Source organism: Capricornis sumatraensis, chromosome 2, assembly GCF_032405125.1.
Source record: "Capricornis sumatraensis isolate serow.1 chromosome 2, serow.2, whole genome shotgun sequence".
NCBI lineage: Eukaryota > Metazoa > Chordata > Mammalia > Artiodactyla > Bovidae > Capricornis > Capricornis sumatraensis.
Window position 1 is genome coordinate 14,801,999 of NC_091070.1, and position 142,204 is coordinate 14,944,202.

Below are 142,204 nucleotides of genomic sequence, written 5' to 3' on the forward strand. Positions count from 1 at the left end.
ACGGTGAGGGGGCAGACTGAGGGTTCTGACCCAGGCCACTCCTGTGTTGCTGAAGCCAGCTGCATTGCTGCCTTTTTGCAGGCACCCAGTAAGAATTCCCAGGTGGCTCAGTGGTGAAGAATCCACCTGCAATTCAGGACACCTGGGTCTGATCCCTGGGTCGAAAAGATGCCCTGGAGAAGGAAACGGCAACCCACTCCAGTATTCTTGCCTGCGAAAATCCAAGGACAGGGGAGCCTGGCAGGCTACAGTTAATGGGATCTCAAAAGAGCTGGACCTGACTTGGAGACTAGACAACAGTAAGGATTTGATTTCCCTGAGCCAGTCTGGAATCCTATTTTCTTTTTCTGTTTTCCCCCAACCCTGCCTTAGAGCTGAGACCGCGGTCCCGAGTCAGAGGACTTGTGGGATTGGAGCTCCCTCTGCTGGCCAGATCGAGGTACAGCCGGGAGAGTGGTACACCCCCAGGAGCGGCTGCTTTGAAACCCTGCTGTTAGGATGCTGGCAGGCGGGTCTACGGGTTGGTACACAGGCAAGCCTTTCCTGTTGGGCGTGGACACATTCAAGTACACATACCATGCCCTGTAATTCAGATGTGTCTTTGCGTACACATCTTCCATTTCTGCTGCACCTGGGGTGACATCCCCTGGGGTCTGCCGCAATGCAGTTAATGGAGTTAGCGTCAACTCCACAGGTTAAGCACTGGGTCCCCCCCACAGATTACCCCCACTGTGCTTCCAGCCACAAGCGGGGTTCTCCAGGACTAGCACGTCTCACCAGCCAGAAACAAATAGTGAGTTCCCATGCCCCTTCAGGTTTGGTAATTCATTACCCTAACCCTCAGAACTCACTGTAAGTGCTGTTCTGTTATTTTATAAAGGTTACAACTGAGGAGCAGCCAGATGAAGAGGCCTGCAGGGCAAGACCTGGGGGAAAGGGTGTGGAGTTGGGGCACGTCACCTCCCAGGACGCTCCCCAGAACCCCGGTGTCCAGCATTTTCATTGGGGTTTCATTACTTCTCACGGTGGAGGCGGGCCTGATTGAACACTGCCTAATGAGTGACTCACTCTCCAGCTCCCTGTTCTTCTACTGGCTGAACAACCGGTCAGCTCACACCTGTGGTCTATCAGGAAGCTATCCAGGTGGGGCCCACCCTGAGACCCGTCATTAGCATAACAAAGGCACTCCCCTCACTCAGGAAATTCCAAGGGCTTTTTGAAGCAAGTGCTACGAACAGGGAAAAGACCTGTCCTTTTCACATTATACCACAGCACCCCCTGCATTATACCACGCACCAGGGTTAGTTTCATTCATCCCAGGCACATCCAGCCAGTCAGCTTCAGTTCAGTCGCTCAGTCCTGTCTCTTTGCAACCCAATGAACTTCAGCACGCCAGGCCTCTCTGTCCATCACCAACTCCCAGAGTTTACTCAAAATCATGTACATTGAGTCGGTGATGCCATCTGACCATCTCATACTCTGTCGTCCCCTTCTCCTCCTGCCTTCCCAGCATCAGAATCTTTTTTTTAAGGAGTCAGTTTTTCGAATGAGGTGGCCAAAGTATTGGGGCTTCAGCTTAGCATCGGTCCTTCCACTGAATATTCAGGACTGATTTCCTTTAAGATTGATTGGTTTGATCTCCTTGCCCTCCAAGGGACTCTCTAAGACAGACTCCCTAAGATGTGGCCAAAACAGCAGAGAGGTCTCCCAGGATCACAACACTGTCCCTCCTTAAAAGGTCCCACTGAGCCCCGGAAGCCGCTCCCCAACCCCACCCCACCGCCCTCAGTTTCTCTTCTTCTCCAGAATGTCTGCTTCCCGAAGGAGCGCTGTTCCTTTCTTCTAGTTCAAGGTCACCGTTTCCCTTTAGCTCAAGGTCAGTGTTTAGGACACAGGCTTGCCTTGCCAATCATTGTTTTCTTTTGTTTAAAAACGAAACCAAACAAAACCAATCCCAAGCCAGGTCCCCACTTGGCAGGGCAGCCTGGTCCCCTGAGGACACCACAGCTTGCCAGCGCGGTCACACAGAGGCTGCAGCGGGCACCGCTGACCTGTGGGTGGCACTCAGAACCATCCCCTCCTCCCCACCACAGCTCAGGAGCTCCATCCAACTGCACAGACACAGATGCCAGAGGGAGGTCTCTGTGGCCTAAGCTTCTTCTGCTGCCAGCTCCTGAATCGAGCCCAGAGTGCGCATGTCTGGTGTAGGTCCAAGCTACAAGTCCCAACTGCCCCTCCCAGAGCCTGTAAGGTGGGACCCTCCCAGCCCAGGAAGGGACTTCAGATCTTAGGAACCAAGAAAAAGGCCAGTTGTCCACCTCATCCCCTGTGTTGCCCACAGCACGCTCCTGGTCCTGGGCCCTTCCACCTCCCCTCAGTTCTTAAGATTCTGGACATATTCCTTTGATTTCACTCAAGGGTTAAACCAAATCCTGAGACTGGAATGCTTCCCGTGGTCTTTCAAAGACCCAGTACTTGGGTGTTTCAAAGATGGCTGCTCAGTTTGGCCCCTAAGGTGCCTGCGGGACCTTTAGCTCCCTGCAGCCCTCTTTCGGAGGAGAGGAACTCTGCTGTGATGAAGGCATGCTTATATTAAGGACTTCCTGTGCCAGGCCTGGGGTTCAGCGTTTCACACGCAACTCTATGGGGGAGTGGGTACCATTATCATGCTATTAACAGATAAGGAGATGGAGACTCAGGGAGGTTGAGTGACCAGCTCAAGGTTACAGAGCTGACGTAGGTCTGAATATCAGCCTTGCTTCTTACTAGCAGAAGGCTTCGTGTGAGATGCTCAACTTCTCCATGTCTGTATTCCCTCAGCTATAAAATGGGGATGACCACAGACCTCATTGCGCAGGGTTCCTGAGAGGATGCAAACAGCTAGTGCACATGTGTCTGGAGAAAACCACAATTCAAAAGGATGCACGCATCCCAATGTCCGTTGCAGGACTATTTCTAATAACAAAGACATGGAAACGACCTAAATGTCCATCGACAGGGGAGTGGATAAAGAAGATATGATAAATATACACTGAAATATTACTCAGCCATAAAAGTGGACAAAATAATGACGTTTGCAGTAACATGGATGGACCTAGAGATTGTCATACTGAGCAAAGTAAGTCAGACAAGAAAATATCATATGATATTGCTTATATGTGAAATCTTAAAAAAACTGAACAAATGAACTCATTTAAAGAACAAAGAGTCACAGATGTAGAAAACAAACTTATGGTTACCATGGGGGAAAAAAAGGAGAAAGAAAAGTTGGGAGTTTGGGACTGATATACATACAAAACTATATAGATAGATAGATAGATAGATAACTAATAAGGACCTACAGTTTAGCACAGGAAACTCTACTCAGTACTCTGTAATGATCCATATGGGAAAAGAATCTAAAAAAGAGTAGATATATGTATATGTATAACTCTTTCACTTTGCTGTACACTTGAAACTATCTCAGCAGTATAAATTAACCAAACTCCAATACAAATTAAAACAAAGAGTTCATGCACAAAGCCAAACTGAGTTGGAGAAACTGAGAAACATAAACTTCATGAAATGGGGGCACTGAATATGAAATAGAAAAAGTGAACCAAACTGGATAAAAGTAAAAGACCCTCCATCTCTTTTTTGGTTGTTGTTCTTTCTCAAGCCTTTATCAAGCATGGTAGAAAGGCTTTTGTGTGCATGTATATATATAGTGTAAAGAGTCGGACACGACTGAGTGACTGAACTGGACTGAACTGATATATATATATAGTAGTGTATATAATATAAACATATATTTTAGAAAATATATTAATTTTTGCGAAGCTAAAAAATTTATGACATTTTGATTCTACTTGTTTGACTTAGTATGAATAGAATGCTCAATTGCTAATTTATATTCACTCAAAACTTTGATATAGTTCCATGTATTTTGGCATTTAGTATTACTGCTGAAAGTCTGGAAAGCTTATTATCTTAGTGATTAAAAAAAAATTGTATGAGCTTAAAACTTCTAATCCAGTTCTGAGATTATAAAGAAATACTATGTTGTACAAAAACAAGCCAAAACAAACAAAAAACCCAGGACATTAACCTGTGATGGGCTTCCCTGGGGGCTCAGATGGTAAAGAATCTGTCAGCAATGAGGGAGACCAGCATTCAATGCCTGGGTTGGTAAGGTCCCTTGGAGAAGGAAATGGCAGCCCACTCCAGTATTCTTGCTTGGAGAATCCCATGAACAGAGGAGCCTGGTAGGGTACAATCCATGGGGTCGCAAAGAGTTGGACACGACTGAGTGACTAACATACACACACACACACACACACACACACACACACACACACTTATTAACTAAAGCACAAATTTTGTTCAAACTTCATAAAATTTTATGCTGGTGTCCACTATTTGCTTTTTGAATCTTATTCAAAATTCCACATTGTATGTAGCTGCACTGAGCAGCTTCAGCTGCATGCAACAAATTCTGGTAAATTCTCTTTTCATTTTTACAAATATTTTCTAATTTTCCTTGTTATGGTTTCTAAGATACACCCATCATTTAAAAGTTGACATGTAATTTTCAAATACATGTTTTTTTAAATAGTATCTTTGATATTAATTTCTCATTTAGGTGTTTTTCTTCTCTGCAATCACCCTTGGTGGTTTTTCGGTCTTCTGACTTTCTTGAGGCTTTCGATGGCTAAGTCAAAGATTTCTCTTGGTAAATGTCACATCGTACTTGGAAATATGTGTGTTATTTTCAAATATCTTGTGATATTGATTTCGAACATAATTCCACAGTGATAACAGGCTGTATGATTGCAGTACCTTCAGACCATGAAGTTTTTGCACCTCGTTTCATGTCCCTGGATGAGTTCCAGTGTCTCTTAGTTTATAGTCTATGGAAACTTGAATAGAATTTGCATCCTACTGTTATGTGAAAATTGTATAAATCTTAATTAAGTTGAATTGGTTCAGGGTGCTTTTCAGGTCTGCTATATCGTACTTTTCTATATTTTCATTCTATTAATTTTTGAGAGTTTGATATTGAAATTCCAACTAAAAATATTAATTTATCTACTTAAAAAATAATTGTAATATATAGTGGAACTGCATGTAACTTTGTCCTGTATTTTCCAAGTCTCCAGTAAATATATTATCATACTTTCATAATAAAAAAAATAGCAAAGCTAAGTTATGCAGAGTACATAATGAGAAACGCTGGGCTGGAGGAAACACAAGCTGGAATCAAGATTGCCGGGAGAAATATCAATAACCTCAGATATGCAGATAACACCACCCTTATGGCAGAAAGTGAAGAAGAACTAAAGAGCCTCTTGATGAAAGTGAAAGAGGAGAATGAAAAAGTTGGCTTAAAGCTCAACATTCAGAAAACGAAGATCATGGCATCCGGTCCCATCACTTCATGGCAAATAGATGGGGGAACAGTGGAAACAGTGGCTGACTTTATGTTCTTGGGCTCCAAAATCACTGCAGATGGTGACTGCAGCCATGAAATTAAAAGATGCTTACTCCTTGGAAGGAAAGTTATGACCAATCTAGACAGCATATTAAAAAGCAGAGACATTACTTTGTCAACAAAGGTCCGTCTAGTCAAGGCTATGGTTTTTCCAGTGGTCATGTATAGATGTGAGAGTTGGACTATAAAAAAGCTGAGTGCAGAAGAACTGATGCTTTTGAACTGTGGTGTTGGAGAAGACTCTTGAGAGTCCCTTGGACTGCAAGGAGATCCAACCAATCCATCCTAAAGGAGATCAGTCCTGGGTGTTCATTGGAAGGACGGATGTTGAAGCTGAAACTCCAATGCTTTGGCCACCTGATGTGAAGAGCTGACTCACTGGAAAAGACCCTGATGCTGGGAAAGATTGAGGGCAGGAGGAGAAGGGGACGACAGAGGATAAGATGGTTGGATGGCATCACCGACTCAATGGACATGGGTTTGGGTGAACTCCAGGAGTTGGTGATGGACAGGGAGGCCTGGCGTGAGGTTCATGGGGTCACAAAGAGTCAGACACGACTGAGCGACTGAACTGAACTGAAGTTGTTCATGGAAGGTGGGCATGCCCTGGGTCCCTGCACTTCAGCTAACCCCCTTTGTTGCCTGGCCATCTCTGACCAGCCAGCCTCTCTCACTCATGCCTGGCCCCTCTCCTTCTACCTTGGTCCTCAGCTTCTGCTGGGGTCCCCCTGCTGGCAGCCTCCTGACATGGCAAGCTGCTAAAGCGAGAGTCAGCCCCTCGTCAGTGGGTGGGTTCCTGTGTAGTGCTCCCTAAAGGGAGAGGGGCTCTTCTCAGGTCTTGCCCAGCTCCAAGGTGGGCTGGCTGGGGGTGAGGGCCTGAATGTTTCTGGAGCTTGTACTGAGCACCTGACTTTCTTCCTCACAACAAGGGTGCAAGACTTCCCTGTAGCCCAAATGGTAAAGAATCTGCCCATGATGCCGGAGACCAGGGTTCAATCCCTGGGTGGGGAAGTTCCTCTGGAGAAGGGAATGGCAATCCACTCCAGTATTCTTGCCTGGAGAATCCCATGGACAGAGAAGCCTGGCAGGCCATAGTCCGTGGGGTTGCAAAGAGTCAGACGTGACTGAGCGACACACACACACACACACACACACACACACACACACACACACACACACACACACACACACAAGGGTGTGTGGTCGATGTGAGTGACTTTGCTTCAGAATGAGGACAGGTCTGTCCAAGCATCAGGCTGCTGGACGCTATGGGGCTCTGACATCATGCCAGGCTCCTGGGGGCAGAAGTTTGGGAAGTCAGAGAAAGGGCAGAGCAAGGACCACAAAGCAAGCTGATTGAACAGGCCTCAGGTGAACTTTTGAAGCTGACCTGACACCTAGTGGCCATAAGCAGGAACTACGCCACACCTGGGCAGGTTCCAGAGTTGCTGCAGGCAGGGTTTCAGCTGGGCCTCTGTGATGGGAGTGTGTGTCAAGGGGTGGGCTGGAGGGTCCCGGATGTCCATCATTCCTCCAAAACTAGACACACAGAAATAACTTTGATAAGAAAATGTGCTGCCTTTTCTCTTTTAGGCAAAAGGTGAATAAAAACATTTTGAGAAAACATTGCTGTTTTCATTGACCCCTTGAGAGTCCAAGGAGATCCAACCAGTCCAACCTAAAGGAAATCAGTCCTGAATGTTCACTGGAAGGACTGATGCTGAAGCTAAAGCTCCAGAACTTAGGCCACTTGATGCGAAGAACTGACTCATTGGAAAAGACTCTGATGCTGGGAAAGATTGAAGGTGAGAGGAGAAGGGGATGACAGAGGATGAGATGGTTGGATGGCATCACCGACTCAATGGACATGAGTTTGAGCAAACTCCGGGAGATAGTGAAGGACAGGGAAGCCTGGCAGGCTGCTGTCCATTGGGTTGCAAAGAGTTGGACATGACTGAGCGACCGAACAATGAATGAACAACAATCTACAGTCCGTAGCAAATTTTGATGTAATAGCCTCATAATCCTCAGGGTTCCACCCAGACACCAGTAATTACTGGATGCTCAGTTATGAGCATGGACGTGATGGAGAATTTCAAGGGTTATAATAGTTTTAAAAGGCAAGCTCCCTGACTTCAAGTGAATCCGATTTATTTGGGGAGTCAAATATATCTATATACCCTGATGGGTGGGATAGATGTGAGTTTCAGCTCACAAACTCCTTCTATGGCCTTCTTTTCTTTCCATCATCCTAATTTTGACTCTGAGCCCATACAACAGTCTAATGAATAGAAATTCAACTTTAGGCTAAGACTCTGAATGAAGGAAGGGAGGGGAAAGTAAGCTGTGGGGAGGGGGACAGAGATGTTCAGATCATGCTTTTACCGCACGTGCAGAAAGGGCTTACCATCACCTCCACTCCTGATGAAGAAGTAAAGGGAACCCCGAGGGCTGGTGCCTTGATTCCCAGGTGCCATTCCAGTACTTCCCTGGTGCTCCAAAGTGTGCCCTGGTCCCTGGGCACCCCCAAACTCTTCCAGCTTTCCCTCTCTTGCCCCAAACAATTGCCAAGTGCATGAGTTTTTTCATCTCACCCTCTTGTTTTTATTGAGCACCTACTATAAGCAGGCACTGTACAGGTACAAAGGACAGTTCCTGCCCTTGTTTGTCCCAGAGGCGGCTGGCAGGCTTAATCAAAACCCCTGAAGGCACCCATTCCCCCCGCCGGCTCAACATGTGCTGTTCTTGGCTACACCTGCTCTTCTTTTGCTAAGCTCCTCATGCCTCCCCAGTTTTCCAAGGAATTTTGCAAAGAAATGCAGGATGGCAGATCCCTAGAACTGACGGGGGATCTTTGGTTTCAGCTGTCCCACTTTTCAGGTGGAACCACGAGACTCCAAAGTCAGGTGGCTAGGCTGTGCCAGGCTACACTGGATGCCAGCTTGCTCTGTCTCCTGCCCGGACTCTCTCCACGTGACACCCTGGCCTGTGCGTTCAGAGGCCCCGTCCTCACTTCCTGAGCACCTGCTGCCTCTGCCGCTTCCTCCCGAGTCTCAGCCATCCCCCCTAGACACAGTTTACAAGCACAGTGGCAACTGTTTGTGTGCGCTGACCTTTCCCCCACTGCTCTCATCCTGTCGCCCAGCAACCCCACCCGCTCCCAATCTGTCTCATGGCTCTTGATGAGGCCGCCAAGGACGGGCCCCCTAAAACTGGAGGGTGCTCCCAGGGGAAGGGCAGGACACCAGCAGCCCGGAGACCCAAGCCAGACTTTATTGGCTGGCTCACAGCCCTGGCCTTGGGGTTTGTCCACCAAGGTTTCAGCCAGCTCGCCGCCTCCTCCCCTGCCACCAGCCGATGTGCCAGAAGTTCTCTGTCGCCGAGACGTCTTTCCAGACCAGACGTGTTGCTATGACCTCATCATTTTCAAGAAACTGGATTGAAAGGTAAGGGGATAACGGTGAGCACTGATGAAGCCTCGTGGCTGATTGCCGAGAGTGTTTAGACAGGCTCGAACCCCAGTAAGACCGAGTGTAAACCCATCTCTCGTCTTGGCAAAGCAATGCCCGAGGTGAGGTTCAGCATCCAGACAGGGATGAAGGTGGGTTTACATTGTCAACTTTGGCAGCAGATTTAATTTTAGAATGTGGACGTGCTCATCCTGGGTCTGAGCCACCCAACCCACGTTAGACAAACAGGTGTGCAGACACGACATACGAAAGAAAGTTGGTGACTGTTACTTGTGGCAGCAAAACATTGGGAATAACCTAACAGTCGGTAAGAGTCTCTTTCTGCACTGTGATATACCATGTGGTGGTTGAAGAGGCTGAGATAGGTCTAAAGATATTAACGTGGACAGTTGGCCAAACCATCCTGTAAGGCAGAGCAAGGCCAGAGGACTGTGACAGCGCGGTCTGTGCATGTGTTAGACACTCAGCCGTGTCTGACTCTGCGACCCCATGGACTGCAGCCCACCAGACTCCCCTGTCTGTGGGATTCTCCTGGGAAGAATACTGGAGTGGGTTGCCATGTCCTTCTCCAGGGGATCTTCCCGACCCAGGGATTGAACCCGGGTATTCTGAATTGCAGGTGGATTCTTTTCCATCTGAGCCACCAGGGAAGCCCTGGTATGCTTCTATTTATGATAAATAAGAATCTGTGTGTGTGTGTGTGTGTGTGTGTGTGTGTGAGGGTCAAATAACATAGTAAAATACTGTGAGTCTACCACATGCCAGCTAGTGTTCCATGTGCTTCATAGGCTTTAACTCATTTAATCCTTGAAAGCTCCCAGCCCTATATACAGATGGGGAGACTGAGGCACCGGGAGGTTGGGTAGACTGCCCAGTTCCACAGGAGTGGAGCTGGGCTTGGAACTAAGGTGGTCCGGGCCCAGAGTCCATATTTTTAACACTTGGAGAACACACACACACACACACACACACACACACACTTGATTGCAAGTATGTGAGAAAAATTCCCGAAGCATGCACCAGGGCTTGCTCACAAGCGCACTCTGGGGGCAGCGGGAGCTATGGGGGCAGGTGAGAGAGTGCCTTCATTTTCTCCCTATGGCACTTCTGTGGACTTAGACCTTTTACAAGTAGATATGATTTGTAACAAAAAATGATAATTTCAAGCAACAATAGAAAAGAAAGATGATTCTGTTCTTCAATCGGAACTAACAAAGCTGCGGTGTGTTGACTGCAGGGGAATTCAAGGTGCCAGCTAGAGCTTCCCACTTGGGTCCCAAGGCCCCAGCTCCGCCTCTCGATGGCCACACGGCCTGATCTCCAGCCCTCTGCCTTGGGCTCCTCCCACCAGTCCCAAGGAACAGGAGGTGGCGCTTTAGAGAGGGCGGGTTGGGGTGGGGGGCCGTCGAGGTGGGGGGCACGCCTGAGCCACCCTGCTGGGGCGATGCTTGCTGGATGATGGTGTCGCTCCTGACCAAGAGCATCACGAGCCAGCCCCTCATGTACATTGTCTCCACTCGATTGTTATGAAACTCTCTCGGGTGCTGTGGTTATCACCCCATTCAAAGACTTGGAGACTGAGCCCTACGCACAGCCTCACCCTTACTATTAGAGCCGAATTACAGCAGTGGCAGCGGCTCCTCCACGCATGACGAACACTGACAGAGGCAGGGACAGGGGTCCCGGGGGAGGGCCGTGGGCCAGGGCCGGACAGGGGCCTCCTCCGGCAGGCTCCTCAGGGCTTTCCCCAGACACGCAGCCGCAGGGCCGTGTGCAGACCAGCGCGTTCTGCAGCCTCAGCCTGGAGGTCTGGCACAGGGAAGCAGGTGCCCGGACCATGCAGACCTGGGTCCTAAGGCTGCAGCTGCCCCTTCCTGGCCGCGAGCCCTTGGCTCCATGCCTTCCTTCGCTGAAGCTCCGTTTCATCCCTCACAGTAGGGTGGGGGGCACACTAGTGCCTGTTGGGTGCTGTGAGAATCCGGGCACCCGTCTGCTGACTGGTGGAGTACTTGGTGCGTGGTAAGGGCTCATGGATGTTGGTCACTGTTATGACCATTGTCAGGGTCCTTGTTGGTCTCTTCAAGGAGATCTCACCTGCCTGGCTGCCTATGCTCCGGCAGAGTCGAATGACCCGCGGTTCCCCAGGGCACCTCTGTCCTCTCGTCTGTGTGTCTGACACCCCGTCCCCACCCGAGGGCCTCGCCCTCTGCTCCGTGTGTCCCCATCGCTCCAGCATGGCCCCTGGAGCCAGGGTACCTTAGACGGAATTGCGGGCCTTCCGGGGGCCAGAGGGGCAGCCCCAAGAGGTCTGGGCAGCGGGGCCAGGCTGACCTGAAGTCCACCATGCCTGTCTTCTCGCCCAGCTTCTTTATCAGCTCCCTGACTTGGTACCGGTTTATGGGGACCTTGTTCTGCTGAGGAGGTGGACAGAACATGCAAGGTCAGTGGAGCTCTCTGCTCCCCACCCCCGACCTCCCCATCACACACACACACACACACACACGCACACACACACCACAGTGCTTCACTCACTCCCCTTGGGCCCACAGCTGGCAACTGAGAGATCTGAGGGAGCTGAACTCACACACCCTGCAGGGTGGGAAGAAGTGCCCCCCGACACCCGGGGGTCACTGCCCAGGACCCCAAGCCTTTCTTTTCAATCTGGAGGGCCCTGCGGCGGGGCAGGGGGAAGGAGGTGGGAGTCTAGGTGGAGTGGGCGGCGGTGACTTTGCAGCATGGGAAGTTCATCCTCACCTCCCTGGTACCGAGTCTAGCCAGCCCTGTTCACTGCAGGCCCAGCTCCGGGGTTCCTATCCCGCCTCCTCTGGGCCTCCACAGAGTCCTATTCTTGCAGGGCCCATCCTTCCTAGGGGTGCTCTGGAGCCAGAGCTGTTCATGCTTGCATTTCAGGGGTTCCTCAGAACCTCCACCATATCCTACACGTGAAGGTGTGGGATTTCGGCCAAGACGATACAGCCTAAGGTAAGATACTGGGCCACTGGGACGTGGTCTCTTATCCTACTCCTTTGTAAAATCTGCCCAGGAGCCAAATGCAATGGGGAGAAAGACCTTGAAGATGAAGAACGTGCGTCTTCGGGCAGCATCTTGGGTCACCAGTGACACCCAGCCATGCAGTAGAGAATGACATCAGGGGGTGATGGAGGGAGGCTTAGCTGTCCCTCTGGGTCTCGATAGAGGAGGTGGATCAGCTGGCTTCTCACAGCCAAGGGGGAAGCTCTGTGAAATGCTTGTGCGTGTCTCTGTCACACACACGTGCACACACGCACACCCAGTGCCCGCGGCCACGAGGCAGCCACCTACCCGTATCATGGCTTTCCGGAACTCGCCCACAGGCATCATCATCTCTCCACTGGGGTTCAGGCTCCTGAAGAAGTCCAGGACGGAGATTTTGTTTTGGTCTGCGTAGCTCTGGGAGAAGCAGGAGACACCAAGAGCCTTGTAACATCTGTACAAACCCCCACCCCTGTCCCCTGCCCCACCTCCGACCCCTACCTGCCCAGACCGAGGCCCAGCAGAACCGCACGTGAAGCTCCCCGTGTGTCTGTCCCACCCACACTGAGTAGGCTGTCCTGCCGGTGCACATCCCAAGGGTGGAAGGATTGTTGCCGAGGCTGTTAAGCTCCCACAGCGTGGAGGGAATAGGGCGGTGATCACATGCATGTTCATTATTTGGTTTTGAGGTCGCCCCTGCTAAGACTAGCGGAGACGGTGCTCTGTGGATGTGAGAGGGCTGTTGTCAGCTCAGAGACCCAAAGACCAAACCAGAACCATGTAGTGGGATGGGCAGAACAGGCTCCTGGAATTCATAGGATTCTAATTATTTCATCTAAATATCCTCATATGGAGACGTACTGTGTTAGAGTATTTTAAAAATGATATGTCATTGTTTTCCATTCAAAGATAGTAGCTACTCACATTTTAAGGTCATTTTAGATAAATAGAAGAAAATGAAAAATCACCCATAGTCCAATCCCACCGCCCAGAGGTAACATCTTGACGTACATTTTTTTCATCTGCCTGCCTATCTATCTAACATCTTTCTACCGTACATACTGTTTAATAAAATGCACTGTATTAATATATTGTGAGCTCCTTTCCAGTATCATTAAATGTTCTTTTGGTTCCTTTTTAGTATCTTCTGGTTTCTCTTTCCCTCTGACTCTCAAAAGCCCGAAGGCAGATGTGCCGACAGGTATTTCTGCAGACTCCCTTGCTCACAGAGGAATTCCTCGGGGATCACTCCCGGGTCCCTGCTCTCCTCTCCCTGCATCTCCCTCTCTGCTGTGCTCCGCTGACCCCACCCCACCCCAGGATGAATCCTGGACCCCCATCTCCAATTCCACATCCCCAGAAGCTGCTCGCTAGTCCATGCTGAACCCCACTGACACCTCAATCCAACACGTCTGAAGCGAGCCTGAGTCAGCTGGATTCTGTGATCCCTGCTACTGAGGGCTGCAGCAGCTACACCCCCTCTACTTCCTTCTTACCCACCTCTATAGTGTGTTACAGAGGCTGGAAAACCAAAGACCGGCCTTCTGCAAGCCCCCTGGAGGCTGCGGGTAGGAACAAGATGGTTTCACCAAGCCCTTTGGTGAGATGCATGTGTGACCCGAGTGCTTTGGCAGCTGGGAGGGTGGCTTCCCGATTCCACAGGCAATTCCTGGTTGGGTGTCTTCTGGAATCTAAACATGGAGGCTTTTCTTCAGCCCTCTCACGTCTCTGGAGTCCCTTTCTGGTAATCGATTCCTCTTTGCTTAACCTAGTGGAGTGGATTCTGTGGTCCGCAACTAAGAGCCTTGACTGGAGGATGGGCCTGTCACTTTGGGAGGTGCTTTTGGCAAGACCCAACATAGCTCCTGCCCTGGAGGAGTTCAGTCTTATGGCGAAAGGGTGAAGCAGAGGGCTGGGGCAGTGTGTGTCAAGGGCACTGACTCTTGGCCAGGGAACCTGAGAAGGGTTGCCCGAGGAAGGGAAACTCAAGTGCGGACAGAGGGAGTGCGGAGGAGAGGGTGAGACCCAGAGGGCAGGAGGAGCAGTGTTCCAGGCAGAGGGACCCAGAGCTGACTTTAAGGGATGCAAGAAGCAATGGGAAGAGATCCAGTGGGGCTGAAATGGGGGTGTGGGGAGATGGGAGGGATGAAGTCAGAGTGGGAAGAGGGGGCAGGGGCAGCTTCTTTTCCCCACTGGACTTCCCTATTGCTGGCAACATTACCATCATTCTTTTAGTCCATTGGGCTTGAAATTTGGAGTTATCTTCACCTCTCCCCTCTTCCCACAGGTCTCTCTTCTCCCAACACACACACACACATACACACATACACACACGCACACGCACGCAGACACAACCACTCACCAAGTCCTGGAGATGCTCCGTAAGGATATCTCCACTCCCATCGTCATTTTCAGCCAAGTTACCGTTCTATATCTAGAATACTACAAGCGTGTTCTCATTGATTTTCCCATTCTCATATTCATATTTACTCCCTTCAGTTCTTTTCTCTCCCTGTTGCCAAAAATACTCTCCCTCAGTCCTGCTGGATTCATATCACACCCTCTGCTCAACAACTCTCCCTGGCTCCCTGCTCCCTGACTTCAAACCCAGCTCTGAGCCTACAGTCTGAGGACTACCATGTCCAGCCCCAGCCTCCCCTTGCAGCCTTGGTTCCCGGTCTTCCCTGTGAGACCAGAGCCAGGTGGTTCTGTTCCCACCCCTCCAGACACACTGCAAGTGACTCCCTATCTGCTCCTTTGCTGATGGGAGTCCCCCTCCCTCTGTCCCTCCCTCTGGGGCTCACCTGCACCCTTTCTGCGTGTCAGGGCCCTTGCCCCAACCCGCCTCTGCCAGGAAGCCTCCTTTCCTGTTTGCCCAGTCCTGCAGTGACCTCTAGTTTGGATTGTACTGATACTTGCTACCTTGGTCACTTGTTTATTATTTATCATCTGACCTTTTCTATTGGAAATGACTGTGTCTATCCCATCTTCCCAGCCAGACTGCTGGGCCCCTTACATTGTATGTGTGGTTGGGTCTCTCCTCTGGGATTCCTTTTCTGTATTGTTTTAAAACAAGGAGCAAGGGCACTTTGCACTAGATAACTCCATTCCCACTCTTCTTGCAAAACAAATTTCTCCTCTGTTCACCTGACATTGATTCACTCATAAAGATATAAAGATACCTGATACTGCTTTGCTTTCTAGAACTTTTCCTACAGTGAGAATTTTCATGTAAGAGCTCTCCTGTTTGGTTCTGAAACCAAGGCACAGAGGTCCAGTGGCACGTGCCACGCGGAGCTGCCTTTGCAGGGCACCTTCCCAGCTCCTGCTGCCCCAGGTGGTAACAGTCCTGCCCCCAGCAGCACGCCCCTCACCTGCATGTCCAGGGCAGAGCCGGCAGTGAAAACTCCAGGCCTGGGCAGTCACTGCTCTGTGAGGCCATTGGACCAGAGGAGCTATAACATCCCTTCCAGCTCTAACACTCTCTGAGTTTTATTGCCCCTGTTACATCTTTTTCCTCCGACTGCCAGACACAATTTAAGACTGGAGCCAGGAGCAGGTGACCTCTAGATATAAAAGACTTATGGATTTCTCATTAGTTGAAGCCACCAAATACCCATGCTGACCACAGGATGTCTTTGCATCCTTACCAGCTATTGGAAAGAGCCTCTGTGAATTGTGTGCTGGTCACATGCCAGGCATTGTTCTAAGTCCGTCATGTGGAGTATAGAATGTAACCTTCACAGCAGCCCTGCTGGGGTGGGTACTATTATTATGCCCATTTTACAGGTGAAGAGACTGAGGCACAGAGCACTATAGTGACTTGTCTCTGGTTGCAATGGAGGAGCCTAGCTGGCAGAAACCATCCTGTTCCATGCCCCTCCCACTTTAGCCAGTTTCAAGCACTTCCTTTCCTCTGGGAGTCAGGAAGCATTGCTGATGGATCTGAGATCCAGAGGGGATATCCTGCAGCTGAGAAGTCCCTTGTCAGACAGGACCGCCGCTCTGGGGGAGTAGAAGTTCTGGGAGCTGAGCCAAAGGTTAGCTCTCTCCAGGGGCCCCTGGGGGCTCTTAGAGGGAAGCAGGGCTCACCTGGATCAGTTTCACGGGGTTCATCCATGTGAAGAGGGTTTTCTTGGCCGAGAGGGCTTGCACTGACTTGTATATCACGTCCAGCTGGGGGTGGATGGCGCACACGCCATCCAGTATTTTCACGAACTGCTCGGACACCAGCACATTCTGCAGCAGGGAGAGAGGGGACCTGTCGGGCGGCGGGCGCTGCCGTCATGCCATCTCCCAGACCTGCGGGCTTCCCCCAGGCAAAGCCACGTGTTGTCTTTTCCAGCTCATTCTGCAGTGCTGCGCCTAGACCGGGACGGCTCTCCTTTGCTAGAACTGGTAGTTTGGCTTGTGAGCTTCCCATGTGATCTGAATCAGGTGTCCTAGCTGGGTGCTGGTGGCCTGTCACCTCCTGTCATCTCACTCTGCACTCAGAAGGTGAGCCTGGTGTCTGTGTGTGACAGACAGGCACGGCTGTGGGGTTACACAACTGGTCCCCAAAGGCCCTGAAAAGCCCATTTCTACCCCAGTGTTGATCTTCAGAGCTGAAGCTACTGGAGTTACTCTGGGAGTTGCTGATGGACAGGGAGGCCTGGTGTGCTGCGATTCATGGGGTCGCAAAGAGTCGAACACAACTGAGCGACTGAACTGAACTGAACTGGTCATGGGTTGAATCATATCCCCCACAAAAAAAGATGCTGAAATCCTAACCCCCAGTACCTGTGAATATGACCTTATTGAGAAATAAGATCTTTGCAGATGATCAAGTTAAAGATGAGGTCCCTGGGGTGGGCCCTAACCCAACATGACTGGTGTCCCTGTAACAAGGGAACACTGGGATACAGAGACAGACGCGCACGCAGGGAGAGTGACATCTGAGGTGAAGGCAGAGATCCAGGGTGAGGTTTCTACAAGCCAAGGAACAGCAAAGATTGCCTGCAAACTACCAGGAGCTAGAAGAGAAGCAGGGAGGAGATTCTTTCTCACAGTCCTCTGGAGGAAGCGACCTGACCAACACCTTGACCTTGAACTTCTAGCCTCCAGGACGGTGAGACAAGACATTTCTATCACTTGAGTCACTTGCTTTGTATACTTTGCCTTGGCATCCCTAGGTCATGAACACATTCTACCTACCTCCCAGAGTAAAACTAAACCAGTTGGAGCCTATAAAATGGCTTTAGGGCTTAAAACGAACACACAGTATAAACTGGTGGACAAGTATAGGATATTGCTGGCAGCAGCTCCCACCTCTGGGGTGATTCAGGACAGAGTACCCACAGAGTGGAGTCACCTCCTCAAGCTTCCCGCCTCCATTAAGGTTTTTTTTTTAACACTCAAATACTACTCTGATTAGAGTAGGCTGAGTCATGAAATGAAAACACAGATTTGGACGTGTTTTCGTACTCAGATGCTAAAAATCCTGTGATTGTGGAAGCATTCTAAGGCCCAGAGCCATCCATCGACAAAGCTGACTGCAGACAGGTCTGTTCTGGGGTCCGCCACCTTTGATTCTGGTGTTCCTCATCTCTGCCCTCAGGCCCACTCTTGGGGGTGCAGGTCCCAGGTTCCCAGGATCGGGCAAATTTATACCATGATGTTACTGACCGACTGGCTAAACCGATGGAAAGGACCCCTGGAGGGGGGCAGAACTGTACCCCAAAAGGAGTGTTTTTTTTTCATCTCCTGGAGCACATAGGCCCTGAGGGTCAGAGCTGTTGGCACCTGGAGCGGTGGCCATGGTAACTGGCAGGCTCCCTGAGTGTGAGCGAACCATCAGATGACTTACAGAAATGTCAATATCCTCCATCCTGGATTTGGGGTTCCTCTTGATGGACAGGATAAGTAACAAAGCACCATCCATACTTATGGGGTTCAGAAAAAGCTGTGGGAGGAAGGGCAAGGCAGAAGGAGGCAGAGATGAGGGCAGAAAAGGCTGATTCAGAGCACGGCTTCCACACATTCCTGTCACACTACAGTCTATGTCTTCCAGATTTCTCTGTAAGCACCCACCTCCCTGTCTGTCTGTCTGTCATCCATCCACTTGTCCATCTTACTGCCCATCCATCCATCCATCCATCCATCCAACAAACATTGACTGGGGCCCTGCAACATGCCAGTCACTGGGTTAAGCACAGACAAGCATGACAAGGATCTAAAATGAAAATATTTGGTCATTGCAGAAAAAATTTAGAAGCAGTAGAAAAAAATGTTTAAATCATCTATATTTCACTAACCAGAAAAAAAATCTTCGTGGCCATTTTGCTGAGGCAGCTTTTTAGTCTTTTAGAAGTCAGATTCTCTGAACTTTCCTTGGCTTCATTGGCCCCCAAGGCTGAGTCCTTGGAGGCTGAGTCCATCCTTCCTGTCTGAATCACACTCGGTGCCCATCCAGGCAGGCCAGCTTCTCAGCTTCCCCAGTCACTAGGCGGCCACCTGGATGGTCTGCCATCCCCAAGCTACTTCCACCGGTCAGAACCTGACTCCCTCTTGTCACTGCAACAGCTCTAGGGCGACTGCCCTCTTGGATGGCAGCTCGTCTTCACTGATTCCTAACTCCTATTCTTCTTCACCAGCACTGCCACGTCTGTGGTCCCCCCGAGTCACCCACGTATCTTGTGGGAGTTGGAGCTGCAGCAGAAAGCCAGGTAAAGCTGACTTCCCTCTGCCTCTTGCTAGCCAACAAGTCACACAGCCTCAGTCTTCTCATCTGACAAGTGGGGCTACTGGAGCCCACCTGGTAGGGCTGGGCCAGGAATAAGGAGACAAATCACTTAAACAGAACCTGGCTCAAGGTAGGAGCCCCAGAAAGGGGATCTGTTAATACAAGGCCTCATTTTTCATCAATTGCCAACTTCCCAGGAGCTTCACTGTTATAAACTGGCATCTATAAACAAATTAATTTAAAATAAAATACATATTCATTCATTTACTTAATAAATATTCATTGGGAATCCCATGGACAGAGGAGCCTGGTGGGCTACAGTCCATGGGATCACAAGAGTTGGCCACGACTTAGTGAGTAAACCACCCAGGACTTTGCTAGGTACAGGGAATATAATAATGGCCAAACCCGAATACGTCTTTGTCCTCAGGAAGCTCTCATGCTAGTGGGTGACAGATAAGTCACTCAGAATGAGGATATAAAGAGGAACTCTGGGGAGTTCTGGGAGAAGGGGTAAACGGGATCTGAGGGTTCCCTGGGGGTCCCTAGAGAACTGGGGATCCCACTGTGTTCCGAGGCAGACCAGCAGCTGAGGCCAGTTGGGGGAGCACTGTGGACTGAGCAAGTGGTGTAGGCAAGGTCCTGCAGGGAGGGAGATGAAAAAGCCCCTGCGGTCTCCCCTCGTGGTCCAGCGGTTAAGTGAAAGTGAAAGTCGCTCAGGACTCTTAGCAACCCCATGGCCCATACAGTCCATGGAATTCTCCAGGCCAGACTACTGGAGTGGGTAGCCTTTCCCTTCTCCAGGGGATCTTCCCGACCCAGGGATCTAACCCACGTCTCCCACACTGCAGGCATTTTTTTTTTTTTACCAGCTGGGCCACCAGGGAAGCGCAAGAATACTGGAGTGGGTAGTCTATCCCTTCTCCAGGGGATCTTCCCAACCCAGGGATCGAACCAGGGTCTCCTGCATTGCGGGTGGATTCTTTACCAGCTGAGCTACCAGGGAAGCCCATGGTTAAGAAGCTGCCTGCCAAGGTAGGGGGTGGGGATTTGATCCCTGGTCCGGGATGATCCCACATGTCAAGGAGCTCCTAGACCCTTGCACCGCAGCTACTGAAGCCCGCGTGCCTAGAGTCTGTGCTCTGCACCAAGAGAAGCCACCACAGTGAGAAGCCTGTGCACTACAGTGAAGACCCAGGGCAGCCAAAAAATTAAATGAAAAAAAAAAGGACCCTGAGGCATCGGCTGGAGCATAGGAGTTGGGGGGAGGGTAAACTTGAAGCACACTCAGGGAGAGAACTGAGTTTGAGTGAAGGAGGCCCTGGGGGATGTGGGGTTCAAGCTGGAGAAGAGTAGGTAGGGGTGGAGTTAGAAGCCAGATTTACACTCAAAATGCACACTCTGGCTGCAGTGCGGAGAAAAACTGGAGGAGGGGAGTCCCTGGCAGTCTAGCAGTTAGGACTTGGCGCTTTCACTCCCCGGGCCCGGGTTCAGTCCCTGGTTGGGGAACGGAGATCCCAAAAGCCACTTGGTGAAGAAAAAAAACCTGGAGGAGACCCAGATGGGAGAAAGGAAAACCAGTTAAGAGACAAACTGCTACCCTGTGCCAGGTAAGAGCGGAGGGTGTGACACTGAGTTTGCAGAACAAAGCCAGCCAAGAATGTAGATTTTTCTCTCCAGCAACATCCCAACCCACTTCCACTCCCCCCCGCCCCCCCCAAAGATACACACGTGCATGCACACACAGGGACGCACACCCGCTGACGCACACATGCATGGGTGCAGAGACACACAGATATGCACAGTTCACACACGGAGGCACTCACATGTACACACAAGCTGTCCTGTCCCCAGCCTGGGTGAAGACTACCTTCAGAACTTTGAGGCTCTCATTCAACTCCAGGGCTCTGCTGATTTTGGAGAGCCCGTCATTGGTGATGTTGTTGCTGCTGAGGTCTAGGTAGGTCAGGTAGCTGTTGAGTCTGAGGACCTCCCCTAGGGCTGCAGCCCCCTCGTTCCCAAAGCTGTTCATGGAGAGGTCGAGTTTCTTCAGCGACACGTTAGACTGCAGGGAGAAGGGAAAACAGCGCCAGCATCAAGGCTGCAGGCAACTCACCCAGCCAACGGGCCCCCATTTTTGACCCCGGCTGACTTCCAGACAGAGTGCTCAGTGGTTCCCTGGAGAGAGATGGCCAGATCTTTCCAGATCCCTCCCAGCTGGGCTCGGAGTCTCAGAGCGCATTCTCTTTGGGTGAAGGTCATTCCCTTCGCCCCGAGTTAAACTGCCCCTTTGAAGTTACCCCCAGAGGTGCGTAGGAGGCCCCAGTAGGGTGAGTTTCCCTGGGAGGGGTTTGTACTAACGAAGGTCATGCGTTCAGGAGTTGTGGGAGGCAGACTGGCTGTGAAGAGTGCCTGAGGAGATCTCAGATCACCGTCCTCAATGATGAAGAGGTTCAAGACGGCGGACGGAGGGCCTGGTCGTCCTCCCCCGGGCTCAACCCTGGCTCCGCCCCTGCAGGCTTACCCGGAGACCGTTGCACAAGGCCACCACTCCCCGGATGTAGAGGTGGTTCCAGCTCAGATCCAGCGACTGGAGCCCTACATTGATGGCTGAGGGAGGGGAGGGCGTCATCTCAGCATCCCCCACCTCCTGGAGAACCCAGGCTCCGGGTCGGCCTGAGATCCATGAAACTGGGGGGGCTCAGTCCTCATGCAAAGCAGAACACGGAGGCAATAACTTGTCAGTTATCCATTTAAACACAAAATTACCAGGTGATTCCCAACGCCACAGCAACCTAGTAAGATACTCATACATTGCAGGTGGCAAACACAGGATACACTCCGAACTGTCTGGTCACAGACATTTTCCTACTAAAATCTGTTTGCTCCATCTCACGGCACTATCACCCCTGAGACTCTTCCTAGGGAGACGTATAGTATGTGAGATGAGTGATACACTTGTAGATGCTTACCACGGCGTCACTTACAAAAGTAAGGTTTGTGACTCACAGGGGAGGGGCAAAGCCTAACACAAATATCCACCTGGTGGAAAATCACACAGTCGTTAACACAGATGGAGACAGCATGGGAAACAGGGCTTGTTTACATAGCGAGACTGTGGTGGGCAGGGCGAGTTCTATCACGTGATATTTTCATGGAGACCTATGGGAGCAGTGGGGGCCACAGAATGTCCATCCAGGAGAACTTTAGGGATACAGCCAGGTGGAAGTGGGGCGACATCAGGCTTGTCTAGAAGTTGGGTTTGCCCTGAAATTGCAATTTTTAAAAAAACTTAAAGATGCTTTTGATCACAGGCTACATAGGGCTGGGAGAGAATTCTATTTAAACACATCGCCATTGTCATTTTTATCTGGGGAGGGCGGATGTGCTGGGAACACTATTGGGAAGAGAGACTAAAGTGCTCTTGAAGGACACTGAGTGGGAGGAACCGCCTTCAGGCCCAGGAAAATGTGATTTTCCGTTTTATTTTTTTATGGACAGAGTGCTCTGTACTGATCATGCCTTCCCCTTGTGTCAACCACCAGGACAGACTTTCAGGAAAATGCACACCACCTTCTGTTGTATTGAGAACGAACTTTCCTCCTGCTTTCATTCTCTCCCTGCCTGTCTCCCTCAGTCCCTTCCTACCCTTCTTTCCTCTTTTGTGCCATGTTCCCCACTTAAGTTATACCTTGCACTCCTGCTCCTCTTAAATGACCACAAAATTAAAAGGTTAATTCTGTTCTCACCACTTCCTAGCTATGTGACCTTAGACAGAAGGCAGTCATGTCTGACTCTTTGTCACCCCACAGACTGTAGCCTGCCAGGCTCCTCTGTCCATGGGATTCTCCAGGCAAGAATACTGGAGTGGCAAGCCATGCCCTTCTCCAGGGGATCTTTCCGATCTAGGGCTCAAACCTGGTTCTCCCACATTGAGGCGGATTCTTTGGCTTACTTGTCCTTCCCTTACTTCTGTTTTCTGATCTATAACATGGGAATGTTAACCTTTACAAAGTTTTTTTTTTTTGTAAAGATTGATGTAAAGAGCCTAGCATGATGCCTGTCACATAGTAATCATCTAATATTTGGTGGCTTTAATACACAAAATTTTTTAAAAGCTGCTTGTATAGTATGGTGACAACCATATTAAAACAGAAGTTAGTTTGTCTCATTTTAAATTTGTTTTAAAATTTAATTTTCAAATGTTTGACAATTAGTTTTCAAAGGGAGACTCAAAATACCCAATAACTCATTTACACTTTGCTCTTCCGTCCCTTCCATTCCAGCTGAAGATCTTGCCTCATTTCTTCGCTGAGGCAACGGCAACCATGGGGTGAGAGAGCTTCACTCTCCTAAAGTGCTATCTCCCAGCCCCACTGACCCCCACACCCACTCTTCGGATCCCCCCTTTTCAGTGAACCATGGGTCCCTACTGCTCTCAGGCCTCCCCTCCATTTTTGTTATAGATACTATCACCTCCTGTCTTTTCAAGGACTTCGATCCTATAATTATCTCCTCCTTCTTCTCCATCACAGAGAAGGCAATGGCAGCCTGGAAAATCCCATGGACGGAGGAGCCTGGTGGGCTGCAGTCCATGAGGTCGCTAAGAGTCAGACACAACTGAGTGACTTCACTTTCACTTTTCACTTTCATGCATCGGAGAAGGAAATGGCAACCCACTCCAGTGTTCTTGCCTGGAGAATCCCGGGGACGGGGGAGCCTGGTGGGCTGCCGTCTATGGAGTCGCAGAGTCGGAGCAGCAGCAGCCTTCTCCATCATCAGTTTCTGTTTCTCTTCCTCCTGTCAGCATTTCCCACCCTTGCAAACCTTCCTGGACTCTACGTCACCCATCTCTGTTCCAGCCCCGTCTCATTGGAGCGCCTGGAGTTGCTTACGTGGCCATTTTCTCTTCTTTGCATCTCATTTTCAACTCAGCCCACTCCAGCTGGGTTTGCATACTCCCTCAGTAGTTATTTCCATGCTGGCAAGTCCTGTGGTCACTTTACTGTCTTCTTATTTGACCTCTAAACAGTACTTCACCCAGCTGACCACCTCCCCCTTCTTGAAAATACTCCCCACCATGTGGCTCCTTGGTACCTCACTTTCCCTGCTATTTGACTCATCACTCCGACTCCAGCTCCTCCTCCTCCTCTGTGACCCTTTAAAATGTTGGAGTGACCCTGGGGGCAGTAGGATGGCCCCCTACTCAACTCTGTCTGCACTCTTCGCCTGGACAACCTCATCTGGACACGTGGCCGTGGCTTTAAATACATCGCAAATATGTTTTCAGTTCTGACGTGTTCTCCACACTCTAAACTGACCCAGCAAACCACCTTCCTGACATCTCCGTGTCGGCGTCAAATGGGCATTGAAAGCCCTTCCTGGCCCAAAGCAGACACCTTGACTCCTAACTCCTGCCCCTCCGTACTGTGACTCCCTGAGGTCCCCCCCGAGTAAACACCACCTCCATCTCACGAGGAACTGAAACTAAAGAATCACGAATCTATCTTTATCTCTCCCTTTCCCTCCCTCTTCACATCAGCAAGTCCTTTTGGCTTTACTTCCGGAGCATATTCTGAATCCATCCCCTCTGGGAGCCTCCTGGCTGAGCTCACGTTGTGGTCCTGTCCTGGTCTGGAACACCACGCCTCCCTCCTCCCCTCCTGTCCTCCTCAGATGCAGGAGTCACGGAGCTGGTCTGAGCCTCCCAGCCGTCCCTCATCATTCTCACGCTCACATCCTTTGTGACACACCGTGCGTTGAATGAAACCCAGGCTCTGTGGGTGTCGTGGCTCCAACAGCCCAACGTGAGGGGCTGCCCACCACCTCGACGACCTCTCCCCCTTCCATTCTCCTCCCCTGTCCCCTGCGCTTCAGCCACACAGTCACCCCAAGTTCCTCAAACAGGCTTTCTTCCTGGAAAGCTATATAGAATGACTGTTTCTTCTTTTATATTCAGGTTTCAACAAAGAGCCACCTTCCCTGGGTGGTTTCCTCTCCCCTCCCCATCTAGATTAGCACTCTCTCCCCACTGTTAGGAGTCCTCTCTGGTTCTATTCATTTCCCCAGGAGTGAACGTCTAGTTTGTTTTTTTTTCTCCCCCTTTTATAACACTTTTGTTATAACGAACCTCCTTCGACAGCTCTCTCTTGCCGAGAGCCAGCACGGGAGATCCCACCCATGACAAGGTCATGCGGAGAGGCCTGATGGGCAAGGCGAGTCAGGTCTCAAGGGGTCCTCTGTCTGAGCATCTACCCTGAAACCAAACTCTGTCTGTTTACTGTCTGCTATACTATACTCTTCTGACATTACCACCTTTTCTCGGGAAAGAGTTAATTCAGAGCTCCAACAGTCTCCTGCATATAAAAAGAATGTCTCGGCTTAAGCCACTTGGATGGCTTTCTAACTTATCTGACCAGTCAGACCGACTTTACAGCTTGTGGATTGTTTACAGCCCCCAACCATGAGAGGCACAAAGCTTAAAACATCTTAAAGATATAGAGCCTTTGGGGGCTAAGAATTAGTTTGGTGAAGAGTTTGTTGAGTTAATGTTTGCCTCCAGGCCTCCATATCCTTTATCTTTTAGACACCTGGGAGGATATTAATCAATGTAAATGGGATGCAGAAATAGGAATATAGTAGTTTTGATGTTAGCAATACTAGACTTTTGAGTTAATTAATTTTCTCTTTGTTATAAATCACTGTACTTCACTTTCTTGTTATAAATTGTTGTATCCTTGCTATGTAAGAATGTAACTTTATTTAGTGCTTTCTGAGAGTGGCACCAGACTTTGGGAAGAAAAACACTATTACCCTTATCAGAAAAGGGCTGTAAAATGTTAATTGGCCTTCTGGCCGGAAGATGATGTAAATCACCTAAGACTTATGTATACAACTAGGTATGTAGAGAGAAAGCCTGGTCTCGATAAGAGTCAGGGCTGTTGACACTGCATAATTTTGTATTATCCATTGATCTCTATGTAAAATCAAAAGTATATAAGGCCTTTCCGGACAATAGAGGATGGGTCAGTCATCAGACTGGTTTCCCCCATGTCTTTTCCTACTCTATTTTCTGGCTGAATTCCCATCTGGAGCGGGGAGGCTCACCATGTCTACTTACTTGCCCTGGCTTCTAAGATCCGTGAGAGAGAGAGCCTAAGGCGGGGCATCCTCCGCTATTCAAATGGGCGCCGGTGGCCCAACGTAGATGGTGCAAGTCTCTTGTCCTGAGGTTTTATTAGCCTTCCCCATAAAACAAGTTATTTAGCTTCTTTTCTCCACTAAATTTTCCTACTATACTATTTCTTCCTAATCTCTCTTTATATTTCTAAATAAGTAAGTTTTCCTTGCCTATGCCGTCTCCCCTTCGAATTCCCTGGAACCACCGGGGCAGGACCCCGGCACTTTCTGTATGCATGAGACCTTCTCTGAGACACCTATAGAGGTGAACTGTGTTCTAGAATATACACATTTCCAATATATTACTGCTGCTGCTAAGTCGCTTCAGTCGTGTCCGACTCTTTGTGACCCCATAGATGGCAGCCCACCAGGCTCCCCCGTCCCTGGGATTCTCCAGCTAAGAACACTGGAGTGGGTTGCCATTTCCTTCTCCAATGCATGAAAGTGAAAAGTGAAAGTGAAGTCGCTCAGTCATGTCCGACTCATCTCGACCCCATGGACTGCAGCCCACCAGGCTCCTCCATCCATGGGATTTTCCAGTCCTACCACTGGAGGAGGGTACCATCGCCTTCTCCGTAATATATATTACTAAATGTAATTGTTCTCCAATTTGAACAATTGTTCTCCAAAGTGCCTTTGTCTAGCGGACTTGTGAGTGTCCCTATTTTTTGTTCGTTTTCACCGCCATTGATATTCTCTGATGGGAAATTGTTACAGCTCTGCTAGATGACAAAGGAGGTCTGTTTGCGGGGTTTTTTTGCGTGTTAATTACTGAAGAGTGCAGACACTTGGTTTTCTTTGGTCGCTGTCCATATGCTCTGGCCAGGTTTTCTTTTTTTTTCCTGGGAGTATTTATCATTGCCTAATTGAGCTAGAGGACCTTTCGTCAGTATTCTGAACAGTAATCTTTTATATTTTTCAAATGTTCTACATTTCTACTCCCTAACTAGTGCTTGTCTTCTATCACTGCCCCACAATTTCTTTTATCATCTGAAAGTTTTCAACTTTACTGTTGTCAAATGTATGAATCGTTTTTGTTGCACTTTCTGCCCACTGGTTTGTTACAGTGTGTGCCTATTTCTGTTTAATAATCTTTAGCCTCCTTGAAGTCATCTCTCTGTATTACTTCTCATAGAAACAAGTTACTTTTATGTTATTCTAATTACTTCCCACATTCAGATGTTTGCTCTGTTCAGAATGAATTTGGGGTATCGTTTACACTGCTTTCTATACCAAAATTTCAATAACAATAAAGAAACAGGAGATGAGCTCTGACAAGCCATCTTACCCTACTTCCCTCCCTTTTCCAGTCCCCTCCCTTCACAGCAGGACTCACCTAGCATCTGCCCCAGGTACTCGCCTGCCTTATGACAGAATTGGTTGTGACTGAGATCCAGTGATTTAATTCTGTAATTGTTCTAGAGAAAGAAACAGGGCAAGGAGAGGTGATTTGTGTCTTCTCTGTCTTTGCAAATGCCTCACTTAGAACACTGTGATGGGGGCCTGCATATGCTGAAAATTAAGTAGGCTAGTGTTCTTAGATGGAGGACAGTTCATTTCCTGTAGAACTGTTGATGACTGCTAGGAGAATTTAGCACCATCCAAACAGTCCTACCACTTGCTGAGGCTTTTGATAGGACTGGAGTCTGAACACTCAGCAGCTCCCTACAGCAAGTAAGTGGCCTCACTCCTTCCTGATGCTCAGAGCCACCCGTGTCCCTGCGGCATCGCTCATGGGGCTGGCTGCACCTGCACCCCTGGCTTCTTACCGACAAGGCTTGACAGAACAGCTCTGCAGATTCTTCCTTGAAGTTATTTCCTGCAGTGAAGGGGGGGCATTAGCAACACTCTTCAGACTAAGGCTCCCTAACCCTCCATATCTAGTCCTGCCAGCTTCTTGCTTTTGGAACAATCGGACATAGAAAATGTGGCAAGTCCAGCAAGGACCATGTAGCACGTGAAACTCTGCTCAGTGTTACATGGCAGCCTGGATGGGCGGGGGGTTTGGGCAAATGCTTAAAGCAGTGTTTGGGCACAGAGGAACACATAGGAAGAAAGACAGCTCATTACCATCTCTTTAGTGCTCCTTCCCTTCTCTCTCTGCCATGACTGGGCAGGGAGTTGCAGGAGCTGGCACACCATGCCCTGTGCATCCACTGATAGCATCAACCCCTGGCCTTGTGCCTAAACTCTGTGATGTTCTAAAAAGGCTAATTCAAGTCTAAGCAGCAGAGTTGGGACTGGAGAGATGAATGAGTCACTTACCATGCGTGCAAGATCAAAGAGGTGCCAAAAATCTTGGTAATCAGTATGAATAACAGCTTAATAGTTTAAAATACAAATCAATGAGAAAACATCTATGATGAACCAGAGTTTAAATAAAAGCAGGATGTGACCCTGTACTTCATTCCAATCTGTCCCTGTGGGATTCTGTGGTTTATTTAAAGTGTTGATATTTTCTTCACCCATGGACTTATCTTTGTATTAATTTTGGCTTTTAAAAATGTTGCTTCAAGATGTTATTTACTTGGTTACTGAGTTTTTTGTTGCCCCTTAAGTTCTGTGGCTGAGGTGAGTGCCTTCCTTGTCTTATCCTAGCCCTGGCCCTGCTAAGAAATCTGTTGATAAAACACTGGTGATTTGGGGGGAATAGATAACACAAATTCTTATCCCCAAATTTCTCCTTGAAAGTTTAATAAACCATCTCTAGCACTCAAAAAGTGCTTGGCACATAGCAGGTGCTCAGTGAATCCTGAATGAATGAATGAATGAAGCCACTGAAACACAAATACTTCCTTGGTTGTTTCTGGCACCAGTGCAATGAAATGAGATGAAAATCTAGTCAATGTATAAACTTATGTGATCTGTTACTCATATTGTTGTATTTATACTATTTGTTACCTGTCTTGCATTGGCTGTAAGAAATTGTTTGGAAGATAGATGAAAAACACAGATTCTTAGCCTTTCCCCCTAAAGAAATCTGACTTAGCAGCCTGGGATAGGGCTGGGAAGTTTGTATTTTTGCAAAGAACTTTCTGGATTAATGTTATATTAGAGGTCTTAGCCAACACAACCAAAAAACTCTCCAGGAGCCATAAATATTGGAACAAAGAGACAAAAACTTCCATTGTTTGCAGACATTATCACCTACATAAATAATCCAAGAATATTAACAAAATGTCAGAACTAGTAAGATAATTCAATAAAATGATTGACAATAGGCTCAATGTACAAAAATTAATAGTTCTCATACATACCAGGAATAAAGTAATTAGAAAAAGTGGTAGAAAAAACATTCTATTCTCATAAGAATGAAATGATACAAACATAGACATAAAGCTAATATGAAATACGCATGACTAATAATGAAATAAAACTATAATAATTTATTGAAGAACATAATAAAAACCTAATGAAACCAAGTTCCTAAATGAAGCTATTCAATATTTTGAATATGTCAGTTCTTTCCTGAATTAACCTAGAATATAAAATATAACTCCAACCAACATCCCAATAAGTTTTTTTCATAGAACTTGACAAAGGTGATTTTAAAATTCACCTGCAGGAGAAACTGTCCAGGAATAGCCAAGATTACTTAGAAAAAGGTCAAACTTTGTCCACTCAAATATTAAATGCATTATTGTTGTTTAGTCACTAAGTCATGTAGGACTCTTTTGCAGTCCCATGGACTGCAGCCTGCCAGGTTCTGTCAGTGGGATTCCCAGGTTGGAATACTGGAGTGGCTTGCCTTTTCCTTCTCCAGGGTATCTTCTCAACCCAGGGATCAGAACCTCTGTCTCCTGCATTGCAGGTGGATTCTTGCACTGCAGAGCCACTGGGGAAGCTCAAAACATATTAAAATATCTAATATAAACATATAAGTATAAAGCTAATATATTGACTATTACATACTTGATCTATTTTATAAATTTCAACTAATTATAGCATATTATAATTTTAATATTTTAAACAAATACTAAAATGGTACAATGTTGACATAGAAATAGATAAATGAAGTGGGATAGAGACTCTAGAAAGGAATCTATATTTATATGGCAACTTAATATATGATGGACATCTCTGGTGGCTTAGATGGTAAAGAATCCACCCGTAACGCAGGAGACCCAGGATCAATCCCTGGGTCGGGAAGCTCCCCTGGAGAAGGGAATGGCAGCCCACTCTAGTATTCTTGCCTGGAGAACAGGAGCCTGGTGGGTTACAGTCCATGGGGTCGCAAAGAGTCAGACATGACTGACTAACACACACTTCAATATATGTTGAAATGGCATTCAAGTTAGTCAGTAAAGGATAAGTTATTCAATTAATGAAGCTGGGCACCTGGCTATGAATTTTAGCCAGGTGAAAATAACATGTATGATTTCTACCTAATGCCTTGAACAAAAATAAATTCCAGATACATTGAAAATCTATGTGGGAAAAATTACAAACATATTTGAAGAAAATAAAAGAAAATACTTTAAAATCTGAAGTAGGAAACAGTTTTTAAGCAAGACTACAAAAATCAAAACCGTAAAAGACTGATGAACTTGACAACAGTTAATATACAAACTTTTATACCAGAAAGCGCCAGGTGTGAGTGCTAAGTCACTTCAGTGGTGTCCGAGCCTTTGCTACCCCAGCGACTGCAGCCCACCAGGCTCCTCTGCCCATGGAGTTCTCCAGGCAAGAATACTGGAGGGGGTTGCCATTTCCTTCTCCAGGGGATCTTCCGCACTCTGGGACTGAACCTGGGTCTCTTGCGTCTCCGGTATTGGCAGGCAGAGTCTTCACCACTAGTACCGCCTGGGAAGCCCTCACAGGCTCACCTGCTAGCTGAAGACTGAGGAGCGAGGAGGTGTTATTCTGGAGGAACTCGGAGAGGATTCTGGCCCCCTCCAAGCCGAGATCATTGTCGGAAACATTCTAAAAGGCAAGAGAACACTTCTGTGTGTAAAAATCCCACCAAAGGGCCCTGTTTAACAAATGATGGGGGGGGGGTGGGGGCTTACTTGAGGCCTGTCCTAAGGGCATAAGGTTAGGGTAGAGAGAGCAAGTGTCAGGTCAAAGGACTGGAAGGGTTAGGGAAATTAAAAGGAGGAGGAGGAGGAGAGGACCCCTGGTTTTTTGATGTTTCAAGGCGAGGCCCTAGGCTGGTCTCAATTCTCTGAAGCTGACCTCAAAGACTCCCCCCACCCTCCCCAGTTTTGCCCTGGTATTTTAGATAAGCACGTTGCACTTTTTTTTTTTTTTTTTTTGGAAACCCAAGATAACTATTTGGAGGGTTTAGTATGAATCAATTGAAAACCAAAATTAAGAGTAAGCAATTATTGTAATTCCCTTCACTGGTTCCTGAAGCACGAATTACTGTGCTTGGAAGAAATTGGGGTATAAATGGACACAGTCCATTCAGGCTAGCGGGAGGGACTTTACATAACTTCGCCATTATTATCTTGGTCATTCTTTCCCCTTCTTTTTTTCAAGTTTTAAAACTGTAGTAAAATAGACGTAACACAACACTTGCCATCCTAACCGTTTTGAAGGGTGCAGCTCAGTGGGCTGAAGTACACTCACGCTGGTGTCCAGCCATCAACAATCATCTATCTCTGGACGCACTGTAGTTTATGAAATTATCTCGTGACTTTATTTTCTTTAAGAAAGTTCACGTTAAGGCAACTCTAAAGAAGTTTGTCCATTTAGGGACTCGTGGGGTCGGATGGAAATATGTTCTCAGGGCTTCCTATGCCCATGGGGAACACAGAGTCCCTGGTCAGCCTCTTAGGTGTGGACCCTCCTCTGAGAAGTCACTTCTAGTGGGGAGGAGCCCCCAGATTGATAGCAGAAAGCCTGGAGGCTGGGCTTGGGGCGGGGTCTCTGGCTTGTCTCGAGTGGGCTCTGAGACCCTAAGTGTGGAGGTAGGAACAGGCAGCACAGGGCACAGCACCATCTCCTGCAGGCAGTAGTTTTCCTGCAGCATCTCCACCAGGCTCAGGATACCCTCCTTCATGATGCAGTTACCCGCCAGCTCCAGCGTGAGGACAGTTGTGTTGGACTTCAGCCACCGCAAGGGGAGGGGGAGAGAGAAAGATGGATGGTGACAGAGTCAGTTGCCTGCCTTTGCCCAGAGCCCATCACCCCTCTTGAACGTCCTGGCTCTGTCAGAGGGTACGGAGGTGCAGGCTAGCAGTTCTGGAGGAGCGGCTAGCAACAGAATAAGGCAGGGGAAACAGCCGTCCCCATGAGTTTTCTTTCCTGGTTGTTGCTTCGTCACTAAGTCATGTCCTACTCTTTGAGACCCCTCGTGGACCACGGCCCGCCAGGCTCCTCTGTCCGTGGGATTTCCCAGGCAAGAGTACTGGAGTGGGTTGCCATTTCCCTGCTCCAGGGGACCTTCTCAACCCAGGGATCGAGCCCATGTCTCCTGCATTGGCAGGTGGATTCTTCACCACCGACCCACCAGGGAAGTTTTGCTAGGACATGCTTCTTCTGGGCACCTCCCTCCCCAACAAGGGATTCCCAGGGGGCATTTAGAAGGGGGACATGACAACAGAGTCCTGCAAAGGGGAAGGCGAAAGGGCGAGGGGAACAGATTTTAACCATTTAGCCTTGAGGAGAGAGGCTTGTGACCTACTCCAGGATTAAGGAGAACGTGATACATTTCAGTTCAGTTCAGTCGCTCAGTCATGTCCGACTCTTTGTGACCCCATGGACCGTAGCATGCCAGGCCTCCCTGATACATTTAAGAACGGTATTTAAGCCTAACGCATCTCCTGTGCCATCTTGCTCAGAGGCCTCTCTTCTAGTTTAGGCTTAAGGTTTATCTGGACTCTCTGACAGGATGTTGCCTCAAGGCTCTTTGGAGGGAACTGGAACTTAAATCCTTTCCTAATTAATTTTTATGGGAGTATAATTGCTTTACAATGTTGTGTTAGTTTGTGCTGTGGAGCAAAGTGAATCAGCTATACCCCCTCTTTTTAGGAGTTCTTTCCCATGTAGGTCGCTACTGAGCATTCAGTAGAGCTCCCTGCGCCATACAGTGTGGCCTCATTAGTTATCTATTTTATACATGGTATCAATAGTGTATATACTGCAATGCCAATCTCCCAATTCTTCCCCACGCCCTTCTCCTTTGGTACTGATACGTATTAGAACCTAAATCTTAAATAAATATCTACATCCAAGCTAGTCTGCATTCCCACAGAGAACAAGGCAAGTGGAAATGACTGGCATTGCAGCAAGAGGGACTGCGGTTAGCTCTAACCAGAACTTCCGTCCTTCCCTTCCCCACCTCGTTCCCAGTGTAGAAAGGCAGACAGGACAGACTCGTCTTTGGATCTGAGCCCTTTCGAAGTGCACAGAGCCGTGAGAGAAGTAGGACGCGGTAGGAGCTCTCGTCCCAAGCGAAGGGAGAGTGTCACAGAGCGAATTACAGCCATGCAGGGAGGTCCTCCAGGGCCTCAGGAAGTGTCTCCTGGCCTCAGCTCTCTGCAGGGAGGGGGTGGTGGTGGCAAAGTTCAGCTGGACTCAAAGGCAAGTGAGATGGCTCAGGGGGCCTCCCAGTCTAGGTGTCATTTAGCAGAAACTGGGACTGAAGGGCCACTTTCAGAGTCGTCCTGGGGGCCAGCACGGTGCATGGCGCCGCGGGTGGGCCTGATCGCCCAGTCCATCCACATTTATTTCACAAGGGCGAGTATCTATTTGTCACCCTCTGTGCCAGCTGCCGAGGAAACAGGGATAAACAGAAAATCCCTCCTCTGCAGGGGATCCGCAACCCATAAGTCCAGGGACATGGAGATTGGCAGAGGAGGGATAGATCCCAAGAAGTATGAAAATGACCCCTCCTATTGGGGCGCTCTTCATCTAAGCCAGGGGAGAGCACGACATGTGAGAAGTTCAACTGTACTGGAGATATCAGTAATAATTAAAAGTTCAGTCCATGGGAATGTCACAATGATTAATTGTCAAATGGGTGATACAGAGAATCAGAGAAGAAAAACGCCCCCTAAACAGAAACTGCTGTTCCTGAGAGCCAAGTCCTGAGTGGATTTCATTATATTCCATTTTTTTTCCCCATGAAGCTCATGAGGTAATGGTGCATTCCTAACACTTCATTAATCAGTCTTTCAACGCTCCATAAATTTCAAGATGGCTTTGTTCTTTCTCTGCTCTTCCCTCCCTACCCTCCTCCTCCCCGGGGTCACGTTCAGTGACTTCTTAATGAGCATGCACTAAGTGCAAATGCTGTTATAGATTCAAAAATGAGTACTTAAAAAAAAAATCAAACTTTTTCTTTACTGTGCTGAGTGAACAAACAGCGTAAGGTTGACATACACCTGTTACATTGTCTGTTTTCCTGAGATGGAGTCAGTTTTGCATACCATCAATTATAAATATGGAACGCTATCTATTAAGTTCAAGGTCAAGTCCTTGTTCACTCATGCCAAGTTGAGCGAGAACATTATTCCTGTGGGAAAACAGGATTCACTCTGCAGTGTGATCTTGAAGAATTACACCTAATATTGGGAAAGGCAGACATGGAATGGAATGGCTCAGTAGTGAACTCATTTATCGCAAAGGTGAGCTTCGGAATGGGGGCCTGGCTGATATTTCGTCTTGTGTTTTGCACTAGCGTTCAGGCCCTAGCCCAGATCAGTTGCTTTTCCAGTGCCCACAGCCTTGTGCCTTTGCTTTCTGGATATGAAAGAGCACAGACTTTCAAGGTCCGGGTCTCTGGTAACCACCTTCTTAGGAGCTAACGGGCATCCATGCCTATTGGGGAAATAGCTGATAGTGATGCAGAGTCTGGGATTCCAGGTGGCTCAGTGGTAAACAGTCGGCCTGCCATGCAGGAAATGAAGGCTTGATCCCTGGATCGGGAAGATCTCCTGGAGAAGGAAGTGGCAACCCACCCTGTACTCTTGCTGGGAAATCCCATGGACAGAGAAGCCTGGCAGGGTGAAGTCCATGGGGTCACAAATGAGTTGGAGATGACTAAGCAACTCAACAATAACATGCAGAACCTAGGGCAAGGTGGGCAAAGAGGTGGCAACTCAGTCCCATGGTAGGGCTCTCTGACTCTTGGGCCCAGCAGCCTCTCAAGCCCCCACCTCTGCCAGGCTTCACGTGCCCCCACTGGCATGCTCACCACCAAGGCTATAGCAATAGCCTTGGTTCCCTTGGGGCCCAGCCCGTGGTGGTTGAGGTTCACGTAGGACTCCTCCATGTTCCGGATGAAGTAGGAGACAGGCACTACGCCCACCAGTTTGCAGGCCTCCAGGTACAGCTCCTTTTGTCCAGTGGTGAAAAATTTCTCGGTATCTACAAAAAAAAGATGCAAGAGGAAGAAGTGGAGTTTCTCTTCTTCCTTTGCCTTATCTTCCTGCTAACCCAGACCACATTCGATTCTGACTGGTGTCCTTTCTGCCTGAGGATCTGATCCTATGCGTGTGTGTTCCTCCAACTGGAAGGTCAGCCCGTGGTGGGAGACTCTGACTCCAGAAAACCCCATGGGGACATCTCTCTTTGGTAAGAGGGAAGGTCCCTGGCTTTAGACTCCAAACTACCTGGAAGAAATTATGTGCTTCACCCCCACCTTCCCAGGCCAACTGCGAAAGGGTGTGTAAGGGTGACCTTAAGGATGTGTGAGCCCGTCTGTGCCCACGTGGGGACACCTTTGAAAGGCCAGCCAGACAAAAAGCTGGTGGTTTGTTGACAGTTGAGGGAGTTTCCACTGCAGTTCCACTGCAGTGACCCCATGGACTGTAGCCCACCGAGGTCCTCTGTCCATGGCATTTTCCAGGCAAGAACACTGGAGTGGGTTGCCATTTCCTCTTCTGGGGGATCATCCCAACCCAGGGATCGAACCCGAATCTCTGTGTCTCCCACGTCGGCAGGTGGATTCTTTACCACTAGTGCACCTGGGAATCCTTTAGTTTCATTGCCACTGTTAAAATGTGAGCCACAAAGTTTTACGAAAGATTTAGAGAACTCCCAACTAGAAAAAGCCCAAGTAGGACGCAGTGGGTTTCTGTATGCGCAAGAATGGAAAGACCCCCAAATCCACTGGAAACAAATACACTTGGGGGCTGGGGGCTCAGTTCCTTGGACTTTAGACCAGCCTGGCTAGTGGGCAGTGGGCGGCGGGCCTCCCTGGATTCTGAATGCCCCACGACCCTCTCCTCATTGAACAAGCTCCACTGATCCAGAGCTTCCCAGGGCAAGCTGGGGTCTAAGCCAGCATCTGTTTTCCGTTCACATCCCTGGGCCTTTGGCCAACCCACCCTAAACATTTCTAAGACAGACAACGAAAGCTTTGTTGGTGGAAGGACAACGTCTTTGCAAGCAAGTTGATTTTATAGGCACAGCTACAAATTGGCCTTCTTTTCCAGGTGATTGTAGACCAGAGGGTTTTTCGAGCTTCAGTACTATGGACATTTTGAATTGGATCATTCTCTTCTGTGAGGGACTGTTATGTGCAATGTACAACATTTAGCAGGATGCTTTTCTTCATACATTTCTTTTTGGCTATGACATGCAACTTGCGGGACATTTCCCAACCAGGGATCAAACCCTGGTCAGGGAGTGTGGAGCCTTAACCACTGGACTACACCAGGGAAGTCCCTGAGCCAGATTCGTGGTCTCTACCCGTGAGATTCAAGTAGCATCTGCCCGCTCACCCCACCTCCAGTTTGCCAAGTGGCCCCTGGGGTGCAAAATGGCCTGTTGTACAGGAAAAGCAGAAGTAACGTCCCTCTTCTCTCTCTTCTGGAGCCTCTCCACCAGCTTGCTATTCCTGCCTGGGCTCCTGTCTCAGGGGCCATCATGGGAGACTTCCTGCCCCATCCTCAGTATCTCAGAGCCAGCTGCTGCGGCGGTAGAAATTGGAGGAGCTGAGCCCTGAGTTTCCGTCCAACACAGAACTGTGGGGCCCAGATTCAGTCCTTAGAGGTTCCTGTTTGCCCAAGCAGGATAGGTAACCCCCAGCTTTGTCCTTGGAACTCACTCTCCTCTGTTGCAGTCCGCTGACCACTTCTAGCTGTATTCACTACAGTTATATTTTCGAGGCTGTTTGCAACAGTGTTATCACTTGCCGGCCATGGGTGTGGGGAGGGGGAAAGAGATAGAAGCCAGATACTGGGATGCAACGTCCATTGTTTCTATCTGACACCCCTCTGACTTTGTAAAATTGGGTGTTGCGATCAGCTTCAGCAGCAACCTTGAAGTGGGAAAGAATTTAGAAAATGAACAACAGGATTCCCCGGGGGGTGGCAGGAGGAGGTCTGTGTTGAGGGTGAGGTTGTAGGTTGACTATGAGGGGGAGGTGACCGCTCAGGGGAACCACACAGCTGAATTCGGCAGAGCAGCCTCCCTTGAGTGTCTGCAGCCACTGATCACAGTGCACCCCCCCAGCTCCGGAACACAGGAGAAGGGGTTCAGCTTGGGGAGTCTGAGGCCAGCGCATCAGGCAGGGCCAGCATTGTTCTGGCTCTGCTTCCTGTGTCCTTTTTCCGCACCTCCTTCCTTGGGGGAACCGGGAGGGAGGAGAGGGTAGAGGTGATGTTTGCAATAACCCTCAGCCAGAGTCCCCTCCCCTTGCCCAGACACGCTTGGATTTGTTGAAGGAAAATGGGGTAACAAGAACGCTCCTGTGAGAAGAGGAAAGTCGTCAGCATGCCAGACGGGCCCCAAATCCTCCAGGGGCCCCTGGGATATGGCATACGGAGGGTGGATGGACCAGGTGGGGTGAACATGGGGTCAGCAGACACTGGCAGACTTCTCGGCCACTCGCACAGTCTTTCTAAACCTCAGTTTCCTCCCCTGTTAAAGGCAGGTAAATAATGCCTACCTCCTGGAACTGGTACAAAGGTGGTATAGAGGCCACTTGTGGAAACAGTCAGAAAACCAGAAGCCCCTGCCCTTTTATTGGTCCAGCTTTCGACAAGCTGATGCAATGGGCATGGGGTAGCGGTGACCGCCACACCCAGGCTGGTCTCGAGGAGGATGAGGCATAACGCTGAGCACAGCCACATTCCCTCCACAGCACGTCCCTCCAGGCAGAGGCTGGGTCGATGGCAGGGACTGATTTCTGCAGCTTCTGAGCAGGCAGGCAAGCCACCCCTCGCCCCTCAAAGGCCTACACTCACCTTCGATCTCAAGATCTGTCTCTGAGCTCTCCTGGGCTGGTTTCTCTTTCTCAACAACCACAGGGGCTTCAGCCTCACAGTAGAGTGTTTCGTTACTGCTCTGCGGTGCAGACACACTGTCGCTCTCATCTGGAAGAAAAACTCAGCTCCTTAATTCTGGAAACGAAAGCCATCAATTGGCCTTTCCCATGGAGGCCAGCACTGGCATTCCTGCCCCTCTGTTTCGCTCGTCGACGACCTGGGTCTTGGCTGCAGCCACTGACCCCAGCCTTATGTGGCTCAAGCGTGCCCTCAGCCCTGTTGGGGGGCCTTCACCCTATGAGCCCTCCCTTCGCTGACACAGAGCAGCCTCCTGTGCTAACTGCCCATCATGTTTCCAGGAGGCTTGCCCCTGTCTCAGCCCCTGGGTTGGGCCAGCCTTGGACGTTGACTACTTGCTCTCTCTTTTCCTTCTTCGTGGCTTGGGTGGGGTTCAGGGTCTGCTTTACTCATTCAGAGAAAGGACATATACGAATGCGGAGGCTTCTTCATTGGCAGGCACAGAGGGCAAGGGGCAGGGCAGGTGACTTGGGTCAAATGTAAAATAAAATGGAACAGAACAGTCTCAGGGAACCAGAGGGTTAACTTGATTCCTAAGGATTTGACCTAGCTCCTCTTCCTTCCAATCCAAATTTATGACCATGCAGAAGGAAGAGCTTGCAAATCTCCCTGGGGTTGAGGGGTTGAGACTAATTGCTATGATTAAATACAAGAGTCCTGGGATTTTCTCACACCAGTCCCCTGCACTTGCTAGATGGAACTTTCTGTCACTGGGCCTCTGATCTGGAACCAGCCCTGGGCTCCTTCCTACAAGCCACACATGAAGGTAGGGCTAGTCATGGCCGTGTCAGCAGGATGCAAAGGTCTGGGGAAGCCAGGTTGCACCACCAGGTGGCCTGTCAGAACTCAGCGCTTTTAGGTGGGCTGATCATTCATGGCAGGGGTCGCAAGTTTTGACCACCCAGGTTCTAAGAGAGTGGGTTCCAAATGAGCTCAACAGAGATCTGTGTCATTCTCAGCCCTTGTCCATAGACCCAAGCTCCAACATTTATTTCCCAGTCTGTAAGTCAAGGTCTGTGTGACAAGGGGTAGAAATATTAATAGCAGTGGTCTGACACTTAGAAGACATACAACAGCTTAGCCATCAAACATAGCCATCAAAAAGTGATGGTGTCTTAATTTCTTCATTACACAATGTTGGAATTCCATCCAACCAGTGGAATGTTGCTAACTGTTGAACTGGCTCTCCAGAAAAAAGAAAATCCTGATTTGTTGGCCAATGTAGTGATGTAAATATTCCCAACATGGCAGATTCCCAACTACCAACATGATATTAACCAGCTCACAGAAAGAAAATTAAAGTCATCCAGAGCTGGTATGAGCTAGTTCTAGCCCAGCATTGCATGCAACTCTCTCACTCCCTGTTTGGCCAGCCCTGCACTCATCACACATTACCCCAAATCTATAGGGGCCCAGGAGAAGAGGGAAGAGGGCTTCCGGGTCTGCACGGTCATTAGGCATTACACTTGAGGCAGCCAGAATGGCCTGAGTGGTGAGACATGGGACGCATTTTCACCTTTTGTCTCAGGCTCAAGAGGTTCGTCATTGTCCATGGTGCCAGGGCCCTCTCAGGGGCTGCTGCCAGCTTCTTGGCACCCTTTTTCTGCTTCCCTAAGAAGCTACTGGTCCATTCACCTCTGTCTCAAAATTTATGTACTCTGCCCTCACCCAGACAGATCTTAGGCAGGGAGCCTGCAGTTATCGTTCCATCCCAGCAAGCCCCGGGGAGAGTGGAGTTTGGTGGGATGTGCCTGGATTTGACCCCAGCTCTGTCTGGGAGTGGGAGCTGCTTCCTAGGATCATCAGGGAGAGAGGTATAGCTCTATTCCTGGGAGCCCTGTTGAAAGGATGCCCATGCACCTGCAACTTTATGACTTAGGACCCACTTTCATTTCATAATCAGCATTCCATGACCTCATGCAGTCATTGTGATCCATGCGGGTAGACCCGGCAACAGCGAGCCTCCCACCCTCTTGGTGACCCTGGCAGTTATCTTTTCTCTTATGTCCACTGGGGCCAAGCCCAGGCTTGGTTGTGAGTGTGCAGGTGTTGTGGGGAGGTGCCTATCAGTGGAGTTCTATTTCCCTCTGAGTCAGGACCAAACCTAAGCCCTTTAAAAAGTTGACCGTGAAGAGCCACCGCCATGTTCTTCTCTCAAGGTGGTTGTGCTTCAGGTACAAAATATTTCAGTGATGGGTGAGGTCAGTTTTCTTCTTCCCAGTTCTTCTTGCTTTTTTCTTTCCCCCTTGGGAGAGTATCCTCAACCTTGGGGCAGAAGATCAAAAGCAAAGCACGACAAACACATGTTCTATCACTACAATTGGTTGCAGCCAAAGCGCTGTTCAAACTGCTGGGCTGCCTAACTTGAAACCATTCAACCATCATTCCCACGCCTGGCTGTTTTCACATGCCTTGGAGTTGAAGCCCACTTGCATTTTACTGTCAAGAGAATCTGGAGGCGTGTTTGTTCCTTCTTGATAAACTATCAACACATCAACGGGCAGGTCAGTGACTGGAGGGCTTGGGGACATGAGAATCCCTCTTTGCCACTCAAGAATGATGAATATCTGGGGATGCATGTAGGGAAAACACAGTTAGAACCTTGAATCAAAAGAAATATGTAAATCTGAGACATGACTCATCCCTCCAGGCATTCATTCTGAAAATTTATGGAGCATCTGTTACATATAAGGCACTAAGATAAGCACCACAATGGGGAGGGGAATGCAGACATGATTAAGACTTGGGTCTTCCAGTGCGTGTATAATACAAAATAGAAGTCGACACGGCCACTCCTAGGTTGTGAGGGTCCTGGGCAAATACTTTTGGCAGAGCTTCTGTTCAAATAAACAATTTGAGTTATCCTAAATCAGCATGACAACATTTTTAGTGGTCCAATCTCCTGCGGTTCTGTGAAAGAAACACGGAACAGGCCAAAGGAAATGGTCACCTCCTAGGATAACTTGGTAGGCATGAGTCCTGAAGACCCTAGGCATATCTGGTCAACCCCCATACTGGTGCAGAGGATAAGAAAGTGAGGTATTTCTCTCTTAAAAGAGAAAAATGGTGACCCGAAAGTATTTAGATCCTGGTCTAAGTTCTGGGTGCTCTGCCTGAACAGTACCATGTGGTCTAAGGTACCACAGGTGAATTAGAAAATTTGGAGGAAGGCATCTCAAATAGCTACTGAACAGAGACACGGCTTACCTGGGTCTAAAGGTAGTACTGGCAATTGATAAATTGCCAGTACAGGGGGGCATCATGCCCTCACGAAGAGTGATGCTGGAATGGAGTCAGAGGTCTACAAGTGGATTCAGGGGTTTTGCCTAATACATGTACACAGATAGATGGATATAAAATATGCATGTGTTATGCAGAGATTATTATACATACATATATTTTCTAACTTTACCCACTGAAAGGGACCAGAAGCAGAGACAACTTAGCGGTGATGAGCATGCCAGTGCCCAGATCTAGGTTTCTATTTTCCTTGGAAAGGTGGGTAATTTCTGTGGTGCCAGCAAAGAAGGAAGGGATCAAAAACAAAAATAAAAAAGAGAGGCATGTAGAAAGCGCGAGGAGCCAACCTGAATGAGCTCCCAGAGCCAGAATTGGAATTTGAAGAGAAAAATAAATGACAGCATTGTGCTGTAACCCAAAGAATAAAATAAACATCTAGAAGCCCGTATTATTCACGGGCTCTGAGCAAACAGAGGGTGGGGAAAAGGCAGTGGGTGAATCAAGTTGTCATTCAAAGCAGCTATATCATTTTGAATTCCCACAGGGAATATATGAGCATCAGTTGCTTCAAATTCTCACCAATACTTGATATGGCCAGTTTTGCTTTTGAGTGTCATTCTAATAAGTGTCTAGTGGTATTTCATGGTGGTTTTAATTTGCATTTCCTTAATGACTAATGATGTTGAGCATCCTTTTGTATGTTTATTGGCCTTTCCTATATCTTCTTGCTGTTTGTTCAGATCTTTCGCCCATTTTAGATTGGACTGTCTATTTTCTCATTAAGTGCCGATGTGTTCTAGATATAAGTGCTTTGTCACAAATGGGATTTGCAAATATTTTCTCTCCCAGTCTGTGGCTTACTTTCTTACTCTTAACAGTGTCTTTCACAGAGTACAAATTTTAATTTTGATGAAGTCAAATCATATCAAAATTATCAATTTTTTCTTTTATGGATCATGCTTTCAGTGTCGTATCTAAACTCTCTACCTAGCTCAAGGTCAAGTAGATTTTTTCCTGTTTCATGTTAGAAGCTCTATAGTTTTAGCTTTTACATTTAGGCCTATGATTCATTAATTTTTTATCATGATAAAATATGCTAACATAAAATTTGCCATTTTAACCCTTTTAAGTGTATAATCCAGTGACATTAATTTTATTTACAATGTTTCATAACCATCACCACTATCCATTTCCAGAACTTTTTCTATGATCCATTTTGAGTTAATCTTTAGATAAGGTGTAGAGTATACAATATACATATAAATGCACGTGGATGTTACACGTTCCAGCACTATTTGTTGAAAAGACTGTCCTTTCTGCATTTTTTGGAGAATTTTTTTTAACCACAAAACCCTTTTTATTTGATATTGGCATATAGCCAATTAATACTGTGATTGTTTCAGATGGACAACCAAGGGACTCAGTCATGCATCTACATGTATCCACTCTCCCCCAAGCTCCCTTCCATCTAGGATTCCACATAACACTGAGCAGAGTTCCACGCGCTATACAGTAGGCCCTTGTTGGTTATCCATTTTAAATATAGCCGTGTGTACATGTCCACCCCAAACTCCCTAACTATTCCTCCCCTCTCTCCTTCCCAACCCCAGCAAGGATTTATTGTCTTTTCGCCACTGTTAAAAATCAATTGACAAACCAAAACCACATAATCAGCATCTAAGCAGAGTGTACTTTAAGCTACTAGTTTGTGAGATAAGCCGCTATGGTGCTGGGAGGTGGGCCTAAGGCGCTTAGTGGGTAGGCAGTAAACTGGCTCTACAGTCAATCCACAGAGTGGGGCAAGAGAGACAGTCTCTTGGGGGAGGGAACTGTGATTTTGATAAAAAATGAGTCAATGAAAAAGCCACCCAGAGCAAGGTATGGCCAAATACTAAGGGAATGACTATTTTCTTCTTTATTGCCAATATTCATGTTACGATCTATTCGTTAGTGGGGATCATGGCAGAGGGACCCTTTACTATCCTATAACCATTTATACCGCCCTTATAAATGCTGGTATTGCTCTGTGGTCCTCACATGTATTTCAATTTTTCACTCAGTTGGGTCCGACTCTTTGTGACCCCATGCACTATACGGTCGATGGAATTCTCCAGGCCAGAATACTGGAGTGGGTAGCCTTTCCCTTCTCCAGGGGATCTTCCCAACTCAGGGATTGAACCCAGGTCTCCCGCACTGCAGGCGGATTCTTTACCAGCTGAGCTATGAGGGAAGTCCCCTTACATGTATAAACACATTCAAATTGTCTAACAGCTATTATGAGATGCTATTTTTATTCCCATTTTATAGATGAGGAAGCAGCACAGAGAGGTGAAGTTACTGGCTCAAGGTCACACAGCTAGAGCTGGGGTATAAGTGAATTCAGTCTGGCTGCTGCCTCTCTACAGTGACCCTCTTGCCATTCCTTGAACAAGACAAGGTTGTCCCCCACTCAAGGCAGCTGCTGTTCATGGTTCAGAGGAGGGTCTGTGCTCAGGTTATGTATTTCAAGAGTGGGCAAATTAAAGTCTGAGGACCCAGTCTGGTCCATTGTTTTTTTTTTGTAATAAAGTTCTGTTGAAGCACAGCTGTGATCACTCGTTTAGGTATTTCTGTGCCTGTTTTCATGCTACAATGGTGAAGTCAAGCAGTTGCTACAGAGATCCACGGCCGGCAAAACCAAAAACATTTTCTATCTGGTCCTTTAGGAAAAAGTTTGCTGTTGTGTTTGATGACCGTTAGCATGGGATAACTACCGAAGGTCCTAATATTCCGTAGGAAAGAATGGAGAGCCAAGGGTCAAGGATAGCAGGCAGAAATCATGTGAGGAGGCAGGAGGAGGAAGCAGAAGAACAGAAGGAAACGGAGCCTTCATTATTAGGTGTAATAATATCCAATTTTATGTAAGGGCTGGTTTTCTTTAAATGGCAACTGCAAATCAAATTGGATTTCAAGTATGTGGGAGGCTCTGAAAGAAACGCACTTTCAGAATTATTTTGTAAAGCAAATAAACCTTTGCAAAATACAGAGAAGTTCCCCATTACTTGTCTGCTTCTGCAAGTTTGGGTTTTATTATGCTTGGTTTCCTTGGGAACCAGAGCTCTTCAGAAAGAAGGATTTCTCATTAATTAATTATTAATGAATGAATGTGTTGAATATCCTGGTACTGAATATCTGTCTGTCTTCTTTGGAGAAATGTCTGTTTAGGTCTTTTCCCCATTTTTTGATTGGGTTATCTGTTTTTCTGGTATTGAGTTGTGTAAGCTGCTCGTATATTTTGGAAATTAATCCTTTCTCAGTGGCTTCATCTGCTATTATTTTCTTCCATGCTGAGGGTTGTCTTTTTACCTTGTTTATGGTTTCCTTTGCTGTGCAGTCTTTTTGTTTGTTTTTACCATGTTATAACTTTTTAAAAGTATTTATTTTTAATTGAAGGGTAATCGCTGGGCGACGGGGACAGAGTGGGGAACCGCATGAAGTATACAGTATACTGAGAGATACTGATGAGTAAGCAAACCGTGACCGTATTGAACCCAGAGTAAGCGAGGATGTTTCAGAAACAAAGAAGGAGGGCTGTGGTCCAGATGTGGGCAGTCATGTGTCTGTAGGTGGGTGGGTGTTAGAGACCTGGAAATGCTTTCTTGAGGAAGGAAGGTCTAGGCTGAAACTTGAAGGTCTGTTAGGCAGTAATTAGGTGAAGGCAGAGGGAAGGGTAGGCCAGGTAGAGAAGGAGAGGTATATGTGGGTGAGAAAAAAGCATGTAAAAGTCTTGACAGCAAGTTACAGTCTCCAGCAAGGCTAGAGTGTGATCCTCCCAGCAGAGGAATTGTGGTGGGAAGGAAGAGCTGAGAGATGAGACGGGAGGTGAGTGGAGGGCAGTAATGAAGGGTCTTTAGTGCTATGCTATGCAGTTTGACTGTATTTTCAGGACAAAAACAATTTTTGTTTTTGGCTGTGCTGGGTAGCATGTGACATGTTAGTTCCCAGACCAGGAATTGAACTTGCACTCCCTGCGTTGGAAGCACAGAGTCTTAACCACTGGATCACCAGAGAGATCCTTCAAGGAGGGTTTTTTAAAAAAATTATATATTTGCCTGCATCGGGTCTTAGGCGCAGCCATGAGATGTTTGTTGCTGCACTCAGGATCTTTTACTGCAGCGCACAGACTCCCTAGTTGTAGCCTGAGCGCTCCAGAGGGTTCAGTAGTTGCAGCACGTGGACTTAGTAGCTCCATGGCAGGTGGGATCCTAGCTCCCCAACCAGAGATCGAACTCAAGTCCCCAGCCTTGGAATCGCGGAGTCTTTTTGTTTGTTTGACCATTTTAGACTTAAAAAAACTTATCTACTTTTTAATTGAAGGATCATTGCTTTACAGAATTTTGTTGTTTTCTGTCAAACATCAAGATGAATCAGCCATAGGTATACATATGTCCCCTCCCTCTTGAACCTCCCTCCCATGTCCCTCCCCATCCCACCCCTCCAGGTTGATACAGGGACCCTGTTTAAGTTCCCTGAGACATACAGCAAATTTCCATTGGCTATCTATTTTACATATGGTAATATACAGGAGATCCAACCAGTCCATCCTAAAGGAGAATAGTCCTGAGTGTTCATTGGAAGGACTGAGGCTGAAGCTGAAACTCCAATACTTTGGCCACCTGATGCGAAGAGCTGACTCATTGGAAAAGACCTTGACACTGGGAAGGATTGGGGACAGGAAGAGAAGGGGACGACAGAGGATGAGATGGCTGGATGGCATCATTGACTCGATGGACATGAGTTTGAGTGAACTCCGGGAGTTGGTGATGGACAGGGAGGCCTGGTGTGCTGTGATTCATGGGGTCGCAAAGAGTCGGACATGACTGAGCGACTTGACTTCACGTGTGGATGGGCAAGAGTTGGGGAAGGAAAGGAGAGGGATGAGCAAAAGGAGCACAGTCTCTGAGGAAGCAAGAGTTGGGGGGTAGGTGGGAGCCCAAGACGGTGGAGCGGTCAGCACTGTGCTAGGAGGGAAAGAGGAAAAGGTGGCGATTGATGCTGGCCAGTGTGTTGGTGCGGCCACCAGGAACAGAGTGTTCACTGAGTAGTTCTGTTTTTCCTCTCAAGTTGGTAGGGAGGTGATCTTCAAAGCAGAAAGCGAAACAACAGAACAGCAAGTCTGAGAAAGTGGCCATTGTGGAAACAGGAGGGAGAGTGCTAGGGAAGAACACAGGATGGCTGCGGGAAGGTCACGGGCTAAAGTGAGGCTGCGGACCAGCGACCAACAGCTCTGCTCTGTGTAGTTGGTAATTTTATTCCCTGGCACTCGGCAGCCTAGGTTTAAGAGCCAAGAAGGAGAATATGGTTTAACGTACCTAGGCAGGTGTCGTCAAAGAACAGATGGTAAGACAGTGGATAGCAGGCAGAGAGTGACTTTTAAAATGGCTCACGGGTTCGATGAAGTTAAAGAACAGATGATGCAAGGGTGAAAGAGAGAGAGGCAGAAAGCCGTGAGGTGATCCACGAAAGTGGGGGGTATGAATTTATGATTTCAGAGGTGGAGCAGTATCCGATGATGGTACATCAAGGGTGTTTGGAGTACAGTGGGAATGAGGTCACCAGGAGGTGGTGACAGTGAGCTTCTCGGATTTGGGGTGACTTATCCACATTGATGATAGGAGGACTTTGAGGCAGGGCAGACTGTGAGTCCAGGGCTAGAGTTTTTGGTGAAAGAGGAGAAGTGGGCCAGAGGTCAAGAAAAGACTGGGGTGAAGCTGGAGTAAATGCTGATGAGTGCTTGGTACATCACTGATGAATATATCGAGTGCACAAACCAGGGAAAGCGTGAATGAATGAATACATCAACTCAGACAAAATCCCATGGACGGAGAAGCCTGGTAGGCTACAGTCCATGGGGTCGCAGAGAGTCGGACACGACTGAGCGACTTCACTTCAAGGGAACCATAACTTAGTCTCCAGATATGGCTTTCCAGGTGGCTCAGTGGGAAAGAAACTGCCTGCAGTGCAGGAGACCCAGGTTCCATCCGTGGGTCGGGAAGATCCCCTGGAGAAGAGAATGGCAACCCACTTCAGTATTCTTGCCTGGAGAATTCCATGGAGAGAGGAGCCTGGTGGGCTCTAGTCCATGGGGTTGCAAAAAGTCGGACACGACTGAGCCACTAAATACACGCACACATACACATAGTCTCCAGATAAGTGCCTTGATTTAGGATCTGATTTGGAACTTCAACTTTAGGTAATTATTGGGACAAAATGGAAGGACATGCAAGGAAGGTTTATTTAAGCACATATGAAGGAGGTCAATCTGATCTGGGGGGCTCCTTAGGTAGTTATGTGCTAGTTCCTAAGAGGCTTTCCAGTCTTCAGATTACCCCAGCAGCCTCTGCTTCATCTCTGGAGAAGATGAGAGTAGGATTGCATGAAGGCACACGCCACCTATAGAGCTAAGGGGCCAGGGTGGGAAGGCCACCGTACTGACTCCTCCTTCCTCCTTCCAGCCTTGCAGTGTTATGATGTACCCAGCTGGTCCTGGATCTGGTGACTCTCCAGAGGGCTTCCCGGAACCACCAAGGCGCCAGTCCCAAATCGGAAATTGCACAGCTCAGACACTGGGTACTGAAACTGGGGGTACTGAAAGATCACTCCTTCTTTACAGTGTGGTCGGGCAGGAGATGGAGAGTGGGAAAGGGGAAGACAGGATTAAAGAGGTCTGGGTAGCACAGAGCTGGTGGAAGAACTGGCCTTCTTTTAGTGACATATATTTTATTCTGTCAACAAGGTTTATCTAGTCCCTACTATGTGCCTGGCATTGTCACAGACATCCGGAGGAAAATGAACCCACCAACCAGACTTGGTCCAGTTGCCTTTGTGGAGGGTTCCCACCTCCCTTTTTGGCTCCCTTACCAGTGGGACACCCCCTTTCTTCAAAATTACGGGGGAAAGGGCCCCTTTGGAACAGGATGAGGCAGGGGACAAAATCGTATGTGCTGAAGCAAGGAATGGACTTGATGTGTGACCTAAATCTAAGCTGGGGAAGAGAGTTAAGGAGAAAAATGAGGAAGAGTTTTCTGTCTCCAATGTAAGCTGAGAAGGGCAAGATCACAGAAGTCATGCTGGGTGAGACCTTAAAGAGACAAAGTCTAGCCCCTCATTTTACAGACGTGGTAACCGATGGAAGGAATGGTTAGGTGGCGCACCCAAGGTGGACACCCAGTCAGGTGGCAGAAGTGGGAATAAAACCGTGGACTAGTAATAACACTACGGGGCCTGCAAGGAGGGGGTTAATGTTAAATGCCGGGGCACCTGGTGCCGCCGCCGCTGCCGGCAGCCAGGCCCTGCAGGCTCCGCTAGGTTGCCTTGGGAACTGTCTCCCAATCTTGGCCCTGCGTGCCCAATAAAGTTGTTGTTGAAGCGCAGCGGGGTCAAGTGAGCAAGGCCGGGGAGGCGGGCGGAGCCGGGGAGGCGGGGCGGAGCCGGAGAGGCGGGGCGGGCCCGGGAGCGGGGCGGAGCCGGGGGCAGGGCTAGCGGAGGGAGACCGGCTCGCCGTGACGGAGAGAAGGGGCGGCGGGCGCGGGCGGCCGGCCATGATCGCGTCGTGTCTGTGTTACCTGCTGCTGCCGGCCGCGCGCCTTTTCCGCGCCCTCTCAGGTACCGGCCCCGCGTCCTGAAGGGCGGGTGCCGAGCCTCCGGGCCTGCCTTGGGGGGGCCCCCGCGGGGTCTTGGGCGGCGTGCGTTGCGCGGCCGGCCTCACGACCGGTTTATCCTGGACTCCGCGAGGCCCAGGCCTGGCCGGCGACCCTCGTGGGCGGCACCCCCCACCCACCTCCTCACGCCGGTGGCCTGGAGGCGTCGGGCCACAGTTACAGCGTGGAGGCTGCCGGGGGAGGGGCGGAGCCGCCCCTCTCCCCCACTTTCTGGCCCCGCGGGCGCGGAGAGGCTCCGGGGCCCGCTGAGTCACTTCTCGGGGGTCAGGGAGGGTTGGCCCCCTTGGGGGCCGAGGCGAGTGCCCGAATTCTCCGTGGACAGGGGCCCTTCGGCCTTTAAGGGTCTGTGGACTGAAGACCTGGACTTGCTTTGTCTTCCCCTGGGTCGACTCCACAGTCTCCTTTCCGAGCTGCCTCTCTGCGGAGTCTTTGGTTGAAAAACAGCAGAATCCAGAGACACGTTGAAACCTCATCTTTGAAGCAATTGTTCCGTGCGCGTAGACATGTCGTGGGTGGAGGCAGTGCTCAGCGGCGGCCTGGAGAAGAGTTACTGTTTAACTTTGCCGGGGTTTGCCCGCGCACCCCATTCCTGGCCTTTGACTTTTCCGAGGTTCTTGTTCTTAAGAGACCATCCGTTCCTCTCGGAGATCGCACAGCACTCCTGGACTTCTCTCTGGCGTTTTAGGGGACAGGACAGACTAAGAAGGAGTTTTAGAATAGAAGAGAGTAATTTCTATTTCTTAGAAATAGGTCCAGCTGTGTGCATTCTACGCTTTTCCTTTTTGGAATTTTACATTTTGTGTGTGTAATATCTGTTACTTCATATTTCATATAAAACACTTAAAGTATGTACATGTATGTTTGTATCTGCGCACTAGAATGCAAGCTCCAGGAAGGCAGGGCTGTCTGTTCTGCTTACTGTATCTACTGCTAACATACTACCCAGACTATAGTAGGCACTCAGTTCAGGAATCCGAGAATGTCTTGTGTATACATACTCCTTAGAAATGAGGAACTCCACAGAAGGCATTGCTTTCAGAGAACCATCGCATATTCCTCTAACCATGTTGCTGCTATTTCTTGAGCTTTGCCACTGTTCATAATGGCAGCCTTAGTGACCTATACTTAGTGACCTCTAGTCCAGAGGTTTCTTGACCAGTAGCCAGAGTTTTGGCTGCCCTCCCACCCACAGGTGTGGGCCTCCCCCCATCCATAGGTACACACCTATTAACGTAGTCCTATTTGTGTATTTGGTTTCTACAGGTTTTCTATCTTTAATAAAAATTCTGCTGAAAAACACAAACCACCACCAATCAAAACCTAAATTTGAAAACTAGTAACCTCACACATATAAATCAAAGAACTTATGCCATTTGGTATAAATAGAGGATGTTTCAAAGGGCAGTGAATTAGCGAGTCCCTGAGACTAAAACCAGCAACCCAGCACATAGGTTTAAACCAGAGTTTCCCACTCTCAGTACTGTTGATATTTGATAGTTCCTTGTGGAGCTGTCTCACTGTAGAGTGCTCACAATCTCTTTATCCTATAACCACTAGATGCCAGTAGCGTCCCCACAGTTGGGACGACCACTGTTCCTCCAGACAATGTGGAAATGTTCTTTGAGGGCAGAATCACCCCTGGTGGAAAACCACTTTGAGGTTTGAGGGACCTAAATCCACACAGGCCATAAATAAGAGTGTTTTTCAACATTTGAGCCATTTTGAAGTTTTTCTTGCCTGAAGAAAAGGAACTGATGAAATGTGTCTCCAGTGATGGAGGGACATCATCCATGTCACTTGGATGATATAAACAAGTGACTTAGTGTGTGTTGGTTGGGGGACGTTTTGTCTGCACCACAGTACTGTGCTTGGATTTGGGGGCCTCTAATTTTAGAGTTTTTCCCACCTACTTTCTTTGCCTGTTGGCTGTCATCGTGGCTGCTGTAGCAGAGAGGTGGCGGCTGTCTCTTGCTGAGTTGTTGGCACCTTCTGATTTGCAGCCTCTAGAAGGCAATGGCACCCCACTCCAGTAGTCTTGCCTGGAAAATCCCATGGATGGAGGAACTTGGTGGCTGCAGTCCATGGGGTTGTGAAGAGTCGGACACGACTGAGCCACTTCACTTTCACTTTTCACTTTCATGCATTGGAGAAGGAAATGGCAACCCACTCCAGTGTTCTTGCCTGGAGAATCCCAGGGACGGGGGAGCCTGGTGGGCTGCCGTCTATGGGGTCGCTCAGAGTCGGACACGACTGAAGCGACTTAGCAGCAGGAGCAGAGCGCTATGGAATGGGAAAGCTGATAACGATATTTGTGAAGATTTATGAGTAGAATAAATAGCTTTGAGAAGAGGACCCCAGGCCTTTGCTAAAAGGCAGATTGTCCAGATTTTGAGACACCCTTTTTGTCTACTTTCTGTTGGAATGCATTCATAGACGGGGAAATTTATAGAACTAGAAAAGCTCTTGGGGATTATCCAATTCACAGTTCCCTCGTCCTCATTTTACACTCAAGAGTAAGTCCATCTCACTAGGGGCATTGTCTAAGGTCACACAGTTTTGTTCATTTCGGTGCTGGGCCACAACCCACAGTTATGATTATGGTCAAGTGCTGGTTCCAGTGTCATGTGGCTCTTAGAACCAGAGAGTTGAAGTTAATAGGATTCTTAGCCTCCAGACAAAAGGAGCGTGGTTATATGTGATCATCTCTGTTCTCGATTATATGGGATAGCCATTCTTTCATTCACGCACAGAGTATTTATCAGATCCCTACCATGTAAATTAGTTAATACTTGTAAAGTCCTTAGAACAGTGCCTGACACATAGTAAGCACTTGGCTCTGGTGATGATTATGTTCCAGACCCTAAAACGGGCAGGTTCAGTGATGATACAACGATGAGCACGGTGGATATGATTCTTGCTTGTATGGGACTTACTGGCTTTCTCGTGGCTCAGTGGTAAAGAATCTGCCTGCAGTGCAGGAGACCCAGGTTCAGTCCCTGGGTCAGGAAGATCCCCTGGAGGAGGGCATGGCAACCTACTCCAGTATTCTTGCCTGGAGAATCCCATGGACAGAGGAGCCTGGCGGGCTACAGTCCATAGGGTCGCAAAGAGTCGGACACGACTGAAGCGACTGAGCATGCACGCACACGAGACTTATATCAGAAGTTGAGAGAGGAGTGTGAGTTGAATGATGCCATCATCTTATAACATGGTATTTTGGCTTTCTTTTTAGATGCTTTCTTCACATGTCGAAAAAATGTCCTCCTGGCGAAGAGCTCGTCCTCCCAGGTAGAAGGCGACTTTGCCATGGCCCCTCGGGGCCCCGACCAGGAGGAGTGTGAGGGCCTGCTGCAGCAGTGGCGGGAAGAAGGGTCGAGCCAGGTGCTGTCAACTGTGAGTGATGGTCCCCTTGTAGATAAGGGACTCGCTGAGAGCAGCCTGGCCCTCCTGATGGATAATCCTGGAGAACAGGATGCTGCTCCTGAGGACAAGTGGTCCAGCAGGCAGCTGAGTGACCTGCGGGCAGCGGAGAACCTGGAGGAGCCTTTCCCCGAGGTGCTAGGAGAGGAGGAGCTGCTGCCGGAGGTCGAGGGCCCAATGTGGGCAGCAGTGCCCGTGCAGACCGGCCCCCAGTACACAGACTGTGCCGTCCTCCCCATGGGTGCGCTGGCCACAGAGCAGTGGGATGAGGACCCCGCGATGGTGGCCTGGAGCATCGCACCGGAGCCTGTGCCCCAGGAAGAGGCTGCCGTCTGGCCCTTTGAGGGTCTGGGGCAGCTTCAGCCTCCCCCAGTGGAAATCCCGTATCACGGTGAGTCTTGACAGCTGGTTGAGTGAGCCGGGGCAGCGGTCGTCTCGGAGGTGGGCAAAGCCGTTGCTAAAGAGAAGGCCCTTTTGTGTAGAGCTCTGCCGCCACATTCTGGTTTTCTGAGACTTGCAGCGGCAAATCCAGAGGGGCCTTAGAGGTCATTTCATCCAGCCCTGTGGCCTTTTGAGATGAAGTCATCAAGGCTCGGAGAGGTGGCAGGACCTGCCGAAAGTCACATAGCTAGGTAGTGGTAGAACTGAAAGCAGACCCTAGCTCTCATTCTCTGTTACTGATTGTCTGGAGGAACCTGGGGTAAGGGTGGAGAGCTCTCAGGGACTTCGCTTTCTCTGCCCCAAACAGGATAACTCCATTTTTATCTGTGTTACATATCGGGCTTCCGTTAAAATCTGGAGAATGAGGCTGTGCCTCGCATAGGTTTGCAGTCCACTCTACAGCTAGCTCCCTGCTCTAGGTGATACAGGGGACACATTACAGTTTCTGGTTCTGTAGGCCCTTCCAGGTGTAGAGGTCAGAAAACAGCCAAGGCTGAGATTACTCTAGAAATGTCTTTAATCTCAGATGACTGTTAAGCGCATTCATCTGAGTGATTCCCCGGAGACCAATGGCTTTATCAAAAGTGAGGAGTTGCTGGCCATGTTTAGTGAATTTTAGTGTACTAAGTACCAGGTACTATGCCAGGTACTAGGGATGCAGTGGTGAACAGGCCAAGATTGTCTCTGGCTTTGTGGCGCTTACTCTCTGGTCTGAGGCTGTCCTTAGAGTGTTGTTCAGATCACCACGGAAAGGGACGGATGACAGGGAAAATGAGAAAGGGAACTTTGTCACAGTATTGCTGGGCCAGAGCAGAGACGGTAGGCCCTGTGGACAGCATGGACTCAACCAGGGACCTCTTCTTCCCAACCCCTTTGCAGAAATCTTGTGGCGAGAATGGGAGGATTTCTCCACTCAGCCAGATGTTCAGGGCCTGGAGGCAGGGGATGGCCCTCAGTTCCAGTTCACTCTGATGTCCTATAATATCCTGGCCCAGGACCTGATGCAGCAGAGCTCCGAGCTCTATTTGCATTGCCACCCAGACATCCTCAACTGGAACTATCGCTTTGCGAATCTCATGCAGGAATTCCAGCACTGGGACCCGGATGTAAGTGAAGGCGGGCGGGGAGGGTGGGATGGATGGGGGTGTGCCATTTTGCATTTGCTCTGGACCCTGGCTGTTTCCCTGTGCCCTTAGAAAAATGAGTTCACCCACAGTTGTTCATGTGATTGGAGTCCGGCTTAGGATGGGAGCTTGCTGCCTGGTGTAAATGAGTTTTGGGCAGATACTAAGATGCCTCTCCATAGGTACACCCTCGCTAGCACCTTTAGGCAGGGAAGAAGACTTGAGGGATTCAAGGAGCAGGAAAATCCAGCTTCACTCGGGGCCTGTTCTTTGCTGGAGTGGCAGTCTGGGAAGAGTCAGCCCCCAGAAGTGTCAGTGTGGCCCAGCCTGAGACCCACAGCAGCTTCTCACGTGGCTTCAGCGTCCACTCCTGGGGTGGGAGTCACACTGTGGTGCCCTCCGTTACCCTGGAGTGACTGGTCTCTGTGTCGTTTCCCCAGATCTTGTGTCTCCAGGAAGTCCAGGAAGATCATTACTGGGAGCAGCTGGAGCCCTCTCTGAGAATGATGGGTAATGCCGCTCCTTGGCACGTGTGCCAGTCTTTTTTCCTCCCACCCTGTCTGCCCTCTATTGAACACACCATCTCTTCTTTCATCTCAGTGAACCCTCTCACCTGTGAGCTAGCTCCCTCATGTGGAGTAAGAAGAAAAACAAGAGTCCTGAAGTTTTAAAGTGGTTCTGACATACATTGCCATTTATTTACATCTATTTACCAACTCTCTGAGGCTGAAATTATTACACCCGTTTTATAGGGAGGAGACTGAGGTTCAGAAAAATTGAGTGACTAGCTCAAAGGTCACAAAGCTATAAATAAAAAAGCTCATAGCTTGTGGAACCTGGACTCCAACTTGTCTTACCCCGGAGTCCATGCTTTTCCTATCACACCCTTCTGTCCCTCCTTCCCCTTCTAGCTGCACAGCCATCTGGTTACCGCTGTAAGGGAACCTCTGCAGAACCCAGGGATGTGTCAGGGTGCAGACTCCCCCGTGTTGAGCAGCGGGAGTGGTGCACTGGGCACACACACCTGGGCTGCTGGCATTGGTTGGAGGGATGCAGGGTTCAAGGACACTGACCCTTCTCCTTGGCGGGGTGTTCCTTGCAGGCTTTACCTGTTTCTACAAGAGGAGGACCGGGTGTAAGACAGATGGCTGTGCTGTCTGCTACAAGCCCACGAGATTCCGTCTGCTTTGCGCCAGCCCCGTGGAGTACTTTCGGCCTGGCTTGGAGCTCCTCAATCGGGACAATGTGGGCTTAGTGTTGCTGCTGCAGCCACTGGTCCCAGAAGGCCTGGGGCAAGTCTCGGTGGCCCCCTTATGTGTGGCAAATACCCACGTCCTGTACAACCCACGGCGGGGCGACGTCAAGCTGGCCCAGATGGCCATTCTCCTGGCCGAAGTGGACAAGGTGGCCAGGCTGTCAGACGGCAGCCACTGCCCCATCGTCCTGTGCGGGGACCTGAACTCCGTCCCCGACTCACCTCTCTACAACTTCATCAGGGACGGAGAGCTCCAGTACCACGGGATGCCAGCCTGGAAGGTGAGATGGGAGCGGCCACTGTGGGCTTGGCTTACAGGGGGATTGGGGTGCGGCATGCAGGGCTGCTTCTGTGGCAGGGACCCAGGGGACTCCTGTGCTGCCTCCCTCCTGCTTTCTCGTGTCCTGTTGATAGCTCTGGTACCCATACCTGGAAGTTCGGAGCTCGTGAGTGCCTTTGGTATACTGGAATCCTTTCGGGTTTATCATTAATTTATGTTTAGTTTACAAGTACATAAGTAAATGCACAGATGTACACAAGTACCTCTCTATAAGGATTCAAGCATTATTACGTGACTCAAAGGGGAGACGTGGGAAATGGAGGTGATAAAGCGGGCTTAAGACCAAAGCCCGCTTTATTACCTGCATTTCCCACGTCTCCCCTTAGAGTCTCGTAATAACTGTTCAGAGTTTGGTGCTGTTCTTCCAGGTCATTTTCTGTGCATTTGCAGTGCTACCTAAACTGCTGTGGTGATGTAACTGTCATAGTCTCTATTAATCACTCACTCTGCCAGATGCTATTTTAAGCACTTTACCTACGTTAACTCATTAGTTTCCACAAGTTCTATCATTGCTTCTATTTTATAAGTGAGAAACTTAAGGCATAGAGAAAGTTAGGTCATTTACTCTCTATAGTTTGTGCAGGTCCTTAGTGGTGGAGCCAGGATTTGTAATCAGGTGGTCTGGCCCCAGGGCTCTTGCCCTCCAGTACTGTGCTGAGACTGCTTCTAATGGCTGATATCTACTCTATTGTATGTGTTTATAAACATGACATATTACTGTATATTTCATTTTCTAGCTTTTTTTTTTTTACTTAACAATGTACATATGTATCTATCTCATTCCTATTGACTGCTGAATCTTTGTAACAAAGCTGTGTTACAGTTTTATTGTGCTTCATGTAGCCCTGCTGAGGAGCATTCAGCTTGTGCTGATTCCTTTATATGTCACTTAATCTCCTTGTTTCTCTCTTTCGCTCCTGCTGATCCAGTTTGTTCCTTAACTTTTGGCAAGGCGCAGTGGAGAAAGGACGTAAGATGACTGAACTGTTGTCGAGCCCTTTGGGCTTTTATTTTAATGAGGTTACTTAAGTGCCAGCGATGTCCTGGTTGCCACATGCAAAGAGGAAGGCATTATCCTGCCAGGAGGCTGCTGCTGTTACCAAGGGGCTCAGGGAATGAGAAGTAGACTTGGGAACGGCCTCCCACATGACAGCTGCCATTAAGCAGAGTGATTCAGAGCACTCATTTGGAAGCCAGACAGTCTTGCGTTCAGATCCCTGCTCTGCCACCTTGGGCAAGTTACTTCCCTTCCGTGAGCCCCACTGGCCTCATCATACCCTGGAGAATATGATGAGACCTACTTCTGAGGGTCTTCTTTGGTGGATTCATTAAAATAATGCACACAAAGTGTTTTCCAGTTCCTGCTTCAAAGGGAGCAGTCAATAATTGGTAGTGGTTATTGTTGTCAAGATTCTTAGTTGTCTGTGGTATTATTATCCCATTCAATAGGAGAGGATATGGAACCCAAGAGGTGTTAACTGACTTGCCCAAAGTGACGCAGCTAGTAAATGGCCATTCAATTGAAGGTGTTTCCTTCTGATGGCATACTGAAAGTGTTTATCCTTTGCGGGCAGAGAGATTATCTCCCCAGCACATGGCTAGTGTCTTGCACCTACTTGGCATTCAAATATTTGTTGTTTGTAAATGAAATAAAGGGGATTTTGCTACATGCGTTGGAGATGTGCAGATGACTGATGGTGCCAAATGTTTCCCCTACTACGTTCCGTCCGCTCCCAGGCTGCTCATGGGCTTTGATTGAGGATGGTGGCGTAGATACGGTAAAGTGCTTTGGTGCATTTCCCATTTGGTTTGACCCTGTGATTTCCCAGTAATGGGCTTTAGATGCTAGACTTCGATCCAGAAGATCCAAAGATCCAAACAAGCCTTTTCCCCTGGCAAATTAAAGCCCTTGAAAGCGGATTCTCCCTGGCAGAGTAGTGTAGATTTTTCCAAGGTGAAATTTAGGGGACCCTGTGTTCACATGGTTCTTTTCTCTTTGTTTCACAGACCTTATTCTCTTTCCCCTTATCCCTGTCTCATGGACATTTCAGTGTTTCTAAGAAAAAAAAAATAGTTTTAATTAGTTCCTTATGTTTAACTTTCCCCTGAGACTGACGTGTTTTGTACATAGTGTGACTGTGTGTGTATGTCTGTCCGTATGTCCCCAAACACGGGCTTCTCTCTTTCTCCGTCTCGGAGTCCTCATTGCCGTCTGCTCTTTGCTCATAGGTATCTGGACAGGAAGACTTCTCCCATCAGCTTTATCAGAGGAAGCTGCAGGCCCCACTGTGGCCCAGCTCCCTGGGTATCACTGACTGCTGTCAGTATGTCACCTTCTGTCATCCCACGAGCTCAGGTGAGCACGTGCCGTTGTCCTGGTTGGTTGTCCCTCCCTGCCCATCTTGGGAGAAAGCTAGCACCTCGTTGACAAGAGAAAGCGTAATTCCCTCAGTTCTCTGAGCTCATTCCTTTATACTTTTCATCGTCCTCCTCGTGGTCCCCCAGTGAAACGGACAACTGACCATCATAGCCTTTGGAAAATCTCCTCGTCTTCAGGGCCAGACTCCCTCTGTGTCCCTACACTGGAAGCTTCTTGGGATTGAGGAAGTCCCAGCACGTGGCTCCTCTTCCTTCCTTTCACTGTATGGCTTTCCCTGGTTTACAGAGAGACGCAAGTATAGCCGAGACTTCCTGCTGCGTTTCCGCTTCTGTAGCATTGCCTGCCGGCGACCTGTGGGACTGGTTCTTCTGGAAGGAGTGACAGACACTAAGCCAGGTAACGGGAGCTCAGCTTGTTCCCTGACTTGTCCAACTAAGTCAGCTTGGTCTTCTTTCCTCTTCACTTCTAATGTTTGTCAGTTATGTGGGTTTTTAGTCTTTTATAGGTATAATTCTTAGATATCAGCTTCTGGTAAAAATATACTTGAGGGGAAGGTCAGTGAGGTTCACTGGCCATGTGCCATGTATTGAGAACATGGACTAGGAATCAAGAGACTTGGGTTCTAACCAGCTTTGAGACCTTGAGTATGCCAGAAGCTTTGTAAGCTAAAGTTGCTAATACATACCTAGCATGTGTATGGAGAAGGCAATGGCACCCCACTCCAGTACTCCTGCCTGGAAAATCCCATGGATGGAGGAGCCTGGAAGGCTGCAGTCCATGGGGTCGCTGGGGGTCGGACACGACTGAGCAACTTCACTTTCACTTTTCACTTTCATGGATTGGAGAAGGAAATGGCAACCCACTCCAGTGTTCTTGCCTGGAGAATCCCAGGGATGGGGGAGCCTGGTGGGCTGCGGTCCATGGGGTCGCACAGAGTTGGACACGACTGAAGTGACTTAGCAGCAGCAGCAGCACGTGTACGGCATATATAAGAGAGAAAACAGACGTGAAAATCATAAGGTGACAGTCCTGGTTGTAGTAAAAAGTTACTCCTACTGAGAACTTTCAGATGGTGCATAGCAGAGTATATACTTGACATTCTCCACTTCTTGTCTGTGAAACTACTACTCCAAAGCAACAAGGAGAATGAAAAAAAAACCAAACTCCATCTTTGAGAACGCTAGGAGACCTGAAGATATCTGAAATCGGGAAGCACAGCACAGGTGGAATGGCTGCAAGAAGCACTGGCGATCCAGCTGGAGGAGGTGCAGAGAGACTCATCTGTGGGGCCGTGTATGAATCTCAGGAAGGACCGGCAGGGTGCGTTTCCTCATGGTGAGGTGCGAACCTTGAGGCACAAAATCAGAATCCCTTGTTTCATCAATAGGAATAGGATGGCACAGGTTGTGAAATGAAATTGCCTGAACCCTTTTAGTCCAGAGAGGCGCTGGAGGAAAGACTGATCAAGGAATCAAGCCATCTTTGCATGAAGCAGTCTGTTTAAGTGGCAGGGTGGAGATGAAATGCTTACGGAGCTACACATTTTTTTTGGCTGGGAGATGTAAAGGTTAAAAGGACTCACACAACCCTGTGTCGTAAGGAAAATGCCCATTACTTGGAATGCAGGTCCAGAGGATGAAATTTAAGCTGCTGAGCTCAGGAAAGAAGTGGAATAAAAAGTGAAAAAAAATCACTTAAAATGAAGCCAAAATTAGATGCAGCACAAGAGAGAGGAGGCATTGCTGAAAACAAGAGGCAGAGGCCAGGAAAGATAGAAAGTGCCAGAGAGACTATGACAGGAGTGGAAGTTACGGAGATTGAATATATACGTGATTGGCGTTTACAAAGAAGAAAGCCAATATCATGGCACAAAAGGAATATTTAAAGGTAGGATATAAGGAAGATTTTCCCAAGATGAAGAGATCTGAATTTTTGGATTGAGAAGGATATACGACGTCTCAGGGAAAACTGAGGAGAATCAACAGTAAGACCTCCACATGAAGTTAACAGAAGTCAAAGATGAAAGAATCTTTTGGACAAAAAGAGTGGGATACCTTTTTTTTTTTTTTTTTTAAATCGGGCTACCTTTAAAGATAAAAATAATTAGGTAGGCTTCAGATTTCTTAAAATTAACATTCAACACTGGGAGAGTAAAGTTTCCAGGGAAGAAGATATGTCTCAAGAATTTTATACTCAATCCAAACTCTTTCTTGAAGAAAATGCTAGAAGAATAACTTAAGATGACCAAGCAGTGACTGAAAAAACTGTAGTATTAACAAAAGGACTGGTGGTAAGCAATGAATTAATCGTTTTCTTGAAGGAATTTAACTTGCATTGGCATTTTACACAAAGAAGGGAGCATTTCAATGGCTTGGGTTTTTTTCTTATTTGCCAAGCTAATATATTATTACAGCGGTGGTGATAGCGATAATAACTGTGCGCAGAGCGACTGGCGTGCGCCAGGAACTGGGGTAAGTGCTTGTGTCAGTTGGACTCAGGCAGGGAAGCTGTGGATGAGTGTTTTAAGAATTCAGAATCCTCAAGTTAAACCGTAGTAGGATCCCACATACGTAATTCCATGTTAAGAATAGATTGTTTTTAAAAAATCAGTACTGTACTTGAAACATAAAATAAGCATTTTGATTTAATAACAAAATAAGAACTTTAAATACATACTGACAATCACTTTGTAAGTAGAATCATTATGTAGGGGGAAAATATCCAGTTCACTAACAGTGCCCAATAATAACAGTATTTTCAAAACTGAGATTAAATTTGAGTAAACACACCCATCCTCCACAAACCGTGAACGTGCCTTTCTGTTTGTTCAGTACCCCCATCCAGGGCTGAACAGGCTCCTGAGTCTAAAAAGCTACCATCACTTTTAGTAGACCATGAGTGTAGAAAGATGAGTTCAGTACCAGGAGATCATTGTGTGTCATCTTTTTTTTCTGGAGGACTTGTTTAGATGTGCTATCAAATAATATTTCCAATCTGGCGCCAGAGTCATCCAGCCCAGCTGTGCACAGTAAAACTTGCCAACTTGACTGTGATACTGACTTTAATGGGAAGCATCTCAGTTGCAAGAGGAGCTCAGTGGTAGGCAGTGATGGTCTGACTTTCCCACAAGTTGACATTGCATGGTGCTAGTGTGTTCTACATAACACATATGAAAAAAGAAAGAAACATTGTGATTCTCACGCTCCCTCATTCTCTTTTTGAGGGAATACTTCATAAGATGGGAATCTAAATTTTAAGTCCCCCTCTTATAAATATTTTAAATTATTAGTGGTTTCTTCTTTCCAGTATGGTTCTTAAAGACACCAAAAGGGGTTACTATGTTTTCTTTTTCATGAGCACTTGCATATTTCCATTTATTTACAGAGCTTTGGGTCTTTTAACATGTCAAGAATAAAGCGTGAGCCTAGTTAAGGGCATTCTAGGAAAAAAAACAGTTGCTAATAGATGACTTTTGTAAGACAGTGGACTAACTACTATTTACTGGAGAAGGCAATAGCAACCCACTCTACTGTTCTTGTCTGGAAAATCCCATGAACAGAGAAGGCTGGGAGGCTGCAGTCCATGGGGTCGCTAAGAGTTGGACATGACTGAGTGACTTCACTTTCACTTTTCACTTTCATGGATTGGAGAAGGAAATGGCAACCCACTCAATGTTCTCGCCTGGAGAATCCCAGGGACGGGGGAGCCTGGTGGGCTGCCATCTATGGGGTCGCATAGAGTTGGACACGACTGAAGTGACTTAGCAGCAGCAACTACTATTTACAAACTGGCCAAATGGCCACAGAGCAAAGCTATGTGATCAGGTTTTGAACCAGGAAAATTCAGAATCCAGCTTTTGGACTGGCTTATTTCTGCCCAACTTACTATCCTTTTCCCAGGTATTTGCATACCTTACTTTCTCTGCTGCTACCAGTGCTGAATGGTCCAGGAAGCTGTCTTAACTCAGATGGGGCCAGTTGGGGCCAGTGTGTTCATGCAGCCTGGTAGGGCAGGCAGAGGTCTGGGTCCCATGTAACTGCCAGAGAGGTGCTGTTCGTACACAGAGCTGCAGGGGGAGAACTTACTGCTGAGAGAACCAGTTTTCCTTTCTCTTTGGTTTTTCTTTTCATGTGCTAAAAAAAACAAAAACACTTGATTTTTTTTTTTCTTTCTGTTTTTTGTTCTCACACTTGTATGAGGTTTTGGTAAGAGTAAAGGTCTAGTTTGGAAATTAATTTAGTCCATTGTCGTGCAGGCTCCAGTATTGCTAATGAGAAGTCTGCTTCTATTTTGATTCTTGATCCTTTCTTTGTATGTCACGTATTTTGCCTCCCTGAGACTCTGGTCATTCTCTCTAATCCCTTGATTTCTGAAATTTCATGATGGTTTGCTGGTAATTTCTTCAATAATTTTCTACTTTCTTCTTCCTTTTTTTGGAATTCCTTTCAATTGGATATGGGCTTCCCTTGTGGCTCAGCTGGTAAAGAATCCGCCTGCAATGTGGGAGACCTGGGTTCGATCCCTGGGTTGGGAGGATCCCCTGGAGAAGGGAAAGGCCACCACTCCAGTATTCTGGCCTGGAGAAGTCCATGGACTGCAGGATGCCAGGCTTTCCTGTCCTTTGTGATCTCCCAGAGTTTGCTCAAACTCATGTCCATTGAGTGAGTGATGTTATCTAACCATCTCATCCTCTTTTGGCCTCTTCTCCTCCTGCCCTCAGTCTTTTACAGCGTTAGGCTCTTTTCCAGTGAGTCTACTCTTTGCATTAGGTGGCCAAAGTGTTGGAGCTTCAGCTTCAGCATCAGTCCTTCAAATGAATATTCAGGGTTGATTTCCTTTAGGCTTGACTGGTTTGATCTCCTTGCAGTCCAAAGGACTCTCAAGAGTCTTTTCCAGCACCACAATTCAAAAGTATAAATTCTTCAGTGCTCAGCCTTCTTTATGGTCCAACTTCACATCCATACATGACTATTAGAAAAACCATAGCCTTGACTATAGGGACCTTTGTCAGTTAAGTGATGTCTCTGCTTTTTAATACAGTGTCTAGGTTTGTCATAGCTTTCCTTCCAAAGAGCAAGTGTCTTTTAACTCTCATTACTGCACTTAATGTCCATAGTGATTTTGGAGCCTAAGAAAATAAAATCTGTCACTACTCCCATTTTTCCCTCTTCTATTTGTCATGAAACAGATGCCATGATTTTAGTTTTTTGAATGTTGAGTTTTGAATCAGTTTTTCACTCTCCTCCTTTACCCTCATCAAGAGGCTTAGTTCCTCTTTAGTTTCTGCCGTTAGAGTGGTATCATCTGCATGTCTGCAGTCTTGATTTCAGCTTGTGATTCATCCAGCCTGGCATTTCACATGATGTACTCTGCATAGAAGGTAAATAAGCAGGGTGACAGTATACAGCCTTGTTGTACTCCTTCCCCAATTTTGAACCAGTCCATTGTTCCATGTCTGGTTCTAACTGTTGCTTTTTAACCCACATACAGGTTTCTCAGGAGACAAGTCAGGTGGTCTGGCATTCCCATCTCTTTAAGAATTTTCCACAGTTTGTTGTGATCCACACAGTCAAAGGTTTTCATGTAGTCAGTGAAACAGAAGTAGATGTTTTTCTGGAATTCTCTAGCTTTTTCTATGATCCAACGAATGTTGGCAATTTGATGTCTGGTTCCTCTGCCTTTTCTAAATCAAACTTGTACATCTGGAAGTTCTTGCTTCACGTACTGTGGAAGCCTAACTTGAAGGATTTTGAGGATTACCTTGCTAGCATGTGAAATGAGTGCAGAAGCAGAAGATATTAAGAAGAGGTGGCAAGAATACACTGAAGAGCTATACAGAAAAGATCTTCATGACCTAGATAACCATCATGGTGTGATCATTCACTTAGAACCAGACATCCTGGAATGTGAAGTCAAGTGGGCCTTAAGAAGCATCACTATGAACAAAGCTAGTGGAGGTGATGGAATTCCAGTTGAGCTATTTCAAATCCTAAAAGATGATGCTGTGAAAGTGCTGCACTCAATATGCCAGCAAATTTGGAAAACTCAGCAGTGGCCACAGGACTGGAAAAGGTCAGTTTTCATTCCAATCCCAAAGAAAGGTGATGCCAAAGAATGCTCAAACTACCACACTCATCTCACACACTAGTAAAGTAATGCTCAAAATTCTCCAAGCCACGCTTCAACAGTACGTGAACTGTGAACTTCCAGATGTTCAAGCTGGTTTTAGAAAAGGCAGAGGGACCAGAGAACAAATTGCCAACATCCGTTGAATAATTGGAAAAGCAAGAGTTCCCGAAAAACATCTGCTTTATAGACTATGCCAAAGCCTTTGACTGTGTGGATCACAGCAAACTGTGGAAAATTCTTCAAGAGATAGGACTACCAGACCACCTGACCTCCCTCCTGAGAAATCTGTATGCAGGTCAAGAAGCAATAGTTAGAACTGGGCATGAAACAACAGACTGGTTCTAAATCTAGAAAGGAGTATGTCAAGGCTGTACATGTCACCCTGCTTATTTAACTTCTATGCAGAGTACATCATGAGAAACGCTGGACTGGATGAAGCACAAGCTGGAATCAAGATTGCCAGGAGAAATATCAATAACCTCAGATATGCAGATGACACCACCCTTATGGCAGAAAGTGAAGAGGAGCTAAAGAGCCTCTTGATGAAAGTGAAAGAGGAGAGAGAAAAATGTTGGCTTAAAACTCAACATTCAGAAAACGAAGATCATGGCATCTGGTCCCATCACTTCATGGAAAATAGATGGGGAAACAATGGAAACAGTGAGAGACTTTATTTTCTTGGGCTCCAAAGTCACTGCAGATGGTGACTGCAGCCATGAAATTAAAAGACGCTTGCTCCTTGGAAAAAAGCTATGACCAACCTAAACAGCATATTAAAAAGCAGAGACATTACTTTACTGACAAAGGTCCATCTAGTCAAAACTATGGTTTTTCCAGTAGTCATGGATGGATGTGAGTTGGACTATTAAGAAAGCTGAGCACTGAAGAATTGATGCTTTTGAGCTGTGGTGTTGGAGAAGACTGTTGAGAGTCCCATGGACTGCAAGGAGACCCAACCAGTCCATCCTAAAGGAGATCAGTCCTGAGTGTTCATTGGAAGGACTGATGTTGAAGCTGAAGCTCCAATACTTTGACTGATGTGAAGAACTGACTCATTGGAAAAGACCCTGATGCTGGGAAAAATTAAAGGTGGGAGGAGAAGGGAACAACAGACAACGAGATGGTTGGATGTCATCACCGACTTGATGGACATGAGCTTGAGTAAACTCCGGGAGTCGGTGATAGACAGGGAAGGCTGGCATGCTGCAGTCCATGGGGTTGCAAAGAGTCAGACATGACTGAGCGACTGAACTGAAGTAACATGTTGTATGGTAAATCTCGTTGACACATATTAAACTCTGAACTTTAAAGGCAGAGCAAAGACAAGTTTTAAAATATCCACAGGAAATTCCTGAGACTTGGCCGTATATCAAACTACCAGTAGTTGTGACACGTGGGCTTAGTTGCTCCGAGGCACATGGGACCCTCCCGGACCAGGGACTGAACCCACGTCTCCTGCATTGGCAGGTGGACTCTTTACTACTGAGCCACCAGGGAAGCCCTGTTCCTAGTTTTGTTTAGTGTTGTGAGTTTTGTTTTGCTTTTAGTTTGGGTTTTTTATTTCTTTTTTGGTCATAAAGGAGTGTTGAATTATGTCGAAGGTTTTTTCTATCTATTCAGATGATCATGGAACAACAAAAAAAAGATGATCATGGTTTTTGTTCGTCAACATTCTGTTAATTGATTTTCAGATGTTAAACCGTTACATTTCTAGGATAAAAATACTTGGTCATAGTATACAACAATTGCTAATTCAGATTTTCTTCTTTTTCTTGAGTAAGTTTATGTAGTTTTTATCTTTTTAGGAATTTTTCCATTTTACCTAAGTCATCTAGCTTGTTGGTATACAGTTTTTAACTGTATCCTTATAATTTTTATATTTCTGTAAGGTTGGTAGTGATGGTCCTCTCTTTTAATCCTGGTTTTAGTAATTTGAGTCTTCTCTTTTTTTCTCGGTCAGTCTGTCTTAAGTGTCAATTTTGTTGATCCTTGTTATTCTATTTTCTTAGTGTGGGTTGTTATAACAAAATACTATAGATGAGTGGGTTATGAACAACAGAAGTTTATTTTTCACTGTTCAGGAGTCTGGAAGTTCAGGGCCCAGGTGCCAGCATGGTCTGATTCTGGTGAAGACTCTGCTCTGCTTGCTAACTGCCAACTTGTAGCTACACACAGCAGAAAGAGGATGAGACAGCTCTCTGGGATCCCTTTTAAAAGGGCATCAATCCTATTCATGAAGGCTTCACCCTCAATGCCAGGTTACCTCCTGAAGGCCCCACTTCCTAAATGCTAGCCCATTGAGGATTAGGATTTCAACATATTTTGAAGAGACACAAATATTCAGTCCATAACACTTACTAATGTCGGTTGTTGTTGTTCAGTCGCTATGTCTGATTCTTTATGACCCCAGGAACTGTAGCACACCCAGTGGGACCTGTAATAATATTCCCTCTTTCTCTCCTGATAATGGTAATATGTGTGTGTATATATATAGGTATGTGTAAGTATGGATGCATATATGTGTGTAAGGGTGTGCATACATATGTATATGCATACATATGTAGATATGTGTAAATACACAATGGATTGTCTGGGATAAAAGATTCTAGAGGAATACACCAGGGATTTGGTAATGTTGGTTGCCCCTGGGGAGAGGAATTGAGTGGCACGGGCCCCAGAGTAGGAAGGAGACTTTTTCACTGAGGTTTTTCTCTACGTTTTGTGTTTTGTAACCATGAGACTGTTATTACCTATTCTAAAACTTAAAGTGTAAATTTTTTAAAAAGTTGCTGAACCAGGGAAGAGATGTCTGTGTTAGAGGCCCCTGTCGGTCTGCTCCCTGAGGTTCCTGACTCCGGTCCATTGTTTTCTTCTCCCTTCATGTTTTCTCTTTCCCTTTCCCCTCTGGAACGATCCAGTCAAGGATCTGAGTGCTGTTTCAGGGTGCAAGGTTCTGGCCCTCCTTCCCTGTCTTTGAATGAAAAACTCCTCTCTCTGGTCTTCTGCAGAGCGACCTGCTGGCTGGGCTGAGTCTGTCATTGAGGAAGACACATCTGAGTCTGAGCCAGACGTCCCCAGGTAATTTTCTTCCAGTTCCCTCTGCTTGCATCCCAGCTCCATTGAGGTGTATTAGAGAGGCTCCTTTTGGTTTTCCTGGGCCTGATTTGGGGGAACACTTTGCTGAGCTTTCTCTTCCTCCTAATACATGATAAGGTTATGGAGGAACATACAGGTGTGCAGAGGCCAGAGGCGACCCACCCAGGTTCTTAAAAATGAAAACCCCATGCACGTTTCCTTAGGGAGTAAGGCCTCACAGAAGAGCCTGCTGACCCACAGACAAAGGCACATGAGGTATATATACTTCACCAGGTAGCAAGAGGAGGGTGGCTGATAAGGAACATCATCAGGGCTGAATATAAATGTGTCTGTTTCTAGGCTGATTTTAGCTAAGACTCTCTGTCTCTGGTTAGCATGGGAAGGAACTTGCTGAGGTTGAGTTATTTGGGCTCATCCATTAAAAAGCTTTATAAAATCCACAGAGAAGTCACCTTGAGAGAAGTTCAGTAGTGTTTGCTGACTGGTTATCGCCCCCTCCACCCCTGTAGGACTGTGGGCACCATCCAGCACTGCCTACACCTGACCTCGGTGTATACTCATTTCCTGCCCCAGCATGGCCGCCCAGAGGTCACCACAATGCCCCTGGGTCTGGGAACGACAGTGGATTACATCTTCTTCTCAGCTGAGTCCTGCGAGAATGGGAACAGAACTGGTAAGCCTGGTGGATCTGGGATTCCCAGACGCCACCCCCAAGAGTCTCTGGGAGCTGATGGTAGGTCAGGCATCTGATCACATGACTTGGGCTACTGCGACCTGCCTGGCAAAGGAGCAGATCTCATACCTGCCTGATGCTGGTCATCCTCATCGTACTTCCCTTAGGCCCTTTGCCCGGCTTCTCTTTTTATCTTTGTAGCAGAACAAGCCATCCCTCCTTTCTCAAAATAGAGCACCCGGAGGTGATTGGATTTGTTCAGTGGCAGCTGGCTAGTGAGGGTCTTGGTGAGGTTAGAAATCCAGTTTCTTGTCTTCTCGCCCTTCACTGTGGTCACAGTGTGGCAGTCTGTCAGCCCCACGCCTATTTTCTTTAAAGCACGTCTTTTACAGTGTTTGGATTTTATGTTTAAAAATCAGATTTTACATAGAAACTCTGGGTTTCTGACTTCTCTTGGAAAGTCGGAAGGTCTTATAATGCTAGGCTTGGAGGGGCATTCTCTAGTTTGCTACAGCCCCCGAACACACTCGCTCCATTCACTGACATAGAGCGTCCAAGAGGCCATAGGAGGTGAGAGGGAGGGTGGGCAGCCGAGAAGATGCAGCGTCTTGAAGGTGAAGCTCCCGCAGGCCCCCTCCTGCCCCGGGACATGTGGTGGTGGCCGCATCGCCCACCGGCCTCCGCTCTGTGCTCCAGACCGCAGGCTGTATCAGGATGGAACCCTCAAGCTCCTGGGCCGGCTCTCGCTCCTCTCTGAAGAGATCCTCTGGGCTGCCAACGGCTTACCCAACCCCTTCTGCTCTTCAGACCACCTCTGCCTACTGGCCAGCTTCGGGATGGAAGTCACCGCCCCATGATGGGCTCCCAGGGGAAGAGCGCGTCTTCTCTTCCAGAAGAGCTCACCGGATCAGAGACTGTGGAAATATCCCACGCTTCTGGAAACTTAGATCCAAGAAACTTAACGTCCCCTCCCTGCCCCCTCCTCGTTCCCTTCTCCCCCACGGTTAGATTTTCTCCAGGCCTGTCCACGTTCTCTGCCTGTGGTCCCTGACCTGCCCCAGCCTCTTCCTAATCCTGTGCCACATGAGGGGGTGGCCCCGGGAGAGGCACAAGCGGGGGGTCCCCCCTTCCCTCCGTGTATCCAGCACTCCCCACTGATTTTTGATTACCAGGGTTGCGGGAGCTACTGATCTCCTTGATTATTTATTTTCAGGCCATTTCTTGGTGGTGCCTTCTGACCCGACCCTCTCCCTGCCTGAGACTCGTGGGCACAGCCCTCCTGCAGACACACACATATTGAGCCGCGCTCTTCTGCGCGGCCACGCCCGTCTCTGACCAACCCCCTTGCCACACTGGGGCTGTGGCTCACGGGCCCTGCTCTCCCCTTATCTTCTGTTTCATTAGGCATTCATCCGGCCAACCAGGGGGTCCTCTCCATCAGGGCTCTGGAACAAGTGGGCCCCGCAGACTTGGGTGCACTTCCGGTCTTTGCAGCCTCTGAGCCTCCTGCCCAGAGTGCCCCACCGGCCTGCGTGCTTCCCTCAGGGCTTGTCCTTTTCCCCAGGCTGCCCTGTGGCGGGTGGAGGGTCAGTGGGCAGAGAGAGTGATTTGAGGTTCAGAGCGCTTCAAGGCTGAGGAGAAAGAACTGTCAGGAAACTCAGGTCTCCCTGGAGGACCAGGGAGAGGGTGGGAGTCCCGGGGCGGGAGAGCAGGCAGCGGACTCGAGACCTCAGGGACTCGCCCCCTTGCCTCACACATCTCAGTTGCAGCTTTCTGTTCCTCTCCTCCCCCTGCTTTTTACTGTTTGCTGCCTACCACATTCCCTTCCCTTTTTTGCCCCCTAGAAAAAAGCCTGAGATTGAGCCCAGGCCAAGCCTTCTCAGTAGAAAGGCGGCCTTGGGCACAAGTGGCCTGAGACCCGGACGTGGCGGTGCCTGAGGGTTTGCTCCAGCTGGCCCAGCCTCTGCTGCTCGTTGTCTCTGCTTTCCCTCTCTCTGGCCCATTCAGGGGGCTCCCTCACCCACGCGAGTCACCTGCAGGCCTCAGCCTTTCATTGCTGGGCATGGCGTGGGGTGTTCCTGGCCAGCTCCTCCTCATACCTCCCGTCACTCAGAGTAGCTGAGTGGCCCTGCAGATGTGGCCCCCAGAGCGGGACTGGAGGATATAGCAGAGAGAGGCTAAAGTTAGGGACAGTTAGCTGAGGTTCACGTTTTCTCCTTTGTTTTTTTTGAGAGCCAAAGACCCAGCTTGGATTCTGCTGCTGCATTCATGGTTATAAGCTTTCCATGCCTCGGTTCTGGGGAATTTATCTCTGCGTGTATATTTTTAAGCATTGTTTCCTGGGTACTGGGCATGTGCCTGTCTGAGCCCCAGGCCCATCTGTCCACACCCCACCATCCATTCTGTCTGTCTCTTCCCGGACATCTAGGGCGGTCTCGTTTCCTAGAACTAGGGCCCGTCGGCTCTGCTCTTCTGCCAGGCAGTGTAGTTTAAAAATGGCTAAAGATGGCAGAGGGCAGGAGCTTGATAGATAATCTTCTCCGTGTTTTCTTACTTGTTTCTGTTTTGGAAATGAAAGGGGGGTTTAAATGGTCATTGGAATTCTCTTTTCCAAATAAAGGTTTACCTGTCCCCCCCAACTGTTGGTAATTTTATTAGGATCCCGAAGGGCATGGGGGAAGGGAAGGCCTGGAGAATGAGCTGGGCAGAGAGCAAGAGATTGACCTGGGGTGGGGCCTCTAACCCTACATCTAGACCACAGAAAAGGGTTGTCATCTCCCCTAGGTAACTGAGTGGATGCCCACTGCTCTGAGGCCCGTGGGAGGAACGGGGCCTGCGTGCAGCCTCCTGCCCTGCCCTTCAAAGGGTGCAGCCCTCCATCCTCTCCCAGCTCGAGGAGAGTGGTCCACTCAGCTGCCTTCATTCTTACTCCATCTGCTGCCCTTGTCCCTCCCCCTAGTCCGAGCAGAGGAGGGTCTGTGGCAAAAAGCAGGACGAGAGAAGTGCTTTCCCTGGTCAAAGCTGTGGCAGCTGCATGAGGCGTGACGCGCATGGCTGATGCCTCTTGCGGCGTTTCTATTTCTGATCATCATCTCTTCCCTTTTCTGGAGCCAGGCCTGAGCTGCGGGCCATCTGTTGCCGGAAAGCTGTCCCTCCTTTACCAGGCCCCGCTCCTCTGGGACTTCTGTCTTCCCTCGCCTCCTCACGCAGCCCTTGTGCCTGCGGGGAGAAGCCCTGAGGCCAGGTGGGGTTTAACGCCTCACCTGAACAGAAGCCCAGGCTTCACACCTTTGAATCAGTACCTGAGAATCTGTTACTTAAAGCTCCCCGGGCACCAGTGGAAACACCTGGGTTACGATTCAGCAGAAAGAGAACTTAGTCAGGGATTAGGAGCACCGCCTGTCGTCTTGGCCTGGTCGCTCAGTGGTTGTGGGTAAGTTAACCCCTCCCTGTGTTTCAGATATCTTGGTGAAATGGAAATTAAAGTAGTATTGTTTTCCACTCATCAGGAATTTTCAGATCTGAAGTTACATTGTTTGAAAGGATGCTAGGAATCCCAGAGTATTATTGGTAATTACAGTAATTGGTAATTATCGGTAACAGTTGGGAGTTAAGGATGGCCAGTTTCCCCTAGGCAGTCTGGACAGTGCACGGGCTCAGAATTATTTTATAGCTCCTAAGCTCTGAGGCGTGTCCCCAGGACTCCTTTCCTGGCCTGCAGGGCTTCCCCGCGGTGACCTGGATTTACGCAGCCTCTGCACGGCGCATTGATTCAGGGGTTTCAGGGCGCTTCCCTTTCCACGATCAGCAGACAGCACTGCAAGGTGGCAGTTCAGGTGCGCAAGCCTTACCTTTACATCTGAGGAAGCAGAGATCCAAAGAGGGAAACTGAGACTCTCCTTTGCTTCATTTTCTTGCCACCCAGCTCCTCAGAACACAGCCTCTTCTGGGAGTAGGACAGCCAGGTTGTCTCGTAAGGCAGACATGGGGCTGGGTCTTGGAGAAGGGAAGCGACCAACCAGTCCACTGCTGGCTTGCCTTAAACCCTGTTTTTTCTCTCTGGTTCTTCCCCAGCTGTAGCTACTCCCCAGAGGGTTGTCTCTTGATTGGTTACTTAAGGCAAAGCGGCTCTCCTTCCCCTGGCGGGGAGCAGGCGGGGGCCTGCCTCCTTTATTCCCCCGCACCGCTGCCTCTATTTAGGGAGAGGGCTGCCCTGAGGCCCTACACTTCCACACTCGTCCCCCTGCGCCTCTCCCATCATTTTTCTCTCCAACAAACGGGGTGAGCTCTCCCGGTTTAAGAGGCTATGACCTTAAGGTACGTCAAAGTTACCGCCTTCTGCCCCACCCCTTGTCAGTTACCATGCCCATAAGGCCGGAGTCCTCACACAGCTAGTGTGGAGGCTCCACACTTAAACTCCTTCCAGGTCTTGTCTTTCCCACGACCAAGTCCTTTCTGGCTGGGGCCTGGAAGGACCGCACATTCCTACGTGGGCTGCTCAGGGTGCGGCGCCCCCAGGCCAGCTGAGGTGGCCCATCTCCACCACCTGCCAGGCCTCAGTGGGCACCTCACCCCTTGGCACACACTGTAAGGGTTAGCAGGCGGCCCGCACGGGGGCCGGGCGACTTGGTCTTCGGTGTGATCAGCACATGTCACCGCTGCCCTCCGTAGTCGTGGTCAGGACCCTTGTCAGATCTTGGCAGATGGGGGTGCAGAGCTCCAACCTCTTCATGTCCAGGGCTCTGAGAAGTGCCATCTGCATTCAGAGGTCCAACCCACGATAGTCACGTGCCTAAATCAGGCAGGCACGTGCTGTGAGCTTGGAGCAAAGGGAGCAGCAGGAAATGTGGTCCTCCTCCCAAGAGGCTGGCTTCTGGTCCTCTCGGGAGTCCGTGGTGGCACTCAGCTCTGTGTCAGTTCTAAGAAAGTGGCTGCGCCGATATCCACGGTGAGCCTGGGTGACTCACGGCCGACTCAGCCCAGCACTTAACCCAGCCCCTGTACGTACGAGAGCAGTCCAGGGGCCCATGCTGTATGAGCCCGCATCACTGAAACCCACCCACAAGGCCCTTTACCAGCTGGACTTGAATATGTACATCTCACGCACTGCCTTTTGTGTGAAGGGGGTATAAGCCAAGTTATTTACAAACTCTGGTTACCTTTATCGAAAGGCTCTTTTTTGGTATCGTTTAAGCTGCATTTAAATGATCCTGTAAATAACTTAACTTCCTCTTTTCAATGGTGTACAGTCCAAGCCCTTCGTGGATTCCAACAGACCACCTCTCTTCTTCCCAGTGGTCATGCTTCACCACAAGGCTCCTGAAAGTGCGGGAGTCTTGCTGTGCTAGACCACACGTCTCGTTAGGGCTTTTGGGGGATTGGCTGGGATAAGAAGCAGGAAATACGCTCCCTTCTCCTAAGCCTAGGGTTTCCTTTCAAGCTGAACGAAAGGAGAGCAGAGAAGTAGGGAGCAAGGGTTACAGGTGAAAAGATGCCTCTGTGCAGGTCAGGTTGCAATTGTCTGGACCTGCCTTAAAGCATGGGAAGAGGTCCAGGGCTGGACAGACAATGCAGAGGAAGAAGGGGTACCAGGTAGAACCAGGGGTGTTTTCCAAAGCTGTGTCTTTAACCACCATAGGTTCTGCACCGGCGACCGTGATGAGAAGGGACTTGAGATCCCCGTTGCTATGGTTTTCTGAAATAGCCTCCTCTCCCAGGAGAACACCCAGCCTTCCTCCTCCTTCATTCCTGGTGGACGGCTGGGGACTAGGAGAGGACAGTTGGGCTCTGGAATGCTCCTGGGGCCTCCGGGGGGTGGAACGGGCTGTATGAAGGAGAAAGGGCTTCTTTTACAGCCAGCAGAAAAGATCTCCCAGATGAGTAAAAAGGGCCGAGTGGCTTCAGCAGGCTGAGGGGTGTGACAGTCTGGGACCCCAGAAGTTGTATCATGACTGCTGGGGCTGAGACTCCGGTCAGGTTCTCCCCCTGCCCCCCCCCGGAGCTGCCGCGGCTGACAGTGGCGGGTGGGGCGACTGCAGCCCCAGCTCCCAGAGGGAAGACAACAAGGCGTACAGGCTGTGGTCTCTGCCCAGCCCACACAGCCGAGCTGGGGGGAGACTTTATTCTTTTCAAGGAAAAAGTGAGAACAGGAATGAGACGAAGTGTAAAAGGGAAAGGGGGAGGGGGACAATACTGATACGAGAAGAACAGCAAAGTCAGTACAGCACGGCAGCCGACACCATCACCAAGCCCCAGGCCAAGCGCCCGATCTCTCCTCATCAGACTGGAAGAAAAAGGGAGACTTGGGACTCTGGAGCACCAAGAGTGGCGGTGGGGGGCAACACCGACAGACTTGCAGCTAGCACCTCGCCAGCCCTGCCTGGTCGGGGTCAGACCTCCCCTCCCGCCCCACGCACCTCCCTGCCCTTCCCTGGTTTCTCAGTGGGACAAGGGAGGTAGGGAGTTTAACACAGCGGGGCTCTGGCACTCAGAACGCAGTCCATAGGCTAGGCCCCCAGCTCACACTTCCCTTGTACTTCGAGGCCAGAGGGTGGGCCTGGGGGAAGCCAACAAAGCTAAGCTGAAAACCACCCAGGCACACAGGCCTCTGGGCATGCTCCTGGTCAGAAGGAGACCCGGTCCCTGGGCCAGGGAGTCAAGTCCAAGTTGGAAGCGGCAGGATGGGGGGGATGGTGTGAAATGACCCAGGGCCAGAAACCAGACATGGGCAAACGTGGGCTCTCCCTGCAGCTCAGAACCCTGGCTCTAGGCTTCGTCATGGCACCTAGGGGTGGGAGGTGCAGCTCTCCAAACCTGGCCACGCTCAGGAAGGATGTGGCTGAGAGGGGCCAGGGGATGGTGGGGTGGCTGCTGAGAGGGGCCAGGGGATGGTGACTCTGCTGAAGCCGCGGGAGGGAGAGGACCGGCAGGTGTGAGTGGGTGGGACACGGCTGGAAACCCAGGTTGCCAGTGTTTTGACCCAGCAGCCTGCACAGGGTACAGGCAGCCTGGCCTTGGGGAGCAGTCACTATCCCGCCGTGCTGGCCCACCTTCATCACACAGCTTTCTCTGACCTCCCCTGACCCCTCCCCAGCTAGGAGCCCCGACCCCCAGGGACAGAGGAGCCCACACTGAGTGCTGGGAGGCAGCCCTGAGTCTGGAGGAGCCGGACCTGGTCCCTCATGGGAAGTGAGATGAGGTGATGCTGACGATGGTGACTAAGGCCCCAAGTCCCTGCCCCCTGCCTCCCCAGAAACTCTGCAGCCAGGCTGGCCCTGCGTGGAGCAGAGCCTGTGTAAACACGCCCAGGAGGGGAGGAGGGCTTGCTACATATGTGAAATGTGTTAAAAAATAAATTGAAAAAGCACCGCTGTGTCCCATGGGTGTCCACAGGCCCGAGGTCTCAGCGAGGAAACGGGCAGGGAGTGCTAGGGGCTTCTCCGTGGGGGCTCTGGCTCTCTCCCCCGCAGACAGCAGCTGGGGCTGCATTCTGCTTCCTTCTCCCCGAGGGGCTCAGGAGGGAGCCGGGGGAGCAGAGCATCCTGCTGGGTTCCCGTGCCGGGAGCAGCTCTCCCCCATGTCTCCCTGACCCCAGAACCCCGACGTCTCACCCTCAAGCTCTGTGGTTCACCTGCTGGGTGGACATCACAAGGCACCTGCCTCCACACCCACAAAAGTCCCCGTTTTCAGCCTCATGCCTCCCAAATGGATCCATCTCTGCCCCAGGTGAAGGTGTGAACGTGGGGGCCCACGGCCCACCTCCTGAAAACTAGGATGGGATGGGAGGCTGAGTCGGGGCTCACAGTGGCCCCCAGACTGCTCTGGCTGTGATGTAGCCCAGCAGGCAGCTTAAGCACCTCGCCAAGGGCCCACTGAGCCAGGAGGAACCCAAGGGAGTGAGCAGCCGGCTTCTCTGCCTGGCCAGACTCTGGGCCAGGAGCTGCTGGTCTGAAGAGCTGCCAGCCTGGGGCCTCTCCTGTGGGCACCCGCGTCAGCAGATGCATCCTGTCTCTGTCTCTCCCTTTCTTGGCTCCTCAGGCCTCATCCATCTCCCCAGCAGACTGAGAATGGCACTGTTTCTATTCCACTCCACCCCCTCTTCCCTGGTGGCTCAGACGGTAAAGCGTCTGCCTACAATGCAGGAGACCCGGGTTCGATCCCTGGGTCAGGGAAGATCTCCTGGGCCTCCCACTCCAGTATTCTTGCCTGGAAATTCCCACGCACGGAGGAGCCTGGCGGGCTACAGTCCCTGGGGTTGCAATAAGTTGGACACGACTGAGTGTCTCTGGTCTGCTGGGAGAGTCGAGTGGGAAGGAGGCAGCTGCCCATCTGGGAGCAGCCACTGTGGCAAGGATGCTGCCTTGGTCCAGCCTGCTCTGGGATGCCTAGAACTTCCATCCCTTCCACCTCCATGCCATCTCAGTGCATCCATCTCCCCAGCCCAAGCTCTTGCTACTCTCTTTAAGACGGTCATTCTTTTTCAAGTTGGGCTTTTAAATTTTCTGAGTTGATTGCCACCATTTAAAAATATGCATATTTCACATAAAAATTCAGTTCTGCAATGAAAAAACATCTGGCAATCTAGTATGCAGGGCCTGCCTTTAGACCTGGTGAGCAGTAGGGGCTGAGGCTGCGCCTTCTTTAGTTGGCCACAGTCCCCACCCAGCCCTGCAGCCCTCCTTTCAATCAGCCGCTTGGCCCTGGGGGAATCTGAGTTCACAACTCTGGGCTTTGTGGTCTTTCCTCTTTCAGAGCTTAGTCAGACCCTCAGTCTCTAGGCAACCTTACTGACAGCTGCCTCTCAGTATTAAGAAACCTTAATGGTCATCTCCTCCAGTTATCCTTCCGTAACCTAAATCCGGTCTATAGCTCTCTAGATGACAAGCAACCATCTAATCTTTGCTTGAATACCTCCAGCAACGGGGAACTCACTACTCCCCAAGGTTCTAAACTCTCCCACACCTTCTTTTCTCACTTACACTCCCTCGTTCTTGGGCGCTGCCTCTCCCCAGTGGCCACACTGCTCCCTTTGCCTCCCACCTCTGCTGTTGCTTGAGCCTCCAGAACCTTCCTCCAGTTCCGCCAACTTCTCTCCACAACCTCTCCCTTGCCCGCCCGGCAGACGGTGCAGACTCCAGCAGCTCAGGCCCTTCCTCAGCTGCCTCATGCCCCAGGCCAGATCATCGCTGGGCCCTCCACACCTAACCCAGGCTGCTGAATAGGGGAGCAGGGGCTGGGATACAGGCCTCTGTGGCCTGGTCTTCATTTCCCTAGCAGGGGCTGAGGTAACAGGAAGGAGGAAGCAGTCCCTTGGGGCTTCCTGACCCAGGCCTGAGGGTCCCACCCCGTCCTCAGCCATGGTTCCTGGACCCACCAGGTCTGTTCAGATCCCCACAGTCACGCCGAGCCCAGTGCCTCTCTGGGCCCCCAGCCAAGCCCGGCCCCTTTGTAGGGAGGCCCCAGCTGCAGCAACAAGCAGAGCTGGGCTGAGCAAGGGGGTCAGGGAGGGGTCTGGGAACTCTCTCCCCCAGCAGCTCTCTCCCAGGCTCTCGTCCAGTGCATCCCAGCACTGGGCGCTACCACTGGGCAGTGTCCACCCACATAGCATTGTCCGTGGGGCTCCAAGGACCCTCCTGGGTCACACACTCTGGCTCTTGGGAGCACACGGGGCCTGTGCTAAGCTCCCGATATGGACCACACAGACCTTTCTCGGGGTGCTTCCTGCCCTGCTTTCCTTTCCCTGGGTCATGACGCTGCCAGGGCAGCCAGGACTGGAGAAACATTGCTCCCCTATCCTGCCACGGCCCAAGCAGAGCTGGGAGGTTTCCCATGGGGAGGATGGACCCAAACCCCAGACACATGGGCAGGGGTACCAGCCAGACCCGACAACCCCTCCTCACCCGGCCCCACGACCTTAGAATCTTCTAAGCACTGGCCTTCCGGCCACTGGCCAGATTCACTAGTTTTTAAGTTTTTTTTTCCCAATACTTTAAATTTCAGGTTATCAAGTTAAAACCTTAGAATTCAACTCTTCACTGCCTCTTGGTCCACAGGTAGAGGGCCTGGCCCAGCGGAGGGACAGCAGCTTGGGAGGCTGAGCTGGGACACGCTCGCCCCGTCATCAGCCCCGCGTTGCCCAGGAGCGAGGCTGGTCTGGCTGGAGGATGCTGGTCCCCGGAAAGTGGGTGCAGCAGGGGGCGCTGCCACCCGCCTCATACCCGGATCTGGTACCCATTGAGGTCTGGCATGGCTTTGGGCTCTGAAGGCTTCTTCTCACCGGAAGGCCTGCAGGGAGGAGAGAATAGAGGAGGGGGAAGGGGTGAGCGGCCCCTCCGGGAGGTGGCAGAGTGGGGAGCCAGGGGTGGCTGCCCCCCACTCCCGCCTCCCCATTCTCCAAGGTGTCCCAAATGCAGCAGGAAGGGTCCCCGTAGAAGTCCGTTTCTGGAAACCCCTGACCCCCCTTGTGGACCTGACTGTGGGCCCCACACTCTCTCAGAGGCTACTGCTCTTCACTGAGGTCAGAGACTCTGGCTGCAGGTTAAGTGATGAAGTAACAGTGAATCCCTGTGAGGGACCCTGTGTTCTCTCTGAGAGCCTCCCAGGTCAAAGTGAAGGAGGCTGGTTATGGGAGGCAGCAAGGTGCCCCTGACACCAGAGAGGTGTCTCCAGAAAAGTGAAAAAGTAAAGTCACTCAGTCGTGTCCGACTCTGTAGCCCGCCAGGCTCCTCTGTCCATGGGATTCTCCAGGTAAGAGTACTGGAGTGGGTTGCCATCTCCTTCTCCAGGGGATCTTCCCGGCCTAGGGATCGAACCCAGGTCTCCTGTATTGCAGGCAGACGATTTACCATCTCAGCCACCAGGGAACCCCATATAACCCAGAGATGTCTCCAGAATGACCTTTAAAGCAAGAGCCACTCTGACACAGAGGAGACAAATCTGACGAGGCTGCCGGGTGCTTTATCAGAATGCTTCTGCCGTCCAGTCTGGGCAAAACCCAGACTCCCACGGGGGCAAATGTTACGCTCAAAGCCACCCACCCCGGCTGCCATCTGAGGTTAAAACCTTTTCCAGCAATATTCCTGGAAGAGCGCACTGTTGGCTGGGCCCCACCCTTCTACCATCTCTCCCCCAAAGCCCGTTCTGGTTCTGCAGCTCTGCGGTTGTGGCCTTGGACCTTCCCCCGTGGTGGGCCCACACAGGGTAACCGGTGGGTCAGGGATGTCCTTCTCCCTGGAGAAACAGCTGTTTCAACATACAAACCAACCCACCCTCCCAGGTTCCCTCCAGTGGGGGCGACAAAGAGAAGGGTGGGAATGCGAAGAGCAGAGGGAGGGGAAGATGAGCGGAAAGGATGAAGCCTTTTCCGGCACCTCCCCGCCCCCAACTCCTCCAGGAAAGGGGAAACCCAGGGCTCACCGCCTTTCGCTGCGGCTGTTCCTGCGGTGGGGGCTGGACTGGCCCCGCTGTGGGGAGGACACATCCTTCTTCCGGTCCTTAGTGGGAGACGGAGGGCCGGTCCCTTTGCCGATCTGGGTGGGAAGACACACAGACCTGCTCCAGGACTGCCCCAGAGTCCGTCCTGTCTTGATGGAGCCACAAGTCCCAAAGCTGCTCTGCGCAGAGCCCAGGAAGCCTCAAGCCCTGCCTTCCTGAACCTGTTTCCCAGATGCTAAAGCGGCCAGGGCCTTGGGGGTTCCACAGCAGGGCAGCCCCAACTCCATGAGCCCCTGAAACAGCATGGACGTGGACGGCAGTGACTGGGGAGGGTTCAAGGTGGCCCCCGAGAAAAGGGGCGTTTTCTCAGGCCATGCAGAGGGGCCAGCCGGAGAAGCAGCCCGTATCTGAGCTTGGGGCTGGGAGCCTACAAGACCCACAGGTGACACTGGTTATCTCCAGTTAATCAGAAGCTCAGACTAGTGGCTACATCTCTGATGAAGGGGAATAAAGGAGGTGGGGGGAGCAAGTGAACTTAGGCAACACAGTCCCTTTGAGCTGAATTTTCAAAACGTGGGGTATACAGGACGGGTGCTAGAGGTGGGTGCAAATAACATGGGAAGTCTTAAGCACCAAACAGATTGGGAGACACAGCACTCGAAGTTAGGTACTACTGGCTCCAGCTCTAGCTCCAACCTGCTCCCTTGAAGGTGCAGTGACACTTGGGCAGCTGAGCACCCCGACTTCCACAGGGGAGGGACAGGGGCAGGAGCAGCTCAGGAGGGGAGGAGGGCAGCCCCCGAAAGCAGCGGGGTCACCTGCAGCTGCCCTGGAGAAGGAAGGCACCAAAGCTGTCACCCCAAGGTCTTGGCCTGGGGACTGGCAGGTCAGGGCAGCCGGGACTCCTGAAAGCACCTGCGACGTGCCGGGGTTCCCCATCCGGAGACTGAGCCCCAGGCCCATCTGCCGCCCACAGGCTGCAAGCAAGCCTCTGGGCTCCCTGCACCTAAGTGTACCCCTCCACCTGCTGTGGCCCTCCTGGGATCCTGGGAAGCAGCAATGGGCGTGAAACTGCTGCGGTCACAGCTGTGGCCCCAGGCTGCCAGGAGAGGCAGAGTGCAGAGACTGGGCAAAGGGGAGGGGGCAGCAGGCCCCAGGGAAGGCCCCCCCAAGTCCAGGGGGACAAACATCTCAGCAGTTCAGCCCACTACTCTGGGTCCAGCAGCTCCCCCACTCATGACCCCTGCTCACTGCGGCCGGGCAAGAGGGAGAAGGAGCCATCCCTCCTTGTCTCCCCAGAGTCTGACCCGCTTCTCTTTTCTGACTTCCTCCCTGGGGCTGGGGGTCAAGAGTCGGGATGACAGGGGTGATGAAGCTGCTGCCCAGCCCACACCATACCACTCCCTCCAGACAGGCTATGACTCCCCACCAGCCTTGACTCGCAGCCCCTCCACCCGGATGGCAGCACCCCTGCCCAGGCCCAAACCCAACTCCCCTGCGGCCCGACCAGAGCCTCCCCGGGGGCTGCCCACCTGAGCCGGCTGTCTCATCAGCAATGACCTTTGAGTGAAGCCCAGAAACTTCCTACCCTCACCTCCCCGACTCCTGGCTCCACCTCCTCCCAAGAAGGTGGGGTGGGAAGATGTGGGAGGAAGAGGGGACTTCCCTGAAGAGCGAGCCTCTAGAAAGCGGCATCTCCACCTCTGCCCTTCCACCCTCAGCCCTACATTTCCATTGCCCCCCTATCCCTTCCATCCCCACCCTTGCCCTTCCGCCCCCTCCCTTCTGCCCTCCCCCTTGCCCTTCCACCTCCACCCCTGCCCAGGCCCTGGGTGCCCAGGCCCTGGGTGCCCCGGGCAGGGCAGCGCGCACGCACCTTGAGCCGCATGTCGCGGGCATGCCGCTCCAGCTCCTTGCGGAAGTCCTCGCGGCCCAGCCTCTCCACGTCCAGGACCGAGTGCTTCCACTCGATCTGCTCCACGCTGTGCGGGTCGTGGGACACGCACTGGCCCAGCTTCACCTTCTTCAGCACGTGCCAGCAGCGGCCGTAGGCGGCCTCGTAGTCCAGCACGAGCTCGCTGAGCGTGCGGAAGGCGGGTGGCTTATACATCAGGTCCTCGCGCCGGCTCATGCCCAGCGCCCCGTAGCGACCCCCGAAGTTCACCCCCAGCACTATGTGGCGGAAGTAGTTCCCTGAGAAGTAAGTCTTGAAGCTGATGGGGAAGCGTTCCAGGGTGGGCATGCTGTTGGTGAGGTAACTGGCCGCGCCACCACAGCTAAGGAAACAGCTAGAAGCGGGGGTGGGGCGACCCCATTCCACCTACCCCACCCGGGAGCCACCCCGGACCCCAGCTCTCCAGTGCGGACCCCAGCTCCCCAGTGCCGACCCCAGCTCCCCAGCGCAGATGGCGGGTGTTCCTCATCCACATCCTGTCATCAGGCTTGGGCCCAGCATGCAGTAGGCACTCAGTGAACTCAATCTCTATGGGTCAGGGTGCTCAGTGATTACCAGCTGCTGCCACGACGTCAAGCAGTGCTCACCAAGTAACAGTGAGCAGGGCGCCTCGAACTGCTGGGCCTTCCAGAGTGGTAGGGTGAAGGAAGGATGAGAGAGGCCCTCCGTCCTCCAGCCTGTCTGTCTGTCTGTCTGTCTCCCCCTCACCTCCCTCCTCCCCTCTGTCGCACACACAGCCCTCTTCACCCCTGCCCTCCTCTCACACGTGCCGATACACACGTGTGCATCACAGATGCACAGACAACCCTGTTCCTTTTCTCTCACTGCCCCCTCCCCTCCATGCGTAGATACCGTGCCCGGTGCTCTTCTGATAAAACCAAGGTTGCCGGTGGCTTGGGAAGCTGTCAGCTGTCCACTCCAACCTCCACGGAGGACCGTCTACACCAGCTCTTCTCTTCGGGCCCTGCTGGCTTTCTCCGGCCTCAGGCTTGGCTGGGACCCCTGACCTCCCTTCCTAAAGCAAGTCTGCTCTACTTATATTCCCCATGGCACATCACCACAATCTGTGATTATTTTTCTTATTTCTTGGTTTACTTGCTTACTTTTTGTCTCCCTGGCTAGAATGTAAACTTTTGAGAATGGGGACCACCTTGTCTGTCATTTATTTATTTATTTTGCTGTTTCTCTGGGGCCCAGCACAGACATGGCACATGACAGGCACTCAAAACTCTTTTGTGAGCAAATGGGGAGAATGAGATGAACAGGGTAAAAGCTTGGTGTACAGACCAGGTAGACACTGCGTCCAGTGTCCAGTGTGCTCCTGGTCATTTAACTGTGTTAACTTGTGGGATGGCATTGCCATTGTCCCCTTCTGCAGAGGAGGACTCCGAGGCTCAGAGATGCTAAGGAACTTGCTTGAGGCCACAGTGAGGATAGCAGAGCTAGGATTCAGGTCCAGGTGGGCCTGAGCCTGCAGTCTGCATAAAGTCACTGCCATGCTCACCAGGCCTGACTCCTCGCAAGCAAATGGCTGGGAGCACAGATGAGCCAGGTGCAGGCTCCGAGTGCGGTGAGGATGAGACCAGGGACAGGCTTGGTTCAGAGCGCACCACGTGTTCAGGAGGGAGCCGCGGCAGTTCTACGGGGACAGCAGGGTGGTGTCCTGTCCAGATGGGGGGCTCCTCCTATTTTCCTCCTGCCCACAAGCCACCAGGTAACCCCCAGAAGGCCTCTGGGACCATGTGATCCCATCTGGACCAGCTTCTCTGTGTGCTCATGGGGAGGGGAGCAGGATCTCCCTCCTACAAGGGGGTGGGAACTTCTACTTTGGAGCGTGGTCCTGAAGGAGAAGCAAATGTGGGATGGTGAAGGAGGCGCTGGCAGCGGCCTGGAGTCCTTGGGCTGGCCTCACACTCGTCCCAGCAGAGAACCCTTTGGACAGGGCAATGCTGGTGGGTCTCTTTGGGCAGCAAAGGACTGCCACAGAGGGATTAGCCCTCAGGGAGGAGGACTGGGGCCACCCCTGCAGTCTCTGTATAGTTTAAGGCAGGTATGTCTATGGGGGTGGGGAGTACCCCCCGATCCCCCTCAGAGCAGCTGTGCTCCTGGCCTGTGAGTGTTGTCGTCTTCTCCCTGACCTGTGCAAGCGATTCCTCCCTGTTCCGTTAGGCACCTGCCCCCTCACCCTGCTGGGCACAGAGCCCAGTGCCTACTCCAGGAGTGCTAGATGGAATATTGACAAGTCTTGGTAGGTACAGGGAAGAGTGTGGGGTGGGCAGAGATGAGTCAAGACTGGCCTTGAATTGGTAAAACTGAGTGATGGGCACATGGGCTGCACTATGTTAATTTATGCTGATATGAGGTTAAAATTTTCTGTAATAAAACAAGGTAGGATTCAGGCAGGAACCACTTACAACAGAGAAATGGCCGTATGCCAGTCTCCTAACTTTGCTTTAACTGGGGATGTTGGGTGCCCCCTCTAGGGGCCTTGTCTGTCCTGACTACTCTGGTGATCCAGCTATAGGTCCGGTTCTATCCTTTGGGTGGGGGAGAGACTGAGAAACTCTTTTAATTTTTTTTTAATATGCAGTTTTACATTTAAAGATCAGGGGATGTCCATCATCTCCACAGATCCACATGTCTTGGAAATGCCAACAGTTGGGCACCCAACCTGCTTCTCCCAGACTCTTTGGTTCTTGGAAATAGCACAGCAGCCTTATGAGACCATGAGCCCTGATTTGTGGTTTGGAGAACAGGGTCACTGTGTCCACTGCTCAAAAAAAAATGCTGCCCAGTAAGCCTTGGAAGTTAGCAACTGAGGTGCAAGAGACTGAGCCCCCCTCAAACTCCTTCACTTTGGGGCCAAGTTCGTGACTTCTGGGAAAGGGAGCCGGGAGGGCCCTTCCAGAGGAGGAAGATGGCCCTGGAGGTGTGAGTAGCTGGCTGCCCCCTCCCAGGCCTCTCAGAGGAAGGATACATTCCCAGGATCACCGCTTCCAGGCATTTGATTGGCAGAGCCTCTTTGGTCATTTCCTTGGCCAGGTCCATCAGCCTGGGGGGTTGGAAGGCAGAGTCATGAGGACAAAGGCTCCAGTCCCTTCTGGTGAAGGAGCATCGGGAGGTAGACTAGATGGACAAAGACTCCCCTGCCTTCCAAGCTGCCGCAGCTCAGGCCCAGCACCTCCCCCTCACATCCTTCCTGAGCCTAAGGGGTGGGAGAAGAGACAACCACAGAAGAGAAGGAAAGAGGCCCTTCCCCTTCCCCTTCTGTCCTTCCATTTCCTTCTTCCCTCAGAGTCCTGCTGCAGAGTCCTCTGGAGGGGAGGGTGGTCGGGGGCGGCATGCAGTGGTAGGCAGGTCTTTGAAAGCCACTGGGCTGGGGGCCTCCTGTAAAGACGGTGTTTGGGGAGTGCATGGGATAGCATGCCAGAGGCTGGAGACCTTGGCATTGATCTTGTTTCTCCTGGAGCACAGTGGACACCCCTGACCCAACTATGACTTCTCTGAAGAGCCTTTGATTGTTGTAACTGCTCCCCCATGGCTGGGCAGCTCCCTGGAGCCTGGACATGGGGTCTCAGGGAGTTAGCTGCCCAGTGACTCCCCAACCTGCTCTTGAACTTGGAATTCAGGCCACTTTAAAACAGACTATCTCTGAAGCCTGGTTCCTCCCTCCTCACCAAATGCTGCCTCCTGGCCCTGGGAATGCAGCCTGGCCACTGGCTTTGCAGGACAGGGTGTCAGACTCCTCCATCCCATGAGGCTGAAGCTGGGCCTGCACACACAGCAGGCACAGGACAAGAGCAAAGCTTTGGGGTGAGGAAGGCTGCACTCCACCCGAGGGCTTAGAGAAGGGGTAATTAAGTAATTTAGCTAATAAACCATCTAAAGCGCTTTTCATGAGGAAGTGATCATGGATTGATTATATGTGGGGCAAGATGTAAAATTCATATTCATCATAAAAGCACAGGGTTTTAAACCTGTAGACAGCTTTGGGCTGAGCCCCCAGGCCCAACTGTGATATTCACTTTCTACTCTACTCTGCCCTAAGGGTTTCCATGGGGTGAATCCAGTCAGGGGTCTACACTTGGGGGGCAGAATGGGAAGTGAGACATGCAGTGTTCTCCCCAGAAGGGTCCCTGCAGCTCAAACACTGGGCCTTGTACCAAATGCCCAGAAGCGAGTCCAGAAGGTAACTGGGGTGATGCCAGGGAACAGAGAGAAGGGGGAGGACCCTCTCCTGTGAGGCCCACCTCTCCTAAAAGGAAGATAAGGGTCACACACAGACATCCACCTGGGACCATTCTCTGTCATCACCAAGGCAAGCAGGTGGGCTGCTTGCCATCACCCTCTTGGCTCAGCATGGATACTGGGGTTCCCCCTCTTGGCTCAGCATGGATATTGGGGCTCCCTTTCCTCAAGGGATCCCTGGCTGCCCATCTTGGCCAGAGTCCCCTCTTTAGGATGTCCTAAGGGGAGTCCCATGGTGGTACCTGCTCTGTTGGTGGGCTCCCCTGGGAAGACTCTCTGCCTTCCTGATAAGCTCCCACCCACAGGTGACAGAGGGGCCCCAACCAGACCAGACCCTGTGACCTGGTGCAGAGGGACCCGTGCTCCCCACACTTACCCTGTCAGAGGTCTGCTCTTCTTAATTTCAAAGAACTGTGTCCCTGTGTGATTGTACCTGCAGGTGCTGGTTAAGGGCTCTCTGGCTTGATCTGGAAGAGGCGTGTCCCTCTGCCCCCATCTGGACCCGGGGAGTCTAGCACTCCTTGGGGGTGCAGGCCGGGTAAAGACCCCACAGAGTGCTTCTGGAGGGTGCCTGGGAGGATGCTCAGGGCGTGATCATCTGAAGGGAGAGGAGGGCACAGCATGCCGCTGGCTCCTTCCCCCACAGGGCCCCTCTCTGTCCTCACTCATCCTCTGTTCCCAGCTTTCCTCTCCCAGGAAGGGAGCCGGGCAGAAGGCGGCCAGGTTGGCCAGGGCTGGGAGAGACGCCTGAGCCCTGGACAGCTCTCAGCAGTACTTCATGTTCCAATTGGTGAGAAACAGCACAAACGGACAGGAGAAGGCTGGGGTGGGATTCCTGAGCGGCTCTGTTGCTGGGTGCTGCTCCCAAGCCAACTGGCCCCTCTCCAGGCCACCAGTCCCCATCTCTGCCCCTGGCCCTCTCCCCCCAAATTGGGCTGGACCCAGTTTTCAGTAACCAGCCTGACTTTTCTTCTGCTCAGGACCCACGCCTGGCCCATAGGGGTCCTGCCATCTCGGATCGAATCAGCAGCTAGGAGGGTCAGAGGGAGCCAGAAGGAAGAGCTCCAGGCAGGGCCCAGGGCTGGAGAGGGCCAGCTCAGAGACACTGGGGAATCCCAGGCTTGGGGGTGTCCCAAGGCTCTTCCCCTGCTGGGCAGCTGGCCTTCTGCCAGGGAGGAAAAAGGTGCAGAACTAGGGGATATGTCCAAGATGTGGAAGCTGTCTCCTGGAGCATAAAAATCCTTTTTCTCCTCCATCTACATGCTACCTCCCCCCAACACACACCCTTTCCCCCAACACACGCTTCTTTTAGACAAGTTTTTAAACAGCCCCAAGGGAGCTTTCCCCCCGCTCTCTCTGCTGGCACCGGAGGGTCAGCAGAGGAGGTCTGGGCCAGTGGACCTGGACTTCCACCAACGGGTCACTCAGGACACAGTGACCCCATCACATGGAGGAGGAGGCAGGGAGGCCAGAGCAGGTGTGGCATTCATCAGACAAACCCGCTCCAAAACCCGAGAGGACATAGGCTGTGTGCACATGACTCCGGGGGTTCAGAGATGCCATGTGAGTGGCACCCCCTGGAGTTGTGGGGTGCAGCTGCTCAGCCCAGTGCCCTCCGGTCCTGTCTGAAAACAAGCCCCAGCAGGCTCCGGACCAGCCGGACGGCGGCCGTGACTCTGACCACAGAGGATACTGCAGCTCCCTGATGTAGCGCTGCACCGCTTCCAGGCGCTCAGGGACGGGCGTGGAGGGCTGGAACGTAGGCACACTCGGTATGGGGATCTGGGCACGGAGAGAGAAAGCTCTGGTCACGGAGGGAGGCTCACTCTGGAGCTTCCAGCCTGCCAGACACCCAGATTAGCCCCCTGAGAAGCCACGTCCCGTGGAGGGGCTCCCCGCTCCCTCCTTCGCTGAGCTTCTCCCCACACTGCCCGCCAACCCCCACCCTCCCACTGGCCACTCCTCACCCTCCTGGCCCTTGACGGCATTTCTGATCTGGAGTTTATGTTGATATTCCAATTTTATGCTTCTTTCATAATTTTAGAAAAAAACACAGGCTGTTTGGAATTTTATATTTCATGAACTTCAAGGCGTCCCCAGGAATGTTGATCTTGAAGTTAAGTTCATTTGGGTTTGGGGTTCAACTCTGGTTCAAAGTCAAGTTGACCAGGTATCCCTGTCCCCGGTGAACACACCCTCAGCAGGGGGTGTCACCCCACTGCACCCTCATATCACAGCACAGTGGCCAGGCCTTCCTGCTCCCCTGGGAGGAAGGAGGACATGCAGGGGGGAATGTGGTTTAGGACAGGGCTTGCTGTGGACTAGGCTCTTTGGAAGGGTTCCATGGAGGCAGCAGGAGCCCCGGTTCTCCTTTAACACCTGCCTGTCTTGCCAGCACCACACCTACAGCAGCACGGCTAACCAGGCATGACAGTCCTCCTCAGTGGAATAGACTCTCCAGAGTTTGGCCAGACATAGCGAGAAGGGGCTGTCGTGGGGGGAGAGCGGGTGTGGTGGGCAGGTGCCCGACACCCTGAGGACTGGGAACCCCTAGCTTGGGCTGCCCAGGTGCTGGCAGTCAGGCTAGGCTCCGTGGCCCCTGGAGTTGTCCCTCGCAACCCTGCAGTTGTCAGAAAAGCAGCCACATCTGGGTGTGCGCCCCCAGGCCACCCGCTCTGGCCTGGGGAGCCTGAAGGCTGGCAGTTTGGCCGCAACAAGTCAAGTGCAGCTCAGAAGCCAAGGGAAGCACCCACCAGGTCCTTGGGGTTACACGTTGGGCTTTCCTGGGTAGAGAGGAACCAGCTTTCCAAGTCCATGGCCCAGCCCCCTGGGGTCCCCCTTGGCTTCCAGCGCTGGCAGCTCTGAGGTGGCCTCAGGGCTCCTTGCATGACGAGGCCCCACCCTGCCGCCCCTAGGCCTCGGCCTACCCCCCAGCAGGTGGGGGCTGCTGAGCGCATCCATCTGTATGGGACGGAAGGGCCGGGTCCAGCGGGAGCCCATGGGGGCGCTGGGCTTAGGGACATGCTCCCTGTGGGGTGGTGCGGGCACAGCCTCTCAAGTAAGGTGGCCGGGCTTTGACACGAAGGAAGTGAAACACCAGTGATTCTGGTGCCTGACGGCACCACAGCCTCTGACAGGCACCTGCTTGCCCCAAAGGGCCGAGGCGCAAGGGAGAAAGCCCTGCCCAGGAGACGACTCTGCCTGAACTTCCTCCCCGGCCCTGCTGGCCCCCTCCTTCTGGTCTGGGCAGTCCCCAGCCGCTGACACCTCGGTCTGGAGGCAGCTGCTTCCCCTTTCACATCCCCCCAGTTCAGTTCAGTTCAGTTCAGTCACTCAGTCATGTCCAGCTCTTTTCGACCCCACAGACTGCAGAATGCCAGGCCTCCTTGCTCATCACCAATTCCCAGAGTTTACTCTAACTCATGCTCGTTGAGCTGGTGATGCCATCCAACCATCTCATCCTCTGTCATCCCCTTCTCCTCCTGCCCTCAATCTTTCCCAGCATCAGGGTCTTCTCAAATGAGTCAGTTCTTCGCATCAGGTGGCCAAAGTATTGGAGTTTCAGCTTCAGCATCAGTCCTTCCAATGAATATTCAGGACTGATTTCCTTTAGGATGGACTGGTTGGATCTCTTTGCAGTCCAAGGGACTCTCACGAGTCTTCTCCAACACTACAGTTCAAAAGCATCAATTCTGCATTCGGCTTTCTTTATAGCCCAACTCTCACATCCATGCATGACCACTGGGAAAACCATAGCCTTGACTAGACAGATCTTTGTTGGCAAAGTAATGCCACTGCTGCCGAAACTGTGGCCACAGCTTAAAATCAGCAGGGGGATAACTGCCTCAGATGGGGAGTGCTTTGTCTTCCTGCCCAGCCACCCTGTACAAGACAGGCTCCAGAACTCTCTGAGGGCTTGGCTGGCCTCCCTGGGTCAGTGATTCAGGGTGGGAGAGCTATCAGAGGAATGATGGCACCATTTACTATAAACAGCACGGCACCTGGCTTTTTCAGGTGGAATGTCCCAGGCAAGTCATCTCCACTTCCCGTGAGGGCATCTAGTGACTTTTAGGAGCTTGGGGTAGAGACTGTAAGTACACCCTCCCCCGAGACATTTCAAACAAGGAGGGCCCTGTAGTCCAAGAATTCTTTGAGCAAGCTTGCACAAGCCAACCCTGGGCCAGGGCCGGGTGGTACCATGAGGGCATCACCTGCCATCTAGACACAGGACCCAGGAACTGGAGGCTCTATAAGAACTAAAGGGCTCCAGGAAAAAGTGTAGAAAGACCCTGGATTCATGAGTAGGGCCTTAAAGGACACCACCACGGTGGCATAGCTGGAGGGAGCTGACAACTGTGACGTGTTAACTCATGTCAACCAACAGGCCAGCATCTTTTTTCTGAATGTTCACACAAACAAAACAAACAAGCAAGAGTCTGTATATCCAAATAATCAGACCTACTGGAGGGCTGGCAACTCCTCAACCCCAACCCCAAACCAGGAACTCCAGAAGTGCTCCCCTGGTACAGAGCAGTGGGGTTAAGTGGGGTACAGTGGAGGAAACTGATATTGGCCCAGATCCATCCAGGAATGACTCCTTCTCTACTACCAAGGCCAAGGGTTACCTTGGCTCTAGGAACCCCCTGAAATCCTGAGTTCTATTAAGGTGTTCTCCTTGGTGGAGTCCATCTCAGTGTAGAACAGAAAGGAGGCTTCGGGGAGGTTGGGCAGCCTGCAGCTGAGTGTGGACAAGAAGCAAGAAACCCTAGAGGCTGACAGACCTGGACCTAGAACCAGCCCGTCGCTGTCTAAATCCCAGCCCCGCTGTTTACTGTCTGGCAGCAAGATCCTTACTGTCTCTATGCCTCGGACACCTCACCTGTAAAGTAGGTGCCCAAACAGAACCACCTCAGAACCAAACTCAGAGCCTAGATGAGACACTGCATGCCCAGGTCTTGGGACGGGGACGGGCACACAGCAGGGACTCGGCTCCTGCCCACTGTTGCTGTTATTCCTGGGCATGTCAGAGACACCGGTCAGCCCATGAGGACGCTGGCAGTGCTGCCTTTTTGAGGGGAGATGTCCAAATTCCCCTTCTGCAGGAGCTCAGTGTCTAGAGCCGCAGTCAAAAGAACTTGGGCTGCTGGGTCTGGATGCCTGGCCACTGAACTTTTAAAAAGGTGGTGTCAGGGGACTTCCTTGGTGGTCCAGCGGTTAAGAATCCACCTACCGATGCAGGGGATGTGGGTTTGATCCCTGCTCTGGGAACTAGGATCCCACGTGCCGTGGGGCAACTAAGCGCACGAGCTACAACTACTGAAGGCCCTGAGTGCTTTAGAGCCCATGTTCTGAAACAAGCGAAGCCACTGCAACGAGAAGCCCATGCACCGTAACAGAGAGGAGCCTCCACGGGCTGCAATTAGGGAAAAGCCACGTGCCTCAACAAAGACCCAGCACAGCCAAAAATAAATAAATAAATAAAAATTAAAATAAAAAAGACTAGAGGCAGCTTGAAACATCAAGGAGACAGTCTTACAAAGGAACACAAATGGCTCCTGGATCTGCGATCCTTTCAGGAACTGTCGCCCATTAACATACTTGTGTCACCCTTTTAGAGGACACCTCCCTAAAGTGGCTGTGGGGTGGTCTCTCCAGACTCTATTTGCTGAGTACATATGACAGCTTATCCACTTCACAGGCTTTATTTCATCAATTCTTCCCAGTGACCCCTCGGAAGTGGGTATTGCGCTTACGCCCATTTTATAGCTGAGGAAACTGAAGCACAAGGAGGTTGCGTCCCTTCCTGGAGACCCAGGATTTGAACATGGTGGATCCGATGTTTTATCACACTATACCGCAGGGACCCCAGACTCAACCACCTGCAGGGGCCGCACTGGTAATATAAACGGGGAAGGCAGACTGAGAGAGCAGGTGGGGGTCTGCGGCCACCTGGGGGAGGGGAACCAGCCCTCAGCCCCGGCTGCCTGCCGCATGTAGGGTCACAGATTCTCTGCTCTCAGAACTTCTCATTTCCTGAAAAAGTCTGGATTCTGATGTGAAATCTCCCCATTTTGAATTCTGGCTCGCCTGGTCTTTTTAAAACATTATGCTATCCCCCAAACTCCTGGTGGACTACCCAGGTGGCGCTAGTGGTAAAGAACCTGCCTACCAATGCAGGAGACATAAGAGATGTGGGTTTGATCCCTGGGTTGGAAAGATGCCCTGGAGGAGGGCATGGCAACCCACTCCAGTATTCTTGCCTGGAGAATCCCCATGGACAGAGGAGCCTGGTAGGCTACAGTCCAGAGGGTCACAAAGAGTTGGATACGACTGAAGCGGCTTAGCACAAACTCCTGGTCCCACTAGGGTGTAACCTCTCCTGCCTCTGTGTTAGCTCCAGGGGCAAGGCCACTCAGGGGGTGGAGGGTGGGGCAGCCCAGTGCTAGGTCCATGCTGCTGGCATTCTGGGATCGGACCCTGATGCCTCCTGGACATCTCCACTCTGCCTAGACTCTGGGGCCAAGACTCCTGCTCTGGGCCAAGGTGGAGGAAACTGTCCCCCCCCGCCCCCCCGCCTCCTTTTCCTGTGGTTTGAGGAGGAGGATTTGATTTAGGTCATACCTGAATGATCTAGTGGTTTCCCCTACTTTCTTCAATTTAAGCCTGAATTTGGCAATAAGGGGTTCATGATCTGAGCCACAGTCAGCTCCCAGTCTTCTTTTTGCTGACTATATAGAGCTTCTCCAGATGACACCACCCTTCTGGCAGAAAAGTGAAGAACTAAAGAGCCTCTTGATGAAAGTGAAAGAGGAGAGTGAAAAAGTTGGCTTAAAGCTCAACATTCAGAAAACTAAGATCATGGCATCTGATCCCATCACTTCATGGCAAATAGATGGGGAAACAGTGGAATCAGTGGCTGACTTTATTTTTCTGGGCTCCAAAATCACTGCAGATGGTGACTGCAGCCATGAAATTAAAAGACACTTGCTCCTTGGAAAAGAGCTATGACCAACCTAGACAGCATATTAAAAAGCAGAGACATTACTTTGCCGACAAAGGTCCACCTAGTCAAAGCTATGGTTTTTCCAGTGGTCATGTATGGATGTGAGAGTTGGACTATAAAGAAAGCTGAGGGCCAAAGAATTGATGCTTTTGAACTGTGGTGTTGAGGAAGACTCTTGAGAGTCCCTTGGACTGCAAGAAGATCCAACAAGTCCATCCTAAAGGAAATCAGTCCTGAATATTCATTGGAAGGGCTGAAGCTGAAACTCCAATACTTTGGCCACCTGATTCGAAGAACGGACTCATTGGAAAAGACTCTGATGCTGGGAAAGATTGAAGGCAGGAGGAGAAGGGGATGACAGAGGATGAAATGGTTGGATGGCATCACCGACACGATGGACATGAGTTTGAGAAGGCTCTGGGAGTTGGTGATGGACAGGGAAGCCTGGTGTGCTGCAGTCTGTGGGGTCACAAAGAGTCGGACACGACTGAGTGACTGAACTGAACTGACTGAGGAGGGAGAGTTTCAATTCTCTCAATCCTCTCACAAAATCCCTTCAGGACTACCACACTCCTGTCAGTCATGACACCCCCCACAGACAATAGCATTATTCCCTCATCAGTTTCTTTTCTATGTGTGAAGGTTGAAGATGACAAGATGACATCACAAGACCAGTGGCTAATAAGCTCGTCAATTTTGTTTTTAGTCCCTTGAAGTGGTGACAGTTCTACAGAGGACCATTCACACTCTTCCAGAGCCTGATTTAGACATCAGCAGGATGGCTAGAGAGCCATCTGTTAATCCCTGACTTGCTCATGTGGGAGAAGCATGTGGCTCTGGCTTCAATGGGACAAATGCTGAGTGAGACCTAGTTGCCCGTCCTGATGAAGGGCATGGACAGAGGGAATGAACACCCAGTAATCAGTACCAGTCTGAGGCATTATAGTTTCTTAAATGCTTTAATACAGGGATTCCCTGGTGGTTCAGTGGTTAAGACTCTCCACCCAAAGTGCAAGGGGCCTGGGTTTGATGCCTGGTCAGGGAACTAGATCCCACATGCAGCAATTCAGAGTTTGTATGCCACACTAAGAAGATCCTGCATGTGCAACTGAGACCCGGAACAAATTTTAAATATATATATATTAAAAAAATGTTTTAACACATTTTGTTTCATTTAACTTCACTACAATCAACGCCACTCTCAACCTCAGATGAGAAAACTGGCTCAAACAGGGGTCTGCTTGTGTTTATAACTAGGCGGGTGATTGGAACAGATGTCCACATCCTCTGATGCCATACTTCCTTTTCCAAGAATTTATCTCAAGGAAATAATCAGAGCTGCTGCTTGCTGCTAAGTCGATTCAGTCGTGTCCAACTCTGTGCGACCCCATGGACAGCAGCCCACCAGGCTCCTCTGTCCATGGGATTCTCTAGGCAAGAATACTGGAGTGGGTTGCCATTTCCTTCTCCAATAATCAGAGGTGAGTCCCCAAATTTATGTTGTCGAATGGGCACCACAGTGTTCATTTTAAGAAAAAATTATTGGAAACAATGGCCAACCACAGGGAATTAGTTAATTCTGAATTAGCTCAGAAGGTGATTATGTAGCCATTCAAAATCAAATCATATTCAATTTCCCTTGAAAATGTAAGGCAGTAGCTCAACTCTCAACCTGGGGATTGTCTGAATTCAGCTTGTCCCAGAAGATAGTCTCTGATGGTTCTACCAAAAACTTAGTAAAAAGAGAACAAAACAGGCCACCTGTTTCCATGTCTGCTGCTGCTAAGTCACTTCAGTCGTGTCCGACTCTGTGCGACCCCATAGATGGCAGCCCACCAGGCTCCCCTGTCCCCGGCATTCTCCAGGCAAGAACACTGGAGTGCGTTGCCATTTCCTTCTCCAATTCCATGTCTAATCCACCTTAACTGCCACTCTCTCTGGTCCCTTCCTTCTCACCTGGGCAAGTTCGCATAAGCTTGGGGCTCCGACCTCTGTCCAACTGACTTTTCTTAGGGAATTTCAAGTCTCTGCATTTGAGAGAGTATTTCCTTAGTCTTGAACCATAACTTTGGGGGAAAAAAATCAGTCGTGTTTTTCCACCAAGTACTACAGGGCACAGAATGTTTCAAATACTCTTTCATTCAGCAAATGCTTACAAGTGCCGGTTCTGTGCCAGGCACACAGGAGGCCTTGGGAAGACAAAGATGAATGAGACAGCCTCGGCCCTCATGGTGACTCAACTGAAGGCCAGCCATCGTGAAAAGTGACTGCACTTTGTTTTTGCCGTGCACAGAAAAATGCCTGAACTTTGCCCCTCTCCACGGCCCTCTTCTAACTGCCCTGGAACCTCATGTCCTACGGAGCAGAGGCCCTGGAACCGGAAGACCTGCGGGGGGAGAGACTCAGCCCTGCCAGTTACTGGCTATGGAGCCCTGAGTTCCTACTTGAGGCTTCAGCTTCCTTGTCTGTAAAAATGGGTCCTCAAACTGGACTTCATGCACAAGGCTCTTGGAGAATTCAGCAAAACACATGAAAATATTTACTCAGCATCTGAAATCCTGGACCATCCTCATTCATTCATTCTCTCTGCCCACTGCTCTCTGGCTTAGCAAATAAGATGTCAAGCCACCAGTTAGTGTTATTAAGTTTATCTGCTGCTCTACCCACAACACATGGGCATTTTAAGAGATGGAGGAGGGCACTCCTAGAAACCGGGCATGTGGACCTCCCAAAAAAGCTTCAGTGGCGATTAAGTAAAAGTTCTTCTGGACAGGTTCAACCTATCTGTATTTTTAACACTTTACCATGCCAGTAACTCCCTACTCCAACAGGAAAAGTGGCACTTTGCTCTGGAAGCCCCCAAGTCACTAAAACCTTAGCTCTCCTCCCCTCCCCCCCCCCACCCGGAAGGCCCACACAAACCCCTCACCTTGGGCAGGTCCGTGGCCCCACGGATCCGCTGAGCCACCTTCTCTCCATCGGGGTGGATCTTGGCCACGTGTTTCCACATCCTTTCCCAGGTGGGCTCGTCCACAGGCAGCCCACCCCGGTTAACAAAGAAGGGGATGCCTCCATCTCGTAGGTCCTCTTCCCCTTCTTCTTCTGGCTCATCATCTCTCTGGGCCGAGGCTCCTTCGCTGGTCTCCAGACGCCGGACCCCAGAGGGGACAGCCGCGGCGGTGGGGGCAGCGCCGGTACTGCCGCCCCCGACAACCTTCTTCCCCCCTGGCATCCCCAAATCCTTGACGGGTGGGTGGGAGGACGTAGCAGCAGGCAGGGGTAAAGAAAAAAAAAAAAGGTGGCTCACAGGAGGCCTCCCACACACCAGCTGCAGAGATAACACATGGCCAAACAGAGCGCAGGGCCCCTTTAAGAAACCAGGGCGTGGCTCCGTACAATAAAACACTACTTGACGCGGAGGGGGGAAAAATCAGTGCCTCAAAGTGAAGTGCTGGGCAGAGGGGCTTGGTTGTCCCTGGTGAGCCTTAGAAGCCTGGTTCTTTGTGAAAAACGGGATGTAGAGAATGCATCTCAACTTGGCAGCTTTCACCAAAGCACCCCCACCCCACCCCGCTTTGAGAGCGAGAACAATACCGGACAGCAGTCTGGGCTGCCCGAGGAGAAAAGCCGGAAGAAACTGAGGCCAGGCAGCTCAGATCTGCGGCCACGAAAGGGTCGAGGCAGGAGTGCCCACTCCGACCGGGTGCCCCAGGTCCCAGTTTTTTGAAGAGCAACAAATTCCTCTACAAAATACCGCACGCTCACACCTGTGCGCGCTCCGAGGTGGGGGGCCGAGGCGACTCCAGGCCGGGAGTCGGCTCCGAGGTCGCGACCCCCCGGATCGGAGGGCGGCGATGAGGCGCGATTTCTCGGACGCGACGAGTCTGGGAGCCGAGACTCGCAGCTGGCAGGGGCGCGGGGAGGGGGCGCGCGCCGACGCGCACATTCCACGCCCGCCGCCAACTCCCCGCACAAAGTGGGCTTTGTCTCGGTCTCCTGTCCCCTCGCACCCCCGCCCCGGGCAGGAGCAGTGGAGCCCCCCGGGAAGGGCGCGGCGGGGAGGCGAAGCGGGGAGCGCCCAGGCCCCGCAGGTCCCCAGCCCGGCGCGTCTCAGCGGTCGGATGCCGGGCACCCGGCGCCGCGCTGCGCCAGCCGAGCCATCGTGGGGCGCGGGTCCCGCTCCCGGGCCTCAGCTGGGAACGCTCGGGCGGTGCGTAGGGTCACCAAGCGGCGGGCTGCGGCCACAGGATCGCCGCCCTGGATCGGCTGCAGCATGGGCGGTGGCGCGGCCGCGACGGGCAAAGGATGCTCCGCGGCTGTTCGCTCGGCCTCCCGCGGCACCGCTGCCTCCCCCGGCTAAGGGCTGGAGGCAGGACCGTGGGGCGGGGAGAGCAAGCCTGGAGGCTCGCGCAGCCACGGCCGCGGAGGAAGCCGGAGCCGAGGGGCAAAGCCTCGGGAAGCGCGGGCTACGCTAGTCCCCCGAGAGCAGTCTGCTGCGCGCGCGCGCGGGTCCCCTCTTGGGTCTCGGCTCCGGCGAAGCTTAGGCCAACCAAGCGGGCCGGCGGCGGGGTCCCCGGCCGGCCTGCCGCCCACCCGGCTCGACTCTGGCCCGCGCCGCGCATGCGCTCCGTCCCCCCCTTAAAGGGCCAGCGCGTCCCCGCCGGGGCCTCCGCCTCCCGCAGCCATTCTTCACCCCCAAGTCATCACCGGGACGCCGGTGGGCGTGCGCTCCCCTCTTATCGCCTCTCTGGGAGCCGCGAAGCCGGAGCAGAGCTCCTGGAGGGTGGGGGCGTGGGAAGTGTTCGCAACGTGCCAAAGAGCGCAAACTCCATGGAGATTCCGGGCTCGGAAGGCTAGCTGTTGGATACTTCCTAGGGAGACTGCCTGGCTGGGGAGCTCAGGGTCTAGAAACTAGACTATGGCCTGAAAGTCCAGGGTTCTAGACCGGATTCAGTGGTCTGATTTCGCGTCCAACAGATCACTGCCCTCAGTGGACCTCGGTTTCCCTCATCTGTCAGCCGAGGTCTTCCCACTGAGTGAGAGAGACCTCCCAGCGCGCGTGTTCCTTAGAGGAGGCTATCCAAAGGTCAGGATCACGACCTCTGCAAGTGAAGGCTTAAAAACCCATCCGCTTCCACCCCGTGACCTGCACCAACGATAGCGGGGTGCGCCGGCTTCTCCCCTTGTGGGCCTCCCTGGACTCGCCTCTGGGAACCCCGGCGGACACGACGGTGGGGTCGGGGGGCGGTGAGGGTGCTGCGCCCGGGTCTTAGGACCGTGACCCATGGGAGGCGATGGCTAGGGAGGATAAGCCGGCCCAGAAAAACGGCGAAAGTAAGGGTCACTCTTGTGTGCAGGGCGTGGGGGCGGGGGGTGGGCAGGACTTCGAAGACCGAATACACCCTCCCTCCTCCTCCCCATTCCACAAAGTGGTGACATGAACCAGGAGCAAAATCAAGGAACTTGACCAAAGTACCAAAATGAGACAGCTGGGGTGAGGATATGTGCTTTAAGACTCTTCCCCTTGCCCCTCCACCAGCAGTTAGTGTGAAAATGTAAATGCGGCTTCCTGGGCCCCCAGCAGGCAGATTCAGCTTCCTTGGGCTGGGATTGCTGCTTGTTGTTTCTCAACGTTCCCAGGGCTGGGACTGAAAAGGCCTTGGAGAATCCCAAGGTACTCAGTGGTTTAACATCTATTCCTTAGAGTTGCCCCTGGTGTCTGAATCCTGGGGCCCCTAGATCCAGGAACAACCTCTTGCTGCCTCCAGTGTCAGAAACCAGAGGTGATCAGAAATGGGAAGGGTCAGTGGACTTCAAGAAAGCTGGTTAAAGGACTTGTCTGGTGGTCCAGTGGATAAGAGCCTTCCCTTCCGATACAGGGGACATGGTTCAATCCCTGGTCAGGAAATTAAGATACCACATGCCATGTGATGCTGCCAAAATAAATAAATAAAGGCTAGTTAAGAGGGGATGCTTTTAAGATCTTGAGGCAAAAAGTATTGAAGGCAGGAAGAGAAGGGGACAACAGAGGATGATATGGTTGGATGGCATCACTGACTCAATGGACATGAGTTAGAGTAAACTCCCTGAGTTGGTGATGGGCAGGAAGGCCTGGCGTGCTGCAGTCCATGGGGTTGCAAAGAGGGGGACACGACTGAGAGACTGAACTGGACTGAACTGAACTGAGGCAAGAAGACTCCAAGCTGGTAGATACCACCAGGGACCAATAATTGCAATCTATTCGTTGTTTTGGTGGGGAAACCCAGCCTCAGAGAATCATTTCCTCAAGTTCACACAGCTAATAATTTGAACGGAATTCTTGCTTCTCCAGATACTTAGCTTTCATCAGGCATCTTGCCTCTTGTGCTAACTAAGTGGTTGTGGTTGTTTTAAAGTAGATGCGCAAGTTCTTTTACCACTTTTCTCAGAAGATGGAGTCTAATTCCCTTCTCATTAATGTGGGCTGGACGTAGTGACAGGCTTTTCACGGATAGAAGGTGGTGGAAGTGATGGGATGACCCCTGAAGCCTAGGTCATTAAAAGGAGACATTTCCTGTCTCTCTCCTTAAAGGAGGCTGTCTCCTACTCTCTGAGGACGCCCACCCTGGGAGCTGAGCCACCATGTTGTGAGGAAGCACAAGCCGCACAGTGGAGGTGACAGGAGGTGACCTGGCTGATACCTTCAGCTCAGCTCAGCTTGGCTCTTGGGCAACAGCTGGCCTCAGCCACCAGACAGGTGGTTAACTGAGCTGACTCTGGCCCCAGCCTTTGAGTCTTCCAACCAAGGTCTCAGATGTGGAGCGGAGACAAGCCAACCTCACTGTGCCCCGTCTGAATTTCTCTCCCACAGAAACTGGGAGATAAGAAGTGATCATTGGTGTTTGAAGCCAGTAAGTTTTGAGATACTTCATTATATTGAGATTTTATTATTTATTACATTGAGATTTATTATTGACATACTTTATTATTATACAGCATTATGTAACAAATACTGTGGGTTTCCTGAAATGATAAATAGTAAAAATAGATTGGGGGTATTTATTCAAACAGTAATACCTATTGAGCACATTCTATGTGCCTGACTCTGTACTAGGGACTGGGGATACAGTGGTGAATAAGAGGGACATGGTCTTTGTCCTGGCAGGCCTGTGGTTTACCAGTGGAGGAGATGTTTAAGCACGATTCCAGTAGAGTGCTTTGCTAGATGCTTTAATACACAGTACAGGAGTGCTTACCCCAGACAACTTCCTGGTCAGGTGGGTTGTTGTGGGAGTTGGCCACAAGGCCAGCATGGTCTTGGCCAGAGACTTTTCTGTAGTGTATTCTTAGAAGTTGTGAGGGATGGGTGTCAATCAAGGAGGGTGCGGCATGCAAGTAAGTTAGAAAATGGCCAAACTGGAAAAGGATGTATCTAACATTCTCTCATTTTAGCTGAAAGCCGGAAAGGACTAGTGTCTTCCCTGGTGTCACACAGCTTGTGAACTGGGCCCAGATAATGTGTCTTGCCTCAAATCCTCTCATGATTCCCCTATACCAATGCCCAGAGAACAGTACTACTAACCAACACTTGAGTAACTCATTATTTGGCCCAAAGCTCTATGAACGTTGTCTGTCTTCACAAAAATGCTGGAAGAGGTTCAGTTCAGTTCAGTTCATTTCAGTCGCTCAGTCATGTCCAACTCTTTGCAACCCCATGAATCACAGGACACTAGGCCTCCCTGTCCATCACCAACTCCCAGAGTTCACCCAAACTCATATGCAACAAGTCGGTGATGCCATCCAGCCATCTCATCCTCTGTCATCCCCTTCTCCTCCTGCCCTCAATCTTTCCCAGCATCAGGGTCTTTTCAAGTGAGTCAGCTCTTCGCATGAGGTGGCCAAAGTATTGGAGTTTCAGCCTCAGCATCAGTTCTTCCAATGAACACCCAGGACTGATCTCCTTTAGGATGGACTGGTTGGATCTCCTTGCAGTCCAAGGGACTCTCAAGAGTCTTCTCCAACACCACAGTTCAAAAGCATCAATTCTTTGGCACTCAGCTTTCTTCACAGTCCAACTCTCACATCCATACGTGACTATGGAAAAACCATAGCCTTGACTAGACGAACCTTTGTTGGCAAAGTAACGTCTCTGCTTTTGAATATGCTCTCTAGGTTGGTCATAACTTTTCTTCCGAGGAGTAAGCGTCTTTTAATTTCATGGCTGCAGTCACCATCTGCAGTGATTTTGGAGTCCCCCGAAATAAGTCTGACACTATTTCCACTGTTTCCCCATCTATTTGCCATGAAGTGATGGGACCGGATGCCATGATCTTCGTTTTCTGAATGTTGAGCTTTAAGCCAACATTTTCACTCTCCTCTTTGACTTTCATCAAGAGGCTTTTTAGTTCCTCTTCACTTTCTGGGCTTGCCTGGTGGCTCAGATGGTAAAGCGTCTGTCTGCAGTGCAGGAGAACTGGGTTCGATCCCTGGGTTGGGAAGATCCTCTGGAGAAGGAAGTGGCAGCCCACTCCAGTATTCTTGCCTGGAAAATCCCATGGACAGCAGAGCCTGGTAGGCTACTGTCCATGGGGTTGCAAAGAGTCGGACACGACTGAATCACTTCACTTCACTTCACTTTCTGCCAAAAGCGTGGTGTCATCTGCATATCTGAGATTATTGATATTTCTCCTGGCAATCTTGATTCCAGTTTGTGCTTCTTCCAGACCGCGTTTCTCATGACGTACTCTGCATAAAAGTTAAATAAGCAGGCTGACAATATACAGCCTTGACGTACTCCTTTTCCTGTTTGGAACCAGTCTGTTGTTCCATGTCCCATTCTAACTGTTGCTTCCTGACCTGCATACAGATTTCTCAAGAGGCAGGTCAGGTGGTCTGGTATTCCCATCTCTTTCAGAATTTTCCACAGTTTCTTGTGATCCACACAGTCAAAGGCTTTGGCATAGTCAATAAAGCAGAAATAGAAGAGGTTAGGACTAGTTAATTCCCATTTTGCAGATGAAGAAAGGATGGGCGGCGAAGCGAGGCAACCTAAGTACTTAGTTCAGGGGCTGGCACATCAGTGACTTGGATGATGACAAGGATGATGGTGGTAATGATGCCCGGCTCACATCATGTATCACTGTTGTAACCATCACACTCCAGACTGATGTTCTGGAAACTAGTACACAGATGCCTAGCTCACATCATATATCACTGTGGTGAAACTCTGGACTAATGTCTTGGAAGCCAATACACAATGTCTTTACACCAACACCAAAACTGATATTGATCTATTCCAACTCATTTTCTGTTCTTGTGACACTGAAGCTAGAGTAAAATTCCGGGAGAGGAGAATCTGGTTGACGTAGCTTGTGTCTTGGGCTCACCCCTTGGCCGGAGGAGGCCAGGGCAACTTCATTAGCTGTCCCCAAAAGACTGCAGGTGGTGGTGGAAGAGGGGCTGCCTTAAATGAAAATGGGATCCTGTCAGTAAAAGAAGGACATGGAAGTACACGGTTGTAGATGTGTTTATTAAGGATACTCTATGTTTGCCCTGTCCAATATGGTAGCCAGAGTCATGTGACTATTTGAATTTAATTAACATTAGATAAAATTTAAAATTCAATTCCTCAGTCACACTGACCACATTTCAAGGACTCAGTAGCCACCTCCCATTTATGGTTACTGTTCTGAGCAGCACAGATTATAGAACATTTCCACCACTGCTGAAATTTCTATTAGAGAGTACTTTGCTTTGGGATTATTACTTGGAATCCAGCTCTTTCTGCTCTTCTTTTTTCCATACATTGTGAATATGGAAATAGCCAAAAAGGCGAGTCAGACTCTTCATTCATTTATTCAGCAAACGCATACTAAGTGTCTACTCTGAATCATACATCATTTTAGGCTCCAGGATGCCTGGAAGGGATCATGGAGATATTCGGTCCAGTGGATCTCACATGAGAATCATCTGGGGAGTTCTTTGGAGTACTGATACCCTGCCCTTCCCTTGTGGCTCAGATGGTAAATAATCTGCATCAATTCAGGAGAACCGGGTTTGACCCCTGGGTCACGAAGATCCCCTGGAGAAGGGAATGGCAACCCACTCCAGTATTCTTGCCTGGAGAATTTCATGGACTATGGAAGCTGGTAGGCTATGGTCCATAGGTTCGCAAAGACATGACTGAGACACACACACACACACACACACACACACACACACACACCACACCCTACCCAGCAGAGATTCTGGTGAAATTGGGATGGGGCATGCACACCCATAGGTTGGAACAGCTTCCTGACTGATGCTAATTTGTATCTGGGCTTGAGAACCACTGCAATCTGGTCTGACCGGTGATGTGAGTTGCATTAGATAACCTGAAAACCTGAGTCAGCATGGGTCTGACCTCCATCCTGGGCTTCTTACAACAGAATCAGAGTTCTCCCTGCGTTTGGCATCTGTCTGAATCAAATGCACAGTTCTCAGAGAAGAATGAGTCTGCTCTTCTTTAGTCCAAAAGGAATCCAGTTCACTTCCGACAGAGTGCCAACAGAACTCTGGTTTTAAAATGCTTCTGTTTCAAGTTGTTAGAGTGTTTTTTATGCCTGGAGCTGTGTTACTCAGCCAAGTTGGTGAAAAACCTATATAAAGATAGCACCCTTTCCTGAGCCTCTTGTAGGTCTATTCATTAATCCCCATGACATTTGGAAGGTAGGTTTGCTAATATCAGTTTATAGATGAGCAAACAAAGATGCAAAAAGATTGAGGATTATAACTCGTCTGACTTGGTACAGCTGGGATTCCAATCCCGGAGCTGGTACTCTTTCTCCTTCACCACCCTGAGACTACCCCATAGTTGTGAGTGCAGGGTGGCTGGCAGGCAATGGTGCCCTGCTCTGGATCTGTGTGGAAAAGAAAGCTTTGTGCAGGTGAGATGCAGTCCTTTGTGGGTCAGGGTGAGCACCAAAGCTGATGCGACCCAGAGTGAACTCAGAGAGGACCCTGAGAACCTGGAGGGAAGAAAATTCAGAGATAAGACAGGGGAGGGGATTTGGAATGGAGTTCTCCTTTTCACTGATGGTTGTGCTTGGATTCCTTTTATTAAGGGAATTAAAGGTATTTGGAGAAAGCAGCTAAGAGCAGTGTTGTACCTGTAGCGATTAGTGCTTAAACACCTAGAAATTATGGTGTATATTTGATGTGGTGGTGGGTTTAGTCATTAAGTCATGTCCAACTCTTGTGACCCCATGGACTGTTGCCTGCCAGCTTTCTCTGTCCATGGAATTCTCCAGGCAAGAATACTGGAGTGGGTTGCCTTTTCCTTCTCCAGGAGATCTTCCTGATCCAAGAATCGAACCCAGGTCTCCTGCATTGCAGGCAGATTTTTTTTTCCCGGAGCTAAGAGAGAACCCCATGTTTGGTGCAAGCATTAGCTATTCTTGGCCTGGATTCCTGGGGGCTGGCAGAGTGTCTGTGTCACCATGTATCTTTGCAATCTGAGACCCTGCCTGATACTTCCTGGGCAGCCTGGCCTGGCCTTGGGGGGCTGCGAAGGGGCAGGACTATTGTACTTATTCCAAAGAACTTTAACAGTGAGGGAGGGAGACCCATGTGCCCCTGCCATTCTCTGGGGCCACCTAGTAAAGTAATAGAGATCCAGACTGTGGAGAGCAGCAAGGGCTGGACTCGGAATGGCTCGAGGTTTGTGTGCATGGCATTCAGCAGGTCTACGTGGGAGTGAAGCCACGACTGGCCACAGAAACAGCAAAGGATATCACAGCCAGAAGGACCCTGCTCGTCCAGGTTTCATTTCAGAGTTGGGAAACTGAGGCTCAGAGAGGTGACGAGACTTGCTGAAAACTGCACAGCCTGTTATTGGCAGGAATCACACTTGCATTCTGTCTCCCTCCTCATCCATTATGCCTTCCCTGATGTCTTTTTAAAAAAAATTATTTATTTTTGGCTGTGTGGGTCTTTGTTGGCGCGCGGGCTTTTCTCTGTCTGTGGTGAGAAAGATTCTCTCTGGTTGCTGTACACGGGCTTCTCATTGCAGTGGCTTCTCCTGTTGTTGAGCACGAGTTCTAGGGGGCATGGGCGCAGTAGCTGAGGCTCCCGGGCCCGAGCACAGGCTCAGTAGTTGTGGCACGTGGACTTAGTTGCTCTGAGGCATATGGGATCTTCCCGGACCAGGAACTGAACCTGTGTCTCCTGCCTTGGCAGATAGATTCTGTACTGCTGAGCCACCCAGGGAAGCCCCTCTTGTTGTCTTTGGTATCAGGGAAGAAGCCGGCAGTAGATGAGCCTTTGAGAGCTTTACAGTGCAAAGGGATAGAGTTGGGTTTCTCACACTTGTTCCATGATATGGCTGAGTTGGGTGTATCTGTGGGTAGACGTGGACGGGTGTGTGTTTAGGAAGGCTCTGTTAAATCTGGAGGACGGGGTGATGGCCTCTTCCAGTTTCCAAGCAAATCATACTTATCCAGACTTGCTTCCCTCCTTTGTTAGGAAATTGGCGTTTCCTTTGACTTTGTTCTGCACGTCCTGCGGCCTGGAGGTGTTTGGCTACGGGCAGGTTATCGAGTTGGTCAGCTGGGTGGGAATGGCTGGGTGGTGGTAGCCGCTCCCAAGCACTAGCCAAGGCTCTGGCTGTAACAGAAAGAATCAAAGGTCAAGTTCAACCTTCCTGCTCACTGGAAGGACCCAAGACTTGGTGACAATGAGAAGCAGATCCTGTTCTGAAATAGTGGTGCATCCTAAGGACCAAAGCAAAACCATTTACAGGTTGTCAGACTATAGGTCCATGAGGCAGGTTAGGCTTATTTCTTGAGCCTTGGCTTCCAGGCAAGATTTCACTTTAGTCCAACCATTTCTGAGCACCTGCTTTGTGCATGGCATAGCCTAAGATTCTATAGGTGATGTAAAGATATGCAAGACATTACTGTGGCCCTCTGGGTTGTGTCTAGGAAGACAAGACCCTATAACTTGCGGAGCACTTACCACATGCCGGGTGCTATCTACAGAGTTTTTATACCATCTTTACCGTGACCTTGCAAATTAGGATTCCAAGTTCCTTTGTCTTATGAGGAGATGGCCTCAGAGACGCTAAAGGACTGTTTCTGGGGCCTTGCCAGCGGGTGACTGAGAGCCAGGTTTCAGAGGCTGTGCCCTTTCTGCTATCCCAGGAGGCCACCAGCTAACCACAACACCTGGCAGAGTCAGGCCAGTGCCCCGACACAGGCTCAAACGAGGTGTTTGGAGAGCATTGAGGGGGGAGAGATTTGCTCTAATCCAGGCAACGGTGCTTGGTTTCAGGCACTGCTGGTGGTTGGGGCTGCATGGTTCTTGATTGTGATGAGCTGTCCTGTGCGTTGTGAGATGTTCAGAACATCCAAAGCCTCTACCCGCTAGAAGCCAGAAGCAAGTCCCCACTTGTGACAGTCACTCCCGTTGGCAACCACTGGTTTTAGGTAAGCAGAGTCCTTCTAGCTGGGCCTAAGAGGATCTCATTGATAAGACAAGGATTTTGGCGATAAATAAAGGAGGGGAAAAAAATCATTTGATTAGTGTGTTCCTGCTTGACAAAGAGAGTCCACTCAGATTTTCCAGTCTGGCCTTCCCACTGGCCCTGTGACTCTCTTTTGTCACATACAAAGCAAAGGACAGTCACATGAGTTGCCCCAGGACCTCAGTGCCAGCTGGGGGCTTCTCCTGGATGGAGCAGGTCCTATATAGCCAGCTCCTTCCTGGCCTCAGTTAGTTCAGCCTGCACTTATTGCCCATTTTTTTAACCTATGGCCCTACTCTCCTTCCAGGGAACTTTTAGGAAATTTATTTCATCATCAACCCCCCACCCCATACCCAGCCAACACCACCACCGAGTACAAACACCTGCGCTTATTCGGGGAGTGGCTCTGTGTTAAGGGCTTTATAGTCATCACCAGCACCCCTCGAGGAAAGCGTTCTTATCATTGGCATTTTGAGGCTAGAAGAGGCGAAGCAACATGTCCAAGTTCACACCTCTGCTAAGCGGCAGGACTTGGGCTGTGGTCGTGAGGAGTGGCTGGAATGCCCTTCCCACCCCATCCATCGTGCAGAGGAAGAGGAGGCCGTGTTTCTGGTGGATTCCCCCTCTGACCCGTGGAAGGCAGTTATCAGGCTTGTGGGGCATTCGGCTGTCAGGGAGGGCTTCCTGCGAACAGGGCAGAGCGCCCAGTCGGGCTGCAAGACAAATGGGTGGCATATGTGCCCCAGATCAGCAGCGCACAATGGGCTTGTTATCTCGCCTCTGCCAGCAATGAAATAACAGTCTATTATTATTGCAGGAGGCAAAGAATAAATAAACACATTTGGGGCTGGGTTCTGAGATCATTTTTCCCTTCATGCTGATCCCTTCTCTTTAGGATCATGGCCCCTTTGGGATCATTAGATCCAAAACTTGAGGGTTTTAGTCCCACAGAGTCAGACCAACAGGTGCCGGTAGGTCCAAAATTATTCCTCGCAAGGAATCTTGAATTTTATGTTTATGTCCAGCTCCATCTCTTCTTGGTGCTGCAGGGAGACAGAAAGTGAGTGATGAGGCATCCCTGGAGATGCGAGAAAAGAGTACCTTGGCCTGTTCTCACAGGCAGAGCTATGTTTGAGACCACATAGACTTTCAAGTTCCAAGGTTTCATGGCCTCTTGCCTCTCTCTGCCTGATACCAGGGAGTGAAGATCCTAGGAGTAGGCCTTTCCTGGTGGTCCAAAGGTTAAAACTGTGCTGCTAATGCAGGGGTTTGATCCCTGGACAGGGAACTAAGATCTCATATGCTGCTCGTCCAAAAGATTAAAAGAGTGACCCTTGACTAATCATGGGTGAGAGCTGGTTAATAAGCCCCTGAGCCTCCTTGCTCCACAGTGGGGTAATTTTAGGCACATTTTATATAATCTCCATAAGGGGCCCCCAGGACTGAGCCTCAGCTGCTCATAGTTTTACCCCTCCCATTAACAAACCATGACTTTTCTCCTTTCCTGCCACTTCCCCATTTGCTCACCAATGCCTCAAGGGATCACTCCTTCAATAAGCAACCTGATTGGACTAAAGGAGCATCTTGGTAGCGTTTGGTAGAAGTGCAAAAGCGGTGTCAGAGTGTGCATCAGAACCTGGGGACACCTATGGAATGAATGGCTGGGCCCCACCCCCAGAATTTCTGCTTTAGCAGGTCTGGATGAGATCTGAGAACCTGCATTGTTAACAAGTTCCCAGGTAATGCTGTGGCTGGTCCAGAGCTTCACTTTGAGAATCATGTGCTAAAGCATACTTTTCAAAAAGATAAAAACAGCTGTCATACATGTATAAAAAGAATATTTGTTAAAGATTTATTTGTTATCTAACGAGAGAACTAGGAAGTTGTTAAAACCAGTTGGGGGAAAATTTGAACAAACTTATATAATCAGTAATATTGAGATGAATTTCCCAACGGATGTAAAACTACTTAATATAAAGCAGCGAGCTGGAATGGGGTTAGTTTTTCTAAAAACTAGTGTATCTATATAGAAGAAATTAATTTTCACTTTTATGGCTAAGAAACATTTGCATTACTCTCAGTTTTCCTACAACTAAACTTCTATCCTTACAGGGTTGTAAACTAGCTAAGACCATAGAAGGACAACCATAAGCCTGCATCTTTGTGCAATCAGACAATCTCCAGAGTGCCCCTGGATCATTTGGAGCGCTTGTGGAAACACAGCTTGCTGGGGCCACCCCCAGAGTTTCTGCCAGTGTTGAGGAGATTTGGAGCTCTGACTTCTTAAAAAGACTTCCAGCCAATCTTCCCATTCTTTGCCCCACCTTCACCCTCACTTCCAGAGATTTCTGGCCCCTGATGTTTGGGGCAGGCTATGTTCCTTCTTTGCCTAGCACTATTTAAGTATTTAACTTTCTCTACTAGCTAACTGGCCAGTTACTTTCCGGTGTCCAACGTTTTGTTGCTGTCATTTCCTCTCCTGTTGCTCTGTCATCGAGAGTTTATGATTCCCTCCTTTAAAAATCCACATCCCTTTGTTGCCATTTTTGTAGAGTTTCAGAAGGAAGCGGCACCCACTGAATCCATCGTCTTGCCTAATGAGCCCTGTCATGGCACTCTGAAATGTGCTGTGGCCTGATTATCATTGTGCCTGTTTTAAAAGTGAGGAAACAGACACAGAATTTACTTGACCATGAATCGACTTTTAAGATCCCATTCCATTCCAGGCTTTTTCCACAAGAAAGATAGTTCTAGCGTATTCTGGTGTTCCAAGGCCCTTTCACAGCATGTCTCTCATTGGCTCCTTGTTACAGTCCAGTGAGGCAAGCAAGGCAGGTGTGAGAGTCTCTTTTTTTATAACTGTGAAGACTGAGATCTGAAAGCGGAAGAGACTTGTCCAAGATCATACAGCTTAATGTGCTTTAAGCCTACTATTTCCAAGTTCAAATTCAAGGTCAGGGCCCTTTTTCCTGATGACTCTCAGTTCAGTTCAGTCACTCAGTCGTGTCTGACTCTTTGCAACCCAATGGACTACAGCATGCCAGGCTTCTCTGTCCATCACCAACTCCCGGAGCTTACTCAAACTCACGTCCATTGAGTCGGTAATGCCATAGAACCATCTCATCCTCTGTCATCCCCTTCTCCTCCCGCCTTCAATCTTTTCCAGCATCAGGGTCTTTTCCAATGAGTCCATTCTTCGCATCAGGTGGCCAAAGTATTGGAGTTTCAGCTTCAACATCAATCCTTCCAGTGAATATTCAGGGCTGATCTCCTTTAGGATGGACTGGTTGGATCTCCTTGCTGTTCAAGGGACTCTCAACAGTCTTCTCCAGCACCACAGTTCAAAAGCATCAATTCTTCGGCGCTCAGCCTGACAACTCTAGGGCAGCTTTAAAGACATCTTTAGATAATAAAACATCTGTGTGTGTGTGTGTTTGTCTGTGTTAGTCGCTCAGTTGTATTAGACTCTTTGCAACCCCATGGACCATTACCCACCAGGCTCCTCTATCCATGGGATTCTCTAGGCAAGAATACTGGAGTGGGTAGCCATTGCCTTCTCCAGGAGATCTTCCAGGAATCGAATCTGGCACTCTGTACTGCAGGCAAACTCTTTACCATCTGAGCCACCCGAGAAGCCCAGTTACTCTGCATATATTTACTGAATGCCTCCTATGCACCTGAAGCCACACTGGGTGCTGGGCTTCTAAGGAAATGAGATGACCGGGAGTAGCAGATACCGCTGGTGCTACCCACACCCATGTCTCTCATCTCAGAGGTCACCTGTAGACAGCTCCTGCATGTGCTCGTGACCTCCTGCCTCTCTGTCTGAGCTATCAGGGAGTGAGGATCTTAGGAGTGACCCTCGAATGATCAGGGGTGGGAGTTGGTGGATAAGCCTCTGAGCTTCCTTGCTCCACGTGGGATACTTTTAGGCACATTTTATACAGTCTCTACGAGGGACCTCCAGGACTGAGCCTCAGTTGCCCACAGTTTTATTACACTCCCCCCACCCCATTAACACGCCATGGCTTCCTCTTTTCCTATCACTTCCCCATTTGCTCATGTATGCCTTCTGGGATCACTTCCTCAATAAGCGACCTGCTCTCAAATCCTTATCTTAGGGTCTGCTTTTGGGCGGGGGGACCCACACTAAAACCCTGGGCTTCTAAAATCCAATTCCCTGCCCTTTTCCTCCCACCCTGAGGACTTAGTCACCTCTCCCCTCAGTGGTATAAGCTGCAGAAAGGAAGGGACAGTGCTATTCATGCTGTATCTCGGGTGCTTAAAATACTGCTTGGTACACGGCGCATGCTCAAAAAAATATTTGTTGGTTCCATGAATAATGAGTATTGTTACACTGATCATAATAGAGAGGAGTCCAAGAGACTGCCATGGAATGATGTGGGGGTAAAAAAGCAACAACGTCTGCCTCGTTTTTGTGTTTTAGAAGTACGGTTAATACCCTGAAGATTTCATTTTTGGCCATTGTCTCCCCCAGACCAAGGGAAAGAGGAAGGAGGTGGGAATCCGAGCTGTGGTCTGTGGCAGGCAGAGCTTGCCAGGAGGGGGAGGGTGCCTGTGAGGCTGGCCTCAGAGAAGCGGCTGTGAGTCACTAGCTCAGACTCAGAGGCAGCTGAAAGTGAGACCATTAGCACCGCCAGGGACTGTTCCCAGGGAAAGGCCAGCTCTGACCTTAGTGTGTTCTGTGCAGGGGAATTCCTGTGGCGGTGGGAGGGGGGCAGAGAAGCTGAAGCAGAGCCTCAGATCGCACTGAGGGCTGGTCCACACTAATTTTCAGCAGTAGTTTCAGGAGCTCGTAGATTGGATGACATCCTGTGTTAAGTGTCTGAAGTCCCTGAGTTTTGATCAAAAGATGTGCTTTTTGAGTTCTTTTTCCTTCTGAGGCCATCTGGTGGCTATTGGGGAAAATTCAATCTCAGACTGAGAAGCTGTTTTTTTTTTTTTCCCCTAAGAGTTTATTCCAGACCAGTAATTCTCTTCTTGGCCTCTGATGTCCCGCCCCCCCTTTTTTTTTTTTTTACCTTTGGCTGTTCTTGGTTCTATAGTCTCAGCATCTTGGTTAATCAATAGCTACTGGGAAAGATGCCTTACGGGTATGTAGAATCCTGGCTTTCCAAAATGATGTGTTCTGTAGTGTTGGTGAGAAAGAATATCTCAGATTTGCATTAAGTTTCGTATTTTGCAAACTTTCCCCAGACATTATTTCCTTTAATTAGTATCTCTAATATTTGCCCACTACAATTGCCTAAAACATCACCTATTGCCTCTGTCACTCGACAAAACATGCATAAGGCCTGTTCACTAGGAGCAGCAGATCAGTGAAAGAAATTCAAGAAAACCTAAATAAATCGAGAACTAGATCACTTTCATAGATTGGAAGACATAATACCATGAAGATGTCAGTTCTATCCAAATTCATCTTTATATTTAGTGCAATCCCAATCAAAATACTGGCAGGTGTTATTTTGTGGAAATGGACAGGCTGATTCTAAAAGTCATATGGAAATTCAAACAGCCGAGAAGAGTTAAGATAATTTTGAAGAAGAAAAAGAAAGCTGAAAGACGTATGCCAGCAAGATCAAGAGGTATTAATATTATAAATCTAGAGTACTCAGGACAGTGTGGTATTCCCACTTCTACTCCATTTTGTTTTAAGATTTCCTTGTTTGTGTGATTCTGAAGCCTGGGATGGAGAGTGTGAGAGGCATAGAGGTCCCAGTGTACATCTCTGCTTTCTTTCAGTTGTCTAAACCAGGCTAGGGTAAGCCTTACTATAGGGTTTATGCAAGAACCATTACTGGTGACTCAGGGCTGCTACTGGCGATTCAGGCAATCCATTCTTCCCCTCCAGTAAAGCACCCCTTTGTTTAAAACTCCCTGATGGTTTCCCATTGAAGTAAGGACAGTCTCAGCTCCTTAACTGGACATAAATAATCCTTCTGGCCCCTGCCTGCCTTTCCAGCCTGGACTTTCTGTTACACTCACTAACCCTTTTGGACGCCTTCAGTTCCTTAGCTACTCAGAGACTCCAGTCCTGGGTTCTGGCATTAGTAAGTACATCTTTCGCCTGGTGCGTTCTTCTTTCTCCTGATCCTCTGCCTGCCCTGTTTGGTCCACCCTCACTGGCCTCCCATGCTTAGGTTTAAACTTTCATTCCTTGGGGAGGGTGGATCCTGGCCTCCTTAGATTGGGCACAATCCCCTTGTCACATGCGCGAGGCACCCGTTGCTTCTCCCTCTTTAAAGCACTCTGCAGCCTTGTTCAGTGTCTCTCCTTCTAGCAATGTAAGAACAGGAACGTGTCAGTCTTGTTTACCACCTGTTCACATGCCTCCTGTTCCTAGAACAGTGCCTGGCACAGAGGAGATGCTTAGTCAATATCTGTCAAACACAGGAATGAATACATGGATGGATAAAGTAAAAAAACAAGTGAAACTGCCTGCAATGTGAGAGACATGGGTTTGATCCCTGTGCTGAAAAGATCCCCTGGAGAAAGGAATGGCTGCCCACTCCAGTATTCTTGCCATGGACGGAGGAGGCTTGCAGGCTACAGCCCATGGGGTAACAAAGAGTCGGACATTGACTGAGCGACTTAACACTTTCGCTTCTTTCATAAATTAAAAACTCATACTTGAAAGGCTGACTTTGTACAATCAAACCTCTTAAGTCTCGACAAACTTCACAGCTGGGCAAAGACCAGCAGCTGATGACAAACTAGTGCCACGAGTGAAACTCTAGAAGTGCTGCTTAGGGCCTTTCCCCAGGTGCCAAAGTCTGCCCTCCTGTCTAAATGCTTGTCAGACCGGGTCGGAGAGTGGCTGGAACATAGCTAACTGTCTCCACCCCTGGAGCAGTAAAGCCATTGTGGGCTCGCTGTGTCATCCTTGTGTGTGGAGTACAGAGTGTGGACCCATTCACTTTGGTAGGCAGGAGAGAGACTTTGTTCTGAGAATCAGAGGTTTTGTCTCGTGGTGAGTTATAGCAGGAAGCCATGTGATGGGCTCGACCAGGCCGCGTCCATCACTTAATGTCCCTGGAAGGCACCGCCTCTCGGGCTGCATTTGCTGTTTTGTGTGTTGGCATTGCATAAAATAAGCCATGTGTTTATGGTTACAAATTTCTTTGTTTACATAGTTTTTCATTATGATGAAAGAATAAGTCTTCAGTATGAAAAATTTAGAAAATGCAGTCAGACATAAAGAAAGAAATAAAAATAAAAATTCCATATCGAATAGCTCTGGGAAGCATAAAGCCTAGGGCCTGAAAGTATTTTCATTTCAATTTCTCTTAAAATAAGAAGAAAAAAAATGAGCATATAACAATGAATCTAGTGTGGAATCTATTTATCTTTATACCAGTGCCATCAAAAATATAATTTTCAGGGCTTCCCTGGTAGTCCAGTGGCTAAGAATCCGCCTGCCGATGCAAGGGACACAGGTTCCATCCCCGGAACATGTGGGGGGATCCCATATGCTGAGTCTGAGACACCAAAGTTTCAAGTCTGCTCAAGAGTCCCTTGCCCCAGATGTGGCATAGATACAGTGGGGACCTAAAGGAACACGCAGTGGAGACACTGGGGCAGCCAAGCCGGTGCCCACAGCTCCTGAAGCCCGCACTCTAGAGCCCGTGAGTCTCAGCTACTGAAGCCCTCTCTCCTGAGACCTTGTGCTCCGCAACCGCAACTAGAGAGCAGCCCTCGCTCGCTGCAACCAGGCAAAGCCCATGCGTAGCAAGAAAGACCCAGCACAGCCAAAAATAAATAAATAGCTAAATAAAGTTACATTATCGTTAACAAATACATATAATTTTCAACATTTTTTTTTGGTGAAGGAAGACATCCATGAAAGCAAGATTTCCTAAGGCCCATAAATGTCAGGATGTGATGCTGGTAGAAATAATCACTTTTAATATTTTGTTGTTACCTCCCAGTGCACCTGTATCCTATTTATGCAACACATGTTTACACAGATGTATATCTATATTGATTTTACAAAAATTTTTAAAAATACATTTGCTCAGATATATATATATTTAACAACAATGTATTGTTGTTTAACATGCCTTTCCACATTATCAAATGCTCTTCTAAACTGTTTTGCTTAAATTCAAATAATTTTTAATTATTGAAATAACACTTGCAACATCCTTCTTCATGCCTGCATAGTATTCCAATGAGTGGAACCTATTTTTGTTGTTTCCAGGCTTTTGCTGTCATAAATGACAGTAAGATAATCATTCTTACAGCAAAACCATTGGATTTATCCATGATTATTTCCTTGGAGCAAATTCCTACATGTATCATTTTGAAACTTCATACACTGTATATATATATTAACAATGGATAAATCTGAGTACAACTTGGATCTTCTATGACAACTGCTGTAAGACACCCCAAGGCTTTGTCTTCCCTGTGGTGATGCTGCAGGAGCCTCTCCTGTATGCTTTAGGATGGACAGGTGTGAGTGTGTCATCTCGGGAGCCTGGGGAACCCCTGTGTCCTGAGGTCCCGTCTCAGATTGTGATGGTAACGCAGCAACTCTTAGTCAAATGAACCAGTGGATGGATGTGTAGTTGGTGTGAATGTCAGTTCACAAACTCAGATATTGAAGAACACTACATTCTTTGTGTTACATCAACTTGGGTTTATCCCACGTGTTGAACTGCTGAGAAGTTAAATTTCAGTGATTATTGAGTCTCCCTCACAGCACCTGTCTTTTCCAGGTTTTAAGAAGATCTTGAAACCTTAAGCTCTAAAACCTCATCTGAAATACTCTGCTTGTCCTGAGTCCCACTGGCTACTCTGAGACCCTGGTGTCTGTCTTTCCTGTTCCTTTAGATCCTCACTGTATCTATGCCACATTTGGGGCAAAGGACTCTTGAGGAGACTTGAAGCTTTGGTGTCTGGGGCTCAGCACCCCTAGGTATACCAGTTAGCCGTCCATCCCTTCAGGTCTTGCTGGAAAGAGATGCAAGGCTCTACACTGCAGACTGGAAGATTCTCTCTTGCTACTTTAACTATGAGGACATACCTCTTCACTACATTTTCTTAGTTCTTATCTCTCTCCTCTTCAACCTTTCCACTCCCCGAAAAGCAAAGGAGGCATTGATTTGCAGCTCTCTTGCTTTCTGTGCTGCAAAATCCAGAAGATAAGCAATTTCAAAAGGCCTGACTTCTGGCTTGAAATCAGAGGAAAGACGAATACAGTGGAGAGCAAACCCAAGCTAGAACCTGCTGTAGATGGAATCATGAAATGTTGATGTTAACAGCGATACCTTAAAAAAAGAGACTCCTTGTTAAAGTCATGGAATTGCCTTTGGGACAGGCTCAGTAGCGCTCATCTCAGCACTGGAGAAGTAGGAACTCTGATGTCATTTAAGTAACTTCTACATTTTGATAGTAAGAACAAATCCCACAGACGCATACTTGAGCAAAAAAAGGTGTTTTTTCTTGTTCACATTTTTTGATCCTCCCTCACCCCCATTTTCGGATTGATGTTCTCCTATGCAAAGCAGATCAATGACCTGTATTCTTGCAGAATTCCCTTGGCATTGAGTTATGTGGGAGTGAAACAGTGGGAAACTATGATTTTGAGAGGAAGTTGGCTTTCGTGAAGGCTTTGTTTGGAATGTGCCATAACCGCACCTGCATTTCTTGCAGTTTCTTACAAAGAAACTTCCTTTTGAGAGTCAAAATGTTTCAACTGAAGTTGTTTTCAACCAGAGGGAAATGTTTGAGAGCTCAGCCTTTGTTAGCTCAAGAGCATTGTTTCATCCATGGTGACTGAAACAGTAATTTCCTTTGGGAAGCCTTTGCCATTGAAACAAACTTTGATTTCAGAAGCAAATGTTTTGACTTTGAAGATGGCATCCAAGAGTTACAGCTTCTTCTAATAGCTCCCCAGCCATTTATTGTAGTGCTGTTGTAGTAAGATTCTTGGGCTTGAACAAAGGAAACCTGCTTGGCTAATGTTGAGAGGCGGTGTGGTTCAGCAGTGGGGAGCAGACCCCTTACAGCTTGGCTGCCAGGGTTTGCAGACCTCACTGTGCCGCTTGCAAGCTGGAATCTTGGGCAAGTTATGTAATTGTTCTAGATCTCAGTTTTCCCATCTATAAAAGGGGGGTGATGATAGTATGTACTTCCCAAGATCGGTGTAATTACTAAAGAATTAATGTAATAAAAAGCCCTTAGAGAAATCTAATAAGGGCCATAGCTTAGTATTGTATCCATATTAATTTCCTGGTTTTGATTGTACTGTGACTACATAGGGTACTATTATTGAAGCAAGCTGAGCAAAGGGTACATGGGAATTCTTTAGTATTTATATGTGAATCTAAATCTATTTCAGAGTAAGGAGCAAGACCACCTAGAGAGGGACTTCCCAGGTGGTCCAGGAGTTAAGACTTTGCCTTCCAATGCAGGGGGTGTGGGTTCAATCCCTGGTTGGGGAACTAAGATCTCACTTGCCTGGAGGCCAAAAAAGCAAAATAGAAAACAGAAGCAATATTGTAACAAATTCAATAACGACTTTAAAAAATGGTCCACGTAAAAACATCTTTTCAAAAACAGCACTTAAAGGCACTATCTTTGATTGTGTGATTCTTTGAATAAGGTTTGTCTTTGACATGAGGCTGTAAGTTCTCTGAAGTTAGGGCCCATGACTGCCCACCCCACAGCACCTAGCCCAGTGCCTGGCCCATAGAAGGCCTACAGTAAATATTTGAATGAATACAGAAGTTGAGGTGCTGAAGGGGCTGGCCAGTAACTGCCTAAACAACCAAAGAGAGACAAACCACTTCCTGTATCTGGAGAGTGGGAGGAAAGAGGCAAGAGCGCCATGCACTGATTTTTAGCAGAGCCTTCAACACACACTCATGCACACACACATACACAGTGCAAATTGGAAAAGTAGTTTGAGCCCCCGGGGAAGGGGATATTTCCCCCCTACCCTTCTTGAGTTCTTTGAGCTGGTCAAATAATTAAATTGACACAAAGCAGATGAGCAGGAGAAAGAAAAAAAGCAATTTAATTTGTATGCATGGAGGTTTCATAGAAATAGGGCCCCTGGAATGACCAAAACAGACTGTGTTTATATCCTTTTTCGACAAGGAAATAATTTTTTTTGTGAAGATTAAACAAGGGGCCTTGTGCTTGGGATAGCAGACCAATGAAGAAGTGACAAAATTTGTTTATACTGTTTTCTTAGCCTTGAATTCCCTAACCCTGGTGATAAGGAAACTCTATGCTCCTGGCATAAGAAGGATACTTTCCCATGGGAGATTTATTTCCTAATTTCAGGGGGGAAAGAGAGGGTGTTGTAGTGTTTCTTTTTATATTATTTTTTTTTCTACTGGCTGTTTCCTAGGTAACTTTAATTCAAAATAATCACTGTGTCATAGCTTGAGGCAGCTTGCTCTGAGTCCCAGCAAGTCTAACACCAGAATTGATGGTATGCAGGGCAATGGCATACCATCAGGACCGCCAGGTGATTCCTACAGTCAAGTAATGCAGCGGACATTCCTCACAGCTGCAGGTGACCACAGGAACGTGGGAAGGACCAATACCATCCAAATCCTGGGTGACTTGGTTTGGCAAATCAGTTCAGTTCAGTTCAGTCGCTCAGTCGTGTCCGACTCTTTGCGACCCCATGTATCACAGCACGCCAGGCCTCCCTGTTCATCACCATCTCCCGGAGTTCACTTAGACTCATGTCCATCGAGTCCGTGATGCCATCCAGCCATCTCATCCTCGTTTGGCAAATAAGTGTAGATTATTGTAGGGGAGGCATAACTTTATCTCTACCCTTTTAGGGTCTCTGCTGGCCCTGAGAATCAAACTGGCATAGGACAGAAGCACAAGCTGGAATCAAGATTGCAGGGAGAAATATCAATAACCTCAGATATGCAAGTGACACCACCCTTATGGCAGAAAGCAAAGAAGAATTAAAGAGCCTCTTGATGAAAGTGAAAGAAGAGAGTGAAAAAGTTGGCTTAAAATTCAGCATTCAGAAAACTAAGATCATGGCATCCCGTCCCATCACTTCATGGCAGATAGCTGGGGAAACAGTGGAAACAGTGAGAGACTTTATTTTGGGGGGCTCCAAAATCACTGCAGATGGTGACTGCATCCATGAAATTATAAGACATTTGCTCCTTGAAAGAAAAGCTATGACCAACATAGACAGCATATTAAAGAGCAGAGACATTACTTTGCCAACTAAGGTCCATATAGTCAAAGCCATGGTTTTTTCAGTAGTTATGTATAGATGTGAGAGTTGGACTATAAAGAAAGCTGAGTGCCAAAGAATTGATGCTTTTGAACTGTCGTGTTGGAGAAGACTCGTGAGAGTACCTTGGACTGCAAGGAGATCCAACCAGTCCATCCTAAAGGAAATCAGTCCTGAATATTCACTGGAAGGACTGATGCTGAAGCTGAAACTCCAATACTTTGGCCACATGATGCAAAGAACTGATTCACTGGAAAAGACCCTGATGCTTGGGAAGATTGAAGGCGGAAGGAGAAGGAGATGACAGAGGATGAGATGGTTGGATGGCATCACCGACTTGATGGACATGAATTTGAATAAGCTCCGGGAGTTGGTGATGGACAGGGAGGCCTGGTGTGCGGCAGTCCCTGGGATCGCAAAGAGTCGGACACAACTGAGCAACTGAACTGAACTGACTGAAGACAGATTGATAGGAGAAAAGTATACAGATTTTCCCGAGGACAAAGAAGACCCCCAAGAAACCAATAGGCCAAAGTGCTCATATACTAGGTTGAACAAAGAGTAGCAATTGTGGACAAATTGCTAAAGTATCAGTTCAGTCGCTCAGTCGTGTCCGACTCTTTGCGACCCCATGACTTGCAGCACTAGTGAGAATAAAGGGAGATGAGAGTAATCTTAACAGGGTCTCTTGGTACAGGTTTCTCTCTGCCTTGACTCCCCATCTCTGGTGGTTCTTCCCTCCTGTTATCAGGAGCATTACTGAGTCAAGTCATATGGCTTGCAGCACAACAGGCCAATAAATCAAGAGATGAGCTGTTGGGGCAAGGAGTAGTGACTTTATTTGGAAAGCCAGCAAGACTGAGAAGATGGAGGACTAGTGTCCCAAACAACTTGTCTTACCTGAGTTAAAATTCAGGCTTCTTTTATAAGAAGAAAAGTGGAGGGGAGGGGGACGTGGCTGATTGTTGCAAACTTTCGGTGCCAGAATCCTTTGATCTTGCAATGTCCATGTAGGTCTGGTCACAAAGTTTCTATAAACCTCCAGTGAGACAAATGTTATTCTCTGTTTTGCAACATTAAAAAAAAAAAAATCTCTATGTGAAGGGAAAAGTACTATACCTTTAAAGGTCAGAGCCTTGAGCATGGGCCATCCTGTGTATTTCAGGCTACAGACAACATTCTTTTCCGGAAGGTATAGAGCCAGCATGACTCAGCACAGGCAACAGCACACAGGTGGGAGCTAAAGGAAGAGATCCAGTGTAGAGGCAAGGTCACGCTGTTACAGGAGGGGTCTCTCACACGGGAGTATTAATTCCCGCCTTCAGGGGGGAAAGGAAAGGTCAAAATGACATTCTTACATCTGCTATTCTTTAGCTAAAAATAGCCCTTATGCCAATGTGCCATTAAAAAAAATTTTTTTTTTGGCCATGCCACTTGGCCCATGGGATCTTAGTCCCCTTACCAGGGATCGAACCCATGTCCCTGCAGTGGAAGTGCAGAGCCTGAACCCCTGGACCACCAAGGAAGTCCCCAAGGGGGCATGTTTTGAGATGACACATTCTGCCACCTTTCATCATCTTTTTCTGTATTCAGATGCTAAATGCAATCACAGTTATTTTAATGCTGTTCTATTCTAAGGAGTGATGGAATGCTATTTTGCTAGAATATCCTGGGAAACAGGGAAAGAGGGTCGAGCTCAAGAATTACGCTCTGCCACCGGCAGCATCAAAGTGTCACACCAAGTGAGCGATAAGCCTACCAGGATATCACGGAGTTCAAACTGATAGCACTATTTATGAATTGAAAGCATGTTAGAAATTGAAAGCTCCTTTGATGTATTTGTGCCTCTAAGAAATACAAAGGGTTTTCGTGAGAATTAGGTTTCTACATTACAGAGTGTTAAATCAGACTTTTCAAACAATTCCTAGGCAAAACTTACAGAATCCGAAAGCATTTCCTAGATGTTGCTCACAATGCCTGAATTACGTACTTTGTCTATACAAAGAGTTTTATTTAGAGTTATTTTCCGTAATTCCAAATTCTTACAATCTAGTGTTTTCCTTTGATATACATCCTACCACTGGGGAGGGTGAGATATGTAACGAATACTCTATAGTTCATAGAACTGGACAGAACCACTTCAGAACCTGTCTATGAAACCAAATACAGTCCCTTGTCCCTGTTTTGTAAAGTAAAAGGCTTCATCTCCCAGGCTTCCCATGAGTCTCAAAAGGGTGGTTCAAGAGTTAATGACTAGGAAATGTGAAGATGTAGAAACAAAGAATAACTCTTGGGCTGGGAAACTGGTAACACTTTAGACTATAAATCTGTCACACAACAGAATCACGGAATTCCCAGTTCCCTGGAAGATAAAGGCTTGACATACATTCCTAAGTTGTTTTTACAGTAAGCAGATTCCCCGCCACGTGAAAACTGGTGACCACAAGCACATGGACCCTAGGCCAGTTGAAACCAAAAGGTTGATGATACTTGAAACCACTTCCGTGCCAACCAAGCTGAGAACTGTTCATGAGCTGATTGCGAGCCTGCAACCCCTCCCTTACACTGCCTTTAAAATACCTCCCCTGACAGTCACTGGAAAGTTAAGGTCCTTTGAGCATGACCTGCCCCTTCTTATCTGGAGCCCTGCAATAAATACTCTAGACTCTTGAACAATAGTTTACTTAGGGCTTCCCTGGTAGCTCAGATGGTAAAGAATCTGCCTGCAATGAGAGAGACCTGGGTTCGATCCCTGGGTCGGGAGGATCCCCCAGAGGAGGGCCTGGCAACCCACTCCAGTATTCTTGCCTGGAGAATCCCATGGATAGAGGAGCCTGGCCGGCTACAGTCCACGGGGCCGCAAAGAATCGGACACAGCTGAACGACTGAACATAACAAACATAATAAATGCTCTGGACTTTCCAGGTGGCTCAGTGATAAAGAATCCAGCTGCCAAATGGGAAACACAGGTTCGGTCCCTGGGTGGAGAAGATTCCCTGGAGAAGCAAATGGCAACCCACTCCAGTATTCTTGCCTGGGAAACCCCATGGACAGAGAAGCCTGGTGGGCTACAATCCATGGGGTCTCAAAGAGCTGGACACGACTTAGCGACTGAACAACAACGACGACAGCAGATACTCTACTTTTCTTTGCCACTAGCTGGTGTCAGTAGGTTGGCGTCACTGCACGTGAGGGAGAGGACCCAGGGTTGGATCCCTAGTGCCCCCAAGTAGGTGCCTGGTTCCTAAAGCCATGAACTGTGTCTGTGACTGTGGATTGTCTTTGGCATTCTCCACCACCCTCCTCATACACCATATTGTTCTGCAAATTGTTGGTAGTTTATTTTTGGCCACACTGCACAGCATGTGGCATCTTAATTCTCTGACCAGGGATTGAACCTGTGCCCCCTGCACTGGAAGCATGGCATCTTAACCACTGGACCACCAGGGAAGTCTCATTGACAAATTTTGTAAAGCTCTCCACTGTGTTCTATTAGCATATATAGACTTACTATATATATGTATTATATTACTATTACTAGCAGTAATATCACTATTACTATAGACTTACTGGAGAAGGGAAAGGCTACCTACTCCAGTATTCTGGCCTAGAGAATTCCATGGACTGTATAGTCCATGGGGTCACAAAGAGTTGAACACTTTCACTTCCCTTCACTTCTACTTCCTTCACAATAGTCTTACTATTATATATACATGTAATCAGTTACATTTCTAAAAATTCTTAGTGGTGTTATTATAACATAATTATGTGTTTCTTGAAACAAATGCAAAAGGTACAGAAAGGTGTAAAGAAAATAAAATCAATCATAATTGCACCATATAACAACAAACATGGTTCACAGCTTCACATTTAACCTGGACTCAGAGATATTTTTCTGCACAAGAGTGGATTTACTAGTGCACAGTTAATAACTTGTTGTTTTTTTTTTCACCCAATTATTATCTAGAGATTTCCTGTCATTAAGTATAGATCAAGATCATCATCTTTAATGATATTATGTATGTTCAAATGTTGTTGAACATTTAGGGTATGGCCACATTTTCTTTATTATATGTAAAAGTTTAGTGGATATCTTTGCATATACTTTTAGGGGAAAGATTGCTGGGAGTGGAATTACTGTGACTACAGTTTAAAACCTGATTATATTCTAAACTGTTAAAAGACATTGAACACATGGACATATGTCTAGTTTCCCCACCTTGGCCGTAACTTCTAGAATAGAAGGCTTGTATGCCTAGATGTTCTTTACAAATCCTAGCACAGCCCTGGGGACTGGCAGTGCTTTTGGCTGCAAGTTATGGAAACCAAGAGTAGTTTACATCAAAAAGCTGCTTAGTTAGCTCACACAAGAAGTCTGGGTGTAGACAGCTAGGGGTTGCTCTAGCAGGTGGGTAGTGTCACCCGGGACCCAGGCTTCTTTCCCCCTCCATTTCAGCGCGCTCCAAGGACGCTATGTCCTTGGGCTTGCATCTGACCATGGAGGATGCCTGCCTCGTCACCAGGCCTGCTATCTTCCCACACTCTCATCCAGAGAGGAAAATATTTCCCAAAAGCCGCTCACGGAGAATTCCCCTTCTCCCTTTTGGCCCAGAACTGGTCACGAGGTTTCTTCTAGCTGCCAAGGAGACTGGAGAGGTGAGTCTTTGGTGTTTCCAGCTCCTCCCGTGAGAGGAGGAAGTCAGGAAAAGGCTGTTGGGTGGGTCACCAACAAACAGAGCCCAGTGCCAGGGCTCACATCTGCCCTGAGCTGGTATCCAGATCATCTCCTTTCTCCCCTCCTCTCAGTCTCTTGTGAAGAACTAATTCGTGTGGTGTCACAGTAGCTGTGGCTACTGTGGGACAGAGTGCTTGGGACTGCCTGGGACTGACAAAGACTGTTGAGTCAGGCTCCTCTGAGCCCACCTCATGACTATGCCCTAACCTCAGCCTGTCCTTGCTGGGCTTGCATCAGCCCAGTTGCAGTAGCAGGAATCCTGCTAAGTTGGTTTAGGGAGATTCCCCCACCCTTGACAGCTGATCACCCTGGCTGCCTTGAGCAAGAATCCTGATGATTTAGCAAGAATGCCCCACTCATGATGTCTCCTCTTAATGATTCCCCATCCACTGATATCCCATCCCTCTCCTGGCTCCTTGGCTATAAATCCTCACTTGTTCTTGTGTTGAGAGTTGGGCCTGATATCTCTACCCTGCTGCAATAGTTTTGACACCTACTATGATGGTCCTAAATAAAACCTTCCTTCTCATTTCAACAAGGGTCAGAATTCTTTTTTCTATAACAGTTACGCTGCCCTGACTTCTTCCCACCTGAGCATTTGGTGGGGCTTTTTCCTTGTTCTTGTGGGGGTCCTCCAAGAGAAACTCAGGCCCCATAATGGCCTGGGGCTGTGGAAGGTGGCACCACGGACTCTCAGGGATTGAGAGAGACTTGGATCGCTTCCAGTTTTAAAGGCTCCCTGTGAATTAAAATACAAAGAGCAGAACCCTAACAACATTATAAAATTTGATTTATTTTAAATGTTTGCCTTCAACAGATCAGTCCATTAAATACAAAGGAAACTCTGCAGTGGACCTGGCCGGGATGATCATTGACTTGGTGAACAACACTGACCCTCGGCGCACTGCATCTGGGGTGATCAGGATGAAGACAAGCTTCAGGTTGAAGGTTGAGCGTCATCTCCTTAAAATGCAGGTCTGTGCTTCTCAGTGTTTCATTTCGAGGTCTTTGTGAATCTAACTTTGAGCGACTGCATGCATGAGAGACCCCGGAAACAGCCCTCCGGAGAGCCCTGTGATCCCCCCAAAGGGCGCGAGGCCTCAGATGCCACAATTTCACAATTAGTCCCTCGTTCATTTCTTCCTGTCTGATTTCTCCTTTCCCTCCAATCCCTGCGTCCCTCCTCTCCCAAACCCTCCATTCTCTTATGATCCTTTCTTCCCCTCCCCTTCCTTCCTTCCTTCCTCCTTTTGAAAGTTTGGTCCTCTTGGGCATTGGGAAGGACTGGAATCTGGGATCTGACTGGGAGGCTGGCAAGGAAAAGGGGAGCGCACACCTGTGGGGTCGCACAGGGGTCGCATCCGCTCCTGCCTGGGAAGGCGGAACTGAGGCTGGTGTGTGCTTCCCTGCCCCAGGGGGTGAGGGGTGGGGGCAGACCTCCCCCATTCCCTCTGCTCCCAGTTCCTGGATGCGGTTGTGGTTGTTTAGTCGCTAAGTCTTGTCTGACTCTTTGCAACCCCCTGGACTGGAGCATGCCAGGCTCCCCTGTCCTTTGCTGTCTCCTGGAGTTTGCTCAGATTCATGTCTGTTGAGTCAGCGATGCTGTTCTAGCGGGATGTGGTGACGCCCAGCAGACACTGACATGATAAAAGCATCAACAGTGCCCACCACCCCGGCATCATTTCCCCAAGATTGCTCTTTGTAGAGGAGTTCCTTAACCACCTCCGGGCGGGAAGCATCTTTTTCTTTTTCCTATGACCAGAGTGTACTGAAGGGTGGGTGGCCTCTATTTCTGGAGTGGCCACTACCCCCAGTGCTGATCAGGAGTTTGATTAGTAGAGACTGAGAGCAAAGAGACACTGTCCTCTTGTCCCCGATTTGGGGTGAAATCCTGGAACTCCTTGGCTCTGAGTGTCTGTCCCTCTGTCTGCAGCACCAACTTTCTGTACCCCCATTTTTTAAAAATCTCAGAGTCTTAATGGAAGCAAGACCCTAATAGTGCCAGGGCATCTGGTCCTCGTTATTGGCCCCCCAGGTCACTCTGGAGCTGCCCGTCAGTCTCATCCACATGGCCCTGGGGAGGAGGGGGATTCTCTGCTGCATTGCCTCCCAGAGACTTGGAGCCCCCTGGGGTCCTGTCCACAAAGGCACTCCCGCCCGGGACTCTGCTGTGGGCATCCTGGGGAGCTGTGCCCCAGACCAGGGCACAGACACCCCCTTGCTTTCTCCTCCGATGCCAGTCCAGGCAAAGCCTTTCCTGGACTTTTCAGTTATTGCCTACAGTCTTCTCTGTTCATCCCAAGTGTTTAGACTTCGGGGGTTGGAAGTGGAAGTGCTCACAGGCAGGTCTTAGCTTCTTCCCCTGTCACTCCTTTCTTGAAAAGAAAAGAACACAGAGTTCAGGATTTGCCTAAAAGAGGAAGCGGGCGAAGGGAATAAATATCTCAAAACTGTGACCCCGCTTCTGAGCACTCGTCACACGCACGACAGTGCCCAGCCTGCAGGAGGTGGTTGTTGAAAAACAAGTGAGTGAGAGAATGAACGGAAGCTGGACACCTGGCCTAGAGCTGCAGCTTGGAATGCACACCCCAGCCCCTGGCTGACCTGTTTCTGTGTGTCCCAGTGACCTCATCCATAAAGGAAGGACGGGATTAGATCATCTCCTGGATTCCTTCCAGCCCCCTAAACTCTAGATTTGGTGTCCACATAGGAAAAAAAAAAACATGCCATCATCCCCCTGAGCTTGACCAGGGCAGAAAGTTTCCCGAGTAATTCAGGCTCATGCACACAATTGCCTCCGAATATTTGTCCCTTCTCTCAAATGCCGTCTCCTGGAAATCATCAAAACAAGCTGTTGAGAGGGCAACATTGTAAGTCTGTTGCTTACAGTGATGGGGAGAACCATACCCAGAGCAGGAGGACCAAGCTGTGGGATTTACTGAGACTTTGAAGACTGGCTTTAGGTGACTCTTTCAATGCAGAGGGCCCATGTTTGATCAGGATTGCTAAGAAATGTGATTTAATATTTGTGCCGACTAAAAAAGATGCACAACGTGAGAGTTACAGGTTACGTCTTATTCGGAGTGATATCTCAGAGCTGTCACTATGGTAACTTTCAAACCAAGCTAAAAACCATGATTCTCATACAAATATAAATGAATATATGAATATATGTCTTTAGCTCATTACTAATGAGAGCTGGTGAAATGTCACAACTTGTTCAAATGAGAAGTCAAACACAAACATGTATGGAGTAAAGGAATGTTGAAATATATTTGCAAATAGATGGAAATTGGCTTTTTTCCTCTGGGGAATTGAGAGGGAAGTCAATTGAACTTCCATAGGGCAGATTTTATTTGTATGTCCATAAACGAGTTATTTGGAGAAGGCAATGGCACCCCACTCCAGTACTCTTGCCTGGGAAATCCCATGGACGGAGGAGCCTCGTAGGCTACAGTCCATGGGGTCGCTAAGAGTTGGACATGACTGAGCGACTTCCCTTTCCCTTTTCACTTTCATGCACTGGAGAAGAAAATGGCAACCCACTCCAGTGTTCTTGCCTGGAGAATCCCAGGGACAGAGGAGCCTGGTGGGCTTCCATCTATGGGGTCGCACAGAGTTGGACACAACTGATGCGACTTAGCAGCAGCAAACGAGTTATTTGCATTGCTATCACTTATCTCCAATTTACAGAGTTGTAAAATAGCTCAGAGGCCCTGAAAGAGTCCCCATAGCATCACAGTCAGGTAGCCTGGAAGAGTGTGTTCTAAAAGATACATAGTGTTCCACTGAAGCAGTTTTTTTTTTTTCTACACAGTATTTATAAAGCACTTAATATTTGTAAGAAGTGGTTGAATACACTGGAACGGATAGTCTGACTGGTCTGACTGGGGACTCAAGGCACAAAAACCTGAGCTATTTCTTTCCATTGTTCTGATCTGTGACATGTTGACTATAGTTCCTCCAAGTGACATACAATATTTACAAATTGGGCTCCATCATAAAGTTTTCCCCTGGGGAAAAACAAAAGGTTCCACTGCTCTAAAAAAAAAAGTTTGAAAACACGGACCCTTGTCCAATGACTGCACTTTTATCGAAGAGAAAGTTAAGGTTTGGAGAGCGGAAGTGACATGCTCTAGGGCACAGAACTTGTTAACAGACCTTCGGTTGGAAGACGGGGTTTGAGGATCAAGAAGTGTTCCTTTTGGCATTAGTTGGTGACACAAAGAACTCTCCTGGAAGGAAGGACTTAGGAAGCAGGCTGTGACAGATGGTTTTCATCTCCTGTGCTTTGGGAAATTTGCTACCATCCGTCTAATTGGATGTTGGGAGCTTCAAGCAAACTTGCAACCTGTGTTATATCATTGTTTTGAATCCCTAATTAGACCTTGGAATTTGACTTAAGTGCTGCTTAGAGGATGTTCATTAACAGTGTTGACAGGGACACTCAGCATTTGTAAAATTCTTTACAGTAATCTAAGTCCCAACATTGTTCTGGTGCGTTAAGGAAGCATGTTCGCTCCCAGCTGAAAGATGACTTAAGTTCAGAGGATGGAGACTGGCTGACTCTGAGCTGTTTTTCTAACGTTCCCACTTTGAATTCAGAGCTTTACAATCCTTGCTTTCATGAGCCCAAGGAAGCTCCTTGCTGAATTACATCCAGGGCTTAATTCGCCAAAGTTGGAGTCATCTGCCCTTGGCATTTCCGAACCAATCTCAGTGTCCACTCTCTTGGCCATCGTGTTGTCAAAAAACCTCATATTCTTGTTTGCATGACCGGTTTATAGAGGAGCTTTGTCTACACAGACAGACAGTGGTTCCATCTGGCCCTGCCACCGAGAGCCTTGTGATTCCAGATGGAAAAATCCCCATCCATCCCCCAGTTTCCAAAGCAGCCCCCCGCCCCGGATTGTTTTATCTATAGCCAGCGGCACAGAGCCTCCACAAACAGTCTCTGCAGGGGTGGAAAGAGCCGCTAATGAGAGAAACAGCTTTCTTCCACCCTCACACCCTGTGGATGGAAAAATTCACACAGCTGGCTGCACTGGTTGACACGAAGTGCTTTAGGACAAAGAAGCTGGGGAGGACTTGCCTTTATCAAAGTTGTTAGAAAAAGGTCTACTGGTAAGAATAGCAGTAATGCCAAGGAAAATTATAACTTTTCATCGTGACTGTAGCTATTCAACCATGTGAACTCTTTTTTTTTTTTTTTTCTCTCTCTTCAAAAGATATCTTTAAGGAACCCTAAGCATTTAGCTGGAATCTTTTGCTGCTGACCAGTTTTCTCCATGTGTGTGCATCTGGGAGAATAAAAAAGAAATGACCTGGTTTTCTTTTGACATTCTTCTCTCTCATCCATCAACCGAGAAAGAAAGAGGGAGAGAGGAGGAGGAGGGCAGAGGAAAAGCGATCTGAATTTGAGGACCAAAATCCCAGCTGCCCGGAGAATATCTGGGTTCTCCCCTTCTCCTTTCTTCCTTTTCTGTCTCACCACCTCCCCTGGAGGCATCTGGGGCCTCACTCTCACCACTTATTTCTTCCTCTCTCTGCTGCAAGGGAGTCCAGATCTTTGGTTATCTGTTGATCACATCGCAGTTTATCTGAGCCCTGTGCTTTCAGAAGGCTGGAGAGTTAGGACAGTAGAGAAATTGCCAAGGGTAACCCTGCCTTCACAGATTCAGCTTATTCCCACCCCACCCTTCAGATGAGACCCACCCTACTCCAGATGAGATCCATCCCACCCTTCAGATGAGACCTGTTGTCCACTGTCCTCCCCACTCTCCCACCTTTATAAAACCCCAGGCCCCCCTGCCTTTTCTCCGCGATGTCCTTCTGCCTTAATGAATGACCTCCTTCTTGTAAGAGCCTGAATAAGATCACCTCCTTAATTATCCGGTGCTGCCCATCCTGGGAGTCTAAAATAGAACTGTAAGCACATTTGGAGTTAAGAAGGGGAATCACTCTAGCTGGTCTTGGGAAAGACACGAACATCACCCAGTTAATGGACTGGAGGTGTGGGTTCCCTGAAGCATGCATCCTCCTTCTGGCCGTGGTTTTCACTTCAACATCTCAGAAGCAGTTGCCTTAAGAGGGAGTTTATAAATATGCTTATGAAACAAAACAAATTCACACTGTGAGGTGGAGTGGTACAGGAGAGGAGGGGTCCTGGAGACCCTGCAGGTGCGGGGCGGGTGCAATTTTGTTTCCTTTACAAAGATCGGGGTTGGCTCGATGACCCACTGACCGCCGGACTCTTTCCCATCCAGTACTTGTTCTCTTAAATGTTGCTACTGCCAGGGGGGTGGTGTGTTTGTACAGGTCTGCCATTTGTCAGAGATTGTTCCCAGAGGCCTTTGAGACAGACACTTTTATTGGGGTCTGCTGGAGGAAGTTGGCTTTTCAAAATCAGGAAGCTTTTTGTCTTGTTAAATAGAAAAAGTCAATGGCCTCTTTGGCCCTGGTGTGAGAGAGACCTGGGAAAGCCAGGTCTTAAAATGCACACTTACTGCTAATATTCTGGTAGTTTAATTAAAGAAAAATAGTGCCCATAGTCTCAGTATCCAACATAATAGGTGTTTAGTGTTTTCATTTTATATATTAGATTTCAATCTCATATTTTTACAGTTAATGGCAGAACCAATTTATGTCTTTATACTCTCAACATTATGTCATACAATAATTGTATTATTATGTAATACTATATGATATAATTCCATTGGGTTAATGCAGCATATTTTACCATTATTAAACTTTTCTCCTGATATTAGACATTTGGCTTGTCTTTTTTTTCCCCTAATGTTGATAATACTGCAATTAACATTGTTGTATGTATAACTTTCTGCTTTTGAAGAGTGAAAGATAAATAACAGAGAGCTGATAAAAGGATTAATTAAGCTCCTATAATAGTGGTTCTCAAAACTTTTCGTATCAGGACCCTTTTATGTTCTTAAAAGCAATTGAGAACCCCCCAAAACTTTTGTTTATATATTTGATATTTCCTATAACAGAGAAAAATCTAAATACTTATCAATATATTTAAAAAACAATAAAACTCTATTGCATGTTGACATAAATTACGTATTTTTACGAACTATAACTGGTTGGCTGCCATCTCTGGGGTCTCACAGAGTTGGACACGACTGAAGTGACTTAGCAGGAGCAGCGTGAACTATAACTAATACTTTTTCACGTAAAGATATTTATGAAAATGGCGTTGTTTTTTCAAATCTCTTTAATATTTAGTTTATACATTCTCATATCTGCTTATGCATTGAATCTCTTGTGATATATTGTTTTGATGGAAGTATGCAAAGAAAACTGCCTTCCCACGGATATGGGATTGGAAAAGGGAATGGGACTCCTTAGGAGTCCCTGGACCATACTTTGAGAAACATTGTACTACCATAATTGTAGCACTCTGCTAGGTATTTCTCTGATATATTTGCACTCAGAGATTAGCTGATAGTGTAGTTCAATATTGCATTTTTTGAAATAAAGGCTCTGAGGAGCAAGTCCCATGGCTAAAGTCACCCAGTTGGTTGCAGTCACTTCAATTTGCTCCAATCGACTTGGATGCCTCATCTGTCCTTTCGTCAGTTGTTGCAGAGGGCTTATGGGAGCAGAGAGCTGCGTAAAGGATCCAAGACATCACGTTGCTCAGCAGCCAAGGGCTCGCCAAGCTCACAAATAAACAAGACCAATCTAGGCAAACATCCCACTCCATCTGTGGAAGAGTAATTCTCTGGCTCTCCCTCTCTGTCAGTATTCAGTTCAGTTCAGTCACTCAGTTGTGTCTGACTTTTTGCAACCCCATGAATCGCAGCACTCCAGGCCTCCCTGTCTAACACCAACTCCCGGAGTTTACCCAAATTTATGTCCATCGAGTCGGTGATGCCATCCAGCCATCTCATCCTCTGTCGTCCCCTTCTCCTCCTGCCCTCAATCCCTTCCAGTATCAGAGTCTTTTCCAGTGAGTCAACTCTTCACACGATGTGGCCAAAGTATTGGAGTTTCAGCTTCAGCATCATTCCTTCCAATGAACACCCAGTACTGATCTCCTTTAGGATGGACTGGTTGGATCTCCTTGCAGTCCAAGGGACTCTCAAGAGTCTTCTCCAACACCACAGTTCAAAAGCATCAATTCTTCAGTACTCAGCTTTCTTCACAGTCCAACTCTCACATCCATACATGACCACTGAAAAAACCATAGCCTTGACTAGGCTTTGTTGGCAAAGTAATGTCTCTGCTTTTGAATATGCTATCTGTCTGTATGACATACCCACAAAAAAGTGCACACATCATTACACGGCTCTACACATTTTTCAGAAACTGAGGACACCCATATTGTTATCTCTTTTTAAGTCAGTTTTTGGATGACTTCTGTCAAGAGGCAGGGTGGAATAATACAAAAGTAAGTTGGCCTGGCGGAATTTGTAAACCTAAGGTCTACTGATCTCTTGGGCTCTTTCTTCTTCTGTAAAGGTTTGGCCAAAAATATCTCACCAAATTTTTGTGCACCCTTAACCGTCTATGAGTCTGCATGGGGATATTTTGGAGGGCTGGTTTGTGGGAGGGCTGCTGGGGGATCATTTCTCTACTTCAGATTGGACTAGCTCGGGGAAGAAAGCAGGAAGCCTTCCATCTAGTGGTGACAATGTATATTGCTGTTTTGTTCAACCTCGAGGCTGAGCTTTCAGAACCAGAGTCCTTCTCTTCTCACCCCACACCTGCCTTAATTACATGAGTTTTAATTGTGCTACAGTCACAATACTTAATTGTCTTAGCTACAATATAATGAGTGAAAGGAATACACTTGTGATTTGGCTGACCACATGAGAAGGGGTGCCTGTTGCATTCATAGTCGATCGTTCTGAAACACTGCCTGCAGGCTCTGCCATACCCTGAACGCGCACTTTGGGCAGACCAGCAGGAAGGCTGAAGTTATAAGTGTCCAAGGGATCCTATGTCTGCCTTAAGACTTCAGCCTCCAAGGAGGGGCATTAGCTGGAGTTCTTTTCTAGAGCATATCTTTAAAAGGGGGGTTGTTGGGACTCTCCTGTATTCAAACTGAGTCTGGTGTTTACCCATGAGATGGGCTATTATAAAGAACAAAACTCTGCGCAGAGGCAGGGAAGAAGTCTGAGTTGGGTAGCAGTTGGCTGGGTTTTGGTGGAAGAAGAAGCCAGATGCTGGAGGTGATCAAGAATTATACCTCCTTCACTTGGGCCCACTCAGAGCCTTGTTGTAGTGAATCAGGCAGGGATGAAGTCTCAACAGATAATCCATTTCTGGCTGGTAAAGAAACTGCATGGCATGACCAAGGTCTGGCAGGGGAAACAACAGTTGTGACACCCAGCCTTGAGACTACAAAGAAACCGGCCCACAGAACCATCATGTGCCCGGCCAAACTGAATTTCAAAAATAAGAATAAAAGATGTTTTTATGTCTGTCTACCTCTTTTGGGGACAAAAGAGGAGTTGGCGGGTTAGGAAAGACTGATCCCGACTAGCTTACTCATTTTAAATGATTATTGGACATTTCCTAGGAAGCCAGGCTCTGTATTGGGTGCTGGAGTTAAGAGTGGCAGAAATGCACAGTCCCTATCCTGGTGGAATTATAGCCTAGAGATGAAAAGTGAATGAATAATTACATAGTATACACCTGGGGGGGGTCGTTGACTGGTGATACGTGTGAGTTAGGGAAGGTGTATGTGAGGCAGCAATAAAAGCAGGTGCAAGATGGTGAGACAGGAAGGGGCAGGGTGCTTTTGGGGAAATGAAAGACAGTGGGTTCTTGAGACAATGGGGAAGTGAAGGAGATGAAGCTGGAGAGTGGGCATGGGAGGACACCTCATGGGTTTATCCCAGAAGAGTGGGATAAAGAAGAGGGGCTTGGTCAGAGTTGCATTAAAAAAAAAAAAAGTATTTATTTGGCTTAGTTGCAGCATCTGGGATCTTTCTTGCAGTGTGCAGGATCTTTTTAGTTGTGCCATGTGAGATCTAGTTCCCTGACCAGGGATCAAACCTAGCCCCCCTGCCTTGGGAGCACAGAGCCTGAGCCAGTGGGCCACCAAGGAAGCCCCAGAGTTGTATTTCTGAAAGCTCACACTGTCTTTGCTGTGCTGTACAGATGGCATGAGCACACATGCCACTGTAATAGCTCAGGAGCGAGGCAATGGGGGTCCGAGCTAGGGACATAGAAGTGAAGGGAGTGAAGAGAGGACTGGGATTGCCAGACCTTCCCAGGGGCCACAGCTAAAGGCTATTGTAGGCTCCTGGTGTGAAGGGTTGTGATGGTTAGTGTTACCGAGTCCAAGCTTGTACTTCTCACTGTACAAGAGGCCAATAAATTGAGAGATGTTGGGGCAAGGGATGGTGAGTTTATTTGGAAAGCTAGCAGACTGAGAAGATGGCAGACTAGGGTCCCAAAGAATAGTCTCCCCTGACTTAAGAATTCAGTCTTCTTTTATGCTAAAAGGGGAGGGAGGATGGTTGGTTGCTGCACACTTCTTGGTGCTGGAAAATTTTGTTCCTGCTACTCTCCACATAGGTCTGGTCACAGTGTTTTATAAACCTCCAAGAAAAATATTATTCTCTGTTCTGTAACTTTTTATCTCTATGTGCATGGAAAAGTGTTATCCTTTTGAAGTTCGGAGAATGGGCTATCTTGTGTATTTCAGGTTATAGGCAACATTCTTAACTTGAATCAAGAGTAGTAGAATACAAAGGTTAAAGCAAAAGAAACATACAATATAGAGTCAGATTTGTATTGTATTCCCTATTGTATCAGGACCTTGGTAACCTCCTGGGTAGGGATAGGCTACCCACTCCAGTATTCTTGGGCTTGCCTTGTGGCTCAGCTGGTAAAGAGTCTGCCTGCAATGCAGGAGACCTGGGTTCGATCCCTGGGTTGGGAAGATCCCCTGGAAGAGGGAAAGGCTACCCACTCCAGTATTCTGGCCTGGAGAATTCCATGGATTGTATAGTCCAGGGGGTTGCAAAGAGTTGGACGCCACTTTCACTTTCAGTACATTGTATCAGGACCTTGGTAACCCTCCTGGGTAGACGGCTATAGGACAGAGGCTCCTTTTGTTTCTGAGCAGTGCCTGAGACAGTGAGTCGTCCATGCAATATCAATAACAGAACAAGTTTGTCTTATCATTGTTAATGAGGAATAATTTTAGAGGTTTTCACTAATGAAATAAGAAAATAAATGAAATAGTCCATATGAATGTTATTAAATTATCTTTCTGTCAAGCTGGATTGCAAACTTAGTCTCATAACAAATGATTAAAATTAATAACTATTTCTAAAGACTATTATTCAATTTATTTATTTAATTTGTCTGCACTGGGTCTTAATTGTAGCAGGTGGGATCTTCAATCTTTAATGCGGCATGTGAACTCTTAGCTGTGGCATGTAGCATCTAGTTCCCTGACCAGGGTTTGAACCCAGGCCCTCTGTGTTGGGAGCATGAAGTCTCAGCCACTGGACCACTAGGAAAGTCCTGTAAAATTAATAACTATTAAAATTACTAATAGAATTTTGAAAGGCAGTGGGGTGCAAGATAAAGATACAAAAATCAATAGCTTTTCTCTTTATTAACAAATGGAGAGATTTACCTCATACTCTTAGATGAAACAACTTGTAAAATATAACTTCTTCTAAAATTAATATATAAGTTCAATGCCCTTCTAATCAGAATCCAAATATGTGTGTGCGTGCATGTGTATGTGTGTGCTTAAATCAGGATTAAGAGATTTTAAAGGCTTACCTTGTTGATTCGGTTGTTTAGATTTCTACGTCTTTGCTCAATTTTTGCCATTTGATCTTATACTGAGAATGGTGTGTTAAATTTTCCCTATAGTGTATTTCTTTCTGTTTTTCTTTGCTTTTCTGTTTTATATAGGAGGAACATTCACTATCCCCACCCAAGAATAACCACTATCTTTGTTCTGACACGATGCATGTGTGTGTGTGTGTGAAGTTGCTTCAGTTGTGTCCAGACTCTTTGCAACCCCACAGACTGTAGCCCGCCAGGCTCCTCTGTCCATGGGATTCTCCAGGCAAGAACACTGGAGTGGGTTGCCATGCCCTCCTCCAGGGGATCTTCCCAACCCAGGGATCAAACCCGCATCTCTTATGTCTCCTGCATCAGGAGGTAGGTTCTTTACCACGACTGCCACCTGGGAAGCCCCAGTAAGGCCAATCACTTACAAATTACTGTTGTAATTACTGTATAAATATATAAATAAGTAAATAAATATAATATATTTATACTTATAAATTTATACGTATATAAATTACTGAAAATTACTGTTGTAGCATATGTGTGCTGACTGTATATGTGTGTGTAACTGTTCACATTTTAAATTAGTATTATCCTTGAGAACAATTTAACGATATTTAGCACATGCTCTAAGACTGTTAACAGACTGTGACCTATATTTTATTATTTTGTAAAATTGTGTGACTTTAGAGGAACAAACAAGCAAAAGCAAAAATACAATTTAATAGCTGTCTCTCTTACCAACACTGAGTCTCTCAGTCCTGGGAGTGGGGGTAGGGGTGGGGGGCATTCTCCCAGTTACTGTTGCAGTTGAGTTTGTTCATTTTGGAGCTCCAAGACAGGCTTGCTGTCAGAGGATTCTGGTGCTTCTTGCCTCTAAATGAAGGACAGCTCTGGAATCTGAGGGTCTGGGCAGAGGAAGCCAGAACCCTCTCTGTGCTCTTCCATTTCATATCATCCTAAGAAGTCCTGGTCTTGATGAACTACATTGATCTCAACTGATTTGAGAGTGCTGCCCATGTGAGGAAGGCACTGTACTGTCCCATTCAGAGGCCAAGAGTCTGTTCATAAACTGTTCAAAGTCACACACTCACAAATGGCAGACCTGGGTCTAGAACCCTAGTCACCAGGATTAAAGGCCAGGGTGCCTTCCCTGCATCATCCCGGGAGGCCCGTGGGTGCATCTTGTGGGTGTGACATAACCTCTTCCTGGGAGGTCACTGGGTCAGAGTGCACAGGGCAGAGATCAAGTCTCTGTGGAAACAAGCAGTGTACAAAGGGCCCCCATTGCCACACGGAGGCCTCATAGAGCCACCTGCTCTCTGCCCCCCAGTGCTTTGCTCAGGGTCAGACTCAGGTGCTACAGCACCAACAGCTCTGCTCTGCAACCTGGAGTTCACAGCAGGGAGGGCATCTGGCTCCATTTCAAGCTCGTTCACATGCTTAGTTAGGCTAGTGATATTTTGCACATATTGAACAATTATTTTCTCATCACTTTCTCATCAGCTGTTAGAGAAACGTGCATCAGACCCATTGTTTGACTAAGGTGCCTGAGTCAGCGGAGCCCAATCCCAGGCCATTGCCTGGGGGCTACGTACCTCGTGGATTTAGGTGTCTAGTTGCTCAGTCATGTCTGACTCTGCGACCCCATGGACTGTAGCCCACCAGGCTCCTCTGTCCCTAGGGTTTCCCAGGCAAGAATATTGGAGTGGCTTGCCATTTCCTTCTCCAGCGGATCTTCCCGATCCAGGGATCAAACTAGCGTCTCCTGCACTGCAGGTGGATTCCTTACCCGCCCTGATGGCTCCATACACTGTCATTTTGGCCATCCTTCTCCTCTCCTCCATCCCTCAAAGTCCAGCTGAAGGCCCACTTTTGCCATAATTTATTCCCTGTCCATTCTGGCCTCACAAATCCTTCCCTTCTCTGAAGAGCTCATCGTCCCCATGTTGTAAAGTTTATGCTTTAGAAACTGTTTCATGTTGCATTTCATTTCATGAAGGTCGAGACTCGGGTTTGTATACTGGATCCACCACTGTTTACCTTAACAAGTCACTTAACCTCTCCCCATCATGAATTGCCACATTTTAGGGCTTTTATGAGAACCGCAGGAACTAGGATCTGTAAGGGCCCAGCATGTTGTATGATCTTTATTATTTATCCAACAAACATTTGTCAAGTCCTTACTATGTGCAGGTATTGTGGTTTCCTAGTTAAAAGCACCAAGGTGCTAGGGTTGCGTTAAGGACTGTGGGAACACAGGAACAGAAATCCTGGTCTCTGTTCCCTTGGGGTTTATAATCCAGTTGATGTTACTGAGCTTTGTACTGCTTGTCTTACAATAGACAGGCTGGTCAACTGAGAGGTGAGTTGTTGGGGGCAAGGAGTAGCAACTTTATTCAGAAAGGCAGCAAACCAAGAAGACGACGGCCTCCTGCCCCAAAGGACCATCTTGCCTGAGTTCGAATCCAGGCTTCTTCTATATTAAAAGGAAAGGGAGTGAAGTCAGACGTTTCCTGGTTCCGGTCAGCCTCCAGAGGCCAGGTGTTAATTTCTTCCTCTGTGCAGTCATTCACAGGGGGGCCTGGTCAGGATACTTTCTGTGAGCTAAACAAAGGTATTTTAACCCTTTGTTACCTGCTCAAAGGTAACAAATGAGCAGCTTAATGCTCATTACCTGAAAGTCAGGGTTCTCAGAGATGGAATATATCATTAGGTATAATTTAAGCAACATCCCTTTAGTGATTAACTGGTAATAGAATGCAAAAGATTCTCCCCTATTACGTTGGTCAAACTCACATGACAGGCGGTGTGTGATTGTGTGCAGAAAGAAGCCCTGTCTGTAACAGATGCTAGAGAAGGTCAGAGCTCTACATGCGTGGGAAGAAGAGGAAATGCCAAAAAAACTGGGATTTTTCTTCATTCAGTGCTGTCCCCAGTGCCTGGAGCCATGCCTGTGGGTGCTCAATAAGTAAAAGTGAATACATGAATAGCTTGGAGAGATCTTTAATATGTTTGGGCCATGCTCGTCATATTACAGGTCAGGAAACTCAGTCCTGAGGGGAGGGATGGGGGCTGCCCCCCTATAAGGTCCCAGGGAATCCGGACAACTGGGGTGGGAGCCTCCTAGTCATTTTCTTCAGGACCCTCTCCCCTTTGCCGCAGGCCAGGGTGGTTGGGTCAAGCCAGATGTGCCCTGGAATCGTAATACTACAGATGTGCCCTGTAGTATTAATACATGGGTTCTATGAATTTGTGATGACTTAGGTAAGAGTTAAGCTGCTTTTCCTTTTAAACTATCAAAGGAGTTCCCCAAATGATAAGAAATATGAACAGAATTATATGGAAAATGTTTAGTCCATTTGAAAGTAGTTCAAGAATTTTAGAAGCACTCATTTCAAAACAATCAACTTGCTATTTTACCACCATTAATTAATTGGCAGCTACAATAGCCCAGAAAGTTCCACACGGCTTTCTCTATAAACACATTGAATACTCACCTTCAAGACTTTAAAAATAGTTTGTGCTCACACTGGTATTTTCCTGAACTGGGAATTTGAGAAGGACACCTTCTGTTCAATCCTCTCCACCCAGCACACACAGATAAAATTTAGAAAACGTAAAAAAAACCATAAAAAACAGCCCAAATTCTGCATCCCCACACTCTCCACAATCTCATTTTCCTGCAACTACTATTGTTAACTTTTTGGCTTAATTCCTTGTAGTCTTTCCTTTTTTTTATGCTTTCCCCCCACTAGTTTAGTTGAGTTCACTTTGCATATTTAATTTTGTTGCCTGTTTCTTTAACTAACATTAAAGCATAAGGTTTCCTCCTTTCAGGTTAAGCTCTTTCTAAGTCTCATGCTAAATAGCAGCACAGTACATCACGTGCAGCCCATCTAGGGATTTCAAAGCCTTGTGAAGACGTTCTCCTCTTTGCTAGAGAGATGGCTTCTCTTATGTTGTGGTGGGGGCCCAGAAGAATTTGGAGGATGCCTCCCTTGGTCTGTTGGGGAAGCTGGTCCTGGGAGGTGGCTCTCCGGAATCCCTTTTGTGGGGCTGGCTGGCTCTTCACCTCCCAAAGCCTGGGAGGAAAATGCAGCAACCAGGATGAAGCCAACAGGGCTAGCTTGGGAACGGAGAAGAGCCTGTTGAGCAGAGTATAAAACAAGCCCTCAAAATATGCTTGAACGAGGACACGGCTGCCCATTAGAATCAATACTCAGAAAGCCCAAGAAACCAGCACTTCCTGTTTCTATGACAACTTGGATGGGCTTGGGAAAATCACTTCATCCTTTCTCTTTGGGCTTTCGTCCATCTCCTCTGCCAAGCGATGGGCATTTCTCAAGCTGGGCAGCCTGGAGGTATGCCAAGGGAGCCATAAGGTCACAGCACATACATGGCCAACCTCTTGAAACATTTATTTTATTCGATTATTTCCGAATATCAGTTAAAACATAAAAACAAATACGGCTACCTCAGGGAATAGAATGCGAAATGTGCTTTTGTTATAAAGCTGAAGCACAAGTCTGCAAAAAGATTTAGTGCCAGGCCAACCAAGATGATTGGTCACCCCGCTCTTAAGCCTTACTGAGCACCTGTACCTCCTGGATGGTTTTACAAAAATGACAGACTCCTGGGCCCTGCCCCAAGATACTCCGATTCAGTAGGCTAGGAGTAAGTTATCCTGAGGATAGACACACAGTTAAAATACAAGGTGGGGAGTGCTTCGAGAAGACACCTGACGTGGTGGTTAAGAGGCCAGGGCTCAGATGTCAGATCTGCTCATACTCATCAGCTGTATGCCCTTGGGCAAGACAGGTAACCTCTCTGAACAGGTTACCTGAACAGGTAACCTTCCACATCCTCATCCATGAATGAGCTCACAGTAGGACTGAGCTCACAGGGTTGCAGGCTCTGTGAGTTAATAGAGGAGAGTACTTAGCAGAAGTCCTGGTGTGTCATAGGTCACCAGAGACTTGTTTTTGCCAGAACCCATGTAAGTTTAGGTGCTTCCCTCGTGGCCCCGATGATAAAGCGACTGCCTGCAATGCGGAAGACCCGGATTCAAGCCCTGGGTCAGGGAGATCCCCTGGAGAAGGCAATGGCAACCCACTCGAGTACACTTGCCTGGAAAATTCCATGGACGGAGGAGCCTGGTGGGCCACAGTCCATGGGGTCGCAAAGAGTCAGACACGACTGAGCAAGTTCACTTTAACTGTGTAAAGTTTAATGTGCTTTGGGGAGCCCAGAGAAAGGAGTCCATGAGTCTGTTGGGGAGACCTGGGAGTCGGGATGGCATTCCAGGTGGGGAAGGGCATGTGTCAAAGTGCAGAGATTGGAGAGTGGGTGCCTGGTGAGGCAGTGGCTCTGCTTTCAGGGCAGAAGGGAAGAGGATGGGAACTTGGACGGGGCCGTGTGTCCAGCCTCTGTGTGCACGGGAGAGGGCTGGCAAGTGGGAGCCATCAAAGGTTATAATCCAGGAGAAATGCACCAGGCTTGTGACTTAGACCACACCACTTGCTGAGGGTGAGAGGCTGCTGGGGAGCTCCAGGTGAGAAGTGATGAAGGCATGAGTTTACTCTGGTCAGGGCAGCTGAAAGGCACACAGAATGCCATCCTGTTAACCCAGCCCAGTGTGGGCCAGTGAACCAGAGCGCTGCCTTCCCCCTCGGTCATATCACAGGGAGTGACCTTCCCTCTGCCAGCGAGGGCCCCAGGCCTCTGTCATCTGGGCTTGGCTGGCTCTCTCCTTCCAGCATGCAACTCCAGACTGTTCTCACCATTTCATTTCTTGTCTGATGGCTCTATTCCATGTACACCTGTGGAGCATGTATATTTCCCTGAAGTTTTCATCAGGAGATGATAAAGAAAGCTTGCATCACATTCCTTGTGATAAAACTCATGAAATTCTCCTTTAAACATCTCCACTCCTTCCTTAGTTTCTTTCCAGCTGCCAGGCACCTGGTTCCTCTATTTCTGCTTTGATGGCGTCTAAAATCGTACTTCCCCAGTGGCTCAGTGGTAAAGAATCTGCCTGCGATACGGGAGACCTAGGCTCAGTCTCTGGATCGGGAAGATCCCCCGGAGAAGGGCATGGCTACCCATTCCAGGATTCTTGCCTGGAGAATTCCATGGACAGAGGAGCTTGGCAGGCTACAGTCTGTGAGGTTGCAAAGAGTTGGACACGGCTAAGCGACTAACACTTTCACGGTCTTCTTACTCTGAGTGTTTGAACTCTGGCCCTCAGCTTGGGTACCCAACTTGTTAAAAACAAAAGCTTGAATGTTAGCTGGCCTGACCGCCTTACAGTACAGTTAGGGATCGTCGTTGTACACTCAGCATGTGTCATAGTAAGTGGTTTCCAAAATCCACAGAAAGCAGATGAACAACGATAGTGATGGTGAAACCCTGGTGCTCTTCCGGGCTGGGGTTGGAGAGGAGCCCATCCTGTCCTATATCTATGCGTGCTTCCAGCTGGGCCTCGCATTCCAGCTTGCAAGATCTTTCTTTCCATATGGGGTAGATTTGTCAGAAGCGTGTCAGCTTAGTAGAGAACTTACTGCATTAATAGGATTTAAAAAAACCCCAAAACTGGCTTTTAGGACTTGTAAATCCTGAGAGTGAACCATATATGTACCAAAAAAAAAAAAAAAAGGTGAATCATAAAATGAAGGTGAAGGCCAGTCTAAAGAACAGTTTGCATTTCTTCCCCAAAGAGCACTGTCACATTTCAGTGCTGTGAGGCTGAATCAGGACGTCTGGAGTGCTGACCCTCTCCTCCCAATAAGCCCACTGTCAGGGGCCGAAGTAACTCCAGAGGCAGAGCTGGAACGCTTTCCGCTAAAAAGTTCACATCTGGGGAGTATTCATTCCCAATGGCCATTGTAACAAACTGCCACAAACTCGGTGGCCTCCCATAATTCTGGGTGCTGTAAGTCTGAAATTAGTATCACAAACAGAATACAAAGGCAGATGGCAAAACAGGAAAAGCTATTTGCCATGGACATTGCCAATTCATAGGAAGAAAAGCTAATGATTTAACAGCAAAAATAGCAAGGGACATAAACAATTCATAGAAGAAGGAAAGTTGATTGCTGAGATTAAAAAAAGATTCATTCTTTCTAATAATCAGAAAGTACATATTGAAAAAAATATATAATTTTTAACCCATCCACTTGACAGAAGTTTAAAATAAAATGTAGAGAAGGGCGCTGTGAAACAGTTTTGTAGGGATGTGCACTAGTGTTCTTTCTGGATAGACTCCTGGTGGTATTCATCCAGAATCATTCAAAAAAGAGTTTCTAACCTAGTAACTCTCTCCCCTTCTCAGAACCTTTTCTATGGAAGCAATTAGCCACTCAAGTAAAGATGTTCATTATATTGTTTGTGATAGAAAAAGGAAATAACAGTATTTATTTGAGAATG

General features: G+C 48.9%; 3 protein-coding genes and 1 non-coding gene across 4 annotated transcripts; 2 read left to right on the plus strand and 2 right to left on the minus strand.

Annotated features, from left to right (window-relative positions):
- Positions 1-10,548: 10,548 nt before the first annotated feature.
- On the minus strand, positions 10,549-39,644 carry LRRC74A (leucine rich repeat containing 74A). The gene is made up of 14 exons (XM_068966261.1): positions 39,608-39,644; positions 37,993-38,121; positions 34,995-35,167; positions 31,794-31,901; positions 30,679-30,775; positions 27,622-27,671; positions 27,189-27,270; positions 21,198-21,283; positions 20,544-20,738; positions 17,798-17,893; positions 16,045-16,191; positions 12,262-12,369; positions 11,197-11,354; positions 10,549-10,741 (listed from the first exon to the last, which is right to left on the minus strand). Exons 1-14 carry the CDS (start codon positions 39,642-39,644, stop codon positions 10,549-10,551), a joined length of 1,659 nt encoding a protein of 552 aa, XP_068822362.1.
- Positions 39,645-48,911: 9,267 nt separating this feature from the next.
- ANGEL1 (angel homolog 1) lies at positions 48,912-70,455 on the plus strand. Its single transcript, XM_068964796.1, has 10 exons — positions 48,912-48,975; positions 52,264-52,842; positions 53,772-53,998; positions 54,457-54,526; positions 55,119-55,552; positions 57,841-57,967; positions 58,277-58,387; positions 67,129-67,198; positions 67,726-67,889; positions 68,586-70,455. The coding sequence occupies exons 1-10, from the start codon at positions 48,912-48,914 to the stop codon at positions 68,744-68,746; spliced, it is 2,007 nt and encodes a 668-aa protein (XP_068820897.1). The 3' UTR covers positions 68,747-70,455.
- A 5,533-nt stretch (positions 70,456-75,988) lies between these two features.
- Positions 75,989-76,061, plus strand: TRNAC-ACA (transfer RNA cysteine (anticodon ACA)). The gene has a single exon. It is a non-coding gene; the product is annotated as a tRNA-Cys (tRNA).
- Positions 76,062-78,049: 1,988 nt separating this feature from the next.
- VASH1 (vasohibin 1) lies at positions 78,050-95,927 on the minus strand. The gene is made up of 7 exons (XM_068965785.1): positions 95,457-95,927; positions 87,218-87,306; positions 85,901-85,957; positions 84,254-84,328; positions 81,199-81,580; positions 79,305-79,417; positions 78,050-78,173 (listed from the first exon to the last, which is right to left on the minus strand). Exons 1-7 carry the CDS (start codon positions 95,757-95,759, stop codon positions 78,101-78,103), a joined length of 1,092 nt encoding a protein of 363 aa, XP_068821886.1. The 5' UTR covers positions 95,760-95,927; the 3' UTR covers positions 78,050-78,100.
- Between the last annotated feature and the right edge of the window lie 46,277 nt (positions 95,928-142,204).

Bases quoted from the DNA above. Each gene is read 5' to 3' on its own strand.
- LRRC74A (XM_068966261.1), bottom strand. From the start codon at position 39,644: ATGGACAATGACGAACCTCTTGAGCCTGAGACAAAAG. The intron at 27,672-30,678 runs GTGAGCCTGTGA...CCTTCACTGCAG, and splicing joins CCTCAGTCTTCAGCTAGCAG to GAAATAACTTCAAGGAAGAA. The intron at 12,370-16,044 runs GTGAGCCCTGCT...TGCTTCTCCCAG, and splicing joins ACCCCGTGAAACTGATCCAG to AGCTACGCAGACCAAAACAA.
- ANGEL1 (XM_068964796.1), top strand. From the start codon at position 48,912: ATGATCGCGTCGTGTCTGTGTTACCTGCTGCTGCCGGCCGCGCGCCTT. The intron at 58,388-67,128 runs GTAACGGGAGCT...GGTCTTCTGCAG, and splicing joins AGTGACAGACACTAAGCCAG to AGCGACCTGCTGGCTGGGCT. The intron at 67,890-68,585 runs GTAAGCCTGGTG...TCTGTGCTCCAG, and splicing joins CGAGAATGGGAACAGAACTG to ACCGCAGGCTGTATCAGGAT.
- VASH1 (XM_068965785.1), bottom strand. From the start codon at position 95,759: ATGCCAGGGGGGAAGAAGGTTGTCGGGGGCGGCAGTACCGGCGCTGCC. The intron at 85,958-87,217 runs GTATCCTCTGTG...CAGCACCTGCAG, and splicing joins CGCTACATCAGGGAGCTGCA to GTACAATCACACAGGGACAC. The intron at 81,581-84,253 runs GTATCCTTCCTC...TGGCGCGGCCAG, and splicing joins GAAGCGGTGATCCTGGGAAT to TTACCTCACCAACAGCATGC.